The sequence below is a fragment of the Vombatus ursinus genome, unplaced genomic scaffold (genome assembly GCF_900497805.2).
Source record: "Vombatus ursinus unplaced genomic scaffold, bare-nosed wombat genome assembly UNPS02007344.1, whole genome shotgun sequence".
Classification (NCBI taxonomy): Eukaryota; Metazoa; Chordata; class Mammalia; order Diprotodontia; family Vombatidae; genus Vombatus; species Vombatus ursinus.
This window is the reverse complement of record NW_020947122.1, coordinates 4166972-4280522: the sequence shown is the minus strand read 5'-3', so window position 1 is coordinate 4280522 and position 113551 is coordinate 4166972. Positions and strand designations below refer to the sequence as shown.

Sequence of the window (113551 nt, the reverse complement as noted above, 5' to 3'; positions counted from 1 at the left end):
TTAGATGACTTGTCCAGAATCGCACAGTTAGTCCAAGGCAAGATTTGAACTTGGGTCTTCCTGACTCCAAGTCTAAGCTTCTACCACCTATCTGCCTATTTTACATTCATTTGATCTTCATAGTAATCCGCAAAGGTAGGTGCTATTCTCCCCAATTTATAGATGAGGGATGCAATAATTGTTTGGTAAGGGTTTGAGTTCTATCGAAAATTTCTGACATTTGCTGCTTGCAGTTTTCTGTGGGCATTCCGTGTGTCTTCTTAGACCTTGAGTTCCCTCTAAGTGAGCTGTGGCTAGGCAGTCCCTGCCACTGCCACTGGGATTACTTAGAGCATAGAGGGAATTTAAGGATCATCTTGTCTAGCCCCTTTGTACAGATGAGGCAGTTGAGACCCAGAGAAGAGAAGAGACTTGACCAAGGTTAGCCAATACACAGCAGAGCTATTCAAATATAAATCCTTTAACTGCAAATCTGGGGTTATTTCCACTACACAAAGGCTCCCTCTCTGAAGATGGCCATGTGCCGCTGCCTGCATGTCCATTGTGATCGCTTTCCTCCAACACCTCCTAAAGTCCCTTAACACTGGTTCCTGACTCATGTTCTTCAAATTCTCCTTTGTTGGGCTTAAGTCCCCCTACTCCTAGTTCTTCTTTAGGTCAGAAAAGCCAATAAGACATGCCGTTTAGTACAACTCTGGTTTTAGCAGGACTGAAGATAACTCCACTGTGATAGGACTAATGTTTCTATAGCCTCTTTCCTCCCACCCACAACATGGGGAGGCTTTACCTAAAAGCAGAAGACAAAGATGCCCCCGGACCATCAGGTCACAGACTTCCCTGACACAGTTTCCTGGTCATCAAAGGGAATAAAAAGTCCCAGCCATGTGGAGTCTAGGTTCCTTGGGGTTAGTGGATTTCTGAAGTCTACCTGAGTCACCCTACTTTGACCTGCTGACCAAACACATTTTTATAAGGAGAGAGGGCACTCACTACCTGACTTTACTCTTGCTGCATATCCTTGCTGTGTTAGTAAACCTTTTGTTAAATGTTCAGTGACTTTGCAAATGTGAGTGCCTAATTTTGTCCCAGTATTGAACCTGAACTAACAGAGTGCTGGCATTAGGGCTACCCTCTCATACTCATTTTTAGAAAGTCACATCTACAAAGGTGAAGATCAGACTATAGATCTGTGGTGAAGACACCCAAGTAAGCTGTGGTTGAAGCCAGCCAGCCTCATTCTCTCACTCTACTACCTAGGCAGCTAGGTAATACAGTGGATAGAGCATTGGGCCTAGAGTCAGGAAGACCTGTGTTTAAAGCCCACCTCAGACACTCTGTTAGTTGTATGATCCTGGACAAGTCACTTAAAAAAAAAAAAAATCCCCCTTTGCCTCAATTTACTCATCTGTAAAATGGGGATAATAATAGCACCTACTTCACAGTTTTGAAGTGAGGGATACTATTTGTAAAACACTTAACCTTAACCCAGTACCTGGCATATCATAGGCCCTTAATAAATGGTGATTAATTGATTGAAATATTTATGGAGCGCCGTTGTGTGAAAGAGCACTGAATTTGTAGTCACAGGACCTGAATTTGAATCTGGACTCTGCCATTTATTACCCATGAAAACGTGTCCTCTCCAAGGCCTAAGTTTCCTCCTCTGTAAAGGAAGTCATTGGGAGATGACCTGTAAAGTCCCTTTCAATTCTAGGTCTATGATCGTTAGAGAACACAAGGAAATAAAAACCACAGTTCCTAATTGGTGAAAACAAATGCATGACTGGTTCTATTAAGTCTGTAAGCTGGGAGCTCCCTCCAAGTTCTGCTCCGAGACCTCATAACAGTGTGGGGGGGAGGGGTGACCCTGGGCTCTCAAAGGCTATACCAGTGGAGTATACTTTCTGGCAGAATAAACCAAGCTGAAAGGGGCCAGAATACGGGCCTGGGAATGAACTTTATGCAGTTGTATGAGGATTAGCTTAGTTAATGCGCTGAGGTTCACCGCTGGGCTTGCCACAGGTTGATGAATTCTTTTGACTGCATCTCTCAGATAATCTGCTAAATTATAGACAGATTACAATCTGCATCAGTGGAGAAAATATTCACACAGGTAAAATCACCAACCCTTTGAGTACTGAAATAAAAATGGCATCCTTCCCAAAGCAGACCCAGGGGTACCCTGGTTAACCTTATCTGCCTTCACATCAATTGTCAAGCAACTGCAACCAGGCCCTCTCTCAAACAGAATTTAATCAGAGATAGAATGTGGGAGATGGGTTCCCTGTCCTTCTCAGCTCTCTACATATAGGAAGAGAGATGGGGATGATACTGGATGTGAGGGGAGGCAGAGAGTGACAAGGTTATTTATTGCCAAGTGTCCATCAGAAGCTTCTAGAATTTCCAGGGTCAACTTATGTGCCTTTCATCTGTATGGCTTGAAATGCTGTCATGGTACATGAGAGCAGGGAGACGGGGAGGCGCTGAGAGTACTCTGTGCATTCCCTTAAACATCTTGGAAATATCCCTGACTCAGAATCCCTGTGAAAAGCAGCCAGATGGTTGGTGGGCCTAGTGGGCCATGTGGGCCTCGTGGGCCTCTGTCATCTGGAATATTTGGAAGAGGAGCTGGAAAGGCCAGAGGAGGGGATTCCCAGCTCTGTAAGTGGGTTGCATAAGATTTCATCTCTCACCCAGCCCCCTCATGCTTCTGGGTGTCAGGATTCCTTTCTGGAAGGAGTTTGTGTAACAGCTCATCATGCAGTGTTCTGCGTCACAGAAGAGGACAATCTGGTTAGAGCCCAAAATAGGCCACTGGCTCCTCCCTGTCTACGTATCCTTTACTCCAAAGAGCATCTTTCTCTCTTTGTGTGTGATAGAAGAGGAACTCTCCATATCTCCAGCTCCTGAGAATGTGGATAGAGACCCAGAGCAGAGGCTAGAGCCTTTGCTGGCCACAGAAAGGCTCATAACTGGACCAATCCAGATAGACAAGAAGGAGGTTCACTCCTTACGCTGAAGCCAAATTTCTATAAGAAGCTTGCCTCGCCAGGCTTCTGTCAAGACAGAGACTTCAGGGAGATAACCACTGAGCCACCAGGACACTTTTGTTTTCAGACATGTTTCTCTGTTTTCCTAAATTCTAATGCCATTTTACTGCTTGGTAGCATTTAAAGTGCTTTCCTCATTACCACCTTAAAAAGTCAAGTAGTACAAGTATTATTAGCCCCATTTTACAGATGAGAAAACTGAGGCTCAGAAAGGTTCATAGGCTTAGGAATTCAAAGGGATCTTAGAAATCCACTAGTTGAATACTTTCATTTTTATATATGGAGAACCTGAGGCTCTAGGACAAAGTACTAAGTAGTAGGTCTTGAATTAGTGCTTGTTCTTGTCAGATAGGTAGTAATTAGAAGAGCTGGAATTTAGGTTCTGTGAGCTTAGCATTGCCTCCTCACTATAACACACTGTTTACAAAGCAAATGCCAATGGGCTTAAGTTTCAGTATTATCATATTAAGTACTAGGCAAGGTCCCAAACTTGAAAATCTATTATGTTGAGGTCTAACCACTTAACCACCCACTGGTGGTTATCCACTTCATTTTGAAATCAATGGCTTTCAAATATTTTTCATGTTGGCTTATGTAATAATAACATTCTACATTTCTGTATTATATAATAAGATAAAAGAGCATTTTTCTGCCCTTGATAAACTCAAGTCTGTAGGCCCTGAAGAGCTACATTCCCAAGTACTGAAAGAAAAGAAGAAGAAGAAGAAGAAAAAAACAACCAAAAGCCACCTGTGTAAGTGCTGAGTCACTGTCAGTGATCCGGGAAGGAACATGGAGAATAAGAGAGGTGATACAGGACTGGAGAAGAGCAAAGGGTTTCTAAAATTTTGAAAAAGGGAAGAGTCTGGAAACACTAGGCCAGTGAGCTTGACTTTGATTCATGGCTAGACCTGGATCCAGAAGGGTGAGACCAGGGTGGGGAAGGGTTTCCAGAGCATGACACATGAGGATCTGAATTAAATGTTTAGCAGTGAAGAAAAGAAATCTTGGGTGTGGGATGTGGAAGCTGTCTTCATGTACTTAGAAAGCTCCTAGGTAAAACATCAAAGAAAGAGAAAAAGAACCCACATGTACAAAAAATATTTATATTAGCTCTTTTTGTGGTGGCAAAGGTCTGAAACTCAGCAATTGGGAAATGGCTAAACAAATTGTGATGTATGAATGTAATGGAATAGTATTGTGCTGAAGTGATGAAGGGGACAGTTTCAGAAAACCTAGGAAGACATATATGAACTGATGCAGACTGAAAGGAGTTGAGAGAACAATTTACACAATAACAACATTAAAGAAAAATTTGTGAATGGCTTAAAAATTTGAATCACCCCCATTCCAGTGGGCTGATGATGAAGCACGACACCCATCTCCGGACAGGGGGGTGATGGACTCAAAATGCAGAACAAGACATATATTTTGGCTGTGGCAAAATTGGGCCAACTTGTATTGTTTGACTGGATATTTGCTACAAGGGTTTTGCTTTTCTTTTTTCCCTTCCTAAATGAGGGAGGAAGAGAGAAAAAAATGCTTATGAGTTGAAAAACATAAAATTTAATTAAATGAAAAAACTTTTATAGAGAAGAAGGATTGGACTATTTCTGCTTAGACTGAAGAAGGAGAGCTAGAATAGGTGGAAATGTCACAGAAGATTTAGGTGTGAAGTCAGGAAAATGCCCTCTAACAATTAGAATTGTTGATAAGTGGAAAGGGCTGCTGCCTGAGTCAGTAGCGGTTTCAACCTCAATGAGCAAAAATTGGATGACCACATCGTAGAGACGCTTTTCAATCAGGGGTGGATAGAACTAGTTGGCCTCTCAGGTTCTTTCTAACTCTGAGGTTCTATGGTTATTCTCACTTTTGCTGCTTAATATTATTAAAGCCTCATCATACTCTGTTAGCCATCTTCCCTTCCCTGAAAGGAGTACGAAAGGATCAAAATATTTTTTTTCCATGTATGTGTGTATCTGTGCATATCATTCTAGTTTTTTTTCTAAAAAGATAATTTCCTTGAGGGTAGGAGATATGAAATATCAAGGATTTGTTTCAGATTGGGGCTTCTGTCCAAGGGCCTAAAATGTTTGAGGGAGATTAAATTTTTGTCATTCAGTCCTTTCACTCATGTCTGACTCTTTGTGACCCAATTTGAGGTTTTCTTGGCAAAGATACTGGAATGTTTTGCCATTTCCTTCTCCAACTCATTTTACAGATGAGGAAACTGAGGTAAACAAGGTTAAGTGACTTACCCAGGGTCACACAGTTAGTTACTGTCTGAGGCTGGATTTGAGCTCAGGTCCTCCTGATTCCAGGTGCTGTATCTACTGCACCATCTAGTTGCCCCACAGATTAAATTGGAATCATAATAATAATTGACCTTTACATAACTGCTTCAAAATTCGCAAAGTGCTTTCCATATGTTATCTCATTTGAGCCTCACAACCACCTTGTGGGGGTAGATATTACATCAGGGATCAACAAGGTAACAAGTATTTATTTAAATTCTGGCACAGAAGTTTGAAGGATGAAGAAGTTGGCTATTTGGAAGTCATATATCTCAGACATCTTTTCTTTATTCCCATTTCAGGAATGTTCATTTTAAGGAACCGATCTCTGGGAAAAACAAAAAAATAAAACCAAAAAAGCTAAGTTACAAATGAACTCTTTTGACTAAACTAAGCTAGACGGAATAGTGGAAAATAGTAGAAAAAGCACTAGAGTCAGGAAGGCCTAAATTAAAATCCAGCTTCAGACACTTACTAGCTGTGTGACCCTGGACAAGTCATTTAATCTCTGTTTGCCTCCATTTCCTCATCTGTAAAATGAGAATTACAATAATAATAATAATAATAATAACACCTATCTCACAGGGTTGTTGTAAGGATCAAATGAGATAATAATTGTAAAGCACTTAGCACTGTGTCTAGAACATAGTAAGCACCATATAAATGTTAAGAAAATTCAATTTCAATTTCAACTCTACGGCACTATGTGCCAGACACTGGCCTAAGAGCAGAGAATATAAAGAAAAACAAGAGAGTCCCTGTTCTCAAGTAGGTTATAGTCTAATGGACAGTATTATTATACCCATTATATAGCAGAGGAGCCTGACTTGCCCATGATCACCCAGCTAACAAGTGTCAAAGGCAGGATTTGAATCCAGTCCTTTCGGCTACAAGAGTGAAATTCTATCCATTACAATATACTGCCTCTAAATCATAGATTGTCAGAGCTCAAAGGGTCCTTAGAGCTCGTCTGATCCCACCTCCTCTATTTATAGATGGATGAACCAAGGTCCAAAGAGTGACTACTAGGAGCAGAGAAAGGTATCTGATGCCTCTCTCGTGCCTCTCCCATTCCCTGGTCCCTTGCAATCCCGCTGATTGGGAGATCATAACAGCCTCTTCCTTGCTCCTGGGAGCTCTTCATCTAAGGGAAACCAAATAGCGTTGGCTTCCTGTCCCCGTTTAAATAATCCTGAGCTGATCAGCTCTCAGGGATGAGTCATCTTGGTTAGAAACCCAAATCCCTAGCTGACATCCCAGAGAGGCTGCTCGTAGGTGAGCCAAGAGAGAGCAAGATCATCTAGCATCGCCCACACACACCTCGCTTCCTTTGGCAGGAGCACCATTTTCTTCACGTAGATAGAACAGTGCGTCTCTTCCGTCCTTCACTGTCCTTGGACTTTCCTTCAGCCCCTGACACTCTTAAGCACGTCCTGCTTCTTGATATTCTCTCCTCGTTTGGATTTACAGAATCATCTCTGAATAGTAAAGCACCATCAGAGGTCATAGGATTGAGAGCTGCAAGGGACCTCAGAGACCATCTGGTTCAATCCACCTCATTTTACAGAAGAGGAAATTGAATTGTAGGGAAGTTAAGTGACCTGAGCAAGGTCACACTAATCCTAAGCCTCAAAGGCAGGATTTGATCCCCAGCAAAGAGAGGAAAGGGGCTGTTACACCTTACACCTACACTGAGCAACACTACACTCTGTAAGTACAAAGTCCCTGATCTCAAAAGGCTTAAAATCAAGTAGGGGGATAATAATTACGAACAAGAACAAAGCAAAGTTGTTTCCATTTTCAATATGCATATATATGTATGCATGCATAGGAATCTATCATCTATCTATCTCTCTATCTCTGTCTGTCATCGATCTATCTCTCTATCTAAAAGAACCTCAGAGCTTTTTAAGATGGATGACTGTCCTGCACACCTCCTTCCTCTCATACTTGTGAATTTTTTCTTTTTCACCTAACGTTGCTGTTCAGTCATTTCACTCATGTCCAACTCTTTGTGACTCCATTTGGGGTCTTCTTGGCAAAGATACTGGAGTGGTTTGCCACTTCCTTCTCCAGCTCATTTTGCAGATGATAGAGAGGCAAACAGGGTTAAGTGACTTGCCCAGGGTCACATAGCTAGTAAGTGTCTGAGGCCAAATTTGAACTCAGGAAGATGAGTCTTCTTGACTTCAAGTTAGCACTATATCCACTGCTCCACCTAGCTGCCCCTCTTCTCACCTAATACTTTACATTTATTCCTGTGAAATGTCATCTGATTAGATTTGACCTGATGATTTAGCCTGCCAAGATATTTTTGAATCCTGACTCTTACCCAGTAAGTTAGCCGTCCCTCCCAGATTTGCATTGTTTATGTATATTACTAGAAGGAATTTAAGAATACATCCACGCCTATGCATGTATTGCATGTGCATTTATTATGAAGTGCGTATGTGACAAAGGTGGTTCTCGAACCACAATGCCAGTCCAACTACCTCATTTTATAAATAAGGAAAATACACCTCAGTGAGATTAAGTCACCTAGAGGTTACAGAGCCCTTCAGTGACAGAACCAGGATTAGAATCTATTGCTCTGGACTTCTAGTCTAGTGACATTTAGTTCTATGACACGTACTTTATCTACTGTGTCTCCTACCTGTCGGGGCCCTGACCTCATGTGCCATGGAAGTAGCCCAGCACCCTCAGCCGTCATCCTGGGGAGCAAGGCCTGTGGAGATGCAACCTGGAAACCACTTCTGCAGATGCTACAGCCATAGTTACTGACGACCCAGAAGGGAAAGTTCTGGCCAAACCTTGACACGGTCACATAGTTGAATGTCAGAAACTGATAGGATTTTATTGGTGGAAATAACATTAGAGAAGAAACATTGATATCTGCTTTGCCACTGCCCCCCAAGGACTATGAGACGTTTCCATCTGACTTGTAACTGAAACTTTTCATACGTGTTGTCTCCTCCCATTAGAATGTGAGCTCCTTGAGGGCAGGGACTATCTTGCTTTTCTATTTGTATCCCTAGTACTTAGCACAGTGCTTTGCACTTAGTACATACTTAATAAATGCTTCATTCATTCATTCATTCGTTTGTTCATTTGTTCATTTTGTTCATCCATTCATGAAATTATCTCACCTTTACTTAAAGACCTCCAATGAGTGGAAAGCCACTGCCTCTGGAGGCGCTCTATTCCATTTTGGGCCATCTCTAATTGTTAGAAGCTCTTTCTTAGATTGAGCCTAATTTTCCTCCTTGCAACTTTCACCCATCATGGCTTCTAGTTCTATTTTCTAGGGCCAAGTAGAACACATTCATAATCCCTTTTCTATATGACAACCCTTCAAATACTTAGAGACCTAGCCTGTCCCCCATGAACCTTATTTTCTCCAAGTTAAACATCTAAAGGTCCTTCAACTAATCTACTAATCTGATTATCTTTCTCTGGATTCTTCAGCTAGTCAATGTCCTTTTTAAAACGGGGCATCCAGAACTAACATTTTTAAAAATTTAAAAAAATTAAAAAAAACCTTCTTGCTCATGTATTCAAGGTTTAATACAAGCTTCCAACCAACTTCCCAAATTTTCACATTCTACAACATTTCTTACACTCAACATTTCAGGCAAATCAGAATCACTCTTCTCTGGTCTCATCCTGTCCTTTCTCACCTCTGTTCCTTTTCCCATTCTGGACCTCATGCCTGGAATGATTTCCTCCCCTGAGTTCTGCCTGTCGAAAACCTTCTTTTCTGTTAAAGCCCTGCCAGGTATTATTTCCTTCCTGAGGCCTCCCTGGACTTGAGTATAAGCTATAAGTGACTCCTTCAAGTTGATGAGTTTTATAATCTTACTTTCATTTTTTTGTTAATTTCATTTCTTCTTTTATTTCCTGAAGTATATTTATTAGGCCAGTGAATATGTCTTGTAATAGAGTTCTAGCTTCCTTTCTTGGGATATTATTGATGTTAATTCATTATATTCTCCTTTTGACCACTTCATTTTCTTTTAATGCATTGTATCTATTCATTGAGCTGGAGATTTTTCTTTGTTTGATCTTTTCTTTTTTTTATTATTTCTTTTCCTGAGAAACAACTTTCTTTTGTGGAGATTTTTTTATATCTCTGCTTTCCTTTTTCTTATTACTATTGTTTGCAAGTCTATGCTATATTTGAAGGGGATATTGAAGAGCTGAGTTATTTTGTGACCTCTCCTTTGGTCATTTATCCTCAAGTCTCTCATTTTAAAAAAATTTTTTCTTACCTTAAAGCCCTTCTCCCATTCTATTTGGACTTCTCCTGTCTGCTTACCATAATATAACTCTGTGTCGTGAGGTAAAATGTAAGCTCCATGAAGCCCAAAACCTTTTTGTCTCTGAATCCTCAGATTGTGCATTCCATGTAGTAGACACTTAATATTTGTTGAGTGGAAATATTTTATTGTATTGACGTATATATATATAATGTCTATATTAATTTATCTATCTCTGTCTAGCTATCATTTATCTATCTGTGGTTGTTATTCCCCTAATAGATTATAATTATCTTAAGGGTAGAGACTTTGTACCCACAGGGTCTCCTACAAATAGTGCAGATATACAAAGAAGTTATACTACCATACTCCTTTGCTCCATTCTCTACCTCCCCCTCCTTTATGTTCTCTTCCTATGACCTGTGCTCCTAATTTTTAAGAGTTGAGGATCTGGGTTTACTTTTCTTGTATTCTTCATTCAGGACATAGCACAAGGCAAGATACATTGACTATGAAAAAGTTTTTGATTGATTAATTCTGAGTTTTCCATCTTTCAGAAGAGCATATTTCTTTCCATCCCCCCATACTTAGCTCAATAGTACATCCTATAATGTAGGTGCAGCTGTGACTGACACATCATCTTTCAGGCTTTTGCTGTCTACATATGAGCAAGAAAGGTCAGGAATGTGGTTGGGCAGGTGGAAGGAGGCAATGATTTTGCCCCTAGGATTTGGCATTTGCTCTTTGCCACCCATTCATTTACATGGGAGAAGGAAAGAGATTTGGACTTGGAAAACTGAAGACTACTGCTCTCCAGAGCCATTTATAGCCTTGCCTTCACAGATTAAAATGGAAGGTATATAGAAGGCTTGTTGTTCACAGAGGTCCCAGCTGTGAAAAGATAAAAATTAATAGTATCTCTGATTTTTACTGGATCAACTTTACAATGTAATTGATTTTATGCTATATTGATTTTTATAATTATTAGTATCTGTATGAGTTCACCTCACTCTGAAATGTGGTCTTTCCTAGTCTGAATTAGTTTAAAGGAGTAGTTTAAAGGGAATGTTGATATGACTCCTGCGGTTACCAAGGGTGGGGAACTTGCAGCCTCGAGGCCTCATGTGGCCCTCTAGGTCCTCAAGTGTGGCCCTTTGACTGAATCCAAACTTCACAGAACAAATCTGGGTCACATGTGGCCTGGAGGCCGCAGGTTCTCCACCCCTGGGTTAGGCCCTGGGAATCTGCCTGTTGTCTGTAAACCCCAACCAGCTTCACCTGCTGTCACCCACCACTTGCCTCCCAAGACATGTCATCTGTCCTTTCCCGTCCTTCTACAGTTAGGGGAGGTTTTATTTCTCCCAAGGGGGCATCAAACCTGGTGGTTCCAGTACCCTAACAAAGATTACAAGAGGTAGATGAATCCCACAAAAAAAAAAGGACATTCCTTAATTGTCAGGGTAAGCAGGATTAGCCATACCTGAATGCCAACCCACCTTTCCCAGTGTAAGCAATGCAATGTAGTCACCCCACCCACTCATTCCTGCAAGTCAGTAAAGAAGATATGGCCCCCTTCTCATTGGGGTTGCTGGTGTTACTGAGGTGGCCAGTCTGACCCACTTTGTTAACAGTTATACATGTCACTATCAATAAGCTAATTTGCATGGAATATATACCTCAATTTACCTTTATTGCATTTATTCTCCACACAGCTTAGCAACCTGTAAGCTTAGTTTAAAAAAATAATAAACCTGAGGGTACTAGCTATCTGCTAAGAATCTTGTCTTTGTTCTAATGAGCTTGATGCTTGGGTCTAAAAATCTCCTACTGCAGAGATGAGATATTTAATACCCAACAGTTTGAGGGAACAAAGACAGGAGAATCTGCAAGGTGGTTTTGTTTTTGTTCATTTTTGTTTTGTTTTTGTTTTCCAAGGTAAAAGTTTCTGCCTTTTTCTACAAGACCTGAAAGAGGAAAAGACCTACAAGCTCCAAGCTAAAAGAACATGACAGTATGTCCTCTTCCATTAAGGAAGAGATGGCCAAGGATTTAAGTTGAGCCTAAAGCTGGAAGCACTGAGCAGCACTGGACACCATACACCTACTCACTCATAATCCATCTAAGCAGCACCTAGCAGAGATTACATGACTAGTTGCCCCGATGGGAGGAATAGGATGACATCTTTTATATCTTTTATTTTATTTATGTATCATGATTTTTATGACTAAAAGACATAAGTGGGCCTGTAGTGTAGGAGACATGAGTGACTTCTTCATTAATGGGCTGTGGCCATATGTGTTTCTTCTATGTGTGTGCACCTCTATGCACGCATCCGAGCTAAATTGTGCATTTCTGGGAGAGTGAGCCCTAGATTTATAGAGTGAACATTTGACTACTAATTAATTAAATGCCTTTTCTTTGAACTTTTTGTATCTTTTGGCTGACTGCCAAGGGGAAATGCATGGATAGGAACTTATGAGCTATGACTTTAGGGGAGTTGGAGGCATAGAGTGCCTTGAACTTGGGATAGCTATTTCTATCTGTCCCATGAGTTGAGGGATGCCTTCAGATGCTTCAAAGATTTTTGATAAATATCTTCAGAATTTAATATCTACGTGTCAGGTAGAAGACTGAGATGAACTGAATGGCCCCTGGATATGGGAACTTTGGGGGTGCCCAGAAGAAGCACCCTTCCCCATCATGAATGTGCTCCTCTGAAAGATAAAAAGCTCAGAGTCAATCAGTCCGGAAGCTTTTCACGGTTGGTGTATCTTGCCTTGTATTATGTCCTGAATGAGGAATACAAGAGAAGTAAAACCCAATTCCTCACCTCTTACCAATTAGGAGCACAAGCCTTAGAGAGGGAGCTTCAATGTGAGGAGAGACAGAGAGTGGAACACAGGAGTATGGTGGTATAGCTTCTCTGTACCTATCTGGGAATAGAATAGGCTTGGGGTAGAAGGCGAAACCAAAAGTAAGTAAGGGTACCCTCTCCTGCCTCTCCACCTTTGGAATGTTGGCATTGCCAGTCAGGACCAGCCACAACTTTTCTCTTCTTGCCTGGCAATTCACTTCAGTCACCACCTTCAACCTGACTCTTATTTTCTCTGCGCCTGTGTTGGGCGGTTGGGGTGGTTAGTACTACAGGAGTGGGGTCAGGGAGTGAGAACACATGTTCCAGCCTTGTCCCTCAAGAACACAAATGGTACTCCAAATAATTTTTATCTGAGGGTAAAGGAAGGAGAACTCCAGCTCCTGTTTAGTTCTGCCCTTTGAAGAGTTTATAAAAAAGATTCTTAAGGTGGTACTAGAGGGCTAGGTATGGAGTCAGGAAGACTCATGCTTCTGAGTTCAGAACTGGCCACAAGTGTGTGGCTCTGGGAAAGACACTTAACCCTGTTTGCCTCAGTTTCCTCACCTGTAAAATGAGCTGGAGAAGGAAATGACAAACCAAATCAGTGTCTTATGAAGAAAGTAGTGCAAGTATCGGTATCCCCTTTATACTGAGAAGCAGGCTGATGTTCATAGAGGAGACATGAGGAGCCTGGTGTTGAGAACATAGAGGTTACTCAAATATTTATTGCATTTAAAATTTCAAAGAAAACATCCGCAGTAAATTAAATCATCACACAAGGATTAAGTGACTGGTAGAGGATTTGAACCCAGGACTTCCTAACTCCAGGAAACTCTAACCCCAGATTTAATTGCAGCAGTGTAGCTAGGTGGCACATTGGATAGAGTACCAGGCCTGGAGTCAGGACTTCTTGAGTTCAAATCTTTCCTCAGATACTTACTAGCTGTGTGACCCTGGGCAAATCACTTAACCCTGTTTGCCTCAGTTTCCTCATCTGTAAAATGAGCTGGAGAAGGAAATGGCAAACCACTCCAATATCTTTGCTAAGAAAACCCCAAATGGGGTCACGAAGAGTTGTTCATGACTGAACAACAATTAGTTCAATCCCTTTATTTTATGAGACCAAGAAAAATAAAATTGCTCACACAGCTAATGAGTGGCAGAGCTTGGAGCTAGATACTGAGTTTTCCTGAGTTCCCATCCACTATTCTTTATATCACATTCTAATCTTTCTACTTAAAAAGAGACCCACATAAGGAGTCCAGTCTCTGGTTACAGAGAGTCAGACATACTGAAATGACTGGACAAGAAACCTCGAGCTGGGTTCAACTCAGTCAACTACTAGTAGTGTGACCCTGGGTAAGTCATTTATTATCTTTGAAGCTCATTTGCTTCATCTAAAAAACAGGGATAATAATAGCATGTAATTCCCAGGCTTGTGGTAAGGATCAAATGTGATCATATATAATAATAATTACTAACATTTATGTAGCATTTTAAGGTTTACAAAGCACTTTACAAACAACTCATTTTATCCTCACAACAATCCCAGGAGGCAAATGCTATTATTAACCCCCATTTTACAGATGAGGAAACTGAGGCAGAGGTTGTGACTTGCCCAGGGTCACACAGTTGGTAAATGTCTGAGGTGAGATTTGAACCCAGGTTTTTCCCGACTCCAGGATCAGCATTTTCTCCAGTGTCACCTAGCTGCTTCATATGTAAAGCATTTTGCAAATCTTACAATGCTATATGTTTTATTTATTTATATGCTATATACTTTACTAGCAAAATATGTATCTGAACATGAAATGGTAAAAACAAGATAAATTGCTCCCTGAAGGAAGACAAAACTGGCCATTTTTTGTAACTTATTTGTCTTCGTTTAGGGAATCAGGGACTGTGGGACAAGGGGCAACGCCACTCCCACCGAGGATCAGTCAGAGGGCTCCCCCAATGCATCAGCTTCTTCCATCCTCTGTAACCACAGCTTTGCCTCCAGCTCCCAGAATCATAGCTTTAGGGCTAAGAGGGACTTCTGAGGTCCACCTGACTTTGACTTGAAGTGACTTGTTCAAAGTCACATGGGTAGTAAGGACCCTAGGTGGTATTTGAATCCAGATCCTTGGACTTCGTTGAACCACCACATAGGGCTAACTGCATAAGTTGTAATGCATAGAGATATATCACATTTCATAAGTGTACATATTTTTTAACACAAGGAATTTTCCATTTCTGTGGCACAGAGGTATATTGTGACAAATTCAGTCCCATGTGTTATAGCAAAGGCACAAAACCTCAGGCAGGCACACAGAAGACACACAGAAGATGCCATTCTGAAATGTAGGTCAAGTCTAATCTCTGGTGCAGAAATGCTTTACCTGAGGACTCTTCCTAGGCAGTTTGTTCTTGTTGAACATGTAATTGCTTATGCCAAGTGACAGTATTTTTCATAAAGTACTTTGAAAGCTGACAGGGGCTCATGGAGCCTCTGCACTTAACAGCACCTCCTCCATTCGAACAGCTCCCACATTTCCCAAAGCGAACTGAATTGTTTCACCTTAAAATCTTTATGGGTGTCCAATCTACCTCAAACTACCAAGGACAGAAACCTTTTCTTTCAAAATGAGGAAGTTCCCATGGAAGCCTGCGTTCAATTGGATCCTTAATTTTCCATCGAAATGCAGATTTTGTAACAGGGGACTTGGGGGAAAAAAAGACTGTATTTCTACTTTACTTAGTATTTCTACTTCATGCTGAGTTCTAGCCAAGGAGTCACAACTTCTGATAAATAATCCCTGATCTCATAAATCTCTATACTTTGCTTCCTGAAACATCATCTAATTGGCTCATGAAGGACCTCGGTTCAAATTCTGAGTGCGATCTTAATACATGTGTGACTTTGAACAATGAGGAAGTTGAATAACCACTGAAGTCAGGGCTGTCTATCTGACATCAATTCTTAACTCTTGAACCTAGTCAAGAGCCCCCATTAAGGAGGGCACCCTAGGCCAGCCATGTCTCATTCCTCTCTAAGCTACACTCCTAGCTTCCTCTATCATGCCCTTATATCTTTGTCCTCAACTCCTACCTGTTTTTTTCTTGTTTTCTTCAGCTTTCTTTTTTTATATATATTTTCTCCCTCCATTAGAACGTCTGGCACACAGTACACGCTTAATAAATGCTTTCTCGTTCATTGACGTATTTTGAGAGAAATTCTTATCCCAATTCCACCTCTTCATCGCCAGGTGTAATCTATGAGGATGGAATGATGGATGGTGTGGTGAAATGAGTCCTGCACTTGAGGTCAGGAGAGGCCAAGGTTGTAAAAGAATGTCATTTATCTATTCTGCATTTCATTTCCTCTTCTCTAAAATGGGAATAATATAATGCCTGCTTTACAAGATCATTATAAGAATAAAATGAGACCTCTGGAAAGCTATTTGCAAACCTTAAAGTACTATATATGTTGGCTTTTATTATTATTTTAGGAAAATGGGGTGGGATAGGGCTGGGAACTCCTTTCTGAAATTCACATTCTGAAATTTGGATGATGAGAAAGTAGGGATTCATTGGATAGTCAGTCAACAATCATTAAGTACTTACTATGTGCCAGGCACTGTGCTAACTTTTGGGGTTATAAAGAAAGCCCAGAATAGATTCTGTCCTCAAAGAGCTCACAGTCTATTGGGGGAGACAGTAATCAAATAATTATGTATATATAAAATATATGCCATATAGGTAATCTGAAGCAAAAGGCATTTGGTGGGGGGCAATACGGTGAGGACTGGGAAAGGCCTTTTGTAGAAAGTGAGATTTGAGCTGAGCCTTGAAAAATACCAAAGGAAGCTAGAAGGCAGAGGTGGGAAAGGAGAGCACCTATGGCTGGAGGGACAAGTATTACAAAGGCCTGGAGGTGGGAGATGGGAGTATTTTGTGAAAAAGCAGCAAGGAGGCCAATGCATCTGGATTACAGATTATATGGAGGATGGAAAGGTAGGAATGGCCATGTTGTAAAGGTCTCTAAATGCCAAACAGGATTTTATATTTGATCCTGTAGGTAAAAGGGAATCACTGGAGTTTACCCAGTCAGGGTACAGTGTGGCATGATCAGATTTGCACATTAGGAAAAATCACTTTGGAACTCAGTGGAGGTTGGATTGAAGTGGGGAGAGACTTGAGGCAGAGAGACTAATGAGAAGGCTGTTGCAATAATCCAAGTGAGACATGATGAAGGTTTGGAGAGATGTTGTGGATGTAGTCACAAGGTTTGTAGTAGATTGCGTATGTGGTGGGTGAGAGTGAGAAATTGAGGATGATACCAAGGTTGTACAACTGAGAGGATTGTGGTACCCTGGACAATAACAGGGATGCTGGGAAGAGGGGAAGATTTAAGGAGAAATATGACAGATTCTGTTTTGGAAATGAATTTGAACTAATGAACATTCAACTTAGAATGTCCAAAAACCAGTTGGTGATAAGCAAGTAGCTTAGCAGAGGCACTAGGGCTGGATATATGAATCTGGGAGTTATCTGCCTAGAGAAGATAACTAAACATAGGAGTTAATGGGATCACCAAGGGAGATGAAACAGCAAAAAGAGGAGGGACCTACACAGAACCTAGGGGGACACCTATGGTTAGTGGGCGGACACAGATGAAATACCAGCAAAGGAGACTGAGAAGTATAGTAGGGCTCTCCTTGGTCCTCCATTTCTCTCCATTTCATTACTCTTGGCTCCTCTCTGAACTGATAGATCTCTTTCACGCAGAATCAAAGAATTCTAGAGTGGAAAGGGCATCTGTCATCATTGAGTCCAATCCATAACTAAACAACTCGTCTTACATTATCTGACACCCTAAAAAAGGCCCTTGTTGCCTCACGCATGGTCTATTCTAATAGCCTTCTCATTTGTCCTCCTTGCTTCAACACCCCACTCCAATTCATCTTCCGTACAGCTGCCAGTGGTGATTTTCCTAAAGTGCAGATCTGACCATGTCGCTGCCCCTACTCAATAAACTTCAATGGCTCCTCATTACCTCAACAATCAAATATAAGATCCTCTGTCATCTAAAGCCTTTATAACTTGACCTGTTCTTTCCTTACCAGTCTTCTCATACTTAACTTACACTTTCCCTTTGTTAAGATATTTGGTAAAAAAACAAACTGCAAAGCAAACGTCAGATGTTTTTGTGCTGATAGCTGGAGAGCATTTGTGTGGTACTCATTGACATTTGGTCATTCAGACCCAAGACAATTCCAAAGAATTCATGATGAAAAAATGTTATCTACATCCAGAGAAAGAACTGATAGTCTGAATGCAGATTGAAGCACACTATTTTTCATTTTTTTTTCTTTTAGTCTGTTTCTTCTTTCACAACATGACTAATAAGGCAACGTTTTACATGATTGCACATAAAGAATCTATATCAAATTGCTTATTGTCTCAGGGAGGGGGTTGGTGAGGATAGGAGGGAGAAAATTTGGAACTCAACATTTTTAAAAAATGAATGTAAAAATTGTCACATGTAGTTGGGAAAAAATAAAATGTTATTTTTAAATCTGGTCATTCAAAAGCATAAGGGATAGTAGTAGGGAACTGGTAGACCTCATATTGGAATTATGCAGCCACTTCAATCTGTCCAATTGGGCAGGTGCTTGTACCTGAGGGGAGGTAATGGAAGAACCCAAGGGCATCATTGAAATGTGCACGGAGACTTCAAGCTGACATCCCACATGGAGTTTCTCTTCCCAAACCAAAGGAAGCAAGGTCAGTTTGGGTTTTGGGGGATCATCTCTGAGGGTGCAGGAAGGGGCTGAAAGATGTTCAGTGACCACCATGAAACCTATGTCCCCCTTTTGAGAGAAAAGCTGAATGAATGATTCCTGGCAGCTGAAGGTATATTCTCTACCTCCTTCTCATCTAGCCCAGCAATAAAATTCCCAATCAAAAATCCTGTAATTTAAGCCTTAGAAATTCCATGATCTGGGATCTTTAATCAGGGGCTTTCTTTTTTTTAGTTATTGTCAGCTGGGTTTCTGAAAATCCTGGGTGCTTGAGATTCAATTGGGAGAGCAGGGGGGCAGACGGGCTATGCGTGTCTTCTCACAAAGTCCATGAACATGATTTCCATTGTGAAGAAAGTATGGCAATGCAAAGATTAAAACAACTCCAAAAGACTCATGATGGAAAATGCTATCCAGAAAAAGAACCACAGAGTCTGAATGCAGATTGAAGCATACTATTTGCTCTCTCTCTCTTTTTTAAAAATTTGTTTCTTCTTTCTCATGGTTCCTCCCATTGGCTCTAATTTTTCTTTACAACATGACTAATGTTAAATATTTAATATGAATGTATACGTAGAGCCTATATCAGATTGCACATCATCATGGGAAGGAGAGAGGTGAGGGAGGGGGAGAAAATTTAGAACTCAAAATCTTATGGAAGTGAGTATAGAAAACTAAAAATTAATTAATAAAAAAGAAAGTATGATACATACATGAGCACACATGCACACTTTGTTTCTTTGGAAAACTTTTACTTGGGGAGGGGGAAATTTGACAGCACAAAATTACAACATTATGTTTAATCTTTCTCTGTAAACATAGCAGCCTTATTTATATCTTATTTCCATCTCATTTTCAGTCTCTCACCACTTTTTAATAGAAGTTTGCAGAGGTTAGTTATTGACCTTTTCAAGCACATAAGCAATGTATTAGTATCTATAAACATCATATTGCAGTGTTTTAAAGACATTTGTGTTTTGTGAAGAGATATTTCAAAAAAATGTGTTGGGTTTTTTTTTGGGGGGGGAGGAAGAGTGCCGCATTTTTTTTTCTTTTTGAGAGAGAGACTTACAAGGTCCTAAGCTGTTATCCTCTCCCTGTCTGCTGGGGTCATCTTTATCAAAGGACATACAGAAAAAATAATCTTTCTTTCAGAGTTAAAAAAAAAAACAACTGAGTACAACATTTCTCAAATTAATTTGCTTAGTGAACACTTTGGACTTCAAAATATACTGATGGGATCCATAAATGGTGGTCCGGGGCATCTGGAGGTATAAAATATTTCCACAAAAAAAGGCCAGGGAGATTTGGCAGAAAAAAAGAACAAATTAAACCTACTTCCATATCCAAAAGATTATTGTATAGAATAATTATTGTTTTGGATATGAAGGTAATTTCATACTTAATATTTTATAGGGGGAAACATCAGTAGTATTGACATTGTGTTCTGGAGCCCCCAGTCTCATTAAGTAGAGCATCAGGTTCTGAAGAGCAGTATTTGGGAAACGCTGCTAGTACTTGGAGAATTCAAGTCAACACAGTGCTTCTTAAACTGTGGGTCACAAAAAATTTGGCAACAGTAAAAGGTTTCCAAACAAAAATTAATTTAAAATCAAACATGTAATAGATCTGAGGTGTTTCTGAAAGCGCTTCCCTGCATTGCATCATGCAACTTCACTGCAGCCTTGGTTCTGAACACAAAGCATGCAGACTTTGCATTGTGCATGCCCTCAGGTCACGCAATGCCAACCAAAAGCCCTGGTCAAGAGCACCACTTTGAAACAGACCTTTAACCTGCAAGACTGATAGAACTATAAGTAAATTTTAACACGATATTTTCCCCCCAAAGCACAAGAGTCACTCATAGGTCTAACATTATATACTGAATACCTGTTATACTGTACCACCTGTTACCTAAAATATATTCCTCCATCTGGTAGACAGAGCAAAAGACTAAAGAAATTCGTGGCAAACTTGAAAAGACTTCCCAAAGAAATCATTTACTTTATCAAGCCTCACACTATAAATGGCAAATTATCTTTACAGTTGAGATGGGAACATAAGAAGCAAAAAAACAAAAAACAAAAGAAACCATCCAATTTAAAGCACATTATACAGTGGTCACTTGGAGTTAATTACTAGTAATCATACATCATGATACTATGCCAATCTCATAGTTTTTTGAAAAAAAAGGATAGACATAAAGTTGTGGGGGGAAATGGTATTACTACCAAGAACATTATTCAGAGAGAACAATTTAATTTCTGGAAATGGAAAATTTCAATTAACCTCCTTTCCCTCAGAGATCAGTCCATGTAATTTCCATGGCCTTCAAAATTTCAAGTCTTCATGGTCGGTCATGGTCTAAACATTAAATGGTCCTTGATGGCTTGCAGATGTCCCAATGCAGAGAATATAAGACACTTCACTACCTACATGCAGAAACCCGGTAGTTTTCACAGAATTACAAATAACTACATTAGTTTTGCCCAAGTACAAAGAATCACCAAAGGCCATTGCAAACCAAAGCCTCAACTCACGGGAAATAGGATCTTAAAATAATACAAATGCCATCACCTGTGGCTTGGGTTCAGCCAAATAAACAGAACAATGAACCTATGATTACGTAAGGATCAGATTTTCAGAACTTGGATTTGGCCTTTAAAAAAGCTGCTTAACTCATTCCCACCTGGGCAAATATGGTTCCATCTGTTTCATTCAGGGCAGAGATAATGGCTCTAAAGCAGGGGTGGGGAACCTGCGGCCTTGAGGCCACATGTGGCCTTTTAGGTCCTTGGGTGTGGACCTTTGGATTGAGCCCAGGTTTTACAGAACAGATCCTTTTATTAAGGGAATTTGTTCTGTGAGGTTTGGATTCAGTCAAGGGGCCGCACTTGAGGGCCACATGTGGCCTTGAGGCCGCGTGGTCCCCATCCCTGCTCTAAAGGGTTTCCCACATTTGGGCAAGTCCCATTGTAGAAAGCTTCAAACATTCCTCTGCAGAATGAGCAGATTTTTTCCACATCCTTGAAAGTAAAGAAAAAGAAGGTTCAAAACATGTGGAAATTACTTAATTTTTCTACAGCAAAAAGATTTTACTCAAAATCATTATTGTTCTACTACCAGTTGGAATCATCGTGATATAGTGGAAAGAGGGCTAATGTTGGTGGCACAGGATCTGAGTTCAAGGGTTTTGCCACTTAGTGGATGACCCTGGACAAGTCACCTAGTTTTTCTAGGCTTTAATTTCCTCATCTTTAAAATGAGAATGTAGAACTCTATTGACTTCTAAGGTCCCTTCGAGCTCTAGGAACCTGTGAATCAAGACTGGCTAGGAACCGGCCACTAGATAAAATCCTATGTTGCTAGTCAAAGCACATGGAACTCTGGAGAAATGATGGAAGGTACGGGACAGCACACAATCCTTTACAAAGGAGGTAACCCATCTGTGGCATCTCCCCCTAAGTGGTAAAGAGTCTCTACACATTGTAGAGATGGGCTTTTCATAGATGTGATGGAGCCAACCACCCAGAGCTATTCAAACTACCTGGAGAGAGGTTAAGAGAGGAGGAGACTTTTGTTCCTGCTTCTTTCTTTCTTCTTCCATCCTCTGCCTTCCTCTTTCCTACTCATTAGCACCTCTGGCCAGAAAGTGGTCAGAGAGAAATAACAGAAGGCAAAATTCAAAACAATTTAACGTTGGTTGGTAGTAATGGATAAAATAATAAAATTCATTAGGTATAGTGCTTTAAGGCAAGGGTCCACCTAGCCAGCCCTTCTGATTTTTGTATGCCCCAGGAGCTAAGCATGTTTTTTTTTTAACATTTTTTTTAAATAATAATTTTACATTTGAAAATGAAAATGTAAAAACCATGCTTAGCTCGTGGGCTGTACAAAAAAAAAGAGGTGAGACAAATGGTAAACCTGTTTTAAGGCTTATAAAGCACTTAATATACAATATCTCATTTGATCTTCTCAACAGCCCAGTGAGATATTATTATTAACACTATGAAATTTTGATGCCCATTTTACAGATTAGGTAAATGAGGCTCAAAGAGGTTAAGTGATTTGCCCAAGATCTCCCAGTTCATATTTCTCCTGATTCCACGTCCAGAACATTTAGCTAGTTTCCTCTGCCAGCCCCAGAGAACCTACAGCCATCGGTAAGGGTAGTATGTTGGTATTTAAAACTCTGAAAATAAGACTAAAACAGGCTGCATGAGGGGGACACATGAGATTCTCTAAAAAAACATATTTATACTGTAAACCATGCTCCTATCATCAGGAGAGTTGGGCTGGAGCATCTCTGGTACAAACACATACATGGTAATGTAACGTACGGAGACCAAGCTATCAACCTGTCAAAGGTCACAGCGAAATACATTCTAAAAGGTGGTACTACAAACTCAAAGAGTATCATGAAATGGAAAAAAAAACCGGAAAAAGGTTTTTAACACTGACTTCTTAATGCACATCTTCAGCTATTCCAGAACTCCAGTCACAGAAAAATCAATCTATTTTTTTAAAAACTATGAGAGGCAGACACTGTGATTTATGCAACTGTTCCATAAACAATTACACTGGGTGAACAACCAGGCCTGACTAGTGAAGATTCAGGTTTGCTCAACTAAAAACCACTGTTCACTTCTAACTATAAACATGGCTTACCGTCAAGATCACAACGAGAGGTTCACAAATACAATTTTTAAAAGGATTTATATCATAAAATTTAAATGGAGGTAAGATCTACACCAGGGGTGGGGAACTTTGACCCTTTGACTAAATCCAAACTTCACAGAACAAAACCCCTTCATAAAAAGATCTGTTCTGTAAAACTTGGGACTCAAGTCAAAAGGCCACAGTTGAGGACCTAGAGGGCCACATGTGGCTTCGAGACCACAGGTTCCCCACGATGGCTTTGAATTCTCATCTGAAAGAATTACCTCATCTACCTACCTGTACATAGCATGTCTGTACCTATTATTATTTAAAAACTGTCTATAAAATATTTCTGGAAAACGAGTAGCCAAATGGGTTTAGTACCACGACTTGAATCCTTTCCTAAAGTGACATATTTTCACAGGGATTACTTAATGCTTCCTGACAGAAATCCAATTCAGGCTTGGCTCACTTTTAAGCTAAAGAAATGCCCCCTTCAAATTATATTTCAATTGAATCATATCTTAAATGCATTAGGTGAGCTCAAGATTTGAAGAAACCCTGCAGGAATTCCCTTTGGGGAAGTGGTTCCCTTTGCAACACGAAATATTCTTTCCTGTAGTTTTCTACTTTGTCAGTTTGGATGTCTGTGCCTGGGTTTTTAAAGCAAGGCTGTATTTGGAGTCATTCAGATGTGGGCTTACTAAGTTATTTTGTCTCTATTTTAACTAGCCTCTTTCAGGTTAGTGTTCCCTACACCTTGGACTTCTTGACTTAAATGTTTGTTTCATAACATTTTGTTGCCAAAAAAAAAAAAAAACCAAACTAAAGCCTTTGTTGAAGGCATTAGACAAGTCTGATCTAGAAACTGCTTAAATTAAGGAGACCAAAAAACCTAAAATGTAATACAAAAGCTTTAACAATAGAGTCTAATTTTTATTATCCCCAAAGTCAGTTTTTCTGCCCACTCGCCATTCATATATACCTTGTAGGACGCTTTATGGTCCAACAGTGATTATTAAGTACCCCAGGAGCTTAATATTTCCTGATATCCTTACTTGGTTTTTATTTTTTGTAAGTTCTTTGTGTTCCTCCGGAGTTGATCACCATTATCTTCCACAGAACGGCTTTTCTCTAGATCTCTTGCCAGGGCCACTTCTTTTTATACCTTAACTACATTATTTATGTATTAAAATGGTTCTAGTAGCTACACTTGAGGCAGTCTGCTTAGCTCTCAGGGAGTTTATTCAATATGTTCTTTGCCTCTTGCTCACAATACTGAGAATCTTTGAGTTCATCATCCCAGGGCAGACACTAGATCAGTTCCTTGCCATCCTCACCAAATGGGCACCTGTCATGAGCTGGGCCCGATCCAAGGTGGGTAAAAGCCTGACCCTTTGACTTCTCTAATCAGCAAGGCTTGTACCGTAATTGGGATGCTACTCATCATAAAAATCACAACACTGAAAGTTAGAGGGAAAGGGTCATTGTGAAGACTCTAGAAGTCTCTGGCGAATTTTCTTCTCTTCATTGTTTGCTTTCGCTTCGTTGCTTAAATCCTGATCTGTCAAAACTGAAACAAAACAAAAACCCCACATTTTAGTTGGCAGCATTAATTGAAGGGAACTAGTCTCAACCTCTAGAAGCTGCTTTTCTCTTAACTGATCTGGATGGACTCTGCAAAAGGTCCCCTTTTACTTTACCAGGTTTTGGCTTTTGGGCATTTTTAAGCATATGTAAGTCATCCCCAGACAATCATTCAAATCAACAATTATATGAGAACTTTGACCCTTTTGAGTCTAAGGTTAGCTGTCACTATCCAATGTCTTTAAAAAAAATCACTAAAAGTTTCTACCAGAATTATGGAAACTGAAAACAGGTTATTTTTGAAAACATGAAAACTGATCTGGCTTAGCTTCCCAAAATTATCAAAGTATTTAACCAATTTGAGAACTTAAATTTTGTCTTTTAGTCAGCTTAATTGAGCAGTTGGTAGGCTGATGAGGCAAATAGAGCTAGCTGGGGCAGAGGAAGCGTATATGAACTCTAGGTGGTTGGCCAACTACCCTTTGATTTGCCCCCTTTGTCAATAATCTGAAATTTGTTCCCTCCATTATAGAAGTATGTGGGTAATTGTGAAATCTGTTACACTGACAAAGACTCACTAGACAGACAGAAGGTTTACATACAAATAAGCATATCTTCATAGTTACACGTCAACTTCAACAGATCTGGCTTGGTTTTTCCAGAAGTATCAAATGATTTAAGCAAATTTTAGAATTTAAATTTTGTTTTTAGTCAATTTTGACCATACCACAAGTCCTACCTCCACTTCAAGAGGCAGACAAAACACAACTGCGTCAGTGCTTGGCTGAGACATAATTAACGGTTTCACTGAAGGCTGGAGAGATCCTCAGACCTGGGAGGAGTGTGGAAGCCCCAGAATGGGAGGGGTACACATATGCATAGATAGGTAGGAAAAAGAAAGACAGGAGATAAATAGAAGATAGATGAAAGAAAGATAGAAAGATATATATATATATAAAGACAGATATAGATACAGGTAGACCTAGAGATTGATAGATATAAATATGTAAGATAGATACAGAGATTGATAGAGAAAGATATAATATAGATACAGATAGATATATGGAAGATAGATGGGAGAAAGAGTTATATAAAGATAATTATAGATATGGGTAGATATAGATAGATATATAGATATGGTTTGGTTATAGATGGAAATATAGCTAGATAATATATATTACATATATGTATTACACTATATGCTATATTATATGCTATATAGAAATATAGAAAGACAGATGGATAAATAGGCATATAGGAGATAGGGAGGCAGAGAAGCTGGGAAAGAGAAAAGGAAGATGAAAGGAGGCAAAGTGAAAGGGGCTCTGTGGGTGCCTCCTCTTTAGAAGTCTTTAGGATGATACTGGACCTCTCCTCTTTCCTACCAGGAAATGCCCATTCCTGTCCTCTTCCACACTCCTTATTGTCTTCACCTAAAATAACACTAAAATATAGTTTGAACTTTCAATAAAGGTGGTGATAATATCTATGTCTACCCCAGAAAGAGTAGCTACCAGTACTCTGGCGGCTGCCCTTCACTGCTGACCTTAAAGACATCCCTACCGTTGAGCTCTATTGCATCATTCCCAGGTTCTGCTCCCTTTTTGTCTGCAGGCTTGGTAGTTTTACCATCTACGACATCAGTCTTGATCATCCCAAGATTAGACAGGAGTAGCATGGGGTCAATCCCCTGACTGTTGTTTTTAATGTTCTCCAAGACTTTAAGACACTTAAAGGACTTAAGTTCACTTATATTTTCTTCCAGGAAAAGATAGTAGAGGCTCAAGTCATTGTATTCTTCTGACTTGAAGTGCAGGATATCAAAGGTGGGCAGGATTTCATAGACTTTGAGAACGTCGCTCTTCTGTCTAAAGGGAACGAGGAATGTGTACACGACCACGGGAGCCAGCAGAGCATAAACCACCAGGTTAATGAAACTGAGGAGCTGGAAAATCCCAACTGCAATGAGCTTACACTGAATCTGCTCCGGAACTGTGCTGTCATTCTTCAGGATTCCTGACTTGATGCTGCAGACAAACTCATCAGACAGGGAGGAAAGGCTGAAGTAATAACCCAGGTAGACACAGGCCAGCAGGATAATTATGAAGGTCACGGCCCGGCAGATGAGGTACTTGACTATTAAGTTCTTTGACTTCTTCTTTGTCTTCAAGTACTGTTCCACTATTGGGTATTTGAAATGGCTTTCAGAGATTTCCCAGAGACTTTAAAGAAAAAAAAAGAACGAGAGAAAAGAGAAATTAGAATGATTAAGTAAAAATTGAATTAGAACCTCATTGAATAGGTGGGATGGGTCTACACTTTCATACATTCAATGCTATTATGTAATGAACCAAAGCTACAACTTTATAAGGGCATGAATAGATGTGGTCAAAGAAATGGTGACCCTACATTAAATATTGCAGAGCTTACTTTATTTTTAAGTATATTTTTACTTATTTCATTATTTACCAATTACATGTAAAATTTTTAACAAACATTTTTTAATATTTTGAGTTCCAAGTTCTCTACCTCCCTCCCGCCCCCTGCCTCAGGCAATTTGATATTGATCATACATGTGAAGTCATGCAAAATGTATTTCCATATTAGGCATGTTGCAAAAAAAAAAGACAAAAAATAAAATAAGAAAAATAAAGAAAGTAAAAATAAGTACTCTTCAATCTGAATTCAGAATTCATCAGTTCTTTCTCTGGAGGTGGATAGTATTTTTTATTATGGGTCCTTCGGAATTGTCTTGGATCATTATCTTGACCAGAGTAGCTAAGTCTTTCACAGACGATCATCTTTACAATATTGCTATTATTGTGTATGATATTCTCCTGGTTCTGCTCACTTCACTTTGCATCAGTTCACGTTAAGTCTTCCCAGGTTTTCCTGAAACCATCCTGTTCATCATTTCTAATAGCACAATAGTATTCCATCACAATTATAAACCACAGCTTGTTCAGCCATTTCCCAACTGATGGGCATTCCCTCGATTTCCAATCCTCTGCCACCACAAAAAGAGCTGCAATAAATATTTTTGTACACATAGGTCCTTTCCTCTTTTCCTTGATCTCTGAGATATCGACCTAGTGGTATTGTTGTAGGGTCACAGGGTATGCACAGTTTTATAGTCCTTTGGGCATACTTCCAAATTGTTCTACAGAATGGTTGGATCAGTTCACAACTCCACCAGCAGTGAATTAGTGTCCCTATTTTTCCACATTCCCTCTAGCATTTGTCATTTTCTTTCTCAGTCATGTTAGCCAATCCAATAGGCTTGAGATGGTATTTCAGAGTTGTTTTAATTTGTATTTCTCTAATCAATAGTGATTTAGAATACTTTTATGTGACTGTTGATAGCTTTAATTCTTCCTCTGAAAACTGCCTGTTCATATCCTTTGACCATTTATCAAATGGGGAATAGCTCTTATTTTTTGTAATTTTGGCTCAGTTTCCTACATATTTGAGAAATGAGGCCTTTGTCAGAGAAATCTGATACAAAATTTTTCCCACAGTTTTGTTTTCCTTCTTATTTTGACTGTATTAGTTTTATTTGTGCAAAAGCTTTTTTTAATTTCATGTAATCAAAATTATCTATTTTACTTCCTGTGATTCCCTTTTATCTCTTTTTTGATCACAAATTCTATTATCCATAGATCTGAGAGGTACATTTATCCACATTCCCCTAATTTACTTACAATATCACCCTTTCTGTCTAAACCATTTATCCATTTTACCTTATCTTGGTATACCATGCCTAGTTTCTGCCAAACTGCTTTCCAGTTTTCCCAGCAATTTTTGTTAAATGCTCAGTTCTTATCCCAAAGGCTTGAATCTTTAGGTTTATCAAACACTAGACTACTACGGTCACTTACCACTGTGTATTGCATTCCTAGTCTATTCCGCCAATCTACCACTCTATTTCTTATCCAGTAAGATTGTTTTGGTGATTACTGCTTCATGTTAAAGTTGGGCTCTGTTCCGTGTGTGTGTGTGTGTGTGTGTGTGTGTGTGTGTGTGTGTGTGTGTTTGTGGGGCACTGTCTCAACGTTTAGGTTTTTTCCCACTGCTGTTTTCAGAGATAGTTCTCAGGGTGTGGAAGTTTTCAGTGCTTCCAAGATGGTGTGATCTGGGGAGAGGTGTGGTCACTGCTCTCCTGGTCTGCCCTCTGGTCCTTACCAGAAAGGTCCCTGATCCCCTGTAATTGCAATCAATACAAGAGACTCAAGGCCCCTATTCCTTTGGGACCAGAAATAATAATGTTCCTCAGATTTTCTGCTCCGTCTTGGCCCAAAGTGTTTACCTCTGCCCTTGAACCCAGAAGTGGGAATAAGCAATGGATCTGCCAAAGAGTGTCTGGTCCTGCATCCAGTGTTAGCACAAGAGTCTCCTATATCTCTTTCTGACCAATTACCAGGTCCCCTTACCCTCTCTCTCTTGAGAGCTCCAAAGCTGCTGCTGCTTCTGTTGCCACAGCTAGTCCTACCACTGGTGTTTCATCCATGTGGATTCTAGGCCAGCCTCCACCCACGTGTCACAGATCTCTCTTTTCCATTTTTTTAGTTGTTTTGGGCTGAAAAAATATTTCAGTCTGACCTTTTGTTAGCTCTGCCATTCCAGAATTTGACTTGAGGCATTATTTTAAAGTTGTTTGGAGGGCAATGTTGGGAGAGCTCAGCTGAGTCCTTTTTCTGCTCCACCACATTGGGTCCCAATAATCCATAGTATATTTTATAAGAAGGACTGTGATTCATACACTTTTTGTCACTAAAGTCGGCCCTTTTGAAGACAGAAGGGAATTTAGAAAACATCAAGTTCAGATGCTCATTTCATAAATGAAGAAAGTGAAGCTCAAAGAAGGTAGGTAACTTTGAAAGGCCGCATGGTGAGTGTGTAAGAGAGCTGGGACTCCAACCCAGGTCTTCTGACTCCAAGGTCAGTGCTTCTCCTACTGTGACATGATGGGATCCAACAATCAAGACAGTGCCATTCTTGTTCAAGGCAAAACCCAAACACTGAAGAGTAGAGCAATGTCTTATTATTTTATCCCAAAAAAGGCAACTAAAAGACGTAGGTATAGTAGGCCAAGGAAGGAATGCATATAAACAAGGGCTGGTAAGAATACAGCCAGGTCCTGATTAGCGTAAAAGTATGAACAATGAATCCTTAAAAGTATTCCCATTATTCAAATTCACAATCCATATTTCTATTAGACTGGAACCAATTGCTATATTTTATATTATTATAACTTTGAATAGTGTATGTGTATGTATGTGTGTTTGTGGGGCACTGTCTCAACCTTTAGGCTTTTTCCCACTGTTGTTTTCAGAGACACTTCTCAGGGTTTGGAAGTTTTCAGTGCTTCCAAGATGGTGTGATCTGGGGAGAGGTGTGGTCATTGCTCGCAAACATTTCAGGGGATTCATTATTCACACTAATTGAGACCTAATTGTACAATTGCCTGAGTCCTCACAATTGAAAAAGAAGAGAAAAGGAAAAAATGTCATACACATACATACATATATATGCATACATTTGTATATATGTATACACACATGTGTATTTTTAATATGTGTGTGCATATGCATGTATATATACATATACACATCCATACACCCATGTGTGTTGTGTGTGTATATTTAAATATACACCATGACACCAAAGAGAGTTGCTATAATGTGGAAGAAAAATAGCAAGCAACTTGATAAACTAATTCATACTTTAAAAGCATCAATACCTTCTCAAATTATCCCTGATTGTTTAACCTAAAGGAAGGAGCAAGATTCTAGTGGCAGAAAAGCAGGCATTATTACCGGTGGATGAGATAGACAGAGATTTCTAAAGACTGGTTTTAAGTTGGTCTAGGCCTCAGGGATGGAGAAAGAGACTGTCAGAGGGAGACCTGGTCCCCACATACCAAGAGCCTGTTAGAATCCCCATGCAATCTTACCTTTGCCCAATATTCTCAGTCACACCCACAAATGGGCTGGCACCATCTCTCACATCAACACCACGAACACTCTTCACAGCTTTGATAGCCCGGTTGTAAACTTTGTCAAGTTCCTCCATAATGAACTTCATATCTGAACAAAGGTGAGGGGCCGCAGTGAAACGCCAAAACAATGTAGGCATGTACAACAGTATAGCTAGCAGCAACAAAATGTAAGGGAAAAACTAAAAGGAAGAAACAGAGAGAGAGAAAAAAGTCATTAACAACCAAGATTAGGAGGGAAGCAAAAAACTGGGAAAGAATTTTTATAACCAGAGTCTCTGATAAGTGCCTCATTTCTAAAATATATAGAGAACTAAGTCAACTTTATAAGACTACAAGTCATTCCCCACTTGATAAATGGTCAGAGGATATGAACAGGCAGTTTTAAGATGAAGACATTAAATCCACCTATAGTCATATGAAAAAATGCTCTAAATCACTATTGACTAGAGAAATGCAAATCAAAACAACTCTGAGGTACAACATCACACCTATCAGATTGGCCAAAATGACAAAACAGGAAAATGATAAATGTTGGAGAAGATGTGGGAAAATTGGAACACAAATGCATTGTTCGTGGAGTTGTGAAATGATCCAACCATTTTGTAGAGAAATTTGGAACTATGCCCAAAGGGCTATAAAAATGTGCATACCCTTTAACCTAGCAATAGCACTTCTAGGGCTGTATCCTAAAGAGATCATGCAAATGGGAAAAGGACCCACATGTACAAAAATATTTATAGCAGCTCTTTCTGTGGTGGCAAAGAATTGGAAATTGAGGGGATGTCTATCAATTGGGGAATGGCTGAACAAGTTGTGGTATATGAGTGTAATGGAATACTATTGTGCTATAAGAAATGATGAGCAAGCAGACTTCAGAAAAACCTGGAAAGACTTATATGGACTGATGCTGAGTGAAGTGAGAAGAATCAGGAGAACGTTGTACACAGTAACAGCCACGCTGTGCAATGACTAACTTTGATAGACTTATACCTTCTCAGCAATGCATCAAGGATCTAAGGCATCTTCAAAAGTCTCATGATGAAAAATGCTATCCACATCCAAAGAAAGAACTATGGATTTTGAATGCAGATCGAAGCATACTATTTGCTCTTTTTTTTCCCCTTGTTTTGTTTTGTTTCCTCTTTCTTGTGGTTCCTCCTCTTGGTTTTAATTCTTCCTTACAACATGATTAATGTGAAAATATGTTTAATAGAAACGTTTATGTAGACCTTATATCAGATTGTGCGCCATCCTGAGGAGGGAGGAGGGGAGGAAGGGGGAGAAAAATTTAAAACTCAAAAGCTTATGGAAGTGATTGTTGAAAACTAAAAATAAATTAATAAAAAAAGAAAAAAGTCATTAAGCCAAACCAGGAGCCTCCTTTGGGTTTCCTATTCTGCTTTTCTCTTCTGTCTAGGGCACCTTCATTAATCCAGGCAGTCAAGTTTATGACCTCAGAGTTGTCCTTAACTCCCTCCTCTTAGTTATCTCTCAGATCCAGTCAACTGCCAAGTCTCTTTGGGTTGACCTTCACAGCATCTGCCACCTTCTCTCTCCTCATGCAGCTATAATCTTATTTCAAGCCCTCATCACCACTCTCCTGGACCATTGCAATAGCCTCTTAATTGGTCTCCTTGCCTCCAGTCTCTCCCCTCTCCAATCCATCCCCCACAAAGCTGTCAAATTGATATTCCCAAAGCACAGGTCTGATGACGGTAGTCCCCTTATCAAAAAGCTCCAGTGTTTCCCTCTTGCTTCTAGGATAAAATAACAAACTCCTCTACTTGGCTGTTAAAGCCCTCCTTGGTCGGGTTCCAGCTCATCTACCTAGGCTCAATGCACATTACTTTCCCTCACATGCTGCATGACAGCCAAAGTAGACTGCTTGCCTTTCCCCATTCTCCCTGATCTCTTGTTTTTGTGCCATTGTATGAGTTTTCTTCCTTGCCTGGAATACACTCCCTCATCATCTCTACTACATAGAATCCCTAGCTTACATCAAGGCTCAACTAAGACCCATCCGCTTCAGGAAGCCTGTCCTGATAGATACTCTCCCTTCCTTTCTCATTCCCCCCACATCCCTGGCTGCAATTGCTGGTAGCTTCCCCCCTCGAAATTACCTTTGTACTTAATTTTCTATATACATATTTTCCCCAATAGAATGTAAACTCCCTAATCGCAAATACTTTTTTCCATTTTATCATCTGTGGTTATCCCTAGCAATCAACAAAGTACCTGGCACATAATAAATGGTTAATAAACCGTTGCTGAATGAGCTAACTGAGCCTTTATGGTTTTATTTTCAATTTCCCTCCCATTATGAAGGGTGTGGGTATATAATGTGTAGTGTGATTAATGAAGGAAAGGCATTGGTTTGGATGTATGACTGATGTATTTTGGAACTGGAGAGAAATGATGAATGGAGAGCTGGGTGTTAACAGAACATAGTCTATACCTGGTTAATTTCCCAAGTGGGTCATGAAAATATTTGGACAAAGAGCTCCTTTCTTTGACCTGAGTGCGAAGGCCTTTACGTGGTCATGTGTCAGCTGGGGACTAGGTCAGAGAGAGTTACAGCCTGTAGGCTTTGAATCTGGTTTACGCCTGTGCCCAAAATGGAAGAGGGAGCTCTCTCCCTTCAGCCTCTGTGGGCAAGTCAGACGATCAGTTTCTCAAGCAAGCTTAGGGAGCAGTGTATAAGCAGAGCCTCCAAGGCAAAAGTGGATTCTGTTATGATGGCTTTTTCTATTAGGACTGAACACACCTGAGTTGGGGATTATATGATGCTCTAACTACTGCCCTTGGGTGCTTAGTCTCCACAGTGGGAAACCAACTATAAACTTAGATTTTGCTGGGTTTTTAGCACAGTGCCCAGCACACAGCAGGTGCTTATTACATTTTTACTTATTGATTGCTGCTGATGGGATAGGGAGGTTAGCTAGAGACATGGATGCTGGAACCTCATTGACACTACTAGATTTTATAGCTGGGGGATATCTAGTCTCATAACTGACTGAAGATAATAGAGAATAAAAGGACCTGCTATATTTATTGTTGGTTAGCAACAACAACAAGACATTTGGCTTTCTTTCTTTCTTTCTTATTTAGTAAATTTTTTATTCATTTTAAACTTAAATACAAAAATGAGAAAAGAAAAAAAACATTGCCATGTACAAAGCAGAATATAAGAGAGGATTCAATATAAAACAATAAAATTTCCATTTCAATAAAATCTATATAATAAATACTATACATTATTTTCCAAGCTACCCAGCTTTTTTTTGCTTCCTTGTAGGTTTTCTTTTGTTCTCTGCTGTGTACTTTTTACTTTATTCCCGTCCTCCCCCCAACCCCCAGAAGGCTACATTTAAACCACACACACATATATATAAATATCTATACACATACACATATATACACATATACATTCATACACATATATGTAAGACCTATGTACATATCCACTTTTGTTCTCTTTTGCTGAAGGTGGATAGCATTTTCCTTCATAGGTCCAAGTCTTTCCATATTTTTCTAAATTCAGATACAATCACATCCTATCTGAGAGATTGTCTATGAAAGTTTTTTCCCCCAATTATCTACGTTCCTTCTATTCTTGGCTACATTGGTTTTATTTATACAAGAAAATTTAATTAAAAATAATCATAATTATCCATTTTATAATTTAACAATGCTATTACCTTATAATATAGTTTAAAGTCTGATACTGTTGAATCTCCCGACTTTACATCTTTTTTTTTGCCTGGTTTCTTTGAAATTCCTGAACTTTCGTTCTTCCAAATAGTCTTTGCAATGCTTGGCTTTCTAGACCAAAATGTTCCCTGAAAACCTCACTTAAACAAGAAGTCCCTCATATGGATGTTAAAATCATACACAATTCCTTAGCAAATGCAACCACAGAGATAAGATAACAAGGTTAAAGAATGAAGCCTTCATCATATTTGTAATAGGTGCATATGCAGACCCTGTCAGCTTGCTAAGATGTGTCTCCATGTGGAGGATGCTAGGGAGCTGTCTCCAGGAGATGAGTGAAGATGACTTGGAGAGACTCACGTGGACATTCTGAAACTGGTTCTGGACTATGTTACAAGAGGAAGAGCCGTGAGGACTCCTTTCCTCACAGCTCCCCCTCCCCCAGCTGAGGGGGCTCCTATGGCTCATATGAAAAGAAGCAGGGTCTCCCTGGCCTGCTTATTTGTTCTTTTCTGTTCTAGGTGCCAGAAGTGGAGTCTCTGACTTTGGGAGTTTCAAAAGCTGGGAAAGTGAGTCATGGGAATACAGAAATCTGAATCTAGGCCAGATTTTTCAGTGAGTGTGGCATAAATACCCCCTGCAGCATAGTCTCTCACTAGATGCCATTGGTGAAGGAGTCACCTTGTTCTCCTAGACGTAAATACAGTAAAGAGATAGCCAGAGCTGACTATGCCAACAGTTCCGCTGTACCGGCAATAGAAAAAAGCTCCTACCACTCATGTGGTGGGCCATCCAGAACCAGTTTCAGAATGTCCATATGTGAGTCTCTCACTTGGAATAAATTCTGCTTGCTTACTTCTTCTTGTGAAATGTCCTCATATCAAAACTCTGTTCACAGGAAGGTATGAATGCCATGACCACCATCACTATAAATGTCTTCCCCTTTCCCCCAATAACCCACAGCTGGCAGCAAAGAGAAATGTTGCTCATGAGAAGAAGGAACTGTCCCTTGTCTTGGAGGAGAAAGGTTGCTCTGCTCTCAGTTCAGAATGCCTCCAAGAGCCTTGCTGAGCAGAACACAAACGATTTGAGGAGACATGAACACTTACTTTGCTACTCCTGCTGCTCCAGAAGCTTCATTCTTAAGCTAATCCCATAGCTGCATGTAACTAGGTTTATCAAAAAAATGTTAGCCCGCTTCCCATCATCCCACTGGGCATGTAATAGTGGGTGATAAGCAAGGGGCCTGGCGGCCTCATTCCGAGATTCCCGCTAACACAGCAAGGGAAGTTTTCACCCAGGCCCAGGCAGGAGAGTTTGCATTGTTGTGAAATGTAATTACTAAGATAACAAAGTCAGCCAGGATTCATAGTCTCAAAAGCCAGGCATTATCTACCACAGCCCCTACGAGAAAAGTATGATTTTCACCTTGGTCTCAAGAAATCTATTTCTAAGCCAGCTTGGTTTCAAAGGCAGCAGAATAATAGTATATTATCTCAAACTGAGTGAATGAACAAACAAGTGCCTGTTCATTGGGCTCTGCCATTTTGCCCACCTGCCCCAGCCTTGTGGTAATCAGTGCTAATGAACAGCTCATCACAGCTCGTTATAATTAGAAAAATGGAGACTTAAATGTATTAAAATCTGGGTATTTACTTTTTCTTTGGAAGTTTTCTCACACCGAGGCCATGTTCATAGGAAAGAAGAAATGAGTACCACCTGTACCCCCACCACTGTTTCCTGCTTCTCTCCATATGCCTAACTTTTCTCCCCATCTACCAATCAAGCAATCAGTAAGGATTTATTAAGCACTTACTACGTAGCCAGCACCATGCTTTGGCTGAGGTTTCAAAGAAAGGTAAAAACAAAGAGCAAGAGAAAGGCCCTGCTCTCAATATTCTAGTAGGGGAGACAATGAGTAGATTATTAGATACAAGATATATACCTTTGAGGAGAAGGCAGTAGCACCTGAGGGGGGAATAGGAGTGGTCGGGCAGTGAATTTGGAAAGGCCTCCTGAAGGAAGCCTGGGATTCTGGGAAGTGGAGATGAGGAGGGAAACATTCCAGGAATTGGGGACAGCCAGTACACAAAGGCATAAAGAGAGGAGATGAAACATTACATACGAGGAACAGCAAGAAACCAGTATGGATGTCTTTCATAGAGAGCAGAGTGGGCAGTAACATGTAAGAAAACTGGAAAGATAGGAAGGGGCCAAATCCTGGGTGAGTTTGTGAGATGGAATTAAAAGTTAATTCACTAATAGGTACTTAGAAAAGTGACCAATTATAGCTTTTAATATTTCTCTTCACCCAAACAAAGAACATGGAAAAAACATGAGGATGGCTTTTGAAAGACTTCTTAGCACTCTAATCAACACAATAACAAACCAGAAATCCAAAAGAATGAAGATGAAAAGCCATTCATTTTCTGACAGAGAGGTGATAAACTTAAGATGCAGAGACATACATTTTCAGACATGGCTAACGTGGGAATTTGTTTTGATGGGCTGGGTTAGGGTGGGGAGTCTGGGGGGAGAGGTTACTGGGAGAAATTAAAAAGCAATGAAAAATATGGGAGAAAAGCGTCTTAGTAAAAGAGACCTGCTGTTTGTGTATGTGTCTACAAACTTCTTCCCTTCAAAATTTGATTTAGGATATTTCGTGAGAGAGCTTTAAGTCATTTGCTGAAAAGATACTGTCCATTCATTTCCGCCTGGGGTAGAGGGGCCTGGGCAAAGACTCATGAGGCCTTCACTAGTGGCTTCATTTCTAAAGTTTCAGATCATCCATAACACTTGTTTTGTTCCCTTACCTCCAGCTCTTTCTATCCACCCAGACTCAGTCTGAAGAAGGGAGAGGTCTAGAACTAGGAAGGAATGGGGAGTCTAGATTGTGGAAAGGTTTCCATCATGGGAACAGAGGAGCAATGAAGACTTAGAAATATCCATGGGCATGAGGGATAAGAAAACAGCAATACCGAATAAAAGGTTTGGTCAGGTTCAGGATTTAGTGATGGATTTGGTTCCACTGGCAAACGGAGATGGATAAATTGAAAAGCTAGCAAAGGCTTCTGTGTGGCAGAGAAGAAGGGCTACATCTCGAGTCAGAGAGGTTGGGCTAAAATACAAGCTCTGAAACCTCCTGCCTTATATGACCTTGGGTAACATCTCTCAGCCTCATTTCCCTCATCTATCCAATGAAGGACTTGTACTAGATTGTCTCCAAGGTTCTTTCTTCTAAATCTTACGATATTCGTCCTCTCTTAAATGCACAACTATACTATTGAGTATAAAGACCTTGTCAGCAGCACTGTGGTAGGGACAGCTAGGTGGTGCAGTGGATAGAGTACTGGCCCTGGATTCAGGAGGACCTGAGTTCAAATCTGACCTCAGACACATAACACTTATTAGCTGTGTGGCCCTGGGCAAGTCACTTAACCCTATTGCCTAACCAAAAAAAAAAAAAAAAAAAAGCACCTTGGTATACAAGAGGAGTCTAGAAAGAAAGACCTGGGGTTCAAATTCTACCTCTGACGTTACTAGTTATATGACCTCGGACAGGTCACAACCTCTTTGAGTCTGAGTTTCTGAATCTTGAAAAATAGGGAGGATAATACTTAAAGTGCCTACCTCACAGAGTTGTGAAGATTAAATAAAATAATCAGACCATAGATTTAGAGTTGGAAGGGATTTTAGGGGTCATCTAGTCCAACCCCCTTCAATTTATAGAAGAGGAGATGAACACAGAAATGAAATGATTCAGTATATAAAAATGTTTTGGAAACCTTAATGAATTACTTAAATGCCATTATTACTTAAATTAATTAATTACTTAAATGCTTAAATTAATGCCTTAAATTACTTAATTGCCAGTATTATTATTACCATTATTACCTTTACCAGGGATTTGATAGTAGTCCCCCCTCCCCACAAAAAGGAAGCACATAATTATAGAAGGTAATTTTCAGCTGTCTAGCTTTAAAGGTATCTTATTCTTGGGTCCTTACCAGGGCCATGGATGCTTATTACTGGAGTTTATATAATAGCTGGATATGGGTTTGATAGTTAAGGGGAGCCTAAATTTGGAGTTAGATGGGACCTCAAAGGCTACATAGAGGTTATAAAACTTGCCCAGGTCACATAGCCTCTGTGTGTGTGTGTGTTGTGTGTGTGGGGGGGGGGGGGTAGGATTTGAACTCAGGTCTTCTTGACGACAAACCCAGTGCCCTACCAACTATTATGTTATATTATGTTACGCTACCACTGATGAATGTCATTATTGACATTTCTGTTTCTGGCAAACCAAGGGTCAAAGAAAATTTTGTTTAAAAGTTTTGACTTTTTTTTAAAAAGCTACATTTTGAGCTTTTTAGTGCTATAAAAAGGAGGTAAGCAGTATTACACCCCCAAACCTTTTTGAATAAATGATACTATACTGCCATCTGCTGGGCTCTATTTAATTCTTCTCAACTGCCAGCAGCCATGACTTCTATAAGAACCATCAACCAAAGCCTATGCGAAAGGGGAGGAAAAAGAAAGGGATAAAAGGAAGGAAGGAGACAGAAAGGATAAAGAATGAGGTCCGTATGGGGACACTTTGTGGTTCCTCTAATAGAGGTGCAGTAGATAGAACACTGGGACTGGAATCAAGAAGTCCTGAATCCAAATGCAGTCTCAGACACTAAGTTAGCTGTGTGACCCTGGGTAAGTCACTTAACCTGTGTTCGCTTCAGTACCCTCATCCACAAAATAAAAATGAGAGCACCTAAATCCCAGGGTTGTTATGAGGGTAAAATGAGATATTATTTGTAAAGAACTTAGCAAACCTTAAAGTGCTACCTAAACACTAGCTATCAGTATTATTTTTAGGTAGACAGGGCATTTCTTAAGCTCTCAATACATGCCAACCACTGTGCTAAGGACTTGAGAAACAGATACAAAAAGCAAGACAGTCCCTGCTCAAGGAGTGTACATTCTAACAGAGACAACACATAAAGGGATGCTGAAAAGTAGATGGGGGGAGGGATTGAGCATTTTGATTGAACAAACTCATCAGATGACTAATATTTCCAAATCAACATGCCAGACTAAAGGAGATACAAAGATAAAAAATAAGATAGGGCTTCTGTACTCAAGACACTTAGAGCTTATAAGCAGGGAAGAAAAGGCAGGCATAGATGACCGTATTATCAAATAAACACAATACCAGAGTCTCTGAAGATTGGAAATTTCAGGCCATCCAAAGGACCATGGGAGAGGCATAGTGGGTATAAACAGGTTGTACTATATTTTCAAGAAGAAGAATTACACCAGAAAGCAGTGGAAAAAGTATCATCAAAAAGCACATAATGGGAAAATGAAGAGGGTTAGTCTTGAACAAGGGCAGCTGCGTAGCACAGTGGATAGACTGCCAGGTCTGGAGTTACGAAGGCTCATCTTCCTGAGTTCAAATCTGGCCTCAGACAGTAGCTGTGTGATTCTGGGCAAGTCATTTAACCCTGTTTGTCTCCATTTCCTCATCTGTAAAATGAGCTGGAGAAGAAAATGGCAAACTACTCCAGTATCTTTGCCAAGAAAACCCCAAATGGGATCACAAACGTCTGGACATGACTGAAATGACTGAACAACAGCAGCTAACATTTATATAGCACCTACTGTATGCCAGAATCTATGCTAAGTGCTTTACAATGATCAGATGTGAACAAGTCTTAGACAAGACGTCCTGATGATGCACTAGACCTTGTCTAGAGGAAGCTCTAAATCGATGATCTGAAGGCCCCCACCATATTAAGCGAATACCCCGTCAAGGATTCATTGAAGGATACACAGACGAGTCAAACAAGGTGACAAGGAATCGAAGAGTGGCAATCCATACCACCGGAAGGAATGTCGACTTCCCTGAGACAGGTCACACGTGTACTGAAATCTGTGAGAGGTACAAATACAAGACAATACACCTTCCAAACCAAGAAGAGGGGAGGGACGGAAGGGTTCAGGGAAGCCTTCAGGAAGAAAGTGGTATTTGTACTGAAATGATGGACAGGACTTCAACCGGCCCACAATGACAAGGCAGGGATTTCACGCACAAAGAAGAACAAAACCCAATGTATGGAGTGAGTGCTGGACAACTTCATGTTCACGACTCACATCAGCTGTAGCATCCCAGCCAGGAAAGGCATTTGTGAGACATGAGCCAGAAATGGGGGGTGACACCATATCGAATAGGTGCTTGAATGCCAGACCAACCAGTCTGGACCTGATCCAATAGGCATGAAGAAATCATAGAAACAAGACAGTAACCAATTTCTTCTGGGGAATATAAGCTCTTATGAGTTTTTTTCAACTTCATCTTGAGGGCTGGCAAGATGATGGATACACAGGGGCAGCTAGGTGGTGCAGTGGATAGAGCACTGGCCCTGGAGTCAGGAGGGCCTGAGTTCAAATCTGACCTCAGACACATAATACTTCCTAGTTGTGTGACTTTGGGCAAGTCACTTAACCCCAATTGCCTCACTAAAAGAGAATAAAATAAAATAAAAAGATGATGGATACACCTACCAAATTTGTATTAGCATCGGTCAGATGAAAGGGCTGTGAAATAGGAGTGAGAAGAGCTAGGTTCTCAACAGAATGGAACCTCAGTGTTTCCATCTGTAAAATGAAGTCATTAGAGTAGAGTTGCTTCTAGTTCTGATACTCTCTGATTTAATAATATTTCAGATAAATATTCTTAGTTTGAGTCTTCACCACTATGGAGGAATGTGGAAAATTGGCTTCCTGAAGGAAGGAAACAAGTATTTATTAAATGACTACTATGAGCCAGGCACAGTACTAGGTGCTTTACAAATATTATCTCATTTGATCCCCACAAAAATTCCAGGAGGTAAGTAGGTGCTATTATTATCTCCATTTTATAGTTGAGGAAATTGAGACAGAGGTTAAACAACTTGCCCAGGGTCACAAAGCTAGTACCTAAAGTTGAATTTGAATAATAATAGCTAACATTAAACACTTGCTAGCTGTGTGACCCTGGGCAAGTCACTTCACCCTGTTTGCCTCAGTTTCCTCATCTGTAAAATGAGCTGGAGAAGGAAATGGAAAACCACTCCAATATCTTTGCCAAGAAAACCCCAAATGGGGTCACAAAGAGTTGGACGTGACTGAAACAACTGAATAGCAACATCAGCTAACATTTACATAGCACCTACTATATACCAGAATCTATGCTAAGTGCTTTACAATTATTGCATTTGATCTTCACAACAACTCTGGGAGGTAGGTGCTATTATCCTCATTTTACAGATGGGGAACCTGCGGCAAACAGAGGTTTGCCCAGGGTCACGAGCTAGTAAGGGTCTAAAGCTGGATTTGAGTTCAAGTCTTCCTGATTCTAAGTCCAATGTTCCATCCACTGTGTCACTCAGCTGCCTCTGAGCATGGTATCTTTCCTTCTAAGATCTTTACACACTAAAGAAACCTCTGGGTGGATATAACATGGACAGGAAAGCAGGCTAAGGGAAGGATGGGAAGAATTCTGGTCCTGGAGCTAATGCCAGCCTAAAGCAGTAGAGAGAAGAAACAATACAACCATGAAGGGTAGGCCCAAATGCTACAACTCATCTAGGGAAATTCTGCTTCTAGTAGATCAAAATAACACGAACGTCATGCAATAATATAATGCTGTAAGAAATGGTGAATAAGAAGAATGCAAAAAAATCATAGACACAATAACTGATACAAAGTACGCATAACAGGCAAACCTCAGAGATAGAGTGGGTTCAGTTCCAGATCAGTGCAACAAAGGGAATATTGCAATGAAGTGAGTTCCATGAATTTTTTGGTTTCCCAGTGCATATAAAAGTTATGTTTACACTATACGGTAGTCTATGAAGTGTGCAATAGTATTATGTCTAAAACAAGCAATGCACATGTGTTAATCAAATTGCTAAAAAAAAAAAATGTTAACCATGATCTGAGCTTTCAGTGAATCACAGCATCTTTTTGCTGGTGGAGGGCCTTGCCTCCCTGTTAACTGCTGCTGACTGATCAAGATGGTGGTTGCTGAAGGCTGGGGTGGCTGTGGCAATTTCTTAAAATGAGACAACAATGAAGTCTGCCACATCATTGACTCCTCCTTTCACTTGAACACTCAGAAGCTATAGGAGGGTTATTAATTGGCCTAATTTCAATATTGTTGTGTCTCAGGGAATAGGGAGGCCAAAGGAAGGAGAGAGGGAGGGAGGGGGGGGGGAGAGAGAGGGAGAGAGAGAGAGAGAGAGAGAGAGAGAGAGAGAGAGGTGGAGCTGGTCCCTGGAGCAGTTAGAACACACACAAAATTTATTAAGTTCACTATCTTATATGGTTGTGATTCGTGGCACCCCAAAACAATTCCAATAATATCATAGATCACCATAATAGTTATAATAATAATGAAAAAGTTTGAAATATTGTAAGAATTACCCAAATGTGACCCAGAGACATGATATGAGCACAGGCTATTGGAAAAATGGTGTGGGTAGAGTTGCTTGACGCAGGGTTGCCACAAACCTTCAATCTGTAAAAAATGTAATATCTGCAAAGTGCAATAAAATGAGATATGCCTGTACTAGGTAGCATTTATATAGCACTTTAAGGATTGCAATGTCCTTTACATATATTATCTCATTTGACCCTCACAACAATCCTCCAAAGTAGGTGCTATTTTATTGGTGAGGAAACTGAGGCTGAGAGAGTTTAAGTCAGTTGCCCATCATTACACAGCTAGCAAAGGCTAGAAGTAGGATTAAATTCACATCTTTCTGACTCTGAGGCCAACTCTGTCTCTATCTGTATCTAAAACAATGCATAACCACCACAACAATGTACATGGAAAGAATTCAGAAAAAAATGACATTTAATGTCATCTAGTTATAATGACCAAACCTGTCCCAGAAGAAGAAATGAGAAAACATATCTCTCTTTTTTGCAGAGGTGGGGGACTACGGGTGTGAAACAGTGAAGACAATCACCAGTTTGGGTTGATGTGTTAGTTAGAATTTTGTTGAATTTTTTTTTCTTTCTTCAAAAAATATTTCAAACACTCAATCAATTAGCATTTATTAAGCGCCTACTACATGTCAGGCACTATATGCTAAGTGCTGGGGTTACAAAGAAAAACAAAAAAACTGTTCTGGATTTGAAGGAATTTATATTGTAATGGAGAGACAACACATAAACAATTATATACAAATGAGAAAGACAGAATAAATTTGGGGTAGTCTCAGAGGCAAGACAGGAAAATTAAAGAGGACTGGAAAAGACTTTTTGAAGAGGGTGGGACATAAGCTGAGACCTGAAAGAAGCCAGGAAAGCCAGGAGGCAGAGAGAAGGAAGGAGAGAGCTCCAGGCATGCACCTTTGGCTTCAGCCAGCAAAAATGTTTTGGAATGTACTAGGTCAGAGGAACAAAAGGGAGGGGAATAAGGTGTAAGAAGGGGCCGAGTTGGGAAGGGCTTTAAAAGCCAAACAGGATTTTATATTTGATTCTGGAGGCAATAGGGAGTCACTGAAGTTTATTGAATTGAGAAAGTGGTGACATAGAGTCTCTGAAGTAGGGGGAGGGGGAAGAAATACATTTAGAAAAGATGGGGATGTGAAAACTAAAGGTAGCGATAATAATTTTTAGAAATAATTAAGGAGACCAAGAAAGAAGGTAACAATGACAGAATTTTCATGACCCAAGCACAGGGATCTACAGAACAGATAAGATTTTGAACCCTGAGGAAGGAGAGAACTTGGAAGGCATGGGGGTAGGGGTGGGGGTACAAGGAGAGCTCCTTGTCTGAGAGCCAAGGTATCAAACTTAGGTGCAATAAAGCCTAATCTTGAAAGCCAGACTAAACAGAGGAACTAACTGTAGCAGAAAGGCACTAGGATTGCACCCCCCCAGGCCAAAGAGTTGGGAGAATCACATTCCAGAAAGATGACACATCCACAGCCCTCTCTAAACAAATCCATTGGGATCAACCTGGCTAAAAGTGTTTGTGGGGAGAGGAAGGGAGCAAAGGGAAATAGCATTGAAGAAAGGAAGAGACATGTATCAGATAGAACAAGCTTCCATCTTTATAGTCAGGTTTTGAGTGTCTTAGTTTGCTGTATTTGCCCATTTATTTTAGTTTTGTGTGCTTCATCTTTGATTACTAAAAAGTTCCTTTGATGTTGTAATTGCTGGTTAGAGGTCACTACCAAGAGGGACTGTCGTAGAACTTTAGAAAGGATGAGGGGAAAGTGATGGTAATCTTTTAGGGGAACGTCTCCCCTGGGAAGTGGGCAGACCTAGTATGGCAGGAGCTCCTTGCTATAGTCTGGGGCGCAAGCCTTTATAGGTTCATAAGGTTAATATAATTCAAATGCTAGGGAATCAGAGTGACAAGCCATCAGGTGGTTATAAGCTCTGAGAGAAGGGTCTGGGTTGTCTACATCCAAAATACCTAGCACAAAACAGGTACTTAAAGGATACTAGTTGAATTAAATTATTTGGTTTAGATAAAAAAGCTATAGCATTGTTGAATACATAACAGGTTATATTTGAATGAATAAATTAAACTCTATGTTTCCAACATTGTGCATTCCCCACCACTCACCAATATGAAATCTTCCTTTTGGTTGAGCCAGAGTCCTTAATTTCCTCCCCCCCCCAACATAAATGCCCATGTTCCTACCTGTCTGATCTGGCTTGTGCCATTTCCTCTGTCTGGAGTCCTCTTACACTCCTCTCCAGCTACCCAAAGTCCACCTGTCCTTTAAAGTCCTACTCCTTCATAAAACCTCCCAAACTTCCTAAAAAATGAGTTGAATGGCCAGACCCAAAAGGTAGTCATCAACAGCTTGATGTCTACTTGGAGGGTCTCCAAAAGGATCTGAGCTTGGCCCTGTGCTATTTAACATTTTGATGTTATTGCTTAATTTCACTGATCATTGACTTGGATAATATCATGTTGGCATCCTTCTCACATAGGCGGATGACAACAATGGATGTGGCATAGCCATCATATTGGATGATGGAGTCAGGCTCCAAAAGGATTCTGGCAGGCTAGAACAATGGAACAAACAGAATAAAATAAATTTTAATAGTGAAAAACACAAAATATTACACGGGTTAGAAAAGTCAATATTTTAAAGTATGAGAGGGGAAAGGCATGGTTAGGCAGCAGTGTGTTGTATGAAAAAGTTCTGGGAAGTTGTATAGACTGCAATCTCTATGTGAGTCAAGTGTGAAAGGGCAGATTTCAGAAGCTAATGTGATCTTGGTCTGCAATAAGAAAGCTTCCATGAATATAGAGCGAACAATCCCTCTGTACTCTGTCCTAGTCAGATTTTACTGGCAGCATTACAGTCATTTATGGACTCTACTTTAAAGAGGAAGAATACTGATAAATTAGCAAGGGGAAGGCAACCAGGATGATGAAAAGCCTTAAGAGTTCCTTCCAGTTTGGATCTCCAAAACTGGAGGCGTTAAGGAGATGTTTAGGATGTTTAGGAGACACATAAGAGTTTTATTCTGTTGGGTGAGTGCCTCATATAGCCTAACCTGTCTAGACAGACTCTGGTCATGCTTTCCTTTACTCCCCAGTCATTTCTTCTCCAGACATCTTACATGAACCATTGTGCATGAACCACTGTCTGCCCCTTGGCCACCACCCCCACCCCCCACTTCTGAAACTACAGTCAATTGAATACAGCCATTGCTATTAGTAAGGACGTTGTACAAATCTACTCCCCCATGGTTCCATTAACTATCTCCATAGATTTCAAACCAAAATGTCCTCCCTGGCCAACATTCCACTATATGTGTGGAATCCCCTTATTAGAATATAAGCTTTTTGAGGGCAGGGACTATAGTAACTTCCCATTGATATTTGTGTCCCCAGTGACCTGCACACAGTAAGCACTTAATAAGTGTTTTTTTTTCATTGTCAGTTTGCTCATCTGTAGAATGAAGGGTTGGATTAGATCAGGAAGACGTCATTTCCAGCTCTAAATCTATGTAACCATACTAGCTTCTGGGGATACAAAGACAAAACCTGAAACAGTCTGTGCCCTCAGACAATTGATATTTTACTGGGAGCAATGGGACTCTTATAAAGCCTGCCATTTATATGACATCATTTACCATGGTGATGGTCCCGTTGTCCAACTTTTTAAAAAATATTATTTTATTTTTCCCCCAACTACATGTAAAAGCAATTTGTGTTGTCTCACATTAGAGGTGCCCTGGTGATCTCTCCCCAGTGAGATAACAGATTCCTTGAGGGAATGGAGCTGTTTTATTTTTCTCATGTGCTCTCCCTAACCCTCCCTACCAGCACAGGACTGCATACAAGATGAAGAGATATGGCACAAGGAACAGAAAGAATTCTGGATTTGGAGTAAAAACACCTGGGTCCTGGTTCTGACCCTTACTAGTTTTGTGACTTTGAACAAGACACAAGCACTCTGTACCCCAGGTTTCCTTATCTGCAAAGTGAGGATAATAAATAAATACCTATTCCTATGCTAACCATTCTTGTTGTGGGGAACCAAATGAGATAATAAAGGTAAAATGCTTTGTAAACCATAAAGGGCTATATAACATCAACTAAGAACAAACACTAGCTGCTTTAAGATCTAGCACTTTCAGGAGAAAATAACACAAAAAGTTTAAAATTGCAAATGGAGGGCTTTAACTCTGAGAAGAAAACCATCCCTCCATCCACTGTGGGAAGATAATGATTGTAAACCTTAAAACACTACAGAAATGCTTACTAAGTCATTTACATATATTATCTCATTTGAATCTGAGGTAGGTGCTATTATTATCCCCATCTTATAGAAGAGGGAACTGAGGCAGACACAAGTTAAGTGACTTGCCCAGGGTAACACAGCTATTAAGCATCTGAGGCTGGATTTGAACTTGGGTCTTCCTGAATCCACTTCTAGCTCTTTTTTTTGTTTTGTTTGGTTTTTGGTTTTTTTGGGGTTTTTTTTTTTTTTGGTCAGACAATGGGGTTAAGTGACTTGCCCAGGATCATACAGCTAGTAAGTGTTATGTGTCTGAGGCCAGATTTGAACTCAGGTCCTCCTGAATCCAGGGCCAGTCCTCTAACCACTGCACCACCTAGCTACCCCCACTTCTAGCTCTTTACCAAAGGAATACGGTTTTCCGCCCCCAGTATGTAGACAAGTATTTTTAGGAACATGCAATCCAGTATATTTGGGTCCCTCTTGGCTCTACAATTTGCACCTGTGAACTCCACTCAAGAACTGTATTTTTCTGGACTATTTTGTTTCCCTGGTGACTAAAGTCTATAGTTAACAAACTCTGCTTGCCCTCAGGGCTGAAAGCCAAAAAATCAAGGGAGAGGGGAACCCAGCACAAACAGGATAAGGGTGCCAACTGTCAGGGCCCCAACAATAAGCCAAATTCCATGAAATAAACATTAAGGAGACTAGAGTGAGTGAGGCAGAAAAGCTACTTTAAAAAGAGGGAGAATGCTAGTGTTGTATCTGTGTCCTGCCGCAGAACAGAGCAAAGTCAACTCCAGTGTTTGGCTTTTCAGGACAGGATAAGCCTGCTGAGAGCTGCATCTTTGTGTTCCTCTAGGCGGATGGGGATTATACAAGATGCACAACTACTCCATTTGTTTTCATGATGGACAAAAGGAATCAGTGGCTGGTACTGAAGGCTTGCTGAAACAGGGCTCTGCTTTCATTAACGCATAAAAGGCAGTTATGAGCCACTTCACCACTAAAGGAGCTTTCTTCTTGAGAAATGCCATTTGGTACACTATAGCAAAGTTCATCAACTTTAGAGTGAGTTATCTGACGTTATTTTTTGCCTTCTAGGCAGAGAAGCATCACCCTCTGTGACGGTCTATCTTCCATACAACATTTAGCTCCAGCTCCAAGGGGGGAGCCCCATCAAAGCTGCTGTATACTGTTCAATGTAATCCGACAAATTCAAAAGAGAAAAGCACTGAAAATCACTTTAGTTTCCATATTAGTAATTTTGTTTTCTAGGTCAATTAGAGAGGAGTGTTCCAATCCTGACCCTGTCACACGTGGGCAAATCACTCTGCAGTTCTTTCTTGGTGATATAGCAGGGTTGTGAATGAAAGGAAAACATGTACCAAGTGTTTACTATGTACTGAGCACAGGACTAAGCATTAGGGATATAAAAGCCAGACAATCCTTGCCTTCAAGAAGCTTACATTCTCGCAGGGTTAGACAGATAACAAGAACAACAAAAACAACGACAACAATCGACAACTAGTTTATATAGTGCTTTGAGGTCGGTAAAGAGCTTTACATACATCATCTCATTTGAGCTTCATGACATTGTAAGGAAGATTTTATTTTCATCTGGAAGAGGAAGAAGAAAAAGAAAGAGGAGGGGAAGGGGGAGAGGAAGAGGAGGAGGAATAAAAAACAGAAGGAGAAAGAGAAGAAGAAGGAGGAAGAGCTGAAGATGAGGAAGGATTTGAACTTGGGTCTTCCTTATTCCAAGTCCAGGGCTCTGTTACTGTTACACCTAGCTGCCCCACTCTCTCTCAGATTCTAAGCTGGGGTCATGGAGTTACACCTACACATACCTTATGGAGCCACAATGGAAGGTTTTCTGAATCACCGTTCAAGGAATGCCTTTGCTGAACTGCTGCCCAGCAGTAGGAGTCCACAAAAGAAGCCTGGCGCCAGGAGAAGGAACTGGGAGAGAAGCAGCTTATCTGTGTACCTAGGAAACAAAGCACAATATTGCTAAGAACTGAAAACATCTTTGTCTGTGACAGAAAATTGCTAATATCATTGTTAATATGAAAGGAATTGTTAATACCAAATGTAATATGGACTGCCATTCCCTTGCGATGTCAGAATTTCAGTAACGTCCTTGCATTTCTGCTCTTACAATATTTACTCTCCATTAGGTTGAGCTGAGTCATACCCTAGGTCCCCCGCCCCCAGCCAGGGATGTTGCCTTGCGGGGAAGCCTGACTCAAGCTGGATCTCAGCTTCTAGTGTTCTTGCCTGCTTCCATTGGGACTCACGGCATGAATGGCAAAACAGCCAGAAACTTTCCTTGCCCAGACTGTCAAGGGCCATGGGGGTCTCAAGACCAGGCCTCGTACTGCCTCCTCCCCGTCTCCTTCTAAAACAATAAAAACCTTTTTGGGGGTCTCTTTTGTTAGAAAACTCACTTGACATCTCCCAGAGTGGCAAGTTTGCTACCTGGTTATCCCAATTTAAGACACTTTATTCCTCAACTCCTGGCTTTGATTTATTTCAGGACTTGACATGTGTAATGTATCTTCTGACTATTCATTCACTCATTCATTCCCCTAAACAGTATCCACTTCAACAGGCAACTACACAAAGCACTGCCTCGGTAGGGGTGGCTGGGGATGGGGAGAAGTTGTATGGAACAAGACTCATTAAATGTTGACAACATGGACCCTGCCAGGAATCTGACAACAGAGGAAGACAGAGCATGCCTAGCTGTTAAAGCTGGAAGAGACCTTAGCACTCAACTAATCCAACCTCCTCAAGCTACATATCCAATTAAAATTTTTCTGTCCTCACATTCCCTATGGAGAAATATTTACCCCTTACCCCCAACCTTTCAGTGGAATATGAATTCTCCGGGAGCTGAGAATTTGTATCTCTTGTCCTTTGTATTTCTAGGGCTTAGCACAAATACCTTGCACAGAATAAGGGCTTAATAAATGTTGGCTGAATTGAAATAAAGTGGTAATAAATACTAATTGCTGATATTTACATAGGGATTTAATGTTTACAAAGCATTTTACATAAATTATCTCAGTTGTTCCTCTTTAAATCCCCATTTTACAGAAGAGGAAAGTGAGTCTGAAAGAGGTAAAGTTATTTATCCAAGGTCACACAACTAGGAAGAGTGTGAGGCAGAACTTGAACTCAGGTCTTCTTGAAATTAAGGCTAGAGCTCTATCCACAACTCTTTTTTTTTTTTTTTGCTCTTAAAAGGTCTGATGTGAATAGTGTGGACCTCTCGGTCACAGTCTTCTTTCCATCATGCTAACGATGTTAGACATCATGTAATAAAGTGCTAAGATATTATCTATGTAATGAAGACAGCCTACCATCTCATCCACTGTTAACAGAGAGTACAAGGTTTTCCCCCGGTTAAGTACTTATGCTTGCTTCCATGTGCTTTGGGAGCAGTAGGCATGCCTCTTAATATGATAATTCCTGTCATATTAACATATTAAGGTTAGCTGACTAGCTAGCCTTATAACGCTGCACATTTGCAAGGGGGTTAGTCATGGGTGCCAGTTTGGGGTGAAGAAGCAGACTGTTGCTAACTGATCTCTCAAGGGATCAAGCCTAATGCCTGACTTCTTAAGTATTGTGCTCTAAGTGTGTTCAAGAATGAGAATTACATAGATGAGAAAAACTTGTGGTTTTCTAATGAATGATAAGAAGGTACGTTTTGTTTTGGTAACCTAAAACAAGGTGTTATAAGACACCACATTACCGAGGTTTTATAACAAGGGAGAAGAGGGGGTGCACCATACATGCCTACCTGCCTGTGAGGATAAGATAGCGGGTACTGGAGGGCAGTGTGAATAAGCCACACCTATGGCTAATATAAAAGCTAATCCCTTAAATAAGAAGCATTATAAATTTACATTAAGAGAAGGAAAAGGTATTGGGTAATTAGCCAATGGGGAGTCGTTTGTTGAGCACACTGAACCCTTGTTAAATCTCTCTCTTCTATAGAGGAAATTTGTCTTTTTTCTCCCAAGGAATGAGAGGGGGTCTTCTGGCCTCGCATCCTACTGTCCTTATAGGTACTGGCTGGGAAGAGGGGGGGTAGACTGACCCCCCAGATCTCTTCATGTTGCAAGTGCTTTTGACATCAGAGAGCAGAAATGAGACCCACGAATAGATGTTTCAGAAAGATATTTCAGGTCCATATGAGGATAATCTCAGAATGAGATCTGTTTAAAAAGCAGAATGGATTAAATGGTCTTAGGAAGTTGTGAATTCCCAATTATTGGAGGTATTCAAGTACTAGATGAATGAGCACTGGTCAGGTATATTCTAAAGGGAATTCTCATTTACATATGGATCATCATAGTTGTCCCTGAACTGTTTCTCACCTCTGATATTTTGTGTCTGACCAAGTGTAACTGAACAGTAAGGAGAGGAAATATATGTTCATGAAGGTCTAGTCAAAACCTGTGCAAGATAGGTCAAGTTATTGCCAGATGCGGCAGTGCGCGGCACAGCTACAGGGAAAATGGAGGCAGTCAGGTCTGACAAGCCTGGGTTTGCTTTGCAGTGGGCTATTCTCACTGAGTGTCCTCATTAAGTTTGGCATTAAGATGGTGAGCCCTTTGGGGAACGGGGGTAACAGTCCGCCCAGACAGGTGAACCAGCCCAGGTAAGAAATAGAGCAGGTTAACCTTCTATTGGCTATGAGGAGCCACTTCCACTCTGGGCAAGAAAGAGAGACCCTGCTGAGTAAGTTAGAATACCGCAGATTTACTTTTCTTCTTGCCTCAGCCCTGTGTCCCCAGGCTGCTTGTAGTTTTTTTGCTGGCTAGAAACCCAGGCAACACTCGGGCCATTGCTTGGCCCTGTATTATGCTGTAAGGATTGGCAGAGTCGGGTATAACATAACTAACAGAAAACAGACACCACCACCTCAGGGTCAGAAAGCCCTGAGTGGGCTGATGACAAGTGAAAAGTATTGCCAAGAGCATGTAAATAGCTTCTCAATTTCCTTCGTCTGGTTCAGATAAGACTTGAGTTTGGCCAATTCTTTCTTGGTATTCTGTCTCAGTATGCTGTTATTGTTGGTTCTGTTTTTAAGGAGGCTTGCTCAAAAGGGTTCTATGACTGTTTGAGCCAAGTGTCAGTGACTGTCCACTTATGAGAAAGTCTCGGTATGCATGGATCCCTATTTATTACAGGAGGCAAACAGGAAGTGGGGTAAGAAAATAGGGCAAGAATACAGGAGACCAATGGAATTGAGGTTGCCAGGATACCAGAGGGTTGATCTTCTGTGGGTGTACTCGGGTGACAACGGATACTGAATAAGGAATCATCACAGAAAAATCCTTCAATGATCTAACCATTTCCAAACAGTCATAGTCACCGTTAGCTTTTCTGGCTAACAAAATGTCTGTGGAAGATTATACTGAGGTTTTCAGAGCTTGATGGAGTATTGTCTCCATAACCTTCTTCTTTGTTTTTTTTCTTTTTAAAAATTTATATTTTCTTCTTTATTACAAACTTAAGCATGAACAAACATTTCAGTATGCGAAGAAAAACAAGAGAAGATTGTACATAAAACCATGAACTATTTCATAGTTTTAAAAAAAAGTACATATGAAATTTAACATAGTAATGACAAAGCTGTCCTATGTACATCCCCTTCTGAACTTTTTTGTTTCCTTCTGTGTAATTTTTAAAACTTTTTTGGCATCTCTATCATTATTCATAAACTCAGCCTGCCTCCAAAGTTGTCTCTTGTAACATATAAATATAGTCAATCAAAACAATTTAATACATTGGGCAGGTCTGAAAATGGAGGCCTCTTTCTACCCCTTTTTGCCAAGAAATGGGTAGAATTATTTAATCATCTTTGCATTAATCAGAGTTTTGAAATCTTTCAAAGTTGTGTTTTTCAATATTGTGGTCACTGTATAAATTGTTCTCCTGGTTCTGCTTACTTTACTCTGCATTAGTTCATACCAGTCTACCCCAGGTTCCTTTGAGATAGAAGGGGTATTTGCCATATTCATAATTTCTTACAGAGCAGCAGTATCCCATTACGTACATATGCCACAATTTGTACCAGCCATTCATTAACTGCTGGGCACTCACTTTTTTTTCCCAACTCTTAAAATTGCTGCTATAAATTTTCTGTACACATGGATCATTTCCCTGTCTTTGACATCTTTGGGGGTACATACCTACTAACAGTATCACTGGGACAACAGTCATAATTTAATGGTTTTGGAAGCGTAGTTCCAAATTCCTTTCCAGAATGGCTGGACCAATTTACAGCTCCATCTGGCTCTTTTCTCTAACACCTTTGTCAGAAAGGCACATCATTTCCACAGGAGACATCTAAAGTGAGTCAACTTGAAAATCTACTTTGCTGTACTATATACTCCTACTCGTTAGACTCTGTTCATAACAGAAAAGCAGACAATGCTTAGCATGGTCAAACATGAAATTTAAACTTGAGGAGAACAGATTTTAAAAAAAAAAAACATTTAGAAAAGCTAAGTGAGGAGGTAGCTGCTCTCCCCTGGCTTTCTGGAGTTATTTCCAAGGGTACACATAGAATGTATAGATGGGATTGTGAAGAATCATGAGTGAGTTTTGGAAAATCACCACAAAGGGAAAGGTGCCTCAAAGCAAGAGACAGGCAAGTGTCCTGATATTTCAAAGGCAAGAAAAAGGCATACACTTCAGACTCTAGGCCAGTGAGATCTATGATGAAGCCTGATCGTTTTTTGGAATGGAATATTAAGTGAGTATAGTTGATGAACTCTTGAGAAGGAAGGAGAACTGCTCTTACTAAATGCAAGCCACCAGGGCCAGATGTTCTTTTCAAAATTTTTATTATTTATTTTTAACATTCTTTTTTTAATTTTGAGTACCAAATTTCCTCCCTCCCACCCTTCTGCCAACCATTAAGAAGGCAAGCAATCGATAAACAATTATACATGTGAAATCATGCAAAACATATTTCCATATTAGCTATGCTGCAATAAAAAAGCAAGAAAAGTAGAAAGTGAAAAAATTATACTTCAATTTGTACTCTGAGTTCATCAGTTCTCTCTCTGGAGGTGAATAGCATTTTTCATCATGAGTACTTTGGAATTATTTTGGATCATTGTACTGATCAAAGCAGCTAACACTTTCATAGTTGATCACTGTTACAATATTGCTGTTGCTACGTAGAATGATCTCCTGGTTTTGCTCACTTCACTCTTCATCAATTCATACAGGTCTTCCCAGATTTTTCTGAAAGCATCCTACTCATCATTTTTATAGCACAACAGTATTCCATCACAATCATATATATATGCCACAACTTGTTCAGCCATTCCCCAATTGATTGGCATCCCTTTAATTTCCAATTCTTTACCACCGCAAAAAGAGCTGCTATAAACATTTTTGTATGTATATATCCTTTTTCTTTGATCTATCTGGGGTAAAGACCTAGTAATAGTATTGCTGGGTCAAAGGGCATGCACACTTTTATAGCTGTTTGTGCATATTTTCAAATTTTGCTCCAGAATAGTTGGATTAGCTCACAATTCAACCAACAGTATATCAGTGTCCCTATTTTTTTTTTACATCCTCTCCAGCATTTGTCATTTTCATTTTTTTGTCAACGTTAACCAATCTGACGGGTATGAGGTGGTACCTCAGAGTTGTTTTGATTTGCATTTCTCTAATCAAGAGTGATTTAGTACATTTTTTCATATGATTGTAGATAGCTTTGATTTCTTCTTCTGAAAACTGCCTGTTCATATCCTTTGACTATTTATCAACTGGGGAAAGGCTTTTATTCTTTCCCTGTTTCCTGCTTTCAGTTTCTTCTAATTTTGACTCCATTGGTTTTGTTTGTGCAAAAACTTTTCAATTTCATTTAATCAAAATTATCTACTACACTTCCTTTGATCCTCTCTATCCATTGTTTGGTTATAAATTCTTCCCTTACCCATAAATCTGACAACCAAAATTTTCCATGCTCCCCTAATTTGCTTATGATATCACTCTTCATGTCTAAGTCATGTATCCATTTTTATTTTATTTTGGTATATGTTGTGAAATGTTGATCTATGCCTAGTTTTTGCTTTCTAGTTTTCCCAGCAATTTTTATCAAATAGAGGCCATAAGGAGCCACTAGAGTTTATTAAGAAGGCAAGTGACATGATCAGACCTGCACCTCAGGAAAACAATTTTGGTAGTTGTGGGGAAGATGGATTGAAAAGGGAAGAGACTAGAATCTGGGGAACCAACTAGACTACTGTAATAGGTGACAGCTGATGAAGTCCTGAACTAACATGGTAACCACGTGAATGAGAGAAGGTGACAGATATGAAGGATATTGATGAGGTAGAAATGACAAGATTTAGCAACTGATTGGATATGCAGAATTAGGGAGACTGAGGAATCAAGAAAGCCACTGAGGTGTGAACCTGACAGAAATCAGGACATTTAGAAGAAGGGTAGCTTGAGGGGAAAATAAGGAGTTACGTTTTAGACATGATATATTTAAGATGTATGTATATGGGACTTCCAGGTCAAAATATCCAAAGCGTAGTTGGTGATATGGCACTTAGCTCACGAGATAATAGATAATAATAGCTAGCATTTATTTACTTTCCATGTAATTGAGTCACCTCTGTCATGCCGGGCTTGGTCACCATAATAAGGAAAAACAAGGGTGGAGATCCTTTAGTTAGTTTCCTATGATTAAGCAAGTGAACTTACAGTCTGCAATTCATAGCTCTGAGGCCTAGTATCAGAACTTATAATCACTATCCCTATGGAATCATGTCAAACTTACTAATACTGATTGGAATAAAATAGGAGTCCAATTAATCATTGATCAGAGGAGTAACGAAAGCAAAAATGAAACCATTCCTGACCTTGAGGAACCCATATTCTACTGGGAAAGACAATGGGTGTATGTGTGTACGTCTGTGTATATACAAGTATATGTGTATATATATATATATATGTGTGTGTGTGTGTGTATACACATACATACATATATACACATACACACATACATACATATATATAAATATATATATATACACATATATGTATATAAACAGAATATGCATGTACAAATACAAGGTGATTTTGAGATGTAGGGTACTGGAATATGGAGGGAGGTTTAGATAGAAGGATTTGAGCTGAATCTTGAAGGATACAAGGGATATGGAGATGGAAGCTAGAAATGAATGCATTTCAAACACTGGAAGGAGCCAATATAAAGGCATAGAGACAAAAGTTGGAGTGCATGTGAGGGACAGCAAGAAGGTCAGGTCTACTGGACCATGGAGTTTGGAAAAGGGAGTAATGTATAGTAAGTCTGGAAAAGCAGGTTGGGGTCCAGATTATAAAGGGCTTTCAATGCCAAGCAAACAAGTTTATAGTTAATTTTGTTATTATGGTTTCTCTTTCTCTGTGTTCACTAGCCATCCCTTGAAAATATGCTTTATAATTTTGCTAGGAATAAAAGTCCAGTTCATTGACCTCCATCTTAGGTATTCTATTTTTTTTACCTTTTTTTTTGGACTATTCAAACATCTGCCTCTCCAGGGCTATGGTACCTCTCCCATTTTACGAGAGCTTTTAATGATTTTGGTAACAGTGATACAATGATGGCGTCTGTTCATTCTCTGAAGAGCCCCAGATGTAGTTTATGTGGTGAGAAGCTCATCAAAGACAACTAGATGGCAGTCTTTGCTATCACCCTACTTGTCTTTGAAATCAGCTCCCAGTTTGTCATTTTACTGTACTCTTTCCAGACTAAAGAGCCTTCTCTATGGCAGAGAAAACAAAATTTAAATAAGAATTAAATAGCTTTTCCTCCTCGTTATCATCATCAACCCATGCACTGTAAGTTGAGGTCCTATTTCATGCCTGATATTCCTCTCTTCCCCAATATAGTTACAACATTCTCCCAATTTTCATCTGATTAACAATCTGATTAAATATCAGATGAATTACATTCTATGTACTAAAAGAACTTATAGATAATAATTGTGAATTTTTCAGCAATTCTGGGCAATAATGGAAGAGGCAGAAGCCTGGACAGGGCCATATATTGTTCCTTTTAACAAGAGTTTAAGAAAGTGTGGACCAAAGATCTTAAAATTGATATTTGATAAAATTCTAGCCTAAATTATTAAACCAAAGTACTATGCACACCCAGAAAAGGAAGCCGTCATCACAATGAGCCAATAAAGGTTCTCCAAAGAGTAAGTCAATGAGAAATAAATTTCACTTTTTTTGATAGAGTAGTAGACCTGTAGCATGAAGAAAATATTGTAAAAACTGTCAAACCCCTTGGTGAAAATCAGACATATTAACTCTCTCATGATGCCCTTGCGTAATGAGGGAGTGTGTAGGCATGAGGGGAAGGTGTACATGATTTATCTGTGTGAGGAACTCCCCACATAGAAATTCTCTCCTATAATGCAAACTGACAATTCATCTCTAACTTTCAGTCTTTGAGAGCCCCCTGGGGATCTAGGCAAGGTAAGTGACTTGCTCATGGTCATGTTCTAGTATATGTTAAGAGGCAGGATTTGAACCAAGGTCTTGCTGAATGAGACTTGCTCTGGATCCATTATAGAAACAGAATCAAACTTAAACAGAGTTTGATTCCTGCAGGCAACATATTAGACAACTACAAATTTATATCATCTATGTTTTACTGTATTTTATCTATTATGTCAAACATTTGCCAATTACGTTTTAATCTGCTTCCTGTAGCATTTAGGACTGTTAGTAGGCCAAATGTTCACAGGCCATGAATTTGATACATCTGCCTTCTTACATGAAGCTTTGTCCTGTCCTTTGAGATAAGATTAAGAAATTTAGGCTCAATGATAAAGCAGTTAAATGGATTCATAATTGCTGGATGTACTATACCCAAAGAGTGTTGATTAATGAACTATTGTGAACCTGAAGGGGGTTACTTTTTTCACTGAATTCTGTCTTGGCCCTGTCCTTTTTTCCATTTTTGCCACCAATACAGAAAAAGACATAAAAAGAATGCTTATTAAATTTACAGAGGACACAAAACAGGAAAGGATAGCTAATATGACAGTGAGAATTCAGTAAGACCTCAATCAGTAGGAACAATGCAGTTAAATCATTAAGGCCAAGTATCTTACTTCAAGTACCTGAGACTTCATCATTGTAAGGAGTCCTTACACTTGTGATTTGCTATGGCTGAAAATAAATTCATTATCTTTTATCTAAAGGTGTATCTAGGAGTTTTTTGGCACTTAAATGCTAGACTGATCACTCGACCAAAAAACAAAAAACAAAACAAAACAAAACAAAAAAACCATACTTCTCATGAGTAGGGTTTAAATCACAAAGCCTTTCTAGCTTGATTAAATGTATCAGAGATTATGCTTGTTTGGAACAACCTTCAAATAGTCACCACCTCTATGCTATGATGAAACATCAGAACAGGACTTTGGTGAAAGAAGCTTAAAAATAAGAGAAATAAATGTAAAAACTGAGTTTTAAGGAGGACTGGATTTGGAATTAGAACACTTGAATCCTGACTCTGCTACTTAAGTACTATGTGATCTTGGGCAAGTCATTTGACCTTTTCAGGGCCTCATTTTCTCATCTGTTACAGGAGGAGGTTGGTTCAGAACAGGAGTTCTTAACCTTTTTTATGCTTTGATCCTCTCTGGCAGTCTGGTGAAGCCTATAAACCCACTCTCAGAATAATGTTTTTAAATATAAAATAAAATAGATAGGATTAACAAAGGAAACCAAATGTTAGTGAAAATAAAGACATAACTTCTTTTCCCATCCAAGTTCATGGACCCTCCTGAAATCTGTCCACAGATTCCTTGGGAGTTCATGGACTCCTGGTTAAGACCCTGGACTAAATGATTTCTAAGGTCCCTACCACGTCTAAATCTTAGAATCCCAAAGTCTAAAAAATGTTAATCAGAATAAAAGAGATGCTTCCAAATGCTAGCCAGCTCAAACTTTCCCCCCTCTCACCAAGGTAAAAAAGGTAAAAAAACAACTCTTTCAAATCCATGAGACACTAGCACCCTTTGAGTCTCAAACTGGAAAGTTGGAATTGTAAAAGAAAATACATTCATTTAGGCCAGTGGTGGGGAACCTTTGGCCTCAAGGCCCTCTAGATCCTCAAGTGTGGATGTGGCCTTGAGGCTGAAGATTCCCCACTCCTGCAAGTCTTTCTTGGTTTATTACTAAAACTGGCTTATAAAAGGAGGCACAGAAATAACTTGTGATCTTAACCTCAATAGACAGAAAAATGATGTTTCTTACAAAGTAACAATTGTTCCACTAAAATTGATCCAATCAAATCTCATTCTCTAGAGAACGAATTGATGGCTTAGAAAATTGTCCTTCTCACTATCCACATCCTGAGATACATTGGCCTAAACTACTCAAGGGCTGAGAATTATTATTTTTCTTCAGTATCTATAGAAGACTGGGCAAAGGCTATTCAATAGGGCAAGGCAAATAATTTGATTAAACAGAGCAATTTCTTCAGGCACTGTTGACCAGTATATCTGTGTAATATTGCCTCACTGTGAAGGAAAATGTGTACCTTTCAAATATATACAACTTAATTACTTTAGAGAATATTAAAAGGTACTTTGTTTAGTTTAGGCAAGAATGAAGATGGCAAAATGTAGTGGAAAGAGCAAGTCAGCAGACTTCCTTGTTGTGTGACCTTGGGGATATCTAATACCCTCTCTCGGCCTAAAGTTTCTTACTTGTACATTGAAAGAGTTGGACTGGATGACCAATTTCTAAGTCCTTTCTGGCTTTAAAGTTTGATGTATGAAGCAGTAGTAAACACAGGTAGGAGTCATGTATGGTTACCTAGTAATAGCCAGTGTCTCACAGGTAAAACCAGAGGTAAGCAGGGAGGTGTAGTTACCATCAAAGCCAAGAAAGTATCAAATAGGGCTAAAAACAAGAGGAGAGATAAGAGCATGACACTGGCATTTTTTCCTCCTTATTTATATCTCAATAAGCATATATGTAAAGAGCTCTGCCATATTTAAAGTGTCACATGTGCCATATATTCATAATAATAATGCTGGGAATTGTATTCAAGTTAGCATGCTAAAGAATGAAAAGACATAAAGCAAAAAGAACTCTTCGTCCTTGTCCTAAAAAATCCCCATGAGCCAGAAGAATAAGGAAAAAAAAGTGTAAGACAGAAAAAAGAAGAAACAGTAATGCATGGAAAATCCATGTAGTGTACCCTGGAAAGCAAGCCCACCATATCTACCATTCCATTAAAATGACAAACTGCTAGCATTGCTCAGGCAATGGCTAGCGTATTTAAGGTAGCTATGAGAAATGTAGAACATAAGCTTCTTGAGGACAGGCTTTGTTTCATTTTTGGTTTTAGACACCCAGAATCTAGCTTGGTGCCTGATACAGAAAAGTCTGCTGAATTGAAAATAAGGTCTCCCTGAAGCCCCAGAGATACTTCTTGGGCCTATGTGTCTTGAAGTTGTTACAGTGCATATTAGCAATAGCTCTGAGGTGGCTTGGTGGTGCAGTAGATAGATAGAGCACTGAATCCAGATGAGGAAGACCTACATTCAAATCCTGCCTGGAATAACTACTAGCTATGGGACCTCTGACAGATACCTTTACTTCTCTCAGATTTACCTTACAGGATTTTGGTGAGGATTCAATGAGATGACATAGGTAAAGTGCTTTGCAAACCTTAAGGCATCTAATAAATGCTAGCTATGATCATTATTGGGCAGCTAGGTGTTGCAGTGGATAGAATGCCAGGCCTGGAGTTAGGAAGACCTGAGTTCAAATCTGGCCTCAGATACTTACTAGACGTGTGACCCTGGGCAAGTCACTTAACCCTGTTTGTCTCAGGTCTTTATCTGTAAAATGAGCTGGAGAAGGGAATAGCAAACCACTCCAGTATCTTTGCTAAGAAAATTCCAAATGAGGTCATGTGAAAAGTCAGATGTGACTTAACGACAACAATGATCATTATCATTACCTTCATTATCATTATCATTATTATTACATAGTTTTGAACCACCACCTTTCTATGTAAGGGCTTCATTTAAATCAATTAATAATCATTTAATAATTGCTGACTACGTGTCTAGAATTGTGCTAGGCTGTGGGCATATAAAGACAAAAACAAAATACTGCCTGCTCTGGGAAAGCTTACATTACATTGGGGAAAATAACATGTACATGTCTAAGTATATATCATATCAAGTCATTAGGGGAAGAAGGCAAGTGGGAAAGGCTTCAGTTAGGAGATAGCATTTGAGTTAGGCTCTGAAGGAGGTCAGAGAGTCTAAATGGCAGAAGGGAGAAGAGAGACTGTTCCAAGCACAAGGAGACAGTCTGTGCAAAGGGATGGGGGAGGGGCAGGGGGACAGTCATTAGCAGTGGCGCTGTTGGCTTGGGTCATTTGTAACCCTGTGCCTCGAGTCCATGTTGCAGCTTAATGAACTAAGTATATTGCCAGATCCTTTGGCTGCATGAATAAGAATGAGAATGGCATCTATTTTTACCAACGAAGAAATCGAGAGTGAGAGAGATTAGGCACTTTGCTCAAATGTCACACCATGAGAACTGGGACTAAATTCTAGGTTCTCTGACTCTAAGCCTTGGGCTTCTTCTGCTCTATTTTTAGGTCCCATAAGGAGAAACCTCCCCATGGGTCCATAACACGGAGAGGAGTGAACTCTGTAGGAAATAACCACGACTTGGGAGGGCCCTGAATACAAAGACCTCAAAAAGGTGGGAAACCCATTCTTGCTCCATTCACCTGGTCCTGCTCAGGCCCTGGGCAATGGGCTTACTTGGGAATTTCCGATTTTTAAAAGGTGAAGAAAAACTTGGAGGGGCACAAAAGCAGGCAAGATATTATTTTACCAATATATGTAAGATATTACGTATCTTTTTTCTTTTTAATAAATGGAAAATAGTTCAGTATTTTAAAGTTTAAAAGTTTTATTTTATCCCTTGCTTTGCTTCTTGTTTTTGTTGCTAGGTTGTTAACTTTATAGTGAAATTCTTTTATTAAAATAAATGGAAACAAATGTCTTTAAATATAAAAAGATCATTATTATGCTTAATTGTTCTCCAACTCCCCAATAATTAATTTAGAAGGCACTAAACCTGAAGCAAGGGATTGAAACACAGAATCATAGATTTGGAGCTAAAGAGGTCCTCAGATCACCTAAGCTAACTCCCTCATTTTATTGCTGAGGAAACTGAGGCACTGAGAAGTTATAGGACCTGTCTGTTCTGGGTCACACAGGTGATAAGTAGTAGAGCTGTGATTCAAACCCCGATTCTCTAAATACAAATCCTATTCTTTTTCTAATGTGACACAATTCCAGTAAAAAGGATATAGATAAGTAATCACTTAAAAAAACTACAAATACTATAAACTCTATGAGGGTAGGGATCATATCTTAATTAAGTTAAGGTCAGTGCCTTGTACATGGTGGATGCTTGATAAATGTTGCAAAGAGACGCTATAGAATGTATATCCCTGGAGAGTTTTTTAAAATACACAAATGAGATGATCATCTACCTCCTTCAGAAGAGTTAGGCCTACACACATTTAGGGACAATGAGGTTTCTGATGCTATCTTCTGCAATTATTACATAAGCAAACTGTTTTGCTTAAAAAGGCGGTATTTTGTTTTTTTAATAAATCACAGGAATGGCTTAGATCGCCTAAACCAGATTTTGCATCAAAGGTCTATGAGTCCAAAAACAAAGATGCCAGCACTGTGACTGCTGCCAGGATTTATGAAATCAGAGGAAGTGTCAACAACTGCTCTAAGTAATCATAGGACTTGGCTATAAACACAACAACTTGCTAAAAGGTTATTACAGGTTTCAGGTGATCGGTTCCGGGCAATAGAATTAGAGAACATTCTAACCAGCAGACCTCTAGGGCATTATCAATGCCTGTCATTTGACAGTCAAGGAAGAAGGGCTAGAGAGGTAGTGGTCCGGGTAAAGGCACTCAATCAATCAACAAGGATTTATTAAGCTCTGTGTAATGTCCTAGGCATTGGGGATACAAGAGGAAAAAAAAGTCCCGGCCCTAAAGGAACTTATACCCCACAGAATGCACGTATATGCGTATACAAAATAAAGTCAACAATCAGTATGCATTTATTAAGCACCAACTGTGTGCTGAAGCATGGTGCCAAACAAGGGAGATACAAGTATAAAGCAATTCCTACTACCAAGGAGTTTATATTCTGATGAGGGAGACAAAAGGTACGTATATAAGTATTACAGTGTGTGTGTGTGTGTGTGTGTGTGTGTGTTTGTGTGTGTGTACAGACAGAGAGAGGGAGAGATAAACTAAATATAAATAAATGCAAACTAGTTCAATACAAGATAGTTTGGGAGGAAGGACAGTTGGTGGGGAACAGGAAAGGCTTTATGCAGAAGATAGTGCTTGATGTACATTTCAAAGGAAGAGAGGGACTTTTAGGATCAAGTGCATAAATACGTGGTAGTTGGGGGAGCAAAGGCAGGATTTCCACTCTCAGTTGGAAAGGTCAAGAAAGACCTCACATTTAGGGTGGGACATACCGTAGCTGGGTGGTGCAGTAGATGGAGTGGACTCCAGCTAGGCCTGGAGTCAGGAAAACTCATTTTCCTGAGTTCAAATCTGGCCTCAGACACTTACTAGCTGTGTGACCCTTTGCAACCACTCAACCTTATTTGCCTTAGTTTCCTCATCTGTAAAATGAGCTGGAGAAGGAAATGGCAAACCACTCTAGGATCTCTGCCGAGAAAACCCCAAAATGGGGTCATGAGGAGTTGCCCATGACTGAAAAATACTGAATGCCAACAATATAAACTGAGCTTTGAACAAAAATAGATATTAAAGATGGAAAGGTAAGGAATGAATGCATGACAGGCTTAGGGGATGGACTGTATAAACACACGCAGACAGGAGATGAGATGTCATATGTAAGCAAGAGCAAGAGGATGAAACTATAGAAAGAACTCATCTAGGTAGGGGCAGAGGTAAGTCAAGAACTCAGCTCTTCTGACTCTCAGTTCATTGTTCTTTCTATGTCGGTCACTCTAAGTTCACAAAAGTTCTGCTTTTTATAAACCCAGAGAAAGAAGGGGGACTTCTAACAGTTTTTCTACTACTTCAGCATAGTTTGCATGTGTCTTCCAAGCCTACTTCACCAAACTATAGACCCCTTTTTAAAACAAGCATTTTTAAATCACCTATTATGTGCCAGGCACTGTGCTAAACACTTTACAAATATTATCTCATTTGACTCTCACAACAACCCCAGGAGGCAGGTGCTAGTATCATTCCCATTTTACAGTTGAAGAAACTGAGGCAGGCAGAGGTTGAATCAGTTGTCCAGGGTCACACGGCTAACAAGTATTTGAGGCTAGATCTGAAGTCACATCTTCCTGACTCCAAGTCCGGCACATAGTGTGCCATATTTTGGTTTTTGCTGTGTAGTTGTTTTTCAGTCATGTCTGACTCAGCATGACACCATTTGGGGTTTGCCTGGAAAAGATACTGGAGCGGTTTGCCATTTCCTTCTTCAGCTCATTTGACAGATAAGGAAATTGAGGCAAACAGGGTTAAATGACTTGCCCAGGGCCACACAGCTAGTATCTGAGGGCAGATCTGAACTCAGAAAGAGGAGACTTCCTGACTCCGTGCCTCACTCAATGTACCATTCCATTTGGATCCAGAAGGCAAAACCAGCAGCAATGAGAGGAAGATGAAAAGAGGCAAATTTGAGGTCGATATCTGGAAAAAATTTCCAACAGTAAGAGCTGTCTAAAAGTAGAATGGACTGCCGAGAAGTGATGAGTTCCTTCCCTTCGGAGAGGCAGAGGCTGGTGGACAACTTAGATTATGTTAATGGTAGAAGATTGCTTTGTGATGGTTCCCGAGCTCCTTCCAATTCTCCCATTTTGTGATTCTGTAACCCCTGCCCAAACAAGTACTCTTTTTGTATTGTACCTGGAAGGGTAAGAAGACTTCAATAAATGTATTTGCTAAATGAATGACCAGGATTGACCGTGTTAAGACTTTCTTAAGACACCATGAGGCTGATGCCAATGATTTCACAAACCAGATTGGGACATTGTGATGTTTGTTAATAAATGAAATTACTACAAATGGAAAGAGAGAGGCTCAAAAATGAAACCAAAAATTCTTTCCTTTCAGCTGACATAAGAAATGAGTCACAAGTCCCTTTTGAGAAAAAGCCTAAGTTCTCAAGAGCTCATTAAGAAATAGAAGGGAAAAAAACCTGTCTATAACGAAAACCAAATTAATTTTCATAGCCCATTACCTAAGATTCTTCAGTAAAGGCCTACTCTGACAACACATTATGGGACTGAGGTCACTGGGGCCAGTCTCAGCAGAACTCAAGTACTGGCAAATCCCACCTGCCTCAGAAAGCTAGAGGCCCAAAAACATACCGTCTGTCCTCTAAGGATTCTCCATCTAGAGTCAGAAGGGAGCCCAGAGACCAGTGAGTCTGATTCCCCTATATCAGAGACGAAGAAAGGGGGCGTAGAGAGGCCATGACTGGCCCCGAGTCCCACAGCGAGTGAGAAGCCATATTTGAACCCAGGGCGTCCTGATTCCAAGTCTGGTGCTCTATCTGCTATGTCATTTTCCCTCACAATGCTCATGAGAATTGATATTTTGGGGCCACATCTGGCAACGGGTGACATGCTCGTATCGGAAGGATTCACCCACAGAGATGAAACCATGAGTCCTTAAAGTGTTGCCTCATGATTTAAGGCAAAGTAATTATTTCTGGAGTGGCTGAAAGGACCATAGATTTGGAGTTAAGGGACTAGATTTGGTTCCTGATTCTGCCATTTATTAGGTGTATGTTCTGGCTTAGCACAGTTGAAAGAGTACTAGTTCTAGAGTCAGAGGACCTGGATTTATACCCTGTCTCTGACATTTGCTACCTGTGTGACCTTGGGCTTATAGATCTTAACCGACCTGGGCCTCAGTTTCCTTATCTTTAAAATGAGGCGGTTGGACTTGATTCTCAGGTTCCTTCGAGCTCTTGGGGGCAACCAGGTGGTAGAGTGGATAGAGTCCTGGAGTCAGGAGGTACTGAGTTCAAATCCAGACTCACACACTTACTAGCTGTCTGACCCTGGGCAAATCAAATCACTTAACCCCAATCTCCTCCAAAAAAAAATGTTAAAGGTTCCTTCTAGTTCTGGATCTATGATTCTATGATCTCCCTCAACTCTAATTTCCTCATCTATAAATGACAATATTGCTATTGATGACCTATAACGTCCCATCTACATCCAAATCGTGTGGTCATCATGTATCAAGAGGCAAATATGACACATCCTTTTTGTTTGTTTGTTTTTGCTAGGCAATGGGGTTAAGTGACTCGCCCGGAGTTACACAGCTAGTAAGTATCAAGTGTCTGGTCTGAGACCACATTTGAACTCAGGTCCTCCTGACTCCAGGGCTGGTGCTCTATCCACTGTGCCACCTAGCTGCCCCAAGAGGCAAGTATGAATGGCAGAGGCTATGACTACACTAGGCTCTCAAATAAGCATTTAAAATGTAAAGAAATGATCCATCCCTTATGACTTGTGGAAGCTAAAGGAGACCTATGGGGTTTTTTGGTAGAAGCTATGATTCTATTAGTCTGGATGCAGCTTTGCCAATATGAAGGTCTAAGAGAGAAGGACCTGAAGTAATGATCAAAGAATCCAATCAACCAAACAGCCAACCAACACGCATTTCAGTACCTACTCAGTGCTAGGCACTGTATTACATTTGTGCAAAGATGAATATTAAATAGTCCCTTTCGCTCACCATGAAAAATGCTTTCCACCTCCAGAAAGAACTGATGGAGTCAGAATGCAGATCAAAGCATGCTATTTTTCACTTTATTTTTTTCATGTTTTTTTGTCTGTGTTTTCTTTCACTGCATGACTAATATGGAAATATGCTTTGCATGCCTGCACATGTATAACCTATATCAAATTGCTTGCCATCTCAGGAAATGGGGAGGGAAGGGAGAGAATCTGGAACTCAAAATTTTAAAAACTGCATGTGAAAAATAGTTTTTACATGTAATTGGGAAAAATATTATTCCAAAAATAAATAAATAACTATTTCCTAGATAACTATTTCCTATTTCAAGGAGTTCATATTCTATTGAGGGAGAAAATATGTACATGTATAAGTATATGCCAAATTCATTTAAAAAAATCAGCACAAGTGCTCTTTGACTCAACAGTACTAGACTTCTAACCCAAATCAAAGGAAGGGAAAAGGACCTATATGTACAAAAATAATTATACTGGTTCTTTCTGTAGTTGCAAAGAACTGGAAAACTAAGGGGTTGTCCATCAAGTAGGAAATGGCTGAAGAAATGATGGTATATGAATGTCATGGAATATCATTGTACCTTGAGAAATAACAAAAGGGATTGTTTCAGAGAAACCTGGGGAGATTTATTTGAACTGATGCAAAGTGAAGTGAGCAGAACCAAAAGAACAATTTATACAATAACAACATTGTAAAGACAAACAACTTTGAAAGACAAGAACTCTGATTAACACAATGATCAACCACAATTCCAGAGGACCAATTATGAAGTACGCTACCTCCTCCCTGATCCAGGAGGTGATGGACTCAAGAGGTAAAATGAGACATACATTTTTAGATATGGTCAAAAGATAACAAATTTGTTATAGACCTAATTGGCTCAGTTATGTGATTTCCTCTAATTCTGTTCAGCAGCACATGATGGAGGGGTTAGAGTTTGACAAGGTCTCAGCATCAGTGGGAAGAGAGAATAAGGGATTCAAGGGTAAAGACTGTGTAGAGTTATACTGGTTAGCTATAGGGTTGAGACTGGAAAGGGAAGAAAGTGAAGTGAGGGGTGATGGCCTTGGAGAGTACTGAATGATGGAAGGACTGGAGGTCCCAGTAAGGATGAAGACCATTTTTAGGAGGGGAAGGTATAGGGAGAGATGGAATAATAGAAGATTAGGGTTAGATAAAGGAGTTGCAGATTTGGTAGGAAGGGTCAGAGAGGTTAAAAGGGTTTGATTGTGGAAAAAAAAGATATACTGGTTTTGCTGCTGAATCGAGTCAGCAAGCACTTATTAGGTGCTAAGCACAGCTATGTTGTCTGGCTATCTGTGGATGCCAAGCTGAGATTCAAACTAAAAAGGAAGAGGAACTACTTAATCCAGGAAGTTTATACTAGTTAGGCTACTTAGAGATATTTTAAGATAAGATTTATGTGCTCTGTAACTTAACAATCTTGTACTCCAGGTGTTTTATTTTACCTTCTTTCCTTTGATTACTAGTAGAGACCCTTTGAAAGCCCTAACCCCTAGATAAGCTGTGGAGGAAGAAGTTATTAATCCTGGAGAAGAGAAGGCACAGGGAAAACATGGTCACAGGCTTCACATGTATGAAATGCTACCACGCGGAAAAGGTATTTGACTCTGTTTGACCCCAGAGGACAGAACCAAGAGCAAAGGTGGAGGTTACTCACATACTCACAAAAAAGACTTATCTACCCCATAATAGCAGAGCTTATCTTATCTAGACCTTGTATCTCCACTGGCATTCAGTTCTACAAACTGTAAGTGTTTAATAAATGGTTCTCAAATAAATGAACACATAAGGTGTTGTATTTATTGATAAAGCCCCAGGTTATTCAGTGTCTTCTCAAACACTGAATTTCTACAAATTTTATGATCATTTCATTAAGCAAACTGATGTTTATTTTATAATATTACTTTTTGTTTGAAAGACTTCATTTAGAGAACATTCTTGCTTTAAGGATGAAGAAGATATATAGTGAATTGCCTATAGTTGATGGAATGATCTTGTGATCTCTAAGAACTCTTCCAGGTCTAAAATTAGGATTCTGTGGTTAGGTATGTCCATTCCAGGTTGGATTTATAGACATACACAAACAAATGTGTGTGTGTATGTATGTATATGATGTAATACATTCTATATTATGATTATGATATAACATGTGCATATATTACATATAAACATACAGATTATCTCTGTTAGCCATGTTGTGAATGAAAATACGACCATGTCCCCCAAAAAAAAGAAAAATAAAGAAAGTAAAAAAGTAGGCTTCAATCTGCATTCAGACTCCATCAGTTCTTTCTCTGGATGTGGATAATATTTTTCATCATAAGTCCTTAGGAATTGTTTTGCTGAGAAATGTATTGTATTGAATTGTATTGCTGAGAATAGCTAAATCATGCATAATCTATATCAAACTGCTTACCTTCTTAAGGAGGAGGAAGGAAGGGAGGGAGAGAATCTGGAATTCAATATTTTAAAAGAATGAATGTTAAAAATGTTAAAAATTTTTACATGTAACTGGGGAAAAAATATAAAAGGATTTGAAAAAAAACGGACAAATGAGATTGTTGAGCCACTGTTGGTGATATTGGTGAATGAGAAAGGTATGGCAGAAGCTAAGAATGGCAAATATCTTGATTTTAAAAGAACCAAAGAAAACAGAATCTACAAACTATAGGACTGTGAACTTTACTACAATTCCTGGTAAACTTCCAGACTGTGTATTAAGTGTATGGTTAGTAAACTTCTAGATAAAGAACTGTAAATAATAAAGAACTAGAATTGCTTCAATAAATGCTGATTGATTGACTGCTTCATCAGAAAGAAAGGAAAAAAGAGGCCACATTCCTGAGTTACTAGGCTGGTAGCCCCTCTTTATTCAGCTGCCCGAAGTTCTTGCCTGGTCACTCAGACCTCTAGATAACAGAAGATTCAGTGGAATTAGATTTGTTCTGATTTAGTCCCGAAGGCAGGACTTCAAGAAGAGAGGGAAAGTTACTGGTATATATGTATGTACCTATACATATATAAACATACATCCAAGTACGTATAAATACACGGATGTAGATTACTGACATGTACAAATATATTTATAGGTCTAGGATATCATAAACCTATGATTTCATTGGACTAGGGAATTCTGGGATGAGGGAACTCCCTCTACCAATGCAAGTCATACTACTCTTCTTTAAAACTTCTATTCTTTGAGAGTTATCTAGAGCAGAAGTGTTAAACATGCAGCTCTCAGGCTGGAATCAGAACCAAAGTAAAATATAATTGGAAAATATTTCACAAAATAAAAATACAATAGAATATAGATAATGTTAATACATGGTTTTCTAAGTCCAGGATCTTTATGTATGGTTTAGTAATCCTCATTTCTATTTGAGTTGAACTCCAATGGCCTAGGCCATTATTTATTTAGGTGATTAGACAGAAAGACAAACAGATGGACGGACAAAAAACCAAACTTCCTAACAACTGGAGTTACCCCCCACCCTCCCGATTGTATGGAACCAAATCCATTTCTCTTGCTGAACCATGCACCGAGGACTTTGGTATACCAAAAACTTTTTTTTTTCTGGGTCTTGAGTAATTATTGATTCCATATCCACAACAGAATCTAAGTTTCTTGAGGACAGGAACTGTTTCACTTTTGTCTTAGTATCCCCAGAACTTAGCATGGTACCTGCATATCATAGGTACTTAATAAATGCATGTTGATTAACTGATTACAAAAATGAGGGGATTGGGATCAGAACATATGGTCTTAAGGCCCCTTACAGTTCTAAACCTTATCATTCTAAGATCCTAGCAGGTCTCCCTGACTCCAATTCATCTTCACACAACTGCCAATAAGTCACAGATCAGACCTATGTCATTCTCTGGTCAAAAGTCTTTAGTGGCTCTCTATTTAACTACATGACAAAACATACATCCCTTCTCAGGGAATTTTAGGTCCTTTACAATCTAGATCCAAGCTATCTTTCCAACTTTAAATTACATTGGTTGCCTTCATGTATTCTATATTTCTAGTCAATCTCCATCTCCATCTCCCCCACACAGATAGACACTATCACTGTCATTCTCTCTCTCTTTCTCTCTCATATAGATACATATATATACATACACACAGAGATAGATAACATATATCTCTCTCTCTTCACATATTATATCTGTGCCTAAATGAAGGGGGCTAATATATAATCTATAGATGTAATGTATTATGTATATATATAATATCTGCATGTGTTATGTACATACATATATAATATATTCTATATCATAATATATTCTATAATATGTGTTATATCATATTCACACATATACATAAATACATATATACACATGTATATATATGTATGTGTGTGTGTGTGTGTGTGTGTGTATAAATCCAACCTGGAATAGACACACCTAATAACAAGATCCTAATTTTAGGCCTGGAAGGGGCTTTAGAGATCATAGGATCATCATTTTAGAGCTGGAGGAGACCTTAAGTCCCCTGAGACCAACCCTCTCCAACATCACCATTCCCTGTAAGGCCAAGTCAATCAATTGCCCTATTACTCCAATGACCATTCCTCTCCAAAATACTCCTCTCTGGCTACCATACCTCTTTATCTGTTGTCTTCTTTGGATATAAGCTCCTGGAGGGCAAGGATTGCCTTGAGTGTTTGTATTTGTATCCCTAGTGCTTAGCAAAATATATGCACCACATACTAAGTGCTTTACCTTTTACTCATTCACTCATTCAGTACAACAATATAAAACATTGATGAAGAATGCCTATGAAAAAAGAAAGCATGACGTGCAGCTGGGTGGGCAATCCATTTAATTAGTTATCCTGTATCTTGGACAGGCACTGCAAATAGACAATGAACTACAGCCATATTAAATAGGAATAAAAGAGCAAACTGGATTGATTACATGTTAGAAATCATTCAGTGTTTTCAATAATCCCAAGCTGTTTATTAACACAAAAATCCATTTTTAACATTAACATTCTCTTGGGAATGCTATATGGTTACAAATTATGTGACTCTACCATCTACAAATAACCAAAATTACAGGTGACCCAACAGATAACAGAGAAACGTATGCTAGGCATAAGTTGGCCATATTAGACTTATTTGTGCAACAGGTGGCATAAAAGATATTCAAAAGATATGCAATTGTAAAAGAAGATGGGCCAACAAAATTAAGGGCTGTATTCCTGCCGAATATCCTGTCGATACTATTGTTAAGTAAACTTCCTTTTGTTAAAAAAGAAAAATGGGCTATTCATGCATGGAGAATAAGGAAATCATAAAGGGACAGCCATGATAAACAACAATACCCATTAAGTATTAAAAGACCTTCAGGAAGGGCCTCTATATAATAGATAGATCCTTTCTGGAGACCATGGACAAAAATTCTACAGGTTAGATAGGGATGGATTGGTTATAATCTGCACTATTAGAGGGAGTACTAGGTCAAGGGTGTATTGGTAAAGGTTTAACTCTTAGCTCTCCCAAACATTCAGGACATACTTTAAAGGTTAACCTTTAACCTTATTAACCTTTTCTCCATCACATTCTTACACCTAGACAATCAACAAAACAATAAATTAAACCCCAATCTGCATTTCTGAGACAGAAATGCTCACACTGAAAATTTAATAATTAACTCTCTGTAGGAGCAGGCTCCATCAAACCTTAGGAGTACCAAGAGAGGAGAGATCACAGATCCAATGGAGGTCTTGTGTCATACTTACAACAACCTACTCCATGGGCTTCTTGTGGGGGAAGCATCTTGTAACCCTTAGGGCACTCTAGAGTGATCAGTTATCATTACAGCATTCCTAAAGCCAATAGAGTTGGTTACCACAAAATTTGGTACTTCAATACACAGTCTCATACAGTTCATAACTATTTCCTATCTATTAAGCACAGTGCCTAGCACTTAATAACTTAATAAATCCTCTCTCTAGCCACCTGCCCCTGCCTCCAAGGAACTTCCAATTTAGTTGGGATGGAAAAAACTCAACTTCTACATCTTTTGTTCCTGCTACCCTCTATAAGCCCCTCTATCCCATATCACCATACCAGGCACAAACTCACCAGAAGGACAGAGTGTGAGTAATCCAATCCATCCACAAAGATAATATTGTTTTGCTGCTTCACACACTCCAAAAGCCTTAGTTGACCATCGAAAGTATTTTAAAAAAAAGAAAAGAAAAAGAAAAAATCCTTCCAGCCCCAACTCTAAAGCTAAAATAACTATCTGCCAGAAAGCTGGTAGCCCAAGGAAATTTCTGTTCCTGATGCTTATTATGAAAGAGTGCTGGCCCTATATCAGGGCAAGACTAAGCAAATGTTCTAGGCCTCACTCTGACCATGGAACAAAGCCCAGTTTGGCCAGGACTCCTCCACTGTGCTGATACGTATCCTTTCTTACAGATTTGAACCCAGGTTTTACTAACTTCAAGTTCAGTATTCCATATATTACTCCCATACTGTCTCTCATTGGATGGGTAATCTCAGACTGTAGCTTCTTCAACTATACAATATGGATACTAATACCTGCCTACCAATCTTACAGAATTGTTGGGTAGAAGGTTAATATGTGTAAAAATACGTGTGCTTGCCACTACAACACGAATATCTTACATTTGTATAGTACTTTAAGCACATTTCATTGCTTTCCCTTCATTTAGCAGGGTAAGCTGATGATTCACAAAAATGGGAATTTCTTCTGAATTACCTCCCCTACCAATCATCACTTTAGCAGAATTCCTGCTGAATTGACTCTAATCAAGGCTGGAATTCCCAAATACTCTGAGAAAGAATCATAAGAAACCCAAACATTGTATACCAGGAACACATGCATTTGTAGTCCAAGTCAGTCTCACAATGATCGCTACTAGAAGGCTCAGCTGTTCCTAATTGATGCCACCATAAAAAGTCAACTGTTGTTTAGTCATGTCAGATCTTTGATGCCCCATTTGGAGTTTTCTCGGGAAAGAAACTGGAATGGTTTGCATTTCCCTCTCCAGCTCATTTTACAAACAAAGAAAATAAGACAAACAGGGCTAAATGACTTGCCCAGGGTCACAGGGCTAGTAAGTGTCTGAGGTCAGATTTGAACTTGAGAACCTGAGCCTTTCTGATTCCAGGTCTGGCACTCCATCCACTGCACCACCTCAATTCACAGACTGACAAGATGAGAAAGGCTTTCTTCTATTACCAAATTTACAGTGGAAGCCTTAACAGCTCCTCACTTTGGACAAGTGACCCAACCTCTCTGTGTTTTAATTTCCTTTTGAAAAATGAAGATCATGGAATCACAAATTTAGAGCTATAATGGACATCTGAGTCCCCTGTGTCCATTGAATCCAAACCTCATTTTTCAGTGAATCATCAAGGGAGACTAAGTGAGACCAAAGCTCACTCAGGTAGTAAGCACAGAGCTTATATTTGAACCCAGTTCTTTAGACTCCCAAACCAATGCCCTTTGCACTGCAGCTACCTTCCCATAATTGCCCTATCTCACATAGGATCAAATGAGATAAACGATCCCCCTGGCATAGTTAGCCCAGGTATAGTATAACATAGAACAAAAGATTTTTCATTCATTCAGTCATTTGTATCTCCTGTGCCTAACAAAGTGCCATGAATGCAGTAGGCACTTAATAAATGTCTGTTGATCCGGCTTTACCACTGCCCTTTCATAGTCAGTTTCACCTCATTCTCTAATCCCCTAGTGCTCCATCCATCTAATGGCTGACAGCCTATTATCAAAAAACATGGTAGAAGTGTTGATCAACATTGCCCCATGAAAAATAATTTTCAAGGAACCTTGTCAAATCTACTTTGCATTACTATATTTAATTCTGGAAAAACATGGAAAATATTATAATTATCCTAGAGCCACTGTGTAGCACAGGGAACACTGTAACTAGTCAAAAGACCCAAATTCGACCTCTGGCCCCTCCGCTGTTCTGGGTTCCTGAAAAAGCTACTTAAGTTTCTTCAGCTCTAAAACGGAGACGACATTTACCCTACCTCCCTCACAGGTTTTTTATGAGCAATGTGCTCTATAAGAGTGGTTGGTGGTTGTGGTGGTTGTAGTTGTGGTGGTTGTAGTGGTGGATGTCAGGAAATGAAAAAGTATACAGTCTCGGCCCAGAGTCAGAAATACCCTGTAACTGACTTCCGAAATAGACTGCAATTGCAGTCAGTGCCTCTCCAACACTTTCTGTTTATTTTGTATATATCTTTTATATACATGTTTGTGAACATATTGTATCCTCTTGGTAGAATGTTAGCTCCGTGAGGGTAAGATTTGACTGGCTTTTGTTTTTGTTTAGCTAGTGCCTTAGCATAGTGCTTGACACATAGCAGGTTTGTTAATGTTTGTTAATGGTTTCCTTATAAGCCCTTTCACTTTAAGGTGTAACTTGGCAAAGTGAAGTATTTCCACAAAACGTGCATTAAATCTTTAAACAAATCAATGCACCCCCAAACCGCAACTACAGGAACTGCCAGGTGCACGCTGAGATATTGACCCTAGAGGGTGGAAAGATAACTCTTAAGGCCAAGAAAGACTTCAGACCCAATCTGCCCAGATAAGGCAAACTAGCACTTGGGGCTTCTCCCTTCCTCCGCCCAATTCCCCCCTTCCATTCTCTCCCCCCACATCCTTACCGATGGAGATCTCCTGTGCGAAGGCCAGCGAGATGAGGAGTAGGGGTAGCCCCACGGCTATGCAAGTGACCATCTTATCCACCGCCAGCTCCAGGCGCAAACCCTTAAACTTGGGCTCTGTGGGCTCCTTGAGCAGGAAGTCCGAGAACACGTACTCCGTGGCCAGGTGAGCTATAGCCATGGCTGCAGGGCTGGTCCCCCTCGAGGACGGACGGGGAGAGCTAGCCTTGGGAAACCCGCGCGGGACTCCGCATTCCGGAGTTCATGGCGCTTGGCCGCGCCTGGGGGACTGGCTGACGGGCGCTCAGTTTCTCACCCAGCCACTGCCTCAAAGCGCCCAGCCAGGCTTTCACTTTCCTTTTGCAAATTCCTCAGGCTCATCCCAGCTTCTTTTGTTCCCTGTTTGTGGCTGAGCACGCGCTCCGGGCGGGAAGGCTCAGCAGTAAGCACCGCCGTTGTTGTGGTTGCGGCTGCAGCTGCCTCGAAGCTCTTGGCGAGGTTCAGACCCGGCAATTGGCTCGCTCCAGCTCGCGCGCTCCCAGGGCCAGATTCTGGGCCGGGGGCAAGCTCGCGCTCCGCCTAGCACCCGGGGCAGCTCCTCCTCCACGCGGCGCGTAGTACTCTTTTCCCGAGCGCGTGCTTTATCTCCCCACCGACCTCTCCGCCCTAGCCCAAACCCTGAACTGCGCGCGCGCCTCCCACCCCAGAAGCCCGGTTCTCACTAGGCTACGGAGTGATTTCGCCACCTGGCGCCCTGCTCATTGGCTTAACCGAGAGCTCAGAGAACAAAGCTAGCTGAAGCTCCTCCCTAGGCGCCTCTCCAAACTGCTCTGTGGATGCTACCGGTGGCGAGAGAGAAAGCTCCAGGATGACGGGTAGTGCCCAGGGTCCTTACTCCAAGCTCTTAACAGTGTTCTATTCATTTCAAACCCTTCTTGGCATCATCTGGGAAGACTACGACAACAAAGGAGTGTGTGTTGGAATAAATGAGTGGAAGAAGTTGAGTGGGTATATGGGAATGTGGGTAAAGAGTAGCACCTTTAATCACTACGGATCTACAGGTTGAGAAACATTTTGCAAAAACAGCATAACCCCTAGGGAGCTATTGCTTATGCTTCTTGCTCCGACCCACACCTCCAAGCAAACATTTCAGAAAGGGCCTCACCCTTTGTTGATTGCAAAATAAAAATGCTCTGGAAAGAGATATCACGGGATTTAGGGCTGGAGAACTTTCAAGATCAAGAAACCTTGTTGTTCATTCTCCTTTCACATCTCTCACATCTCTCCCTTTCTCTCCATTCACATAGATCACCATCCTATCACCTCTCATCTGGACTATTGCAAAACCCTTCGGATTGGTTTCTCTGCCTCAAGTTTCTTCTCTTTCCAGTCTATTTCCCATACAGTTACCAAAGGGATACTCCAAAGCACAGGTCTGACCAAGTCATTCCCTGGCTAAATAAGAACCAATAATTTACTATTTCCTCAAGGGTTAAATACAAATTCCTCTATATGACATTTAAAACTCCTCACAATCAACTTTACCAGACTTAACACACATCACTCTCCTTCATACAGTTCATATTCTCACCAGACTGGCTTAATTATTGTTCACCCTTTTTCTAAAGTCCTCATTTCGAAGCTCAGTCTCTGAAGGACATTTGTGACAATGAGATTGAATTAATTTTTCTCCTCAATCTTATTCAGATCCCATCTAACCTTATAAGGAATTTAATCTAAGATAGGAAGCCCATTGTACCTTACACATGTATGTGTGGGGATAAATTATTTGATTAGATTGCCTAAGGCTGGGCAATTTAGAAGTAAGTGATATAATCAAAATTATACCCCCCCCCAGTCCCTCATTAGAATAGGCCCACCTCTCATTGTAATATTTACTCTCTCTCATTAATTGCTAAGCAATCAGAATTAATAGCCATCCTCAGGAACACCCACTCTTCCAAGGGCATATAAAATGTGAACCCACCACCATGATTTGTCTTTGGTCCAAGAGAAATGGCCAAATGACCATTCCTTTAGTTAATAAAATGCTAGCAGTATTAATAAAATTATTAATTACCCAGAAACCATGTCTCTCAAGCTTTGTAAATGTCACAAACAGATGAAGATATTGAGACCCAAAACATTTGTCCAAGATTTCATCATTGGTAAGTGACAGACGTGGAACCAGGGCTTCTGATTCCAAATCCAATGGTTTACCACTCTCTGAATGGATCTTCAACTTTCATATTCTTCCCCCAGGCCCAATATTTGTCATTGTTGTTGTTGTTGTAGTTGCTGTTATTGTGTCCTTTAGGTGATGCCCATCTCTTTGTAGCCCCATTTGGGATTTTACTGGCAAAGATACTGGAGTGATTTGCCATTTCCTTCTCCAGCTCATTTTACAGAAGAGAAATTGAGGCAGAAAGGGTTAAGTGACTTGCCCAGGGTCACATAGCTAGTAAGTGTCTGAGGCCAGATTTGAACTCAGGAAAATGAATCTTCCTGCCTCCAGACCTGGCGCTCTATCCACTACAACACCTAACTGCCCCTAATATTTTTACAAAGCGGAAAACAGTAAAATGAACGTTAAGGTCAGCCATAGTGGGGAAAAGAAGTCAGGAAAGGTCAGCCCAAATGTGGGGAGAGGGATATAAAAGGGAGTAAGAGCAAGTCTCATCTCCTTGATGAAAAGAGGGAAAAAAATTATTTTATAGGATGACTATATGTGCATAACTCAGGTCTTTTTTAAAAATAAAAAAACAAAAACAAAAAGCTAAGGAGCCAAGCCATCTTCTGCCCTAGATTGCTCATCTTCCCAACAACCCCTTGCAGAACTCTTTCTCTAAACCAATTATCATAAATAAGAAGTAATGGAATTAAGAGCAATGCTTGACAACCTTCATAGTAGCAATGAAAAATATTCAACTTGAATATTGCCAGTAAGTAGAGACTTACCCTCTGTCAGGGCCATTGTAGAAAACATTCCTATAAGGGGTAAGAGCTTGGACTAAATGAGGTGGTGTGGCATAGTGTAAACCATCCTGGCTCTGAAGCTAGAGGAACTTTGGGTTCAAATTCTGCCTCTGATGCTTAGTATGAGTGGATGTGACATTGGAAAGTCACTTAATGTTCTTGTGCCTGCCTCAGTTTCCTCAATTATAAAATGAAGGAGTAAAAGTTGATGGTCTCTGAGGTCGCTTCGACATCTAAATCTATGATCTGTCCATAGAGCTATCCATGAGTCTAAGGAACATACAATTGTAGTGGGTGCCAAGAGAATTGCCCTTTTCTTATCTGAGTAGCAAGGTAAAATGATGTTTCCTCAAGGTATACACGTGGGGTGCAATATGAGGATGGTAAATGATAGAAACCGAAGAAAGCAAAGAGGAAGAGCCTGGAGAAGAGAGTAGTGGCAACCAATGGCATGTTAAAGGATTATGAACAGATTATCTTGCACTGAAGAAATGACATTACAGTGTTGGAGAATTTTGTAATTTTTCCTCCACCTTCCCCAAGAAGTCAGGAGACTAGATGGCCTTGCTATGAAACCACAAGGAACAGCAGGAAAACAGGAGAGAAATATAAACCTGCCCCATTCCTATCACCGCCCTTCCAGCAACAAGACATAGCTTGTGGGTAAGCAACCTTGATTCCTCCCCAAAGGAGCTCTCATCATGGAGATTGTGAGTAACTCTGGAAATTTGCTCATATCTTGGGGACTGAAAGTTATGAATTCAAGGATTTCTATTTCAATTTTCTCCTTTTTAATCATCAGTCAAGAAGAATTTATTAAGAACCTACTAGCATCTAGAATCTACTAGAATCAGATACAAATACAAAGATGAAAATAATCCTTACATTAAAGGAGCTTACATTCTCAAAGAGTCAGTGACAAGGACATATGTAAGTATACACAGACCAAATAAAATAATTACAGTAGGGGGTTGGGGGGGGGGAATAATCAGGGAAGACTTCATGTAGATTTGTATCTTGAACAAAGAGAGAGTTTTTGTGAGATGGAGATGAAAAGGAAATGCGTTCCAGGTCTGGGTGCTGGCCAGTAAAAAGGCAACAAATGAATGAAATAAAAAGCATTTATTAATTGCTTATTATGTGCCAAGCATTGGACTAAGTACTGGGGATATAAATAGAAAGATTAAGATAGTGCTCAGTCCTCCTTCTCACACTAGCCTGCTCTAATTGGGGGAGACAGCACATAAAACAAAGTTTGGCTCAGGACATACAGAAAGGCCTGAATGTCCTAAGGGTGCAGCAACTGAAGTGTGGCAAGGCCTTAAGAGTAGGTAGGATGACAGTGCCTGGGGTCTGCAGACCATAGAGGCAGAATAGAAATGAAGGCCCAGAGGACCTTAGGATGCAGGGCAGATAGCAAGGCCTGGTGGTCATCCATCTCATGAGAAGGAGTAGAGTTAGTGATTTCTATCTCATCCAAATTGCTGTGGCAGTGAATCAGCATAGATGGATTCTGGGTGGCCTGGGGAGGGCAAGAAAGTGAAAGGGGAAATGATTCCCTCCCCTAACCACCCAGCCATTCTAGGTAAGTTCTTTTCAGCCCAGCCAGGAAGATGTAGGGCCAGGTGTACCCACCCCATCATGAGTTGGGCCTTCCTGACTCTAGAATAGGTTGACCCTGGCTATGAGAGAGGTCAAAAGAGGAAGAAAAGGTGCCTCCATGGTAGTTAGGGATCACAGAACTATTCTCAGGGGATTATAGAATAACCTAGAACCAAGGAGGGTAGAGCAGGTGAAGGCAATAAGAGAGGACCATAGATGGAGTATCCTGTGTGAGGAACCAAGAGAAGGCCAGTTTAGTCAGATTTCAGAGTGTGAATTAGGAGAAATAATGTACAATGATGCTGGAAAGACAGGTAATAATAACAATAAAAGTATAATAATACTTTGTTACATCATTATGTGAACTATTGGATTTGAAAGTGGAGAGCCATCCTCAGTATACTGAATGGTACCATACACACATCCTCATAAGTTTCCTGGATAGGAACGATGAGTGAGGAAAGTGATGAAATCCACCCAAAATACACATAGTTCCTTTCTATGATGAAAGAGCTTCTGACACAAGAGTTGTACCCAAGACAGCTCTTAAAGACTGTAAGTGGCACAGAAGGTACTGACCTGTGTTGCTAGATGTAGTTTACTCCTCTAGGAGATCCCTATACCAAAAAAATAGTAAAAATATATATTTTTCAAATCACAGGTCCAACTTCTATCCCCTATGACCTACCTCACTAACTTACTGTAAGCAAATATTTTGCAAACTTTCAAGAGGAAAATCCTTGAACTATTCTATTGATGAGGCTACTTACAACTCAGAATGTAGAAAGTTTTCCGCATTTCAGCCAGTCAATAAATATTTTTGAACACCTACTGTTTTGCCAGGCATTGTGCTAAGTGCTGAGGATGCAAAGAAAGGCAAAAGATAGTCCTTGCCCTCAAGGAGTTCATGGTCTAATGGGGGAGACAACATGCAAACAACTATGTGTGAAAAAGCTATAGGCAGGATGGACTGGGGGTAGTCTCAGGGGAAGGCACTAGAATTAAGGGGATTGGGAAAGGCTTCCTGCAGAAAGTGGGATTTTAGCTGGAACTTGAAGTCAGGAAAAGAAGGAGGCAGAAATGAGGAGGAAGAGCATTCCAGGCATGGAGGCAGGTATCATTGTTAGAACTTCCTATAAATTAGGTTGAAATCTGCCTCCTTCCAAATTTCATCCATTGCTCCTAGTTCTGCCCTTTGAATCATACAACAGAGATCTATTGTGCCACTTTTTAAGAAGCAGGTCATTGTTGGGGAATTTGTCTTAGCCTTTTATACTCACCATGAGTCTTTCCAGTGGCCCATGGATTATTTGTAATTTTGATTCTTTCAAGATTGTGGTATTTCACTTGACAGTTTTTCAACTATTTGAAGATAGCTATGCTTCCCTTTCCTCCTTTAAACCTTCTAATTTCCAAAATAAACATACCCCAATTCCTTGAACTTTCTAACAGGGCAGGATTTCCAGAATTTTCATCATATTGGATGCTCTTCTATGTATACAATCACCCTTCTTAAAGGTTTACCTGGACATAGATGGGGCCTGAGGATCGCAGAAGACAACAGGAGAACTAGTGCCCTTGTTTGGATGCTACATTTCTGTGAATGTAGTTTAAAATTGCACAGCTACGTCATGTTGAGTTTGCCAACATCTTAAGCCCTAGGTCTTACTATCCTATCTCTCAAATCAACTGTCCCTCCTCTTTACTATTGGTTGGTGGTTGGTGGGTTGGTTGTTGTCCTTTGTTCTAGAAGAGGACCCAAATGACATCACTGTGTTGGGGTCAAGATATAATATATTTAACTGTATGTATGTAAACTGTATATTTAACTTATATTAACAATATAAGCTCAGAATGCTATACCATAGGTTGGGCACAAATAGTCCATATGGACATTTGGAGGGGAGATGTCTCTAAATTTGTTCATCTCATGTTTCCTTTGAGCTACTGTGATTCTGCTTTGTTCATAGAGTATAGTGCCTTCCTTGATGTGGGCACACAATAATGGACAGTCCTCTACCAGTGTCTCCTATATCTCACAATCAATTCAGAAGTTCTTTAGAGACACCTTGAGAGTGTTCTTGTATTGCTTCTTCTGACCTCCATGTAAGCACTTGCTTTATGTGAGTTCTCTGTTAAATGGTCTTTTAGGCAAACATACATTTGGCATTTGAATAACATGGCCAGCACATTGGAGTTGTGCTCTCTGTAGTAGAGTTTGAATGCTTGACAGTTGAGCTTGAGAAAGGATCTCAATGTCCAGTATCTTATCTTGCCAGGTGATCTTCAGAATCTTCCTAAGACAACTCAAATGGATGCAATTCAGTTTACTGGAATAGTACTGGTAGACTATCCAAGTTTTACAGGCATACAACAATGAAGTCAGCACAATGGCTCTGTAGACCTTCAGTCTGGTAGCAATTTAATAGCCTTTCTCTCCCACACTTTCTTTTGGAGCTTCCCAAACACTGAGTTATCTCTGGCAAAGTGTGTGTCAACCTCATCATCTGTGTGTACATCACTGGAAAGTGTATTGCCAAGGTAAGTGAACTTATTCACAGCATTCAAAATTTTTCCATTTGCTGTAACCGGTAGTTTCACATATGTATGTTGTAATGCTGTTTGGTGAAGAACCTCTGTTTTCTTGGTGTTAATTGTTAGGCCAAAATTAGCATGACTGTCAGTATCAAAGGCTTTGATCAGATTGACAAATGTGTACAGACCTCTGTTATGTTTCTGGCATTTCTCCTGGAACTGTTGAGCAGCAAACACCATATCAATAGTTCTTTGGCCCTTTCTGAAAGCACACATCAGGTAGATCACTATCTTCCAGGTGAAAGATTAGCCTTTTAAGGAGGACTTTGGCAAGACTCTTGCCAGCAATAACTAAGAGATAGACACCACACCCCCCTCCATGATTGTCAGAGGATGATCTATTTCCTTTACCTTTTATAGAGACGGGCAATGGAGGCATCCTTGAACTCTTGGGGGATAATCTCCTCTTTCCATATTGCCCAGAAAATTTCAGTCAGCTTCTGTATGAGCAGTGGACTCCCAGTCTTATAAATCTCATCTGAAATGGAATCAGTACCAGGCAGTCTGCCATACAAGAGGAGCCTAATGGCATTCAAAATCTCTTCTTCAGTTGGAATTTTGGCTAAAGAGGGATTGACTTCAACCTGAGGTAAACAGTCAAAGGCTTCAGCGTTGATTGATGATGGTCTGCTGTGAAGGCTATGAAAGTGTTCGGCCCATCTCTCCAGAATCACGTCCTCATCATTGATCAGTGTGGCTCCATCAATGTTGAGTAGTTGAGTTGCACCATAGGTCTTTGGCCCATAAATATGCTTTAGGGCATCATAAAAGCATTTTGGATCATTACTGTCAAAGTAAAACTGAATTTCATCTGCCTTCTTACTGAACCAAGAATCCTACATCTCTCTAAGCTTCACTTGCACTTAATTTTTGATGGAGTTACATGCTTCCTTCTTAGAGATGGATGAACAATCCTGCTGGTAAATCCTGTGGAGTTTCTGTTTTTCATTTAGCAGCTTCTGAATTTCCCCACCATTTTCATCAAATCAGTCTTGATGTTTGTGAGTGTTCTGGTCCAGATAAATAAATGCAGTGCTGTACACCAAATCTCTGAAAGCCACCATTTCCTTTTCTGCTCCCACTGTTGCCAACTGTGTGTTGACTCAACTTTCTCTCCAAGTTAGCAACAAACTGTTCTCACTCAGAGAAGAACTCTAATCTATTGAGCCACTGCTTTTGTTGAATGTAAATGTTTAGGTTGGAGAGGATAAGTCCATAATCAGTCTAGCACTCTGCCACGCATCACCTTCTTCACTCTCACATCCTGTCTGTTTCTTCTCCTTACAATATTTGCTGTGATGGTACATCCACAAAGTTTTATTGTGTTTAGGCAAATTGAAATGTTGGTGATGACAACGTCATGAGATGTACAAATCTTTCATAGTAAGTGACCATTGCTATTGCTGTTTCTGACTGGATTGATCCCAAGGATTCCCTACCAGTCTTCCAGATTCAAAGACTGAGTCATCTCTGACTCTTCTCTCTCTCATCTCCTACACCATATCCATTGCCAAAATCCCTCAATTCTTTCTTTAAAAGATATATATTTTTCTTTTCTTTATATTCCTGCTTCAACCTCCTTTGCTTAGGCCCTTGAAACCTCTTGCTTGGACTATTGAATTCAAACTGGCCTTCCTGTCTCCAATTCCTCTCCTTTCTTATCCATCCTCCATAGGGCTGGGCTGCCTGATTAATCTTCTTAAAGCAATCCTTCAATTATGTCTTTCTCTTTCTTAAAAACTATTGTTAGCTCTCCATTGTCAACTGAAAAATGTACTGAAAAATCTTTCCAAGTTGGCATTTAAGACCCTTTACAATTTGGTATCTACCTACCTTTTCAGTCCTATTCCCCACTATTCCCTATGTGCTAGTTAAATGGGATTACTCATCATTACTTTCTCTTCCCTACCTTCATCCATTTTTTTCATGTGGTTTTCTCCTCCTGAAATTCCTGTCTCCCTCCATCATCTGGGACTATGAAAATCATGCCTATCATTCAAGGACAAACTCAAATGCTTCCTCTTCCAGCTGACCTCCCCATCTAGAAGACTGATTCCATCTAATTGTATTCCTAGGCTTCCAAATGATCCCTCCCTCCTCCGGACACCTATGGTATTCACATGGCACTTAAAACATAGAGCCTTGTATTCTGTTCTTAATTTTGAACTTCCTTATCTCATCCCAGGTGCACCAAAATATTTATGACAACACTTTTGTGGTAGGGAAGAACTTGAAGCAAAGTAGATACTTATCAATGGGGAAATGCTAAAGAAATTTTGGTACCTAAATGTAGCAGAATATTACTGCACCATAAGAAGTATTGAATATAAGGAAGCTATATCTGAGCTGATGCAGGTTATAGTGAGCAGAACCAGGGGAACAATAGAAACAATGACTACAACAATGTAAATGGGAAGAAAATGAAACTGAGCTCTGAATAATTTAAATGATCAATATTAGGCTTGGAGAAGAGCTAAGAAAATGAATCTCTTACATGTTCCCACCCCCAACCCCAACACACACACATTTCTTCCATAAGTGGAAAATAATGGGCAGAGAACATTATATGTATTATCAGGCTCATTGACATGTCAGTTAGTTTTGCTAAATTGCTTCTTTTCCCCTTTTCTTGTTCATTCTTTGTTATTTAATGCTCTGAGCGAGGAAAGTTATGTAAAACAAAATATATCAATTAAAAAAAGAATTTGCCTTATCTCTTTACTAAGTAGTAAGATCTTTGAAAGGACGGAGTCTGCCTTAAACATCTTGAAAACATCAGTAACAGTAGCCCCATGGCTGGACTAAGGAAGCAGCTTTCTTCTTGCAGGTTTGGATCTTCTCAGTTCACGTATGACCTATTCCTTAAAGGGACAGAATTCACAAAAATAAGCATAAGATCTGGCCTAAAGCTTGAAAAGCAGAAGTGACCATTTTTGCCTCTAACCATCAGGGAGAGCTGAGTAGCACCGGCTCCAGAGACATTAGCAAGAAGACAGTTTGAAGGATCATAGATTTTGAGTTAGAATGGACCTCAGAGATCATATAACCCTCTCATAATACTTCTCCATTTTATAGATAAAGAAACTAAGACCCAGAGAAGTGGTTTGCCCAGGCTTAGTGCTCTACCCTGAAAAAGCTAGAATTAGTGGGAAGATCATGAGGAAGACATGGTCATAGGACGTTTGCTCTATTTTTTTTCTCTTCTCTAAGGAGCAGAGAAAGACTCATAGACAGCATTTTCCCTCTGTCTCTGGCTCCATGCCCAGAATCTAGTGTTCTCTTTTTCATTTTTGTTTTCAAAATCCTGGTTTTCTTTTCTGGCAAACAGAGTAGCAGTTAAGCACCAAGAGATGACCTCAACTTGTCTTATTTGCAGGAAGTGCTTGTGTGTACATGTGCTCTTGAAGTTATTATTAAAAATCATATTTCTCAATTTGTAGAAACCATTTTAGATGAATTTACATGCTGATACTGAGCTACAAAATTTCTCCAAAGCCTGTGTGCTTACAAGTCCTTATTAAATACTGTCCGTCCATAGCAAGACTTGTTGGAAGGTCTTGTTTTTTTAAATTGAGTGAGAACCAGCATACTAGAGCACTCTATATGCTACTTGCTAAAATATCTCAATAGTATATATCTTTTTAGAAATATACAAAAAAATCCCCACCCCATCCCAGAAAAGGTGCCGTTCTCTGATTTTCTTCCTCTTCTTCAATACCTCTGATATAAAAAAAAACACCACATGATTGTGCCTTATTAAAACTTCACCAAAATGGTCCATCTATATATGTGTAAATCTCTTTCTGGAGCAATATTGGTAATAGTCTGGCATAGAATATGGGCATTGAATTTTAAAAGACTGAAGTATTGACATGGTATGTCCCTGGCCTCCTAGCTTCATTCTCCCAAATGAAGAATTGACTCTGCTCCAGAATTCACCAGTTTGGTGACATATTTTTTAACTTAATTTAGAGGCTCCTGGGAAATGGAAGCCAAAACCAATGCCATTATGTGCCACTTGGGAGGAAGACTCCCAGGCAGTGTTGAGAGGTATGTCCTTTGTGGATACCTGCTTGCTTCCCTGGAACTTCATTCCAAGGTAATTGTGAGCCGTTACTGTAGAAGAGAGCATTTGGAGTTGTGAGGTGTCAGAGATGTCACCAAGAGCTGATAGTGTTGATGGACACTAAGCCCTGGCAGCTTCCTTTCTCACTGTCACCATCCCAGGAGAGGAAATTGCCCCTATCAATTGCCAACTCATCTGACTGCTGTCTCTCCTCCTTTCCAGTGAGAGGGAAGAGTTAAAAAGAATCTGGAATTGTAAATATATTAGGTTATATCTTATATCAAGGCTCATTAAACTGTTGTACCCCAAATGCCCTGGGGGCTAGTACTCTCAGAATCTTCTACATGCTAGACAATAGGATACCTAGAAGCTAAAATCCACTGATTAAATACTTAATTTTTCTGGAGAGAAATTTAATGAGGTATTAAATTCTTAGTTTACAAATGAAGAAATGCATGCACATAATAAGTTTGATACATGTAAAGCACATGGACCATTAGATGAATTTTCTAGCTTAGCATCAATATACAAATCTATCAAAAATACTCTTATACAAAGAAAATAGTAAATACAAATAGGTAGATATGGATATAGAGTTTAGGGGTATGAGTGTGTGTGTGTGTGTGTGTGTGTGTGTGTGTGTGTGTGTAAGTGCTTCTCTTTATCTTGCCAGGCTGAAAGTGGCCACTCACAGATCTGATCCTAATAATGATCAACATTGAAACTTTAGTTTCTCACGTAAACTGAGTTGTTCTTCCTTCAGCAGCAAGGTGTCTATCTGCTCCTAGGAGCACACCATCTTGATGCTGGATTTATTGTGGATACCCAATTGGCTTTTGGCCCTACTGAAGTTCAGAACTCCCCAGCTCAAGCAATCCATCAGCCTCAACTTCCTCAGCAGGAGGGACTGGAGGCACCCACCACCATGTCAGGCTAAAAAGACGAGTCTTAAAAATAATTTGAAAAAATATAGACACACCATTATGCCTTAAAGGAAGATATCTATCCCAGGCTCAGGATGGCTTAGCAGGCAGTCACCTGAGGATGTCAGAAAAACAAAAACAAAAACAAAATGTTCCTCTGCTCAACAGTGAGAGAGAAGAGGAGAACCAAGGCTCTGTTTTCCTCATCAACCAGAAGGGAAAAGAGATAGGACAGAGAAAGCAGAATCATAAAGCTACCTTTTTTTTGTATTTGTGATTTGTGATACCTTTGCTACTTCTGGCTACCAGGTAGAGAAGAGAGTGGGAGAGGAGCCAAGAGCCTGCTGCTCTTATGGCCAACTAGGGCAGGAGAAAAAGCCAAGAGTGACTTTAGAAAACCTGTGTCTTGAAGTCCTTCCCGTCTTCCAGTCAAATCAATCAATCAACAAGCAAACGAGGTACTAAGGATACAAATAGAAAAATTTAAATAGTTCCTGCCCTCAAGGAGCTTATATTCTACTGGGGAAAAGGGAAGACACAACATATTCACAGATGAGTAATGTAGGATAACAGTTCAAGTGCAGGAAGAACTACTGAAGTTTGCCTAGTTCAGGGCTTCTTAAACTTTTTCCACTCATGAACCCTTTTCTCTAGAGAAATTTTAAAGGGACACCCCAGACATGTAGGTATATAAAATATGCATACAAATCAAATATTTACTAGTAACAAATCACAAAGAAATTTATTTTAAAACAAGTCTTTGGTATACATATAATTTTACCATTTATTAAAGATGAAAGCAAATTTGCATATTAATGAGATGGATGTGCCTGTTTATTTTTACATGAAGAATTAAATCTTGGTGGAATATTTGATGATATAGAATGTAGAGTATCTTCAACATTTTTCAGAGTTGATTGGTATTTTGATTTTATAATCATCAATGCTGAGAATGCCACTTTGCATAAATATGTAGTACAAAATGGCAGAAGTATGTAGGGCCGTTTCAGAAATTGTTGGAAATTCTATCCTAATCCCAAACCAAAATTCATTTAACAATTTTTTAGGAAACTCAAGTTTTAAACCTGTGTCATTTAATAACTTGACAAATTCTTCTTGAACTTTTAATGGCAAATGTCTGATGTTTTTGACTTCAATTGAGTATGGCTTATGAACCCAACTTAGTTTTTTAGAATCAGAATTTAAAAGGAAGTATTTCTGAAGTTGTGTTTCCAGGCACTTCAGATAATCAGTTATAACTCTTACAATTAAATCTTTGGGAAGGTTATTTTCAATTATAAATTATCTGTTGCTGCAAACATTTCTAAAGAATCATTTTCCACCCTTTTCTTCCATATATAAACTTTTTCAGTAAAACTTTCAATTTTATCTTTTAACAGAAATATGTTACAATTTTTCCTTCTCATGTTTAAATCATGGAGTTTTTTTTAAATATCCAACAAATAACATAGTTTAAAAGCCATAAGTCATGAAAAACATCAGCAAAGTCAGATTTCTGCTCAGTCAAAAATTAACAACTTCATCTTTCAACTTCAACCATCTGTTTAAACATCACCCTCTTGAGAGCCACCTTACCTGTACATCTAATAATAAGTTTTTGTAATTAGAGTCCATGTCTTTGCAAAGGTTTGAAAAGAAATGACTGTTAAGGGCACAGCTTTTAATGAAATGGGTGATTTTGATAGTATCTCAAAGCACAACATCTAACTCTGGTGATATTTTTTTAGTTTCGAGTACCTCCTGATGGATCATGCATGAGTAAAAGTGATATGTTCATTGCCACTCCCTTTAACTTTTGCTACAAATCCAACATTTCATGCCCATCATTGCTTCAGCACCTGTACAGACTCCGATGCAATTTTCCCACTGTAAACTTTCATTTCTGAAAAATTCATCAACTTTAAGGTATGTGTCTTCCCCTCTTGTGTGCCCTTCCAAAGGCTGGCAAAACAATAATTCCTCATGTATGCTTCCTTCATAAACACATCTTACATGAAGTAACAACTGTGCCATGTTAGAAATGTTAGTTATTTCATCTAAGTGAATTGTAAACTCTGGGCTGTCCCTAAGCCTTATAATAAGTTGCTGGAATTGGGCATTACTAATTTCAGAAATTCTTTTGGAAACAGTATCATTCAATAAAGGAATTTATGAATTTCAGCCTCATACTTTTTCCCATGAACTATTTCTGACATTTTAATAACAGCAGGTAACATGAGATCTTCTCCTATCATGTAAGGCTTTTTAGTTTTTGCAATTAAATAAGAAGTTTCATAAGCCACAAGTAAATATTTTTCATTGACAGTAGCAAATTTCTCAAAACCCTGTTTTTCTTTATTTGAAGATTTTAAGAGTAGTTCAAAATATTCCTTTGGTTTATTGCAGTGTGCTGAATGCTTGGTAGTAAGGTGTCATTTTAGTTTGGCTGGTTTCATGCTCTTCACAGCCAAAACTTCATTACAAATTAAGCAAAGAGGTTTTTTCACACCATCATCATCATCAGAAGTAAATCCACATTGCAAAAATCATTCAACATATTTTCTTTTTCTTGTCAATTTAGGTGTACTAAAACCTGGTAGCAAAGACTCTGACGCATTGTCATCAGTATTTTTACCTCTCTGTCTAAATTTAGCCACTTATCCATAACTGAAAAATACTTTTGTCCTAAAATATAAATAAATAATTCTAATAATTTCTCAAATAAATACTAGCTTTAATTTATTAAATTACATTTGTTTGTGCTTAATTTTAAAAATTGATGTTCATACTTACATACACATTTAGTGGTGTTGGTGGAGAAATATTATTAAAGGGCTTTTGTTTTTACTCCCTGCAATTAAACACTTATGTTTCTGTGAAAGAAGGAGGTAACAGCAATTTTTAAAATCAAACATTCTAATACAATCCAAAAATATACTAATTTGATACTTACATGCTGAGGAATGATGGTAGGAAAATGTTAAAAAGTCTTTATTTTCCATAATTAAACCATTATGTTTCTGTAAGAGCAGAAAACTTTGTATGTACATTAAAATTCATAATATATAATAGTCTCGAATCTGAGCCGAGGTGTTTCTGGCAGAATTCATTGGTGTTGTGTGGCATGACAGCATGCACAGTGCAAAGTGCGCATGTTGTGTGTTCAGAACCAAGGCTGCAGTGAAGTTGAGAGATGCTACATGGGCAAGTGCTGCCAGAAACACCTTGGATTCATTACTCGTTTGATTTTGAATTAATTTTTGGTTGTTGTGTGTTTTTACTGTTGCCAAATATTTTGTGACCTCCACATTCAGTTATGTGACCCTATATGGGGTTCTGACCCATAGTTTAGGAAGCTAATGCTTCCTGCTTTAGTCTAATTCAGAGAGGCAGCACGGTGTAGTAGATTGCTAGGGATATGCTGGTAAATGTTTAACAAGTTCTACCCTGAAAAAATGTATTCACTACATATTTTTAAGTTTAGTCCGCATAATTGACATTTTCTCCATTACTTTTTTTTTAAGTCTTGACAATCTACAAAATAATAAATCAAACCCTGATTTGTAGTGTTTGCAGATTTCTGAGGTAGAAATACTCAAATGAAAATTTAACTATTGGTTCTTGTGAGTTGGTGTGAACTGGCTCCAGCACATACCTATACTGTACACTGGACTTGAAGTCAGGAGGTCCTGGGTTACAATCCTTCTTCAGATACCAATTATGTGTGTGGCCCTGGGCAAGTCACTTGACTTTACCTGGGTATCAATTTCTTTATATATAAAATGAGGGGATTGGATTTAATGACCTCTAAAAGATCCATTCCAATTCTAAGCCATTGACAGCTTCCTTTCCCTGTCTCCCTTCCAGTTAAGGAAATAGTCATCATCAACTGCCCAACTCATCTGAGCATCTCCTCCCTTTCAGCAAGGGGAGAAGTTAAAGTAAAATTAGAATCACTAATAAACTATGCTTATATCTTCCATCATGTCTTATCAAGACTGTTGATGACTACAAACCTAGTCATTTTATAGATGAGGAAACTGAGGCCCAAAGAAGTTAATATAGATATGTGCAAAATAAGTTTAAAGTGATTTCTTTACATTTCTTTTACATCTTATTATTTTTAATTTTATGGTTATATTTTATACCACCTTTATTTCTGAATATAGTCTTCTTCCTCTACCCAATGAGTTATCTATTATAACAATGAATTAAAAAGTAGTTTAGTAAACCAACCCTTATATAATTGAGTCTAGTAGTACATTCAATATTTTATATCCATAGCCCCCCACCTATGCATCCCCCGCATATGCAAAATACAAAGGGATTTTTGAGGGGCACTAACAGTGGAGGGAATCAAGATAGGTCTCTTAAAGGAGATGACATTTGAATTGAGCCTTGAAGAAGTTTCTGGAGGCAGAAATGAGGAAGGAGCACATTCCAGGTATATGGAACCCTCTGGGCAAAGATGTGGAGGTGGGAGATAGAACATCATGTATAAAAACAGCAAATAGGACAGTTTGACTAGAATATAGAATGCATGAATGAGACCAAAGTATAATCAGACTGGAAAATAGACTGGAGCTAGATTGTGAAGGACTTTTAAATGTCAGAATAATGTGTATTTTGTAATAGAGAAAATAAGGATGGTGGGGGGTGGGCAGGGAGAATAATGGGATGGTGGAGTGACATGGTCAGACCTGCTCTTTAGGAAAATCATTTTGGAAGCTTTGAAGAGGATGGGCTGGAAAGGGAAAAGACTGGATTCAGGGAGACCAATTAGAAGGTTCCCGCAATTGTCCAGTAAGGAGTGATGAGGGCCTAAACTGGAAAGGTTGTGCTGTGAATAGAGAGAAGACAGAGGCAAGAGATGTTAAGGAGGTAGAATTGACAAGATTTGGCCACTGTTTGGGTAAGGGGCAGGGAAAGGGGAGCCAAGTCACATGCTTTCATTTCTATTCCTTTCAACTAGGGTTCAGATCTGCTCAGCTATGCCCTCTTGAGGACTGGAAGTGACATTGTAATTTCTACTTTTCAAGCTTTTAACAAATTAATGAAGGTTTTCTCTTTTTCCAAGGAAGGACTCAGTATCAAAACTAGAGAATCCTGCCCTATTCACAATAGAGAACCATTTCTGTCTGTGATCCGTTGAAGACCACTCTTTCCCGGGACTTATTTTCCTGGCTGAAGCCAAGTCAGGCACTGTTTATTCTAAATACCCTGCCACCAGCAACAACCACCGAGTTTAAAATATCTAAAAGGTAATTCGGTGTCGTGGTTCATAATGATATTGCTAAGGATGGTGTGTGGCCAAGACTTTTAAGAAATGCCTTGTACTGGTGGGTTCATGATTCTAATCATCAAGTCTACCAAATCATGGCTAAACAGGCGAGCTTCTAAGATTTTTGTTATTGTCTTTAAACATTACAATATGATCTACATAATATGCAAAGTATACTTATGGTATTAACACAACCATTTCCAAAGAATTAAAATGACACTCTCAAAGACAATAGAAACACGGTGGGCATAAGCAGGCTGCAACTTGTTAGTAACATGTAACAACTGACATGACTAGATGAAAGAAATGTCATGCTAGACATTATTAAGGATATGTCTGGTTGGAAAAGGAGATAAGCTAATAAAGTTGTGACAAAAGTGTCCAGACAAGCAACTAGAATGAGATAGTACTATCTCTAAGATTTGTAGTTTATTGTTTAGTCCTGTCTGACTCTTTATGACCCCATTTAGAATTTTCTTGGCAAAGCTACTGGAGTAGTCTGCCATTTCCTTCTGTAGCTCATTTTACAGGTGAGGAAAATGAGGCAAACAGAGTTAAGTGATTTGCCTAAGGTCACACAGCTAATAAGTATCTGAGGCTGGATTTGAACTTAGAAGGATGAGTCTTCTTGACTCCAGGCAGGGTACTCTGTCCACTGGGCCACCTAGATGCTTCATCCTTCAAGATACTAAATAACAAAAGAAAGGTTTCAAGTGCTTGGGTAGATCCTCTGTAGAAAATGAGAAAACACAGAGAAGAACACCCATAAGAAGAGAAGGCTTAATGAGTGTCATACCCTGATAAAACTATGAATCTTTCAAGGATCAAGGCAGAATGTTAACAATTTTTAAAATATATATGTATATTTTATTTTCCCCAATTACATGTAAAAACATTTTTTAACATTTGAGTTTTTTTAAGTTTGGAGTTCCAAATTCTATCCCTTCCTTCTTCTCTTCTTCCCCTCTCCCCTCCCTGAGATAGTAAACAATAGAACATAGGTTATACTTGTGCAATCATGTAAAACATTTCCACACAGTCATTTTGTATAAGAAGACTCGAGTAAAAGGAAAAGAATGAAAGAAAGAAAGTGAAAAATAGTATGCTTCAGTCTGTATTCAAACACTATCAACTCTTTCTCTGGAGGTAGATAGTATGCTTCATCATTAGTGGTTTGGGAGAGTCTCGGATCATTGTATTGATAAGAATAGGTAAGTCATTCACAAATAAACACAATATTGCTGTTACTGTGTACAATATTATCCTGATTCTGTTCATTTCACTTTGCCATTAGTTCATATGTCATTCTGGATTTTTTTTCTGAAATCATCCTGCTTGTTATTTCTTATAGCACAATAATATTCCATCACAATCATATACCATTCCCCGATTGATGGGCATCCCTTTGGTTTCCAATTCTTTTTTTTATAATGTCATTAAAATGAAATTTATTATATTTTGAGATGGGAAACATTTCATTATTGACATAGATATTATTTCTTAATCAGCTTCCTTGTGCAGTCTGATCAGCAGTATGTTAGAGCAATGCTAAAAATTAATACAAAGCTAAAAGAAAGGATAAAAATTAGAAAAAAAAGTTAGGTCATATAATTAAAACAACTTCGACTTGTCCTATTAAACATGCTCTATTAAATCAATAGATGACACAAAGTGGAAAATTAATGGAGGAAAGGACATTGGCATTGGTAATCACAACTTCATACAGAAGTTTAACTAATGCAAATGAATTTCCATAGTGAGACCAAAAGAGCATAAATGTTATCTTATCAATTAATCAATCATTAAGAATTTTTAAAGTACCAGGCACAGTATTATACATAGAAGACATAAGGGGGAAAGTGGAAAAGTCTCTGCTTTCAAGGAACTTACATCATATCAAAAGAGACATCATATATAGCCTTTATAGGCCTTCAGGGTCCTCATTGCCTCTCATAGATAAACTGGAGTCTCAAGGCAGGTGACATATCCTCTTCAGGGTTATAGAAGGTTATAGAACCTACTAAAGAGTTGGGGTATCTTTTGCTAATGCTATCAGCTTAAGTCCATCTTCTGGTGTGTTCTCCCCATTGTCAACCATCAGTGATTGGGCATTCCAGTTTCATTTACCCAATTAAAATTAATCAGGCTATATTGAGGGATATTTACTTTTAAGATATAGAAAGAACAAAAGTTATAAAATATTTATCCTTAGTATCAGGGCTGATTTCTAATTCTTAGCCACCACAAAAAAAGCTGCTATAAATATTTTTGTACAAATAGGTCCTCCACCCCACTTTTATATTTTAGGGATATAGACCTAGCAGTGGTATTACTAGATCAAAGGGTATGCAGAGTTTTATAGTCCTTTGGGCATAGTTCCAAATTGCTCTTCAGAATGGTTGGATCAGTTCACAACTCTACCAAAAGTGCATTAGTGTCCTGGTTTCCCCCTCCAATAGCTATCATTTTCCTTTTTTGTCACATTTGCCAATCTAATAGGTGTGAGATGGTACCTCAGAGTTGTTTTAATTTGCATTCTTCTAATCAATAGTGATTTAGAGAATTTTTCATATGACTATATGTATCTTTGATTATTTTGTCTGAAAACTGCCTGTTTATATCCTTTGAATTTTTATCAACTTGGAAATAACTTGCATTTTTATAAATTTAGCTCAATTCCCTCTATGGGGCCTTTATCAGAGATATTCCTGCAAAAAAAAAATTTCCCCAGTTTTTTCTTTCCTTTTACTTTTGGTTGTATTGGTTTTGTTTGTTCAAAAACTTTTAAATTTTGCATAATAAAATTATCTATTTTACATTTTGCAATGCTCTCTATATTTTCTTTGATCCGAAATGTAACAAATAAACTATTCTATGCTCTTCTGATTTGCTTATGGTATTACCCTTTATGTGCAAATCATGTGCCCATTTTTACCTTATCTTGATATATGGTGTAAGATATTGGTCTATACCTAGTTTCTGCCATACTGCTTTACATTTTTAAAATATTAACAATTTAAAGAATACTTTGTGTTTATGAAGTGATTTACATACATTAATGTAAATATTATTATCCCCATTTCACAAGTGGAGAAACTTAAACTCATAAAGAGTGACTTGCCTGTGTAGTAAATGGTACAAGCGATACTTAGACACTAATGTTCTGATCAATCTCAAGTCCAGTGTTCTTGCTACTATTCTACAATACCTATTTTTTAAGTTGGTTTTTATCCTCTGCCAAAAGAACCTCACATATATACCCCAATTCTACTTTTACTGATAGGAACATTATCTTTGTACCTAGGTGACTGAATAAAAGGAACCATGTACATTATAATCTATTAACATATGAAACTTTATTAAATGGAGTATTAGAAAGAAAAAACTAATCTTTTATACTTAGAGTTCCATCAAAATTAAATCAAATGATAAGGAATAATATATCAAAATAATTTGCTTAATCTAATGTAGAAAAACTTGTGAAAGTTATTACACACAAAAAAAGACATTTATTATTGGAATTATTATAATTTCCACTGTTAAGTAATTTCACTGCATTCATATAATTTGCTTGTGAACACCATGCTATCACATTACTTATCGGAATACACTATATCATTTTTTTTTGCTCTTGATTAAGTAGTACTGAGATGAGGATAATTGAGGTTCCCTGATTGTCATTAGATATTCATTTAGTCAAGAACAGAGCTCATAGTTATTCAGGTACTGTTAAGCTTTTTGGTGTTATTATAACTATATTAAATTACCCTTCTCTCTGCTTCTAACCCTAACCCCTAGATGCAAAAGAATATGCATAAAAGATCCCTCCACCAAGATTTATATTTAAGTATTCCTTAGTTACCCCCACATTTGCTTGATCTACCTTAACTTAGATATGCTACCAGTACACTTAACTACTTTGCCATGGGTTTCTTACCCTCAGTCAGTAATGATTTGTTAGCCTAGTGGTAAAGAATATTGCTTTTATCTGTCTTATTTATTCCCTAGTGATGGGGAATAAGGGACAGGGACTGTTCAATTAGTTAGGAAGCTAGTTGGGTCTATAAATTTCAATGCTAATCTACAAGGCTGTTTAAATAAAAGCTTTTAAAAGTGAAAAAATGAATTATTTTAGAAAGTACTTTTAGGAAGTACTTTCTTTCTAGAAACGCTCTTCTCCTTTTTGCTTCCTCTCATCTCTTCTTTTTGCCACCTCCCCACAAAAAAGCCTCAAGTCTTAAAAAAGTATGAAACCTATGGTTTGTAAGAGGTCAGTCACATAGATGAATTGCCTTATAGTGTTTCTCATACTATTTTGTTTAAAATAGAAGATGCAGCTTTGGAATGATGACCTAAATTGAATGGAAAATCAGACTCAAATATTTAGTACTGAACTCCTTTGCTGGGCAGCAACCCTCCACTTCTAAAATTCCCTCTGCAGTTTGATTGAAGCCCTCTACGTTTTGCTGCACATGGAGGCCAGACTCAACAGTGGGAGGACCTGGCCTATTATTTCACAGATTCTAAAAATCCTAGTTTTCTAAGTATAAATATGAAGTTGATTTAAAAAAAATATAAACCTTGCTACAGAAATGTATTGTCAAAACATCTAGAATTGAGTAAGTTTGTTAACCTTCAAGTATCACTAAAAGTTTGCATGAAGCAAGCAGCAACGTTTAAAAACAAAACAAAACAAAAAACCTTGATAACCTTACTTTTGGTAACTAACCAGTGCAGAGCCTGTTGGTATAATAGAAGAAAAAGAAAGATTAGGAGCACTGGTTTAGTGAGCAAAAAATATTCATTATTTGGTCATATTCTGCCAGCAGATGCTTTTTCTAAAAAAATTTACAGATTCAGTAGGTAGTGACTTTGCTTGAATACCTTAGGAAACAGTCTGTTTGGGTATGGGAAAAATTAGGACCATCTCATTGGATTGCTACAATGCTTCCTGGTACTTTGTATGTGTTGTTAATCACCTAGGAACTAAGTTTGATGGTCAGCTAGGAAGCTTGATCTTTAGAACAGGAAAAATAGAAAACGAAAACATCTTTCCAAGTGTCCTTCAGGCATCCTCACTTAGAGGACAGCCTTGGAGTGGACTTTTCTCAGGTGAGTTAATATTTTGTGTATCTGTGTGTGTGTGTGTGTGTGTATGTGTTTATCCCTGAGAATTAATCATAGCCCATTTCAAAAGATAAAAGCAGATTGCTTTGAGTTATATTTTGAGGGAGTCACAAGCCTGGTCTAGGACGCAGATCTATTTTGTTATTGTAAACTTTGCCTTATATAATCTTGTTGCTCTGGCTTTTCCCCCATCTAGGGGTGAAGCTTGACCCCTTATTCTGCATGCTAGCTGAGGGAGGGCAGGCTTACAAAGCATCAGTGGGAAGTGCACAGGTCTGAATGGCTCGGTAAGCCATTCGGTTTCTCAGAGATCGGAGAATGAGGAAGAGAGCTATGACCACTAGGGAGAGGAGGAGGCCGATGGTAAAAAGGATGACTAAAGCTGCCTTTGCTGCTCTGGGAGCCAGATCTTTGCCGAAGAAATGTATATTTTCCTTATCGATTCCTGTGAAAACAAGAAGTAGTGTCAGCAACTTTTGCATTTCTCTAATGGATTTTTTAAAACGTATATAGAGGTATATGAGAGAGGAATAGCTACCATCAGTAGGCGCAGTGGGAGAGACTGGTTCTTTTTTAGGAGAGGTCTTAGTGGAATAAGGAATCCTGTTGTCTGGAGAAATTAGATAAAGAGAATGTCTTGTCAATGAAAGAACTCTGAATGCTCTGTTTCTTCCCACTCTTTGGGACTAAAATCACTGAGCCTCCCTGCCGTTCCTCAGTAGCTCAGTAGGACACACTTTGGTCATTACTATTAAGACCCTTTAAGAAGCCTATCTTCTCACCCCATGTATTCTTCACATCACATAAGTGATGTATGATCATACCCTTCCAACCTTATCTTACATTATTCCCCTTCATGGGCTGTATGTTTCAGTCAAATTTAACTATTCCTTGTTCCCAAACTATGTGCTTACACCCTGTACTCATGAAATTCACTGTGCCTGAAATGTCTTTCCTCCTCAGACTCTTCCTTTTCAAAAAAAAATCTTTCTTTTAAACTTATTTATATTCTGAATTTGACAAACCAGTTTTCCAGCCAATCCTGGGCCATGTTGCATTGTTGAATAATTGTTGGAGAAAATGTTGACTCAATGTTGCATGATATCTGCTTAGATAAATGAGTTTACTTGATACTACTCATTATTTGTGATGGTCCTTTGTGTAACCTGCATTTGGTGAAAAGAGGCTAAGATGGTGTCTATAAGATTAGGGTTCTCTCCTTTAATTTATAATGACCAGGGAAGCTGTTTTTTTGTTTGGAACCAATTGTGTCCCTACCAGGGCTGGGGAACCTGTAGCCTCAAGGCCACATGTGGCTTTCTAGGTCCTCAAGTGCAGGCCTCTGACTGAATCCAAACTTCACAGAACAAATCCCCCTAATAAAAGATCTAGGGCCTAGACCAACATATTTAGGGAGTCGAATTGGAAATTGAAGGGCATTCGGAAGAGTTGACTTGCCCTTTAGCCCCCAAGAGAATCTGGTGCCATACGTGTTTTTCTTTTGATAAATGAAGAGTAATGCTGCCTTTTCAATGCACACAGTATCCCATCAGCATTTTCTTCACCTGTGTGGAGATACTCATGCAAAATGCTCCAGGATTGGCTGAACACGCAGGTTACACTAGCAAATGAGCATTTCCACAAACAAAAAGAATAGAACATTAAGATGACTGTAAAATATCCTGAATCTCCACCATATATAGCTTGCCTCTTTTCTTCTTTAATGTGTACAAAAATGGAGGTTATTGGTTCCAAAGCTGTCCCATATGTGTTTCCCTCACACCCTGTTCTCTCCCTGCCCTTTGTAATGCTCACTTTGTAACCAATAAGCACAAATCAAACAAGACAAATCCTTACATTGATCAGGTCCAAATGCCTCATTTTGCACTTATAGTTCATCACCTCTCATGAGGTGGGAGGCATATTTCATCATCAGTCCTCTGGAGTCATGGTTAGGCCTCAACCCCCTTTTATATGTTGAATTACTACCCATCCTATAAAGCCTAATTCTAGTGCTGCTTTCTCCAGGAAACTTTCCCTAATAGCTCCAGTGGGTGACAGTTTTTCCTTTCAGATTTCACATAGCCCTTGACTGTGTAGTCATGCAACATTGCCTATTTTAGTTATTTATATTTGTGTCTTATCCCCCCGTTAAATTATAAATTATCTATGAGAGAGAGTCCCAGGACTCATGAAATGTCTCTCTTTCAGTACAAAGTACAATAAGTGCTATGCACACCATCCACATAAATATTGACTACGTTAGATGGTATTAAATATCAATGATTCAGAATTAGCACCTAAGTTCCTGAAAACAGTGTATGTTGTTTCCATGCCCGCGTGGATATGGTCAGTTACGTGACAGTGCAAGAGCCATGTTCCTGGATGATCTGCAATCAGTTCAATGGTCTGAAAGGTCCCAGGAAAGAGGTCATACACATCTTCACGAAAAGATTTATCCGACTGTAGAAACAAAACAAATCCCTGAGTTTCTCTTAGCCTGGCCTCAGTGAGATTAATGCTCCATAAACTCTCCCCACCCACAATATGTCTTCTGATTCTTCTTACTCATCCGTAGACAGAATTGACACCCAGCTGATGGTCATCATAGTATGTAGTAGCAACAGTACTCTGACCATTTCCATTAAAAGTTATCATTTGTTCCCAGCTTTCATTCCCCTGACTTTTAGGTCCAAGAAAGCTTACCTATCTGGAGTAACAGTATTCTAAGGGGTTTCTATTTAAATGGTGCCATTAAATGATTCAAAGTGTTAAGATACTAAGTAAGTTGTTAAGGTGCTTAGCTTTAAAGAAGAATTCCAAGTCAAGTCAAGGCTATTTGGTGTTAGAAGGTAATCCTGAGTGTCCTAGTATCGTTAACACTCCAGGGTAGAACCTCCTCAACAGAGATGGCCTGGTGCATAATGGTATGATTTTAGATGCAGCAGGACAGCTCCATCCAAGTACGTTCAAAACAATTGTCTGCCATGCTCAAGTTGGTACTGGAAATGTCACTTACTAAAGCTTCATTCCATTGATTTAAGGCTTCAGTCCTTATTAAAATTCCTTCCTTTCTATTCCCACTGCAAGCGTCACAGTCTACCAGGGCTTCCTAAACCTCAAATCTGCACCACTACAACAGCCTCCTAATTGACTGCAGTGAGGGGGAAAAAACAAGTACACCCAGTGAGGCTGGACCATAGAGTATTGGCTGGGGAGTAATATCTAAGAAGAACGGAAAGATAAAGAAGGATCAGGTTGGGAAGAACTTTTAAATGCCAAAAAGAAGAGTTTATATGCAATCCTAGCAGTAACAGGGAACCTCTGGAGCTGACTGAGTTGGGAGATTTGTAATATGGTCACTCCTGCACTTTTAGAAAATCATGTTAACAGCTGTGTTGAGGATGGATCACAGTGGAGAGAGGTGAGGTGGACCAATTTAGAGGCTAGTCTAATAGTCCAGACCATAGATGATGAGAGGATGAAGTAGGAGGGTAGCTATGTGAGTAGAAAGAAGGGGGCATATGCAAGAGATGTTGAGATAGAATTAATGAAATTAGATATCTGATTGGACATGTGGGATGAGGGACTATGAAGAGTTGAGAATGACACCACAGTTGTGAATCTGGATCACTGGGAGAATGGTGGTGTCCTGGATAGACATAGGGAAGTTTGGAACAGGAGTGGGTTTTGGTGGGAAGTATAATCAGTTCTATTTTAGATATGTCGAGTTTGTCCCTATATTACACATGAGAAAACAGGTTCATTTTAATTGACTTGTCCATGATCACATAGCTGGTTAGAAGTGGGAGTCAAACTCACATGTCTCCTGACTCCAGGTTCAGAGTTCTTTCTACTGCCATGGTACCATCACGGTGATGTAACATCCTACATGTGAGAGATGATTCTTTCGGTCTCTTCTACCTCTAAGTATCTCTGATCTAAGCAAAGATAAGGAGTTCTTTTTAACTCTTTCTCCAGATTCCCCTCTCTTTGAATGGGTTCATTAATGTTTTCCTGAGGATCATGGATTTTCCATTTCCATATTCGTAAAAAGACTTGGAGCAAGAAGACCATTTCTGCCATACACTAGCTATTATGACCTTGTCTAAGTAATTTCATTTCCGTGGGCTTCAGTTTCACCATCTTGAGAAACAGGGTGATAATATTTTCCTTGTCTACCTTCACAGAGTTTTTATAAGGATCAAGAATAAGATATATGAAAGCATTTTTCATCACTATGTGCATAAAAACTATTCTTTTTTTAACTGGGATATATTACAGAAGCTAATCAGGTAATTTTTTTATAAACATTGTGAAGGTATAAAGTATATGTGGGTCATAAAACACAGTATTAGAAAGACATCATATTTATATGATTATATTCTGTCATCTATGTGAATGTAGAGAGACACTGTGTGTGTGGAAGAGGTAGTGTAGTAAGATGGAAAAAGAATTGAGATTTGGAGTCAGAGGACCTGAATTTAAATCTCTACTTTGCCACTTATTACTTATCTGACAAGTAATTTTCCCTCTCAGGGGCCCAAGTTTCCACCTCTGTATAATGAGAGAGTTGAGTTCACTTCTAAAGTCCCTAGATCTTAAGATCTCATAAACTATAATGCATCACAAATAGTATGAAATAACCTCTGTTTCATGGTGAAAGTAAATTAATTCTGTGCTGTGTAGTCTCCACAGAAACATTAAGCATTTGGGACTCATTTGGCTTTTACTTACCTTGAAGAGAAAACTTTCTGCATGAAAATGGACGGTATGTATGTCAATTTCATTTCCTATTCCCAGAAGGTACCAGTTTGTCATCGTATTTTCATTCATTATTAAACCATGGAGATTTCCAAAGATCTTCCCATTAATCGCTGGGGAGAGGAATGGCTATTCATTAGTCTAAGGATATTCATTATTTAATCTATCTTTGAGCAAGCAACAGCTTTGGGCCAAAAACATTTTCATTGGGGGCAGCTAGGTGGTGCAGTGGATAGAGCACTGACCCTGGATTCAGTAGGACTTGAGTTCAAATCTGACCTCAGACACTTAACACTTACTAGCTGTGTGACCCTGGCAAATCACTTAACCCCATTGCCTAGCCAAAAACAAAACAAAAACATTTTCATTGGCCTTCTAGATTTGGAATAATCTCTCCCATATTTATAAATATTCCTGCTTACCAACTCAGACCTGCCCCATATATGTCACTAGTCTGAAAAAAAACCAAAAACATCAAGCACAACTCCACATCCTGATTGATATGAACTCTTAATAACGAATGAACAATAAAGTATTTATTAAGTTATTTTGTTCAGTTGTTTTTCATTTGTGTCCAATTCTTTGTGACTCCATTTGGGGTTTTCTTGGCAAGAATACTACAGTGGTTTGCCATTTCCTTCTCCAGCTCATTTGACAGATCCGGAAACTGAGGCAAAAGGAATTTAGTGACTTGCCCAGGCTCACATTCTAGTAATTGTTTAAGGCCAGAGTTGAACTCAGGAAAATGAGTCTTCCTGACTCCAGGCCCAGCACTCTATACACTGTGCCACCTAGCTGGCCTGTTAATTAATTACTATAGGCCAAGCTGTGTTCTACATGCTGGGAACATAAATACAAAAGACAGATCTTGCCCTATAAGAGTTTATATTCTAAAGGGAAGTGGTGGCCAGAGAGAGATATGTAGTTTGCTAAATTATAGGAATGATGAATGGAACAAAAAAGGAAACCACTGGAAAGGTACAAGCTCAAACTTTCTAACCTCAAAGGTTAGATTTCAAACTATTATACCTCAATGAGCCCCTCAAAGAAACCAGGCAATCCTTTCTTCATCTTTAACTTAATACCAACTAAATTCCCCACAGGGAAAGTTCCAAACCTTGAACACTCTCTGAAGCTCCTAACCCCCACTCCTCCCTCTTCTGAAGGTCTGTCATATGGAGAAAAGCTTACTGTGCTTGGCTATAGATTAGGCTCATTCTGCTTAGCCTCAGAAAGTAAAACTGGTAACAAGGAGTAGGAGTTACAGGAAAGCAAATCTAATTTAAAATAAGGAAAAACTTCCTAACAATGAGAGCTGTCCAGCAATGGAATGGACTGCTCTCTACTCCAAGTCTTTAGTCAGAATTTATGGGTACTTATCAGGGATGGTGTGAAGGGTATTTATAATCCTGGGGGAGTTGGGCATTAGGTCTTCCTTTCCAACTCTTAGGTCTGTGATTCTAAATGCTGCGATAATTTCCCATGCCCTGGAGAAAAACAACCTTCAAGGGAGACCAGATAGGAGCTGTTGCCTAAACTTAGATGGATATGTAAAGATACATGCCTTCATGTATCTTCGATGTAATTTCATGTAATTTGAATTTAAAAAAAAAATACTGCACAGTCTATCACATGTTAAGGATGTGTTGGTATTCAGAAATAGAATACCGTAAGTTGAATCGGTGCCTCAGTGATTTGATTCTGCCAACTCACCAAAGGCTAACCAAAGTGCTATGTTGAAAGAGGAATGGAAAACTTTTTTTAGATGTCCTTTTGGAAAGAGGGGTGGGGCAAGATAAGGAAGACAGTCACCAAATCTCAGAGTATGAAGGGATTTTGGAGGCCATCTAGTCCAATCTACAGCTGAATAGATCCCCTCTACAACATAACCAACAAGTGGTCATCTAGCTTTCTGTCTAAAGACCTTGAATGGGGGGAAGCTATTACCTCTTAAGACAGCCCATTCCATTCAATGGACAACTCTAAACATGAGGAACTTTTTCTTTGCTTCTTCTATCCTTGATAATAAGTCTAAATCAATTTCTCTTCCACTTTTACCCGTTGCAACAGACCAGGGACTTTCAGTAGTTAGAGAGATTCCACTAGTGATACTTTTGATCTGACCTTTTCATGTCCTTGGCCCAACCCTTACATACCATGCATTTTGTTGCTTTCCACAAAATCGTCTGTGTGCTTAAATTTTCGGGGATCCTTATTGAGATACTTTTTGATATTTTCATCCAGATACCAGGATTTGTTTTCATTAAACACCAAAAACAGAAGGGCAAATTCATAGTCAATATCACTTCTTAGTCCCTTTTCATTCAGCACTCCTTCTCTACAAGTTATCAAAGGACCCATCAAACCGCTGTACGTATCCTGGAAGGAAAAGAGATAATAGTGAGAGGTATATTTAAAAGAACCATTTAGCTCTTTAACAATTTTAATAAAAGACTCTGGAAAATACATTAAGAAAAATTTTAATTATTTGAGATAGCCATGTTAATAAACCATATCTCATAAACCCAGGGCCTGAAATAGAATTAGTGCAGAGATTATGTCTCAAAATTTATTTTGTATCCCTGACTATACCTAACACAGGTTAATCTTCTATTGAATGAACTTGCCCCAGATCCCAGAAGACAGAGCTACATAATTTAAATTTTATCACTTTCTTACAGACCTGAACCACAGCTTTGGTGCATAGAGACTAAATATTTACAATACTAGCCATCCATGATCTGAAATGGAAGTTGAGATAATTCTTAATTTTAGCTATGCTGACAAATACTGAAACTTTCTGTTGAATCTGGCTTTAGCTTGAGTTCCTGTAATAGCACATATGTAATGTTTGTGGTTATCTCACTTTACTACCTCAAAGGACTCATGATTTCATCAATTAAAGTATTCCCTCCACTGACACAGATTGTTACTCCTCCGTGAGTTACTCTGGCCAAAGAATTTGTCACCTGCTGACCAGGACTCTCTGAACTTGGCTGATCACAGGATGTCAGAAAAGCAGTCTATTACAAGGCCTAAACTTGGAACCTTTTCCAGGCTGGTAGATGCTGCTAGGGTTGGGTTCTGAAGGCAGCCAGGTATAGTGGAAAGAGCACTGATCCTAGAGTTGGAAAACCTAGGATCAAGCCTCTACTGACTGCTAGTGTGTATCCCTGGGCAAGACACTTTACCTGGGTCTTAGCATCCTCATCTGTAAAACAAAAGGGTTGGGCTAGATGGCCTCTGAGGATCATCCCAGCAGGCAGGGAGGAAAAGAAATCTATGATCCTTTGGGAAACCAGAGTTAATCCCATGTTACAATGAGCCATAAGAGGAGGACTTTAGTGGAGGCATGGACAGAGATGTGAATCAAATATAACCTCATGTCCTTAACATTTATTTAACCTTTATTTTATGAAATCACAGGAACCTCTTCAGACATTTTAATTTTTTTGTGGGGGAGTGGGGTATCTGATGCTGGTCTTAGAGTCAGGAAGACTTGAGTTTTAGTCCTGCTTTAGATGCTTACTAGTTATGTGAACTTGGAGGAGTCATTTGACTTCTCTAAACCTCAGTTTCCTCATCTGTAAAATGGGAACAATAATAATAGCACTGACTTCACAGAGTGATTGTGAGGATCAGATGAGATATTTGTAAAGCCCTTTGTAAACTTTAGAATACAATACGATTGCCTAGTAGTAGTAGTAGTAGTAGCAGCAGCAGCAGCAGCAGCAGCAGCAACAGTAGTAGTAGTAGCAGCAGCAGCAGCAGCTACAGTAGTAGTAGTAGTAGAGCCTTAGCTTCATCCGCCTCCTCAGCAACTTTGTGTTTGCGTGAGTTCCTAACCCCAACTGCCTTCCAGCCTGTTTTTATGCTTTGTCTTCCCCTATTAGAAAGTAAACTCCTTGAGAGCAGACCTCTCCTTCATTTGTATCTTCACTGCGTGGTCCAGAGGTTTGCAAACTTATTTGGCCCAACTTCCTCTTTAAAAAAATTACTCAGTGCCCCCTTGGAAATCTACTTTCTTTAACATGTTAACAGTTTTTTAAAAATTTGTATAATTTCAAAAATATATAAAATATATTTTTAAATGATGCATCTTAAATTTAATAATTTATTGTAAATTGGTGTTTTTTTCTGCATGGAAAATTTGATGATGCAATATTGCACCATGTAATGGTGTAGTATCATATTATAAACAAGTCATTACACACACATATTCCTGCCCATCCATGCTGGACTTCCCGACAATGCAGGACATGCTTGCCTGCCAACGCTTACTGGTTAAGATCAGTCGTGGACTTGACCACTGATTCGTTATAACTTGCATTTTGTTCATTTATTTGGAAAATAGTGTAATACCTATCTCAAGGGCTTGTTATGGGGATTAAATGAGATAACAAGTGCGTGCACTTCAAACCACAGAGTGCAATATAAATGCTATTTATATCTGAAAAATTAGGGGGCTAGACTTTGATGATCCTTTGATGGAAGGTCCCTTCCAGTTCTGTATCTATGATCCTGTGGCCTGATGAGGAATAGTCCACAGAAATAGTCTTTGAAAATGCAGGGTCATCTCCATTTCAGAGTGAGGCATGCAGGTAGGGCTTTATCAAAAGAAAAGATTTGGGGCAGCTAAGTGGCACAGTGGATAGAGCACTGGCCCTGGAGTCAGGAGGACTTGAGTTCAAATATGGCCTCAGACACATAACACTTACTAGCTGTGTGACTCTGGGCAAGTCACTTAACCCCAATTGCCTCACCAAAAAAAAAAAAAAAAAGAGGATTAACAATTATTTGCTGGCAAAAACACTTCTCACCACTACTGGAAAGCAACTCAAAGAACATGTGCTGTTAACAATGATTCAATAGGGTCATTTCTGTAGAGGAAGAGCAGTATTTCTTCTAAGAATGAATATATTTTCAACAACAAAATTAGCGTGATTAAGATAGCATCTTGAAATAAGAATTACAAGCTGTTAACAGCTACATGACAGATTTTTTTCAACCCTCTAATATTAGGAGAAATAGAAATCAAATCACCTCTGTGGTTTTAACTTATACCCAGAAAATTGGCAAAGATGACAAAATATAGGGAACAGTCAATGCTGGATAGCTTGTGGAAAGATAGGCACACTAATATACTGCTGGTGGAGCTGTAAATGGATCCAACCATTCTGGAAAGCCATTTAAAACTATGCTTATAAGGTAACTAAAATGTTCATACCCTTTGAGATCCTACAGCAAGGCATATGCCCTAAGAAGGTCAATGACAAAAACAAAGGTCTCATGTATACCCAAATGTTTATAATAGCACCTTTTGTAGTAGCAAAGAGCTGGAAACAAAATAAATGTCCATAGATTAGGGAATTGTTAAACAAACTGTTTTAAACGAATGTAATGGGATATTACTCTGGAACGGAATGGAGTAGGGAATCATTAATATGAAGGCTATAGAGAAGCATGAAAAGACATAGGACCTGCTGAGAAGGAAAGTAAACAGAATCAGGGAAACAATATATGCAATGACTACAACAACATAAATGGAAGAACAATAGCAAAAAAATTCAGAACTGAAAAATGTGAAATTATGATGACCAAGAAGAGATACTAGACTTGGGTGCAGAACACTACATATACTTGGTCTTGGAGCTGATTAGTTTTGCTGAACAGTATTTTTTTGTCATTTAAAATGTTTTATTATAAAGGATAACTTTCTGAGAGAGAGAAGGTCAGGGACATATAGGGAAATGAAGGTAATGAACATATCAATAAAAATTTAAATAAAAAATTAAAATGGCAGTGACTGTTTGTGGACGACAGCTTTTGTCGATGAATTTCTCTTAGTTGAACAACGACTGACTACAGGCATACCACTCTGAACCCAAACAGCAACACTTACCAATCACTTAAGTAGCACAAAATTTCAGCAACAACTTTATATTTATTTCAATTTCTCTCTATATTATTTTTGATATTCTAAGAAGCCCCAAACTTGACAGTTAAAGCGTTAGCCTTTGTTTTTTCTTTCTTCAATCTTTTACACTATGAATGACATAGTCCTTCACCTTGTACCTGGTGTCACTGTTTGAAGGATCAAGTTAAAGGTATTTTTTTTTACTTTACTGCATGCATGCAAATATCATATTACTGCTCCATGTTACCTTCACAAAATTTGCTGTTGAGTAGTAGGCCCAAGGGATACAATTTGGGTCAGAGGGTCCTGGCCCAGATCTTTTAGGGATATTCCACTGGTATGTTTTTACTTCTCCTGAAACAAATAAAAATAAATAGAAAGACTTTGTAACTTTTACCCTTGGGTCAAGGCCACTTACTTGAAGTATCCAAACATGTAATTATACATATTAGTCCCGATAGGATAATGCCTTTTAATTATAGACATAGCTATCAGGTCTCTACTGTCCACATTTTGATTCTTTACTTTGTGGAGTCTTCATGGCAAAGTTTCAATCTCAGGCAGCTTTCCCCTCCGCAATCAATCACAGTTATGTGACACATTTCCCCTTTTGCCCCCAAAATATCTTTTTTAAAGAAAGATATTAATATATGGCTGTCATTGACTGTCATAAGAAAGACAATTGACATGACTGTCAAGTCATATCATATTTGCTCACTATAATATTCATTCTTTCATTAGTTATTAACCAGAGTTGATTTCCACCTGTCAGGAACACTCACTTTTCCAAGAGCTTATAAGTGTGAGGTCTTTGGTTTATGAGAGAAAGCCAAATGACCATCATTTTATTAATGATCTGTTAGCCATAATTAATAAAATTGATTATTAATTACCCAGAAACTATATCTCTTGAACTTTTCATTCACCGCAGTTGAAATCATTTAGAATTGAGTGTATTTGCGATAGAATAAGTAGTTCTTTTCAAATATCGAGGTGAAACATGGTATACCAGAAAGAACTGCTGGGCCAGGACTCAGAAGACCTAGGCTGATGATCAGCTTCTGCCACTAACAACCGTGTGACCCTGAACAATTCACTTAACCTCACTGAACCTCAGTTTCCTAATTTATAGACTAGGGTTAATATTTGATCTACCTCAAAAAGTTGCTCTGAGTGTCAAATACACTAGAGGTAATAGTCACATAAAGTGTTAAGCCAATATCACTTTATATCTATATCTATATATCTATATCTACATCTATATCTATATATATCCACCTTTCCTAGCTATAACAGATAAAAATTTTGAACCCAAACTTAAAATTTCAGAATGAACCACCTGAGTCCCATGCCCACCGTTTTTGATAGACATCATTTCATGGGTGAAGCAAGCTTCTGGTGAGGAAATTTACTTTATCTATTCAGGTCAGCAATTGTACTACAATTTATGGTCTTAGAGATGTGCCAGTATTAAGAGGCAAGGTTCAAGAGGTTAAATGACTTTCCCAGAATCACACGGCTGGTTTATGTCAGAGGCGGGACTTTAATGTCGGGTTTTCTGGCTCTGAGGCTGATTCTCCATCTACACCATGCTTTCTCTTTGTTAACTGCATAATAAAGAGTTCTCCTGTTTTCCTGCAAAACTGGGAACTATTTGAGTAGATAGAGAGAATAGAGTAGCAACTTGTAGGAACTAATCCCTCACCTCTGAATTTAGTCTTGTATCCATTGTTTTCAGCATTCTTCCCCCTCCCCAGCTCTCCTCATTTGGCCCACATGTCCACTTCCCCATTACTGTGATTTCTAGTCAGTCTTTGGGGGCCCCTTCCACCTCAGGACTCCCAAGCTTTGCATCTACCCTTGAGCCATAACCACATTGATGAGCCCTATGAGGAAAAGACTGGTTCTCCAGATTTTCATAAATCCCTCCAGCATCACTGTAAGAGAGGGATGAAATACACTAAGAAGTTTATATGCCTGGAGACAACAGACCTTGTCCCCATTCCACCACTGCACCCAACTAGTCCAGAACCCTACCCAGTGCAACTCTAAAATAGTCACTTAAGGGAAGGTGAGGTCATCTAAACCAGACTTGTCAAACATGTGGTTTACTTACCACAGCAACCTACAGTGCCCAAACCAGATTAAAATGTAACTGGGAAATATTTAACAAAATGAATAAGAACACAATACAATATACAGAAGTTAATTTGTGCTTTTCTAAATCAATGAGTGGCCCCCTAGGGATCCCTGCATGTGGTTTCTACTTGAATTTTCACCACTGTTCTAAAGCATTGCTACTACAAAAAACATTCAGGGATGTGAGTGAAGGAAGAGTTGTTACCTACTCCTACAGTTACTCTCCCAATACCCTTGTGAAAGGCCATTGTTCTCGTTGTCCGACACCACACTGCAATTCTCTGTGCTCTCCCTACTTCCTAAATAAATCCTACCAATCCTTTAAGGATCCTTTGAGCGCCTTTCTCCTCTATGAAGAGGCAATATTATGGTAATAGGAAAAACACCAGAGTTGGAAGGGAAACACCTCCTCATCCTGCAACTTCTTATCTGTGTGACCCACCTTGAGTAAATCACTTAACATACACGGGCCTCTGTTCCATCCTATGTAAAACAAGAGGGTTGGACTCAGTGGGCTCTAGCTCTAAATCTATCATCTCGTGGCCTTGTGATTCTATGATCCTTGTTGTGCTTCTCACTGTGTGGCTCTGGCCAATTCACTAGGCCTTTCTGGGTCTCAGTTTCTTTATCTGTAAAATGGGGAGGGGGGATATTGATTAGGTGATCTCTAAGGTACCTCCCAGCTGTAGGCTTTTAGAGATAATGCAATCAAGGGTTCCCCAACTACTCCAGCCCTCATTTATCTCCCTCTTCTCCTAACTCTTATGTCAGTTCAGCATTCCTTCAGTAGCATAAGATTCAGCGCATGATTATGCTGCTTTGCATGGTTATTTGAATGTTTCCTGGGTATTTTCTGTGATCCTCCAACCAAATTGGAAGCTTCTTGATAAAGCCTAGAACTGAACACATAGGAGGAACTCAGTAAATACTTGCTGATTAATTGATTCATTAGCTATCTTATATTTAGAGTAATTATTGAGCTCCTAGGTGATGTACAAGAGACTGCTAGGCCTAGCATTGTCTTTAGGCTGTCATCAGAGCTTGAGATATCCCTTACCTGGCATTGTGATTGGCACTGCAAATTTTTCCCCACTAATCACATCTTCTACACCATGGGCTGATATGGAGTAGGGTCTGGTAGCTTTGTTCTTAAATACAATAAGGATGGTGTCACCGACTTCTGCACGAATCAATGGGCCTAAGGTAAAACAGTAGAACCGTGATTACCGTTGCTCTTCTCAACATTCACACACTTAGCATTTAGGAAAGGTTTAACAAAGCAACATTGGGAACAAAGTCATAGAAGCTTCAACTTTAGATTTATTCTCTGAATCTTAAATGTTGTTTACAAATGAACTTCAACAACCCTATCCAGCTGGGGTGGATTTTGTCCCTCCCCACCAGTGAGATGAGGCCTAGTGCAAATTGTCTAACTTCTCAGTGCCTCAGCGTGTCCATCTCTAAAAGGCACCTATCTTCCTAGCCCATTAACTTGTTGTAAGCATCCAGTGAGATAATTTGTATGAAAATTCTTGGAAAAGAAGAAAAGTATGATTCAAATGAGAAACAGTGTGATACAAGGGAAAGACAGATAGAGTTAGAAGCCCTTGCTTCAAATTCAAGCTCTGCTACTTGCTACGCAGGTGATAATAGGCAGGGCGCTTACCTCTCTGGGCCTCAGGATCCTCAGGTTAAACGAGGGGATTTGACTAAATGACCTCTCAGGTATCTTACAGCTCAAAGAATACTCTTTCCAATATTCATGTGGATCTGTGATCACTCTCATCAAGTCAAATCTTTCCTCCAACAATGCAAACCCCATCCTGGGCATGTCTGCCCATCCTGTGAAATCCTTCACCATGTTCTCCCAAAAGGTCACCACACTGGGTTCACCCAATATGCTGGAGGCCTTCTTTGATTTCTCCTGATATCTTGAGGGTGCTAGTGGAGCCTGGTCATCTGTCCATCATCCCTTGCTCATCACATATGATCAGCCCAGCTTTTCTTTCTATCATGCTAATGTGACCCTGGGCAAGTCAATAACCTCTGTTCTCCTCAGTTTCCTCAACTTCAGAATGGGGACAATAATAGCACCTACACTGCAAGGTTGTGGTAAGGATCAAATGAGATAATAAATGTAAAATGCTCAGCACAGTGCCTGGTACATAGCTAGTACCACATAAATGTAAGCTGCCATATTGTGGTTATGATTATTCCTTGGTGATATCCCTTACTTTTTGGAGTTCTTTATTGGTCATATTTGCAGCCTTGCTTATACCTGCTATCCTTGATTCCATTGCCCTCTGCACGATCTTTTAGTACTTCAGCAGCAGGGCTCTTCCAGGTCTTGTTAGCATATAGTTGCTCTAGTAAAATGTTTCCATTGAAAAGTTGGGTCATTGTTTTCATTGGAAAGCTTGAGATCAATAACAGAGCTTTGCAATTTCCTATAAGTAATACAGTCCTTTCTCCTCCTTTTCAACTCTGACCCCAGTTCATTGTCTGCCTGAACTGACTTTTTCAGATAGGATAGATAGATAGATGGATGGATAGATAGATAGATAGATAGATAGATAGATAGATAGATAGATAGATAGATA

At 39.3% G+C, this 113551-nt stretch overlaps 2 protein-coding genes across 4 annotated transcripts in view; both read right to left on the bottom strand.

Moving 5' to 3' along the window:
- Nucleotides 1–23083: 23083 nt before the first annotated feature.
- On the bottom strand, nucleotides 23084–76085 carry PANX1 (pannexin 1). Of its 2 annotated transcripts, none has more exons than XM_027849371.1 (5): nucleotides 75562–76084; nucleotides 48804–48943; nucleotides 30440–30663; nucleotides 26050–26708; nucleotides 23084–24472 (listed from the first exon to the last, which is right to left on the bottom strand). In XM_027849371.1, the coding sequence occupies exons 1-5, from the start codon at nucleotides 75740–75742 to the stop codon at nucleotides 24384–24386; spliced, it is 1293 nt and encodes a 430-aa protein (XP_027705172.1). In that variant the 5' UTR covers nucleotides 75743–76084; the 3' UTR covers nucleotides 23084–24383. The 2 variants fall into 2 exon arrangements, with proteins under 2 accessions (XP_027705172.1, XP_027705173.1); XM_027849372.1 differs by having other exon boundaries at nucleotides 24379–24472; nucleotides 26033–26708; nucleotides 75562–76085.
- Nucleotides 76086–96493: 20408 nt separating this feature from the next.
- Nucleotides 96494–113551, bottom strand: part of HEPHL1 (hephaestin like 1) — an 86838-nt gene continuing 69780 nt past the window's right edge. For both annotated transcript variants that reach the window (XM_027849347.1, XM_027849348.1), the window contains 7 exons: nucleotides 112009–112149; nucleotides 109060–109166; nucleotides 105052–105274; nucleotides 102869–103008; nucleotides 100432–100594; nucleotides 98670–98741; nucleotides 96494–98576 (listed from right to left, as the gene is read on the bottom strand). In XM_027849347.1, coding sequence (XP_027705148.1) covers nucleotides 98377–98576; nucleotides 98670–98741; nucleotides 100432–100594; nucleotides 102869–103008; nucleotides 105052–105274; nucleotides 109060–109166; nucleotides 112009–112149 — 1046 coding nt within the window. In that variant the 3' untranslated portion in view covers nucleotides 96494–98376. The remainder of the gene's footprint in view (nucleotides 98577–98669; nucleotides 98742–100431; nucleotides 100595–102868; nucleotides 103009–105051; nucleotides 105275–109059; nucleotides 109167–112008; nucleotides 112150–113551) is intronic.

What these genes read in the sequence shown, in the direction of transcription:
- PANX1 (XM_027849371.1), bottom strand. Translation starts at nt 75,742, where the DNA reads ATGGCTATAGCTCACCTGGCCACGGAGTACGTGTTCTCGGACTTCCTG. An exon ending in CGCACAGGAGATCTCCATCG is followed by an intron (nt 48,944 to 75,561) that starts GTAAGGATGTGG and finishes TTTGTTTCCTAG; the next exon opens with GTACACAGATAAGCTGCTTC. An exon ending in TTCCATTGTGGCTCCATAAG is followed by an intron (nt 30,664 to 48,803) that starts GTATGTGTAGGT and finishes TCTTCCTTTTAG; the next exon opens with TTTTTCCCTTACATTTTGTT.